The 144,179-nt window shown below is 33.4% G+C and overlaps 6 protein-coding genes across 7 annotated transcripts; all 6 read right to left on the bottom strand.

Annotated features, from left to right (window-relative positions):
* Positions 1-13,944: 13,944 nt before the first annotated feature.
* LOC126774686 (protein obstructor-E-like) lies at positions 13,945-15,554 on the bottom strand. Its single transcript, XM_050496225.1, has 6 exons — positions 15,485-15,554; positions 15,157-15,260; positions 14,931-15,068; positions 14,420-14,702; positions 14,276-14,345; positions 13,945-14,101 (listed from the first exon to the last, which is right to left on the bottom strand). The coding sequence occupies exons 1-6, from the start codon at positions 15,528-15,530 to the stop codon at positions 13,945-13,947; spliced, it is 798 nt and encodes a 265-aa protein (XP_050352182.1). The 5' UTR covers positions 15,531-15,554.
* A 17,535-nt stretch (positions 15,555-33,089) lies between these two features.
* On the bottom strand, positions 33,090-34,194 carry LOC126774669 (protein obstructor-E-like). Its single transcript, XM_050496203.1, has 4 exons — positions 34,092-34,194; positions 33,565-33,765; positions 33,421-33,490; positions 33,090-33,246 (listed from the first exon to the last, which is right to left on the bottom strand). Exons 1-4 carry the CDS (start codon positions 34,192-34,194, stop codon positions 33,090-33,092), a joined length of 531 nt encoding a protein of 176 aa, XP_050352160.1.
* Positions 34,195-49,848: 15,654 nt separating this feature from the next.
* On the bottom strand, positions 49,849-51,095 carry LOC126774664 (protein obstructor-E-like). Its single transcript, XM_050496190.1, has 5 exons — positions 51,061-51,095; positions 50,852-50,972; positions 50,324-50,524; positions 50,180-50,249; positions 49,849-50,005 (listed from the first exon to the last, which is right to left on the bottom strand). The coding sequence occupies exons 2-5, from the start codon at positions 50,952-50,954 to the stop codon at positions 49,849-49,851; spliced, it is 531 nt and encodes a 176-aa protein (XP_050352147.1). The 5' UTR covers positions 50,955-50,972; positions 51,061-51,095.
* An 892-nt stretch (positions 51,096-51,987) lies between these two features.
* LOC126779564 (protein obstructor-E-like) lies at positions 51,988-60,960 on the bottom strand. Its single transcript, XM_050503674.1, has 6 exons — positions 60,864-60,960; positions 57,864-58,267; positions 57,395-57,515; positions 56,260-56,454; positions 54,948-55,023; positions 51,988-52,465 (listed from the first exon to the last, which is right to left on the bottom strand). The coding sequence occupies exons 1-6, from the start codon at positions 60,901-60,903 to the stop codon at positions 52,141-52,143; spliced, it is 1,161 nt and encodes a 386-aa protein (XP_050359631.1). The 5' UTR covers positions 60,904-60,960; the 3' UTR covers positions 51,988-52,140.
* Positions 60,961-64,231: 3,271 nt separating this feature from the next.
* On the bottom strand, positions 64,232-69,304 carry LOC126779580 (protein obstructor-E-like). Of its 2 annotated transcripts, XM_050503707.1 has the most exons (7): positions 69,234-69,304; positions 67,331-67,473; positions 67,055-67,264; positions 65,917-66,034; positions 65,479-65,673; positions 64,733-64,802; positions 64,232-64,656 (listed from the first exon to the last, which is right to left on the bottom strand). In XM_050503707.1, the coding sequence occupies exons 1-7, from the start codon at positions 69,274-69,276 to the stop codon at positions 64,374-64,376; spliced, it is 1,062 nt and encodes a 353-aa protein (XP_050359664.1). In that variant the 5' UTR covers positions 69,277-69,304; the 3' UTR covers positions 64,232-64,373. The 2 variants fall into 2 exon arrangements, with proteins under 2 accessions (XP_050359664.1, XP_050359656.1); XM_050503699.1 differs by having other exon boundaries at positions 67,055-67,473.
* Positions 69,305-71,712: 2,408 nt separating this feature from the next.
* LOC126779528 (beta-1,4-glucuronyltransferase 1) lies at positions 71,713-133,039 on the bottom strand. The gene is made up of 7 exons (XM_050503594.1): positions 132,694-133,039; positions 102,099-102,877; positions 78,780-78,939; positions 75,574-75,882; positions 74,989-75,121; positions 74,104-74,237; positions 71,713-73,781 (listed from the first exon to the last, which is right to left on the bottom strand). The coding sequence occupies exons 2-7, from the start codon at positions 102,695-102,697 to the stop codon at positions 73,584-73,586; spliced, it is 1,533 nt and encodes a 510-aa protein (XP_050359551.1). The 5' UTR covers positions 102,698-102,877; positions 132,694-133,039; the 3' UTR covers positions 71,713-73,583.
* Positions 133,040-144,179: the final 11,140 nt, after the last annotated feature.

Raw genomic sequence — 144,179 nt, 5'->3', positions numbered from 1 at the left:
CCACTTTGTAGCCCTCTTGCCAGTTATACGTAAATTACTCAACGAACTAGAAAGTTTTCATTAAATACACTTACTTGTGATATGAAATAAAATTGGAAGCTAGTGCATAATCATCCGATGGGCAGGTGTAATCTTGGAATACTGAAATCATTTTATAATAAATAAAGTTATGCGGTTAAAAAAATTGTCAATCAATCAACAGCCAATCGTTGTCCACTGCTGAACATAGGCCTCTCCCAAGGTGCGCCAAAGCTCCCTGTCCTCCGCCTTCCGCATCCAGTTGGTGCCCGCCACCTTCTTAAGGTCGTCGGTCCACCTAGCTGGAGGGCGCCCTACGCTGCGCTTGCCGATTCGCGGTATCCACTCTAGGACTCGTCTGCTCCAACGGCCATCGGTCCTACGACATACGTGACCAGCCCACTGCCACTTCAGCCTGCTAATTTTGCAAGCTATGTCGGTGACTCCTGTTCTTTTCCGGATAATCTCATTTCTGATCTTATCCTTCAAAGATACTCCGAGCATAGCTCGCTCCATAGCACGCTGAGCGACTTTGAATTTGTGGACTAGTCCCGCAGTTAGTGTCCACGTTTAGGCACCGTATGTCATGGCAGGTAAGACGCATTGGTTGAAGACTTTCGTCTTCAAACATTGCGGTATAGACGACTTGAGGACTTGACGAAGGTTGCCAAATGCTGCCCATCCCAAGCGAATTCTTCGATCGGCTTCCTTCTCGAAGTTGTTCCTACCGACTTGTATTATCTGTCCTAGGTAGGTATATTCACTAACAACTTCGAGAGGTTTCCCCTCGACGTATATCGGTCCCGGCACGACATGCCTATTGAACATGACCTTGGTCTTGTCCAAGTTCATACCGAGACCGACACACCGGGAAGACTCGCCTAGGCTACGCAGCATTTCGGTGAGTTGTTCCAGCGACTCTGCTATGATGACGATATCGTCGGCAAATCGAAGGTGTGAGATGTACTCGCCGTTTACATTGACTCCATACCTAGTCCAATCCAGCGTTTTGAAAACGTCTTCCAACGCGTTGGTGAACAGTTTCGGGGATATTACATCCCCCTGTCTCACCCCTCTGCGCAGTTGGATCGCCTTCGTCTTACAGTCCTGGATGTGGACAGTCATTGTAGCGGCGTTGTACAGACATCTCAGTACCTCGATATATCTCCAATCGATATGACATCTCTGCAATGAGTCGAGCACTGCCCAGGTTTCGATGGAGTCGAAGGCTTTCTCGTAGTCCACAAATGCCATACACAGCGGCTGATTGTACTCTTCGGTCTTCTGCACAATCTGCCGAACAGTATGGATGTGGTCCACGGTGCTGTAGCCTGATCGAAAGCCGGCTTGCTCTGGGGGCTGGAACTCGTCAAGTCGTCTGGCGAGACGGTTCGTGACGACTCTTGAGAACAGCTTATACACGTGACTCAGGAGGGAGATTGGTCTGTAGTTTTTCAAGAGGGTTTTATCACCTTTCTTGAAAAACAGTACCACCTCACTCCCGCTCCACGTTTCCGGGGTCTTGCCATGTTGGATGACGGAATTAAAGAGGCTTGCTAGCTCTTTCAGGACCGGAGTCCCGCCTGCCTTAAGCAACTCTGTTGTGATTCCGTCATCTCCCGGAGCTTTGTTGTTTTTAAGCTGTTCTAGAGCCGCCCTAATCTCTCCTTGGTCAACGACCGGGAGCTCCTCGGAGTAATGGCGCATAAGAGGGGCGCGCTGGTCATCAATACTGATTCCCACGGGTTTATCCGATCTTGAAGAGAACAACTGCCCATAAAACCTCTCTACTTCTCCGATAATCTCAGGCCTAGAGGTAACGACCCCACCATTTTCAGTTTTAAGTTTTGTCAGACGCGGCCTCCCAAACTTGCGAGCGAACACTTTCGATCCCCGATTTTGCTCAATCGCAGCCTTGATGGCACGGGTATTGGAGCGTCGGAGATCGCGTCGCGTCAGCGTTTTTATTGTTCGGTTTAAGGCCTTATCTGACAAAAACGATGGTAGTTCTCGTCGTTTTCTCATGAGCTCGAGTGTCTCAGCAGAGAGTTTTGGTGCGTTGTCTCTTCTCTGTGGCGGAAAACACTTGCGGGATGTGTTTTGCAGTATTTTGACCAGCGTGTCGGTTCTCTCATCAATGCTGCTTATGGTTTCCAACGCGGTGAATTGATTTTGAAGTTCCATTTGGAACTTTTCGGAGCCTTGAGCAGCTTGGAGCATGGTAGGTCGGAGAGTAGACCTCATCATTCTCGATCTTTCGGCTTTTAAGTTGATATTTAGAGTGCCTCGAACCAAGCGGTGATCACTTCCGGTATTAAACCTGTTGATCACTGAAACATCTCTAAATATGTGCCTTTTATTCGAAATGATAAAGTCTATCTCGTTCCTTGTCACGTTATCGGGGCTTCGCCAGGTCCACCTCCTCTGAGGCTTCTTTTGAAAGAAAGAATTCATCAAAAAAAGCCCCTGCGCTTCGAGAAAGTTTACCAGCATTTGCCCCCTGTGATTTCTGCAGCCCAAGCCGTAAGGTCCGACTTTCGATTCACCGCTATCTTGTACTCCCACTTTAGCATTAAAGTCTCCCATAACAACATTGTAGTGGGCCCTCGAGGTGTCGTTGAGGGCCTTTGCGATGTCCTCGTACATCGCTTCGACCACATCATCAGAGTATGTCGAAGTTGGCGCATATACCTGTACAACCTTCAGGGAGTACCTGTCGGAAAGTTTTAGGACAAGGTACGCTACCCGATTCGACACACTACTGATTTCCACAATGCTGCTAATGAGATCCTTTTTGACAAGAAAACCGACACCACCCTGGGAGAGGTTATCACCTTCGCGGAAGTAGAGTAAGTTACCGGACTCTAGAGTTATCGTGTCCTCCCCCTGTCTTCGGACTTCAGATAACCCCAGTATATGCCAGTTTATATGACTTAACTCTACTTCTAATTCGGCGAGGTGATGGTCCAGCCTCATCGAGCGTCCATTATACGTTGCCATTTTCAGTCGTTTTATACGGTAGCCTGCCGTGAACCGGTGATTCTTAGCACCCCCTGCCCTGCCGATACCGCGACCGCTACCTTGGTCGGGCCTAGCGGGCTTGCCGGTAACTGGGGGCCTTTTTTTTGGGCGCATCTGCCATTAAGGGAGGGGTTTGCCCATACTCGCCGCGCTGGGCAGGCGTGTTGGCGAGCGCAGTAGGGGGTAAGATGTTTATGGGAGGGGAGACGCTGCTGCCCATCCCCCCTTTTCCCCGTCCCTCAGTCGCCTCTTACGACACCCACGGGATGAGATTGGGGGAGTACTATTCTAAGCCGGTACTCCACGGCAAATTGAAATATAGTTAATTAATATCAACAATAATTACCGTTAAGGTTGCAATCTGGTACATTTACTGGCCAATCGCAAGTACTCGATATGGAATTGAAAGCGAGACCAGACGGACATGGCATTAAGGTAGCTAATCCTTCTTGGCACATAATAAAGTACCCACAGTCGCCGTTAGTTGTTGGGAATATTCCATAACTATGAGGACATTGACCAGTAGGTTGTGCCTGCTCTGTAAAAAAAGAAATGTTTGTTTTATTAAAGTTAGGTTTAAAAATAAGAAGGTTTTTGTAAGTACTTTTAAATCGTATTACAGGATTAAGTTCAATGAAAGTTTTATTGAAAGAAACCGGCAAGAAACTCGATAATTTCTCTTTTTCCAAAATAAACTACAAATTCAATTACATACAAATCAATTTGTATATCCTTAATGGAAATCAACGAAAACTAACGTTAGAACTCATTAATACAAAATTTATTTATTTATATACTCTTTATTGCACACCAATATAGACAAAAATAATAGGAGTAAAACAAAACAAAGAAAAGAAAAATGTACAATAGGCGGCCTTATCGCTAAAACAGCGATCTCTTCCAGGCAACCTTTGGTAGAGGAGAGAGATAGGATGGTAGGGGTGTACAATTATTTAATACATAAAAAAAAAAAAAAAAAATAGATACAATATATATATGTATATATACGATACATAAATAAATATTCCATAAATATATAATTATATAATAATATAATATACATACACATTATAAATATATACATTTACATACTATAGATACTTACATAATAAATAGAATATTTAATTGCAGTATTTCTTCATGAAGCAAGATAGTGCTCTTTTATCATTTTTTTAAAAGAAGTTATAGTTGGTGCACGTCTTGCTTCTAGTGGAAGAGAGTTCCAAAGACGAATTGAATGGACTGTAAATGAGTCACTATAAAAAGATGTTGTATGAGGTGGTATTTTTAAAATCAAATTCTCTTCAGAACGAAGATTATGGCTATGTGAAGAACTAAGAAATTGAAAACGTTCTTTTAGATATGAAGGAGAAGACGGATTGAACAGAATACAGTACAGAAGTTGAAGGATGTGAGTATTCCTGCGAAGCCGGATTGGGAGCCACTTGAGCTTTTTACGAAATTCAGAAACGTGATCATATTTACGAAGACCAAATATGAATCGGATGCAAAGATTTTGGAGACGCTCAAGTTTATTAAGTTGCTCCTCTTTTAGATCAAGATAACATGCGTCAGCATAATCGAGAATTGGTAGTAGGAGTGACTGTGCTAACATAATTTTGGTAGGGATGGGTAGAAAGTTGCGTAACCTTCGAAGGGAGCCAAAGGCTGCAAAAATTTTTTTACTAACCTCACTTATCTGTGGTTCCCAAGACAGGTGCTGGTCAAAAGAAATTCCCAAATTCCTAGCTGTAACACTGAACGGTATGTTAACACCGTTAAAGTGTACAACCGGGAGATCCGAAAAAGATATACGAGAAATTAATTTTGAACTACCAATAATCAGCACCTGTGTTTTATTTGGGTTTACTCGTAATCCAAATGCAGTAGACCACTTAGAAATATTTAATAAATCATTATTAACTAAATGTATAGTTTCAGGAAGGTTCGCAATTTTACTTTGTGAATAGATCTGAAGATCATCTGCATACAGGTGATAGAGAGAAGATATATGAGAAGTGATGGTACTTATAAAGACCGAAAACAAGAGGGGAGACAACACGCCACCTTGTGGAACGCCAGCAGTTATAGGAGCCCATTCTGAGAAAGAATCTTGAACTCTTATCCGTTGCCGGCGCCCATACAAGTAAGAATGAAACCAGTCAATTACTTTAGCAGATATGTTAAGAGAACACAAAATAGCAAGAAGAATATCAAAGTCTACAGTGTTGAAAGCATTACTAAAATCTAATAATGTCAACACAGTAACCTGTTGATTATCCATTCCTAATCTAATGTCATCAGTTATTTTGATCAGAGCCGTAGTCGTACTATGACCAGGACGAAAGCCAGATTGTAAAGGATTCAATAGGACATTTTTTGAAAGGTATTGGTTTAATTGATTGTGAATAAGGCGCTCAAGTACTTTAGACAGGAAAGGGAGAATGGATATAGGACGATAATCAGTGTAAGATGAAGGATTTGTTTTTTTGGGGAGGGGGATGACTTGTGCGTCTTTCCAGGATTCAGGGAATTCACAAAGGATAATGGATTGGTTTAAAATATGTGTGACTACAGGAATTATGATATCTAGGATTGGGAGGATCATCTTACGACTAATGCAATCCGAACCAATAGCATCAGAATTTATTGCTAAAATGTTCTTCTTAACATCACTATCACTAAATTGACTAAAGAAAAAAGGAGAATTTTCAGGAGTTGATTTAGCAGAAATTTCTTTTAAAGTATTAGACTTCACAGCAGTGTCGAAAGTTTGAGAGGACGAAAAATGATTATTTAATTCATTTAAATTAATATTGTGAGTATTTATATTTTAGATGATTTTCCAACTCCTAAGGACTTGAGAAATTTCCAGACTCTAGCTGACTCCTCTTCCTCAGCTATAGATTTATGGATATGGCGTCGTTGACTATCTCTACATAGCATGTTGCAGCGATTGCGAACCTTCAGATACTTGTCGCGATTTGTGTCAGTCGGATTACACCTATACTTAGCCTTGGCAATATTCTTTCTTACTTGGAGCTTCTTTATTTCTGGGGTGAGCCAAGGTGCAGGAAGGTGTTTTAGCCGGACAGGACGAATTGGTGCATGTAAATCATACAGTTGCGTTAATAGGGAATTAAAAACTGTAACTTGCTCATTGACTGTATCAACATTTAAAATAACACTCCAATCAATGTTGGCAGCATCCTCCCGCAGACTATTCAAATCCATTCCACCAAAATTACGCTGCAGAAGAATTCTCGATTTTGCTTTGGGTGGTTTGATTTTATAGGAAAGATAAAGAAGATCATGATATGAAAAAGCAAGGGCGGAGCACTGCCCATGCTTTTCAACATGATCAACGGAAGAGACCAAAATTAAGTCGAGAAGAGAAGGGATAGAGTTAGGGAAGGAATGAGTAGCAGATAGGGGTAGGATTTGTAAATCTGCACTATTCAGTACAGATTTCAACAGACTAGAGCGATGGTCATTTTTTAAGAGACATGTATTAAAATCTCCCATAAGAATGGTATGGGCATACAACGGTTTAAATTGCTCTAGAAGGATTTCAAATGATGAAAAGTAATCGACCGTGAGGTTAGGACTATAGTAAACACCTAATAACATCTTAATATGACCAAAGATAACCTCAATAAAAAGGTGTTCAGCCCCTTCAACGGACAGAGGTGTCGATTGACTTATAATTGAAAATGGAATGTGAGAACGGAGATAGATCGCCACTCCACCACCTGCCCGACCTACACGGTCGTTACGGATCAAATGAAATCCAGGAAGAGAGTAGGAAGTAGAAGGTAAGCAGGGTTTAAGCCAGGACTCAGATACGAGGATAGCATGTATTTTATTGCAATCGAATGATGATAACATATCAGGATAATGTGCAGGAATACTCTGAGCATTAATATGGATAACATTAAAATATTTTAGACAGTCTGAGAATAAAGAATTTATAGTTTCACCGAGCGAAGGGATACTATGAAAGCTGTCATTACTGCTCAATCCATCAGAAGAAAAAGAAAGAAAAGTTTCGTCCAAATCGTCATTGTTTCTAGACATTTTTAAATTAAATATTCAGCAAATAAAATAAGTAAAAATATAAAGATAAATATATAAAATATATATGTAAAATAATAATAATATATATTAATTCTATAATTACAAAATAAAAATAGGTAAATGAATAATTATACGTTAATTAATTTCATATGAACACTCACCCGCCAATTGCCTAGGAATAATCACTTAAACACAAACATAACAAAATAGAAACAATAATAACATTAAAAACTAACATTAACAAAAAAAAAAAAAAAATCAGATATTTATCAGGCTGCCATAACAACAATTTTTACTAAAAAGGAATACAAAATGTTCACATCTGCGAAATATCTTTATTTTTATTATACTTCTGGTGTTTATACAATGATTCTATAAAAGATTGGCCATATTATGGTGCCATCGACAGCATCGTTTTAAACATTGTTTCGCACCTGTAAGTATTTCTATTGCCTTACCTTCTATCTAAATCTAATTTAGATATATACTTAATACATACGTGTGATAGATTGGTTTTGGCATTGAACTTCAGATGGGTACGCGCAAGGAAATGCTGGCCATTTCGCTTTTGGATCAAAATGAAGCCCGTCAGGGCATAAACTTCGGTAGGCTTTATTGTTCTGTAACGAAATGTACATTATGATGAATATTTTCAAATGATTTAGCCGTGACGTAAACAAATGTAGATTTAAAAAATAATTTGACCTGGCATTCCACATATTCGTCACATTGATTTTCCACTGAATAATATCCATTTACATTTTTGCAATTATAATCGTATAACTGGTATACGATATATGGTTTGGGTTTGAGTGGAGCTTTTGGGCTGGTTGTGAAATTAATAACACTTTGCGATGTTGGTTCCTGCGTTACCGTAGAGGTTGTGGCGAGAGCATTGTATGGATTTTCGGTATTTGAGGCCGATGATGTTGTAACATCACCATATGTTATGGGTGCATTAGAAACATTTTCTTCTGTGAGTACCTCTGAGAATTTTTTATCAGTGTTAAGGTTTTCTGAAGTAAGAGGTATATTCCTATGACCATAACTAATCAGTCTTCGGAAAGCTTCTCTGTTTATACTTTGCGTGTCACGTGCTTCCACTGAAAACAAATTAATTAATTAATTAAGTTTGCTAGCGATGATTATTTATTATTATTCTTAAAATACAATATAATTTTAATTCACGCACTGCTTTTATAAAATTATTTTAAAGCAATCACTACATTTATATTAAATTACAATGACTATTACTTGATAAAAATGCGACATTAATAACTATTAATCATATTAAGTTACTTAACTTGCAAAATCCCTTAGATTTAGTGTAATGACATAAGTACAGACAAAGAAAGATCTAAATAAAAATAACAGCGCTGATGTGAAAAATATTTTTGGTATAGTCATTCTTATAAACCCGAATATAACATCGATTTTTTTTTATTTTATCCGAATAGTAAATTTTATTTTACTTAAATTTTAATATTGATGTAAGTTTCAAAGATATTTGTTTATTTTAATATTATTTACTTACCTAACAATAGTAATGGCACACCTAACAACAATAACTTTTGTATTATCATTGTTGTAAAAATAAAGACAACCGCGGTTAAAAACCTCACTACACTGATATTATATCAAAAATGTATCCATTTTATATAGTCTCTTATCAGTCGACGTTCTTTAATTTAAGATCATCAGTAAATTAATGAAACAATTAAATTACTTCTACTTAATCGATGAGGCTTGCGTCATATAAAATTAATTATCAAGAAAGTAAAATAAGCTACACTATGTTTTTTTTACTACTAGTGTGTAGAGACAAAATCACTGACTCAAACGCGTTTATAATAATCTCTTGTAATAATTAATTAAAACAGAGACTTTCCAGTTTTATGGAATTGGTATAAAGTTTTATGGTATAATTTTTTTTATAAGAAATATTAAAATTTAACTTGTAGTAGTTTAATATTTATTCATATTTATGATATTTTAAATAAAATAACGTTATTTTTCAAGAGAAATTCGAAACGTTTTGTATACTTTGAAATAAGAATAAATAATAGAAAATTTGGTTAAAAATTGTTTTCAGTTTTATCAAAACAAAATAGATTCTTGGTATGAATCATATCATTAGCAGCCATACAAAGTGAATATTAATTGTATTATAATAACGAATAAAATACATATAAAATACACGTTTAACACGTTTCCAATCAAATATATATAAAGCATTCGAGAATGGTTCATTTTCTGTTAATTTAAATCTTTTAATTTATGCATTGTTAAATTAACATAATTTATATTAAGCTTCAATCTAAGCCGTTTTGTCCAATAATCAATAATTCCTCCAATTGTGAATTATTAAACTATTACTATTATTTGCCATATATGAATAATTGAAACAAAAACTGCATTTTAAATATATGTACGTTTATATATGTTTGAAATAAATATTAATTATTATAGATAGGTTCTAAGTGGTCTAAGTTTACTGTTAAATTTCATTTGTGGCTATAATATGGGCTCCCTAAAATTAAATAAAAAACTTAAGTTATTATTAATTTAAATGATCATTTAAAAAGAGCATTTTTAATTTATCTAGAATGTTGTTGAGACAGGCATAATTGTGGTCAGCAGAAATAGTTCAGCTATTAGTGTTTTAATTTCCTCATCCATTAATTTGTATTCTTCCTGTCTTTTATTATTTTTCCTTTTCTTTTTCAAATAATATATCACTATCTTCTGTTATAAAGCATTCCAACAATTGTGACCATGTCGGATATTTTAGTTCAATATATTTTTTCACTAGTTTTCGCCCGCGGAGCCGCTGGTTGAGTAGTTTAGACGAGAAAGTGTAAAGAGGGTAAAAGGTGATTGAAGCAAATTTCACACATCTTCGAGAACTGTCAAATATGCAGATTTGAAGATAGCAAAAAATATTTTTGACTTATAAAATAATACGTTAATCGTAATTCAGATGGCAGTACTTGAAACATTTTTGACACAAACTGGATTCAATGCGGGTGAAGTCGCGGCTTCAGCTATGTATAATAGGATAAATAAATATAAACTAATTTCATTAAATAGCCTCCGGCCTACAAATAAACAAAGGCATGAAATTTGATAGCGCTCTTCAAATTTTATACTAAATATAAAATTTAAAAATATTTGAAATAGAAAAAAAAAACAATTTAAAGATTAATTATTTAAATTTATATGTTTTTTATACAATTTAAGTTGTTTCTGTATTAAGCTTTTCCGTCTCCAAATTACACGCTCGAGGATAGGCAAAGGAGACCGGCTACGGCCCATTGTAAATCTGTTCAAAGGAACTTCTCCTGCTAACATACCCATATAGATCAGAGTGCGTATTGAAACAGTGGTCGACCTCTTCTAAGCAGTTCAATGTTTATAAAGTATTTTTTTAAATAGATAGGTGGATGGGCCATATGATGGTAAGTGGTTACCATTACCCATAGACATTGGCGCCACCAACCTTGGGAACTAAGATCTTATTTACTTTACTTTTAAAACTGAACATAACAATTAAATACTATTGCTGTTTAGTTCAATATTTATAACAATGCACCGACAGATGTCCTCAGCCATATATGAAGTCGTGCAGTTTTTATATCGTTGCACTGTCTCGATAATATTAGTTACTCAAGCGATATGGCATTTGGAATATTACTACAACTGATTTATTTTGTCTAGAAAAGCGGGTACCTTCGAATACCTATGAAATTTAAGGAACATTAAATAGGTTGTATCGGATTAAATACCTATCCTAAAACAGAATGATAGTGCATAAATAGAGAGACTATCCGTGTAGTGACGGAGAAAGAATACATTTCACTGCCCCTCTCGTTCCCATGGGTGTCGTAAGAGGCGACTAAGGGATATCTGAGCGACCATCTGCTCATCTGGTGGTAGGATGTTAAACATCCGCCTGGCTTGTTACCACCGTACGCATGGTGAAAAACTCGTGAAGTGGCTTGCAGCCGCGTTTCGAGGTCAGCCAGCGTACAGCCAGAGCCCGAGCGAGTATTGCCGCGATGGGTGTTGGTCCAATGGAGACGGCTGTTGAACCAATGCCGGGGGAAACTGTATTGACCTGCCGGACAGGGCGACCCGAAGAAACGGCTGTTCCGCTGGCCGCCCGTGGCATAGCACAGGGGCCCGAGCGTGCCTAACCAGCTCGTGAGGCTGCCCCACCAGGCCACGCATAATCTCGGGGTGGACCGTCGTGCCGGTTGTTGACCGGTAGGTGGGGTCCCGGCGGCCACTTCCGGGGGGTTCGGGGGCCCTTCCGTCCGGCGGGTCAGTGTATTTTTCCTTTTGGCAACCACTTGCCATACGATGCCTGACATTAAAATCAGGCAACGTGATGTGCGTGCGGAGCTGCAATCACTTGATGTACGGAAAGCTAGCGGTCCCGATGGAATACCAGCCATAGTGCTGAAGAAGTGCGCAGCGGAGCTGTCTCCTGTCGTTACGCGCCTGTTCCAACTTTCTCTCAGTTCGGGATGTGTGCCGGAGGCTTGGAGAGGAGCTAATGTGCAAGCGGTTCCCAAAAAAGGGGATCGGTCTGACCCGGCAAATTATCGGCCAATAGCTATCATCTCAGTACTTTGTAAGGTGATGGAACGGATTTTAAACAACCAACTGATCCATTACCTAGAAGATCAATGTCTAATTAATGATCGTCAGTACGGGTTTCGACCAAAACGGTCCACAGGTGATCTTCTAGCGTACGTAACACACCTCTGGGGTGAAGCTATCGACAAGCATGGAGAATCGTTGGCTGTCAGCCTCGATATCTCCAAGGCTTTCGACAGGGTCTGGCACAGAAGTCTTCTCTCCAAGCTGCCGGCATATGGTCTGCCTGCTCAGCTATGCACCTGGATTGCCAGCTTCCTACACAAGCGTAGCCTTCGTGTTTTAGTAGATGGTTGCGCTTCACAATTCTATGTAGTGAATGCTGGGGTCCCCCAGGGATCTGTGCTATCTCCCACACTCTTTCTTTTGCATATCAATGATATGCTCTCCCTTGGGAACATACATTGCTATGCAGACGATAGTACAGTGCATGGTGGATACCACGGACGCGCAGTGGCTGGGCGGGCGGAAACTGAGAAGAGGCGGGAGAATCTTGTCATTGAACTCGATAGGACGTTAGAGCTCATCGCCAAATGGGGCTCTGATAATCTTGTTGAGTTTAATGCTAAGAAAACACAGGTATGCGCTCTCACGGCGAAAAAGTCAACATTTTCCCCTCCCTCTGTGGTACTCCGCTGGTGATGCAAAGCAAAATCGCCATGCTGGGGATTGACGTTCGCTGCGACCTTAGCCCAATGGATTACATCGAGGCTGTTATAAAAACAGCTTCACGGAAACTCGGAGTTCTGAACAAGGTGCGGTGCTTTCTCACGCCACAACAACTGTGCCTGCTGTACAAAACACAGGTACGGTCTTGCGTGGAATATTGCTCGCACCTTTGGGATGGCTCCGCTAAGTACCTACTTGAGGCCTTGGACCGGTTGCAGCGACGTGCCGTACGCATTATTGGCGACGTAAAGGTCACTAACACCCTTGAACCTTGACAATTGCGTCGTGTGATAGCAGCACTGAGCGCTTTCTATCGACTGTATCACGGCGAATGCTCTGAGGAATTATTCTCTCTAGTTCCTGCTTCCGCTTTCCTTCTTAAGTCCACGCGAGCTGGTTCTCGATGTCACCGCCTAACTGTGACATCAATTCCATCGCGAACAAAGAAATTTGGCAACTCCTTTCTTTGTCGCACTTCCAAAAAATAGAATTCCTTACCAGCTCACGTGTTCCCCTCCACTTACAACCCGGGTTCCTTTAAACGAGGCGTGAAGAGGCATCTTGCGGGCCGGCAAGGCGAAGGCGGCTAGTGCAGAACGTTTTTCCCGTCTGTACTCGCCGTCGTCGCGTTTGGACTCTACTACCACTTACCAACAGGTGGAGTAGAGTTATTTGCCCTCCCGGCGAATATATATTAAAAAAAAGAGAGGGCGTAAACATTGCTTTCCTGGGATGTTGAATTACTTTATCAGAGCACTGTTCTTCAACAACTGCCTAACATCAAACAATTAAGTTTTAAATGTCATAAAACTGGGTAATGCTTACCTTACTTGATCTATTAAAGCACTCAATCACTTTAGATTAGAAACAGATTTTTTTTAATGTGAGAGGCGGCTAACGAGCAGGAGGCTCATCTGGTGCGTTGTCTTATAGAAATTCTCGGCTCTTTAGTTAGAAATTACAAAAATTACACAACCAACAGATACTGCTCTTTTATTATATTTTGTTGTTTTTTTTTAGTATTATGGCCATAGATAGATATTTATGATTTTTACATTCTACAAAAAAAACTGCTTGGACTGTTTAAAAACTTGAAATTAGAGACTAACTAAAGTAGGAAAAGTTATAACAGTTTATTGTATCACAATATATTACATAAATATATTACATAAATATTATGTGTCATCACAATTATATAAATAATTTTGACAGAACAGCGTCAATCGATCGATCGACGATCATTGTATAAACACGACAAGTAAAGTTATTTCTCTAATTCAAGGAAAAAGGTATTATTAGTTTGCGTTTCTAAGCATGTATTTTTAGTAATTAACTCTTATGTAATTTAAATTTAAATAAGACTGAAAGAGAAAGTACTTTATTTGGATATTTTTATTTATTCATAACATAAAATAATACATATTAATTCATAACAGTACTTGAAAAATATAAAATTTCTTTATTAATTATTTTATGAATTATTATTCAAACGCGTTCTTAGTAATATTTGGCAATAGACTTCGCTTCGCATTGAACGCGATCGGCGTCTTCGCAACGACTGGTGACGGGGTTAAACGCCAATCCAGTATCGCAGGACAGGATGCGGGCGTGCCCGTTGATACACGAGTAGAAAGCAGAGCAATCGCCTTCATACCTTAAAAAATACATATACAATATAAAAAGCGACAGTACACATGAAATAATAAAGGTCAATAAATAAGGTTTTAAAGGTTTCAATTTAACGTTCACGATCTTTACTTTAATTCGTATTATGATTTTCAAAATGGTGAATAATTATTAAAATAAAAATAATTAATGCTTCTCTTACTTATGGTTTGTTACTACTGGGTTGCCATTTCGGTCAATCGCAGCTGGAGGACACTGATACCCAACGAAAGCTGAAATACGCCAATTAAATTAACACGATCCTTTAAATACATAATAATGGTATTAAAAATATATTATATATTACTTTCAACATCGCAGGTAGGCACCAGTTCAGGCCAGTCGCATTGGGCAGTAACAGGGTTAAATGCTAAGCCAGTAGGGCAATGCATTTCAATGGCTCTGCCGGCGTTACAAATGCGATAATGTCCACAATCATTTGGGTCAGCCACGGGAGATGGAAAGTATCCGTATTGATGTGCGCAGTCAGCTGTAGGATTCGCTGGCTCTGTTAATAAAAATAGATGGGAGAAAGTGAAACTATTCTCAAAATTACGTATATTTTGATTAATTATAATTTGAATATGATTCTATGGTTGTTACAAATTAACATAGGCGTGTGTCGTAATAGTTTTGCACTCAACTTTCAACCCAACGATATTGACAATTCTCAATCAACTGTCAAAGATTTTTTTTATAGTAGTAGTTTGGCGAAGCAAATGCTACGTACGTTTCAGAATTAATATATTATTAAACTTAGACAAAGTTTAAAAATTGTTAAACATGAAGTGTCGTCCGTATTTTATTATATTTTTAACATTGTTATTATACTTACGGGTAATGCCACGACCTACGCAAGGCACATCCTGAGGATAACCGCAAGCATACTCCGGCCACTGTGCGTTAGGGTTGAAATGAAGACCATCTGGACATAGCATTTCAGTCGAGAGATAGTCCTAATACAGAACAAAATATAAAACTTTAGTGTTATACAACTATAGCTATTCATATTTTATAAAAAATAAATATTATTATAAAACGAACCCGGCATTCAATGTAGGAATCACATTCTCCCTCCACTTTTATGTATGTATTCCGCACTTTGCAAAGTGGGCTTTTTTCGGCATTGATTAAAGACTGGCCGTTGCCTAAAAATTAGATGGGTAATTAATTAATTACCATTGTACTAAAATACAAAGAGAGCAGTCTCAATGGGTACAAAGCTGCATTGCTCACTATAAAGAATAATATATATATATAGTGCTAATATAGTAAGTTTAAATTGTATTTGTTTAATTTTTATTTGTATTTGCCTTAAAGGCTAAAATAAATATTAAAATGTTATTTTTTCATTATAATCAAATGTACTCACAGATTGCAGATAGCAACAAGACAACAAAACAAACAAAGAAATGCATCGTTGAGGATCCGACGACTTTCACAGCAGTAACGATTGCGAATGAGATCAATATCGATGTGCAACGATTTTATACTTCAGCTGTAATTAAAAAATAATTAATAGAATTTATGCTCATAAATCACTTGTCGTTAAAATAAAATTACATATTTTTTAAAGAATTGTTTTATTCGATGAATGGCACTATCATTAATTGACTATACATTACAAAAATTAAGTGGAGATATGAATATACATATAATGATACTCGTTGTGAGTTGATCGTTTGTGGCTTACATTAAAATATAATTATATACAATTAAATTTATTATAAAAACATTATAAGTTGGCAATATAGTTAAAATTATTCTTGCTCTGGATTTTGAGTCTCATTTTCTATCAATTCAAATTGTCCTGGTTGATAGAATGGTTCCTCAGTTGTTGGATATCCATTGACGTTTTCCGCGTCTTTGGACCGCTTCGCCTCGTTTCTCAGTTCTACGGGGCAAGCTGATACTTCATGAGCCGCGACGCAGGATACGGTGAACTCGTCATAAGCAGAGAATCCACCGCAGGACAGCCGGCGAGTGACAATCGTTACGGGATCTGAAAAACATATAATCCATTAAGAAGAGTTTCTTAACCTTATTTACAGCGAAATCTGCGTACAAAGTCATTTGTTATAAGCAGTTGTATTTTTAAGGAACCCAATATTTAAAATTAAAAAACGTAAGTCGCGAGTCTTTTTGTATAAAACCTCACGAATGATCACTAGTTTAACGTTTTAAAGCGCTTAGAAACAACTATATTAAGACGAGACGAGTTGAAGATTATGATTCTTACAACTGGTGGTAGGACTTTGTGCAAGCTCGTCTGGGTAGGTACGGAGGTAAAATCAACAGACATTCTACCGTAAAACAACAGTACTTGGTATTGTTGTGTTCCGGTTTGAAGGATGAGATACTTTTTTCAGCCTTTTGTCGTCCACTGCTGGACGAAAGCCTCCCCCACAGAACGCCAACCATCCCGATCTTGGGCAGTCCGCATCCATCCCGTACCTGCCACCTTTTTTAAATCGTCGGTCGATCTATGGCAAGGATGAGTGAGCCAGTGTAATTGCATTCACAAGGGACATATCATCTTAGTTCCCATGGTTGGTGGCGCATTGGCGATGTAAGCGATGATTAATATTTCTTACAATGCCAGTGTCTGTGATCATTGGTGACCACCATTAGGTAGCCAATTTGCTCGTCAGCCTAGCTATTCTAAAAAAAAAAAAGATGTTTGGACGGTAGAACGAGTTTCGTTACCATTTCATTTTGTCCTCTATTCTCAATTTCTGTTTTCCTGTTCAACTATTTCTTAAGTAGGTACAAAACTTTAGTGGAAAATTGTTATTATAATAATTAATATCACGCATATTTATTGTTGACGTTCTTAGTAGTAAAATTTCATTTATTTACGCAATTGCAAGTGTTGCCAGTCCAGTCTATTGCGCTTTCTTTAATTTAGCATTTTATTTAACTTAACCTATTAAAATTTTGTAACTGAATTTTGTGCCGTTAAATTTTGTATAATCTTCTAGAGATGGATGACAATATAAAAAATTGATCTAATAAAATATATTGAGTTAGTTGTATTCTTAATAATTATCATTAAATTAAATTAATTTAATTAAAAAATACTTGTTTTGTTACATAAGTTTAACATTAAATAAATATAAAAATATTTTCAGAAATATTATTTATGTTCTTGAGAAAATTTATATTCAATTCCGGGTGAGGAACATTGACATTTTTAACAGTTAATGTTCTATTTACAGTTTAAGTCATATTTTTGAAGTGGGTAAGTGGTCATCATCGCCCATAAACATAATAATAATAATATTCTGGGACACTATTTACACACGGTCATCTTATCCCAAACTAAGCAGAGCTCGTACTATGGAAACCAGACAACGGATATACTACATATACTACTTTTCTTTTGTAAATACATACTTATACCGATAATTACACCCAGACTCAGGACAAACAGACACGTTCATGCACATCTTCTGTCTGTTCTGGATGGGAATCGAACCCACAACCTTTGGCGTGAAAGGCAAGTATCTACCAACCACGCCAACCGGCCCGCCCGCATTGGAAATAAGATCCATTGTATCTGTAGTTATTATATAACTATATTGTACCTGTATAGTTATTAAAGTAATAAATTATTTTATTTTAATTTCCTTTAATTTAGTTTTTAGTAACTTTAGTAGCAGTTTTAATAACTTTAGGTATATTATCAGATATTCTTCTTTCCTCAGGTTTAATTGAATGTGTAAAATAAAGCAAAGAAAACTTAATATTTTTGGTAACAGCCTGTAAATGTCCCACTGCTGGGTTAAGGCCTCCTCTCCTTTTTTGAGGAGAAGGTTTTGGAACTTATCCTACCACGCTGCTCCAATGCGGGTTGGTGGAATACAACACATGTGGCAGAATTTCAGTGAAATTAGACACATGCAGGTTTCCTCACGATGTTTTCCTTTACCGTAAAGAGCGAGATGAATTATAATCACAAATTAAGCACATGAAAATTCAGTGGTGCTTGCCCGGGCTTGAACCACGATCATCCACTGGGCCATCTCAACAAAACTTAATATATTCCTCGTTTAATAAATACAATCACACATTTTTAAACTGGCTCGTCCATTTCCCACACGACAGTTGATGTTTCTAAATCTTTAAATTTTATTCATTTGTATATTACTAGTAGTATATTACGTTGTTCCAACTTAGCATGCGTAAAATTACACGTATTATTTTCATGTCCTTACTTGAATATATTTTAATGTTTCTAAAATTATGTGTCAAATTTAGATAAGGATTAAATCCTTGTGATAAATATGTTGAGAACTAAAATTACCCTGTATGTGTAACAATAATTATTTACTAACTTTTTCAGGTTTTACTATATATTTTGGCGGAAGCTAATAATATTTACTATTATTAGCTTCCGCCCGCGGCTACGCCCACGTGTGAGGGGTTCGGTAGGGGGGGGGGGAGGTGTTAGGTAGCCTATGTGTTAAATCAGTGTATAAGCTAACTTTATTTCAAGAAAGAGTAATAAAGATCACACATCCATACACATCCACATTCTATCGCGTTTAAAATATTAGTAAGATAGGACGTTAACTTTTTTGTCTGCAATATTTTAGCCACTATTTATTTCAACTATCGTTTTATTCACACAATATAATTTTGACAATTTTCAATTAGCTCCGACTTCACACATTGGTTAGTGTTTTCATCGAAGGAGAGACCTGCATCACAATTTAGGAGACGGGGGCGTCCCTCTTGGCATGCAATGTAATGCTTGCAGCTATTTTGATACCTGTTTAAAAAATGCAAACGTTATATATTTATAACTTAATTAGTACAATAATTGTGAAAACGCTTAATGCATGGTCATCCTATTATTAAATTTGCTGATATTTTGATGGAATTTATAATACGTTGTTACTGTTAAGATTCAATAACGTAAATATAGTCCTTCAGACCGATTTCTGCCAGGGCGGCCAGTCTCAAGAGAGGTTAGCCAACTGTGCCGAACATATTATAGTGCACAAGCGTATGCGCAGTTCAGGCGCGAGACCAACGGCTTTACGTACTTTCCGAGGAGTGTACACACTTCCAACCTCCAGACTCCGGGCTGCTATTGAGAACTTTCGACAGGAAAACTCAATAACCTTTTTATTCGCTCGACCGCGGATTTAAAACTAGGACTATGATAGCTAAATGAAAAAAATATTAGCATTAAACAGCATTAATGTTACTACACATTATACTACGTTACACCTAAAGTGTGAAATCTATATTTTTTTATTCAAATTAATGTAATTTCTAGTGACTTTAACCCACTTTGTAGCCCTCTTGCCAGTTATACGTAAATTACTCAACGAATTAGAAAGTTTTCATAAAATACACTTACTTGTGATATGAAATAAAATTGGAAACTAGTGCATAATCATCCGATGGGCAGGTGTAATCTTGGAATACTGAAGTCATTTTATAATAAATAAAGTCATGCGGTTAAAAAAATTGAAATATAGTTAATTAATATCAACAATAATTACCGTTAAGGTTGCAATCTGGTACATTTACTGGCCAATCGCAAGTACTCGATATGGCATTGAAAGCGAGACCAGACGGACATGGCATTAAGGTAGCTAATCCTTCTTGGCACATAATAAAGTACCCACAGTCGCCGTTAGTTGTTGGGAATATTCCATAACTATGAGGACATTGACCAGTAGGTTGTGCCTGCTCTGTAAAAAAAGAAATGTTTGTTTTATTAAAGTTAGGTTTAAAAATAAGAAGGTTTTTGTAAGTACTTTTAAATCGTATTACAGGATTAAGTTCAATGAAAGTTTTATTGAAAGAAACCGGCAAGAAACTCGATAATTTCTCTTTTTCCAAAATAAACTACAAATTCAATTACATACAAATTAATTTGTATATCCTTAATGGAAATCAACGAAAACTAACGTTAGAACTCATTAATACAAAATGTTAAACACATCTGCGAAATATCTTTATTTTTATTATACTTCTGGTGTTTATACAATGATTCTATAAAAGATTGGCCATATTATGGTGCCATCGACAGCATCGTTTTAAACATTGTTTCGCACCTGTAAGTATTTCTATTGCCTTACCTTCTATCTAAATCTAATTTAGATATATACTTAATACATACGTGTGATAGATTGGTTTTGACATTGAACTTCAGAAGGGTACGCGCAGGGAAATGCTTCGCTTTTGGATCAAAATGAAGCCCGTCAGGGCATAAACTTCGGTAGGCTTTATTGTTCTGTAACGAAATGTACATTATGATGAATATTTTGAAATGATTTAGCCGTGACGTAAACAAATGTAGATTAAAAAAATAATTCTACCTGGCATTCCACATATTCGTCACATTGATTTTCCACTGAATAATATCCATTTACATTTTTGCAATTATAATCGTATAATTGGTATACGATATATGGTTCGGGTTTGAGTGGAGCTATTGGGCTGGTTGTGAAATTAATAACACTCTGCGATGTTGGTTCCTGCGTTACCGTAGAGGTTGTGGCGAGAGCATTGTATGGATTTTCGGTATTTGAGGCCGATGATGTTGTAAAATCACCATATGTTACGGGTGCATTAGAAATATTTTCATCTGTGAGTACCTCTGAGAATTTTTTATCAGTGTTAAGGTTTTCTGAAGTAAGAGGTATATTCCTATGACCATAACCAATCAGTCTTCGGAAAGATAGATAGATAGATAGATAGATAAAGTCTTTATTTGGATCACACCACATGAGTAAATATAAGAAGATAAAAAAGAAATGACAAAAGTAACACAGAGTTTAAGTTAATTTATGTCGTAGAAAAAAATAAATAAAAAATTAACTAACTTACAAAAATATTTACAAAAATATTTTGCATCCAATTTTATTTAATCTATATCTATTAAATATAATTGGATGTAAAATGGGAATTGCATTATTATGGAAACACAAAGAAAAGAGAAAAAAAAAAAAAAAAAATTAACAAAAATTAACTGTAAAGTGGTGTGGCATCCAAAATGGACAACCTCTCAGTTGAAGCTGGCATAATATTAACCCAGCACTGATTTTCAGAGGCCTCCATGTGACAGTGACGGACGGCCATGTAAACGTGACAAAGAGTAATATCAAATATTAAAGTGGTAGATTATTACGTATAAACAAGTTATTAAATTACAAGTTACAGTAACAGCCTGTAAATGTCCCACTGCTGGGCTAAGGCCTCCTCTCCCTTTTTTGAGGAGAAGGTTTGGAGCTTATTCCACCACGCTGCTCCAGTGCGGGTTGGTAGAATACACATGTGGCAGAATTTCGATGAAATTAGACACATGCAGGTTTCCTCACGATGTTTTCCTTCACCGAAAAGCACGAGATGAATTATAAACAGAAATTAAGCACATGTAAATTCAGAGGTGCTCGCCCGGGTTTGAACCCACGTTCATCGGTTAAGATTCACGCGTTCTTACCACTGGGCCATCTCGATTAAATTACAAGTTAATAAAAATTACAAGTTAATAAAACTTAAAACTAAAGTCGTTATCTTTTTTTTTTTTTTTTTATATTCGCCGGGAGGGCAAATGACTCTACTCCACCTGATGGTAAGTGGTAGTAGAGTCCAAACGCGATGACGGCCAGTACAGACGGGAACAACGTTCTGCACTAGCCTCCTTCGCCTTGCCGGCCCGCAAGATGCCTCTTCACGCCTCGTTTGAAGGAACCCGGGTTGTAAGAGGAGGGGAACACGTGAGCTGGTAAGGAATTCCATTTTTTGGAAGTGCGACAAAGAAAGGAGTTGCCAAATTTCTTTGTTCGCGATGGAATTGATGTCACAGTTAGGCGGTGACATCGAGAACCAGCGCGCGTGGACTTAAGAAGGAAGGGGGAAGCGGGAATTAGAGAGAATAATTCCTCAGAGCACTCGCCGTGATACAGTCGATAGAAAGCGCTCAGTGCTGCTATCTCACGACGCAATTGTAAAGGTTCAAGGGTGTTTGTGACCTTTACGTCGCCAATAATGCGTACGGCACGTCGCTGCAACCGGTCCAAGGCCTCAAGTAGGTACTTAGCGGAGCCATCCCAAAGGTGCGAGCAATATTCCACGCAAGACCGTACCTGTGTTTTGTACAGCAAGCACAGTTGTTGTGGCGTGAAAAATCGCCGCACCTTGTTCAGAACTCCGAGTTTCCGTGAAGCTGTTTTTATAACAGCCTCGATGTAATCCCTTGGACTAAGGTCGCAGCGAACGTCAATCCCCAGCATGGCGATTTTGCTTTGCATCACCAGCGGAGTACCACAGAGGGAGGGAAGAGGGGAAAATGTTGACTTTTTCGCCGTGAGAGCGCATACCTGTGTTTTCTTGGCATTAAACTCAACAAGATTATCAGAGCCCCATTTGGCGATGAGCTCTAACGTCCTATCGAGTTCAATGACAAGATTCTCCCGCCTCTCCTCAGTTTCCGCCAGCCCAGCCACTGCGCGTCCGTGGTATCCACCATGCACTGTACTATCGTCTGCATAGCAATGTATGTTCCCAAGGGAGAGCATATCATTGATATGCAAAAGAAAGAGTGTGGGAGATAGCACAGATCCCTGGGGGACCCCAGCATTCACTACATAGAATTGTGAAGCGCAACCATCTACTAAAACACGAAGGCTACGCTTGTGTAGGAAGCTGGCAATCCAGGTGCATAGCTGAGCAGGCAGACCATATGCCGGTAGCTTGGAGAGAAGACTTCTGTGCCAGACCCTGTCGAAAGCCTTGGAGATATCGAGGCTGACAGCCAACGATTCTCCATGCTTGTCGATAGCTTCACCCCAGAGGTGTGTTACGTACGCTAGAAGATCACCTGTGGACCGTTTTTGTCGAAACCCGTACTGACGATCATTAATTAGACAGTGATCTTCTAGGTAATGGATCAGTTGGTTGTTTAAAATCCGTTCCATCACCTTACAAAGTACTGAGGTGATAGCTATTGGCCGATAATTTGCCGGGTCAGACCGATCCCCTTTTTTGGGAACCGCTTGCACATTAGCTCTTCTCCAAGCCTCCGGCACACTTCCCGAAGAGAGAGAAAGTTGGAACAGGCGCGTTAACACAGGAGACAGCTCCGCTGCGCACTTCTTCAGCACTATGGCTGGTATTCCATCGGGACCGCTAGCTTTCCGTACATCAAGTGATTGCAGCTCCGCACGCACATCACGTTGCCTGATTTTAATGTCAGGCATCGTATGGCCACATGCAGGTATTGTAGGTGGCAGTGCACTACAATCATCGATGACGGAATTGTCGGCAAAGAGTTTAGCCAGGAGATCAGCTTGCTCTTGCGGACTGTGAGCTAGCGATCCGTCCGGATTTCTGAGCGGTGGCAGCGAAGGTTGGCAGAAATTGTTTTGCACAGACTTGGTCAGACGCCAGAAGCTACGGGAGCCCCTAGGATGCGACACAAGGTCATGACCAATCTGTACAATGCGCTGTGCATCCGCTCTCGTGTATGCCTTTCTACAGGACTTGGAATTTTTATTATAGTTTGGTTTCAGTGAGTCAATGTTAGATGCCCCGCTAATACAGCCGTTGATCCACTTGCGATATGCCGCCTGCTTAGATGATACAGCATCGGCACATTCACGAGTAAACCAACGGTTACGCGTACTCCTACTGACGAGATCTGAGCTAGGAATGTAGTATTCCATTCCTTGCATGATCTCGTCAGCAACAGCAGCGGCACTAGCTGACGGGTCATTCCCACTGAAGCAACGTTCCTTCCAAGGGACCGACGCATAGTAATCGCGCATACCGTCCCAATCCGCCGACTTATAGTGCCAAACGCGACGTTTGCATACCGCTAGTGGCGGCAGCTTGGCCTGTGGCACTCTGGTAGATAGATATAAGGCTGTGATCCGAAGAGCCAAGAGGAGCCTGAACCACAACCTGATATTCCACCGGGTGAGAAGTCAGCAGAAGGTCCAGTAGAGAAGGTGCTTGCCCATCAATGTCTGGGATCCTGGTGGGCTGATCAACCAGTTGGGTCAAGTCATGTGTGAGAGCAAAAGCATGAGCAGTCCTTCCAGCATGGTCAGTTTTGAGGGATTTCAACCAGGATTCGTGGTGAGCATTAAAATCCCCCAAAAATACCAATTCCGCGTTAGGAAATTGCTCTTGCGCAGCATCTGCCACCCGACTAAGATGGTCAAATAATCGGCTTGTCTCCAAGTCACCATTGTGGGATCTGTAGAGGCACACGTAGACTCGGCTCTGACGAACCAGGTCTACACGTACCACCAACATGGAGAAGGAGGGGTCCTCCAAGCAGCGCAGTCGGTGACAGCAAACATCCGTCCTGACGAACAAGCATACTCCGGCTTTCGCTTTGAAGGATTCTTCAAGCGTGTAGCCGGGATAATTAAGGTAGCTGGTATCGGCAGGACGGAGTATTTGTGTCTCCGTGAGAAACAACATTGCTGGCCGTGCTGTCTCGAGATGGTGGTGGACAGCGTTGAGGTTAGCGTGGAGTCCTCGGATGTTAGAGAACTCGACCTCAAACAGCGTGGGTATGGTGGGGGTGTGCACCGCTGAACGACCGTTATTTCTTATTTGCGCTACCATTGGAAAAATTAGGAAAAGAGACGTGAGGCGAGCGACGTATTGCCACGATAGGGATGGGCAAAGTATGGAGGCGTGTTTTCCCAAATGTTTGCCAAAAAGGAAAATATACTGATCCGCCGGACGGAAGGGCCCCCGAACCCCCCCGGAAGTGGCCGCCGGGACCCCACCTTCCGGTCACCAACCGGCACGACGGTCCACCCCGAGATTATGCGTGGCCTGGTGGGGCAGCCTCGCGAGCTGGTTAGGCACGCTCGGGCCCCTGTACTATGCCACGGGCGGCCAGCGGAACAGCCATTTCTTTAGGTCTCCCTGTCCGGCAGGTCAATACAGTTTCCCCCGGCATTGGTTCAACAGCTCAGTCTCCACTGGACCAACACCCATCGCGGCAATACTCGCTCGGGCACTGGCTGTACGCTGGCTGACCTCGAAACGCGGCTGCAAGCCACTTCACGAGTTTTTCACCATGCGTACGGTGGTAACAAGCCAGTCGGATGTTAGCATCCTACCACCAGATGCGCTCAGATATCCCTTAGTCGCCTCTTACGACACCCATGGGAAAGAGAGGGGCAGTGAAATGTATTCTTTCTCCGTCACTGCACGGATAGAATCTGAAATACATATACGATTATAAAAAAAATAGGAGATTAAATCCGATATACAAATTAAAAAGTTGACATTTAGGCGGTATTTTTGAAAATTAATATGACTCCGACTCAAACTCAGCGATCAACGCCATGGGAAGTAATGGCGGCCAATGCTATTAAGAAACAACACGGCGAATGAGCATTCTGAGAAGCGAGAATAGGTAAGTACTTAAGACCTAATCTTTGTTTTTGCTTTACATAAATATATTACGTTATTTGTGTTTACAGATTAACCATGTAATTTACATAGATAATATCAATCTATACATATAAATAAAATTGGAGTGTCTGTTTTTAATATCGAAATAACCGCTTTTTACTACATGCATATGAATATATATACGGTACATACACCGAAATAACATTTTTTTACAATTTTTGTCTGTCTGTCTGTCTGTATGTCTGTCTGTCTGTCTGTTTGTTCCGGCTAATCTCTGAAATGGCTGGACCTATTTTGATGGGACTTTTATTGGCAGGTTGCTGATCTAATAAGGAGTAACTTAGGCTACTTTTATTTTAGAAAAAAAAAATGATAATCTATACATATAAATAAAATTGGAGTGTCTGTTTTTAATATCGAAATAACCGCTTTTTACTACATGCATATGAATATATATACGGTACATACACCGAATTATTTTTTTTTACAATTTTTGTCTGTCTGTTTGTCTGTCTGTCTGTCTGTGTGTTGGCTATTGGCTGGCCTAATGGCTGGACCGATTTTGACGGGACTTTTATTGGCAGGTAGCTGATGTAATAAGGAATAACTAAGGCTGCTTTTATTTTAGAAAAAAATGATAATAAAAATGATTAACTTTTTTTGTTAAATTCTACGCGGACGAAGTCGCGGGTACAGCTAGTAATAAAATATATTTATGCCCAAATTTCTGTTGTTTTAGAGACGGCGATAATGGTATTCCTAAAACCTACAGTGGAGGCAGACACGCCGCAACCAATATGACATGAACAATCTGCATGAAACAGATTGGCCATGCAATTATAGGTACATTTTTAATTAAATAATTATATCGTCAAACATGTTTCCTTTAATTTTGTATACTATGAATTATTTATTATCAATATACACGAATATGTGAATGAGAAAGTTAAAGTTCAGTCTGTAGGTTAAATAAATATAACTTATATCTTAGTCTAAACGTATGCAATGATTTTAGGTTACGAAGTGGGGGCGGCAGATTGTTCCAACATTTGGTCGCGGCGTATTTGAAGCCTCCACGAAAGGCTGCAGTACGATGTGGGTGCACAAGCAGCAAATAGGAATTCGCCCTGGTGGAGTGAGTTGTATTTACGGCCGATGACCACAAAAGCTTATCATAGAGATATCCTGGTGATTTGGATTTTATGACTCCGAATAAAAGTAAAGCGAAATGCAATTGTCCGCGGTAGTCAGTCCTTAAAGATTTGGCTTCATTAATGTAAGGCGTTACATGAGCACGTGGCGGAATGTTAAAACAATAACGAGCGCAGGCATTCTGTACTTTTTGAATGGCCGTTTTTGAGCGAGCAAGCATTCGTGGCCCTATCACTGTATCGGCATAATTTAATTTTGACAGCACCAGTGACTCACACAGTGTAAGACGTAATTCGTTTGATAGAGACTCTCGTACACGGTACAGCAATTTTAAACGGTAAAAACAGTTACGAACGGTATTATTTACTTGTTTTTCAAAACGCAAGTTTTCGTCAATAATGACGCCTAGATTTTTAGCTTCGGTGACTCTTTCAATAATTTCATCGTTTATAGATATAATAGGGCTATAACTAGATAATTGTTTAATTTGTTTGTTTGTGCCAAATATCATATATTTAGTCTTCTTCGCATTTAAAACTAGGGTGTGGGATTGTGACCATGCAAATATTCTGTTTAAATCATAATTTAAGTTTTTAACGGCAGCCTCTAGGTTCGACAAGTGAAATGATGTATAAACTTGTAAATCGTCCGCATAAACATGACAATCACTATTTATAATACAACTCGTTACGTCCGCCGTATATAATATAAACAATAAAGGCCCTAAGATTGAGCCTTGGGGCAAGCCTCGTGTTACTGGACGACACGGAGAACATGCTATAGTGCCATCTTCACCTATTAATTCCACTGATTGTCTTCTATAAGTTAAATAACTTGCAAACCAATCTATAGCGGTTTTATCAAAACCATAGTACGCCAGTTTTGCAACAAGTAAAGAGATATTTATAGTTTCAAACGCTCGAGAGTAATCTAACAAAACCAGCAGGGTAACTTTACCGGAGTTCTGGGCACTAAGTATGTCATCTACAACCGTGGTGAGTGCGGTAGTAGTACTACGATGCTTTCTAAAGCCAGATTGAACATCAGGTAGGATATTATTGTTTTCTAGAAATTCAGATAGTTGGATGTAGACTACTTTTTCCAGTACTTTAGATAAACATGGGAGTATGCTGATAGGACGCAAATCAGACAATGAAACTGGATTATTCAATTTTGGTATAGGTTTAATAAGAGCCTCCCTCCATAGGTCAGGAAAGTTGCTAGACTGAATAGATTTATTGATAATTTTTGTTATAGCAGGGAGGGAGGAAGAAAGTGTCATCAAAATCATATCCAAAGAGATTCCGTCCTTACCGATGGCGTTCGATTTGAGCTTATGGATAATTTTTGACACAGTATCTTCATTAACGGTTTTTAGGTGGAAGGTTTCTGTACAGAATTTTGATGAAGAATACTTTTGAATAATTTGCGGGGAGACACAATCATTACCAGGAATATTTAGAAAATGATTGTTTATAACCTGAGGATCGTTAAGATGACTAGGTAAGATTAGATCCGACTTAGGTTTTACCTCAAGGAGGTTTTTAAAATGTTTCCACGTGACTTTAGAGTTTTTTAAATTACAATTAATGTATGAGTTAAAGTAGGCATTTCTTTCATTTGCAATTGCATCATCTACAATTTTTTTCATTTTTTTATAATTTTCTCTATTGGCCTCGCTCTCATCTATACGCAATTTGCAATGAGCTTCATCGCGACATTTCATCATACGTTTAATAGCAAAAGTAATCCATGGGTAATGATTATGTCTTATATATATGGTTTTAAGGGGAGCTAAGGTGTCAAAAATATGCATTATGTTAGTTGTAAAATGAGAAACGAGAAAATCTATACAATAATCGGGATTAGAATATGTATGCCAGTCAATGCATTCCAACAGGACCTTAAGCTGGTCTATGTTTATATCTCTAATAGGTCTTAATAGCTTTTTCCTCGGGCGAATTTTTTTTTTCACAATATTAAGCTCAAATGAAAGGAAAGAATGACTACTCAGACTATTTACATAATCGACATTAACCTTAATATGGTTTATATTTGAACAGACAAGGTCAAGGACAAAGCTTCTCTGTTTATACTTTGCGTGTCACGTGCTTCCACTGAAAACAAATTAATTAATTAATTAGGTTTGCTAGCGATTATTATTTATTATTATTCTTAAAATACAATATAATTTTAATTCACGCACTGCTTTTATAAAATTATTTATTTTATTTGATTATTACTTGATAAAAATGCGACATTAATAACTATTAATCATATTATGTTACTTAACTTGCAAAGTCCCTTAGATTTAGTGTAATGACATAAGTACAGACATAGATAGACTAAATAATAATAACAGCGCTGATGTGAAAAATATTTTTGGTATAGTCATTCTTATAAACCCGAATATAACATCGATTTTTTTTTTATTTTATCCTAATAGTAAATTTTATTTTACTTAAATTTTAATATTGATGTAAGTTTCAAAGATATTTGTTTATTTTAATATTATTTACTTACCTAACAATAGTAATGGCACACCTAACAACAATAACTTTTGTATTATCATTGTTGTAAAAATAAAGACAACCGCGGTTAAAAACCTCACTACACTGATATTATATCAAAAATGTATCCATTTTATATAGTCTCTTATCAGTCGATGTTCTTTAATTTAAGATCATCAGTAAATTAATGAAACAATTAAATCCAATCAATCAATCAACAGCCAATCGTTGTCCACTGCTGAACATAGGCCCAAGGTGCGCCAAAGCTCCCTGTCCTCCACCTTCCGCATCCAGTTGGTGCTCGCCACCTTCTTAAGGTCGGCGGTCCACCTGGCTGGAGGGCCCTACGCTGCGCTTGCCGATTCGCGGTCTCCACTCTAGGACTCGTCTGTCGGTGACTCCGGTTCATTTCCGGATCATCTCATTTCTGATCTTATCCTTCAAAGATACTCCGAGCATAGCTCGCTCCATAGCACGCTGAGCGACTTTGAATTTGTGGACTAGTGCCGCAGTTAGTGTCCACGTTTCGGCACCGTATGTCATTGCGTACATCCGTACGAATTGGTTGAAGACTTTCGTCTTCAACCAATGCTTCTTACCTGCCATGACCTACGCATACATACATACATACATACCTACGCATTGATTGAAGACTTTAGTCTTCAACAATTAAATTACGTCTACTAAATCGATGAGGCTTGCGTCATATAAAATTAATTATCAGGAAAGTAAAATAAGCTACACTATTTTTTTTTATTACTAGTGTGTAGAGACAAAATCACTGACTCAAACGCGTTTATAATAAGCTCTTGTAATAATTAATTAAAACAGAGGCTTTCCAGTTTTATGGAAATGGTATAAAGTTTTATGGTATAATATTTTTATAAGAAATATAAGGAAATATTAAAATATTATTAACTTGCAGTAGTTTAATATTTATTTATATATGGTAATATATATGGTATAGGTATATGGTAATGAAGCCGAGATGGCCTAGTGGTAAGAACGCGTGAATCTTAACCGATGATCGTAGGTTCGAACCCGGGCAAGCACCACTGAATTTTCATGTGCTTAATTTGTGTTTATAATTCATCTCGTGCTTGACGGTGATGGAAAACATCGTGAGGAAACCTGCATGTGTCTAATTTCATTGAAATTCTGCCACATGTGTATTCTACCAACACGCATTGGAGCAGCGTGGTGGAATAAGCTCCAAGCCTTCTCCTCAAAAGGGAAAGGAGGCCTTAGCCCAGCAGTGGGACATTAACAGGCTGTTACTGTACTGTTACTGTATGGTCATTTAAATAAAATAACGTTATTTTTCAAGAGAAATTCGAAACGTTTTGTATACTTTGAAATAAGAAAAAATAATAGAAAATTTGGTTAAAAATTGTTTTCAATTTTATCAAAACAAAATAGATTCTTGGTATGAATCATATCATTAGCAGCTATACAAAGTGAATATTAATTGTATTATAATAACGAATAAAATACATATAAAATACACGTTTAACACGTTTCCAATTAAATAAATATATAAAGCATTTGAGAGTGGTTCATTTTCTGTTAATTTAAATATTTTAATTTATGCATCGTTAAATTAATAGCTTTTTTAAAATAATTTATATTAAGCTTCAATCTATGCCGTTTTGTCCAATAATCAATAAATGCTCCAATTGTGAATTATTAAACACTTGTTTTTTTAGTCAGTATACAACACGCTTGCAAACAAGTTTGACGTATGTTTTTATATATTTGAAATAAATATTAACAAAAACAAAACATCCTATTGTGGACCACTTAGAACTTAGTGGAAGTTCTAAGTGGTCTAAGTTTACTGTTAAATTTTATTTGTGGCTATAATATGTCCTTCCTAAAATAAAATAAAAATTTTTTAAGTTATTATTAATTTAAATGATCATTTAAAAAGACCATTTTTAATTTATCTAGAATGTTATTGAGACAGGCATAATTGTGGTCAGCAGAAATAGTTCAGCTATTAGTGTTTTAATTTCCTCATCCATTAATTTGTATTCTTCCTTTCTTTTATTATTTTTCCTTTTCTTTTTGAAATAATATATCACTATTTTCTGTTATAAAGCGTTCCAACAATTGTGACCATGTCGGATATTTTAGTTCAATATTATTTATTTATTCATTAGTTTTCGCCCGCGGAGCCGCTGGTTGATTAGTTTAGACGAGAAAGCGTAAAGGGGGTAAAAGCTGATTGAAGTTTCACTTCAACTCACTCAAACTTCACACATCTTCGAGAACTGTCAAATATGCAGATTTAAAGATAGCAAAAATATTAATTAACATGAACATAACTGAAAAATCAGGGGCACGGTTGACCCGAACGGTTGTGTTGCAAGCTGCAGCAGTCCACGGCCTCTACACTATCGTTACATTTTAATTGTTTATATATATTATATTTTAAATTTGAATAGGCTTTATTTTTATAAAATAATACTTTAATCGTAATTCAGATGGCAGTGTTTGAAACATTTTTGGCACAAACTGGATTCAACGCGGATGAAGCCGCGGCTTCAGCTAGGTTTAGATAAATAAATATAAACTAATTTCATAAAATAGCTTCAGGCCTACAAATAAACACAGGCATAAAATTTAAAAACGCTCTTTGCATTTTATACTAATTATAAAATTTGAAAATATGTGAAAAAGAAAAAAATCACATTCACACACACACACACCATAAACGTCACACCAGAAAAGGGGAGGAGAATAATAATTTAATATTATATGTTTTTTATACAATTAAGTTGTTTCTGTATAAAACTCATCCGTCTCCAAGTTACACGCTTGGGAAGAGGCAAAGGAATTGCTCCTATAACTTTCTGGTACGTGGGACTAATTAAATAGAAAAAAATTAAATCAATTGGATAACATAAATAGATTATTGTCGTGTAATGGTCCTTACATATATATATGTATAGATTAGAGTGGTCAAAAATGGTCAACCTCTTCTAAGCAGTTCAATGTTTATAACATATTTTTTTTTTAAATAGGACGGGGTAATGGTCCACATGATTGTAAGTGGTATCATCATTTCCCATAGACATTGGCGCCACCAACCTTGGGAAGTAATATCTTATGGCCCTGTGACTGTAGTCGTACTCTACTTTCAAACTTGAACACAACAATACTAAGTATTGCTGCTTAGTTCAGTATTTATATCAATGCACCGCCAGATGTGCTCAGCAGTATATAATGTGGTGCAGATTTTAATATCGTTGCACTGTCTCGATAATATTAGTTGCTCAAGCGATATGGCATTTGGAATATTACTACAACTGATTTATATTGTCTAGAAAAGCGGGTACCTTCGAATACCTATTAAATTTAAGGAACATTAAATAGGTTGTATCGGATTAAATACCTATCCTAAAACAGAATTATAGTGCATAAATAGAGAGAGGGCGTAAACATTGCTTTCCTGGGATGTTGAATTACTTTATCAGAGCACTGTTCTTCAACAACTGCCTAACATCAAAGAATTAAGTTTTAAATATCATAAAAGTTGGTAATGCTTACCTTACTTGATCTACTAAAGCACTCAATCACTTTAGATTAGAAACCTGATTTTTTTTTAATGTAAGAGGAAGAGGCTCATCTGATGGAAAATGACTACCACTGCCCATGGACATCTGCAACACCCGAGGGCATGCAGGTGCGTTGTCTAATAGAAATTCTCGGCTCTTTAGTCAGAAATTACAAAAATTACACAACCAACAGATACTGCTCCTTTATTATATTTTGTTTTTAGAAAGTACTTTATTTAGATATTTTTTATTTATTTATAACCTAAAATAATACATATTAAGTCATAACAGTGCGTGAAAAATATAAAACATCTTTATTAATTATTTTATGTATTATTTCTCAAACGCGTTCTTAGTAATATTTGGCAATAGACTTCGCTTCGCAGTGAACGTGAAGGGCGTCTTCGCAACGACTGGTGACGGGGTTAAACGCCAATCCAGTATCGCAGGACAGGATGCGGGCGTGCCCGTTCATACACGAGTAGAAAGCAGAGCAATCGCCTTCATACCTTAAAAAATACATATACAATATAAAAAGCGACAGTACACATGAAATAATAAAGGTCAATAAATAACGTTTTAAAGGTTTCAATTTAACGTTCACGATCTTTACTTTAATTCGTATTATGATTTTCAAAATGGTGAATAATTATTAAAATAAAAATAATTAATGCTTCTCTTACTTATGGTTTGTTACAACTGGGTTGCCATTTCGGCCAATCGCAGCAGGAGGACACTGATACCTAATGTAAGCTGAAATACGTCAATACAATTAACACGATCCTTTAAATATATAATAATGGTATTAAAAATATATAATGTATTACTTTCAACATTGCAGGTAGGCACCAGTTCAGGCCAGTCGCATTGGGCAGTAACAGGGTTAAAGGCTAAGCCAGCAGGGCAAAACATTTCAATGGCTCTGCCGGCGTTACAAATGCGATAATGTCCACAGTCATTTGGGTCAGCCACGGGAGATGGAAAATATCCGTATTGATGTGCGCAGCCAGCTGTAGGATTCGCTGGCTCTGTTAATAAAAATATATGGGAGAAAGTGAAACTATTCTTAAAATTACGTATGTTTTGATTAATTATAATTTGAATATGATTCTATGGTTGTTACAAATTAACATAGACGTGTGTCGTAATAGATTTGCACTCAACTTTCAACCCAACGATATTGCCAATTCTCAATCAACTGTCAAAGATTTTTTTATAGTAGTAGTTTGGCGAAGCAAATGCTACGTACGTTTCAGAATTAATATATTATTAAACTTAGACAAAGTTTAAAAATTGTTAAACATGAAGTGTCGTCCGTATTTTATTATATTTTTAACATTGTTATTATACTTACGGGTAATGCCACGACCTACGCAAGGCACATCCTGAGGATAACCGCAAGCATACTCCGGCCACCGCGCGTTAGGGTTGAAATGAAGACCATCTGGACAAAGCATTTCAGTCGAAAGATAGTCCTAATACAGAAGAAAATATAAAAATTTAGTCTTATAGAATTATAGCTAAAAAATAAATATTATTATAAAACAAACCCGGCATTCAATGTATGAATCACATTTTCCCTCCACTTTTATGTATGTATTCTGCACTTTGCAAAGTGGGCTTCTTTCGGCATTAATTGAAGACTGGCCATTGCCTAAAAATTAGATAATTAACCATTGTATTGTATTGTAGTACAAAGCTGCATTTCTTACTATAAATATTATATTTAGTGCTTTTTATTTGTATTTATTTAATGTAAATAATTATGTTTAAATGTTTCACGTTTGACATGATATGAAAACAGTCGAATTTAACTCGCTCATTAGAGAGCACTGGTAAACTATACGAAATTTATTTAACTATATTCATTTTTTGTGAGGAGTAAAAACCTCCGTTTAACTTTACTATTATGTTTCTGGTCCAAATTTGAATATATTAATGATGCGGCCCCTCTGAATAATTTCGACCATTCTTAACGAGGACTAGAAGAATTCGCATATTATATAAATATTATATGACTACTGAAGCTTATAAGAATTGAAACCTAATGATCGATAACTTGACCAAATATGGAGATATAAAACATATTTTAAACAAAACACGAAAAAAACCTGCGTATGGCACGTTGTGTGGTATTTATGTACGTGTATTAGATACATATTTTTCCAAAAGTGAATATTAGAATAACATTTAATTCATCTATTGAAAATAAATATTAAAATGTTTTTCTTAATTGTAATAAAATGTACTCACAGACTGCAGATATAAACAAGGTAACAAAACAAACAAAGAAATGCATCGTTGAGGATCCGACGACTTTCACAGCAGTAACGATTGCGAATGAGATCAATATCGATGTGCAACGATTTTATACTTCAGCTGTAATTAAAAAATAATTAATAGAATTTATGCTCATAAATCACTTGTCGTTAAAATAAAATTACATATTTTTAAAAGAATTGTTTTATTCGATGAATGGCACTATCATTAATTGACTATACATTACAAAAATTAAGTGGAAATATGAATATACATATAATGATACTATTTGCGAGTTGATCGTTTATGGCTTACATTAAAATATAATTATATACAATTACAATTATTAGAAACATTATAAGTTGGCAATATAGTTAAAATTATTCTTGCTCTGGATTTTGAGTCTCATTTTCTATCAATTCAAATTGTCCTGGTTGATAGAATGGTTCCTCAGTTGTTGGATATTCATTGACGTTTTCCGCGTCTTTGGACCGCTTCGCCTCGTTTCTCAGTTCTACGGGGCAAGCTGATACTTCATGAGCCGCGACGCAGGATTCGGTGAACTCGTCATAAGCAGAGAATCCACCGCAGGACAGCCGGCGAGGTTTGCCATTAATACAGATGAAGTAAATTTGATAATCGTTACGGGATCTGAAAAACATATAATCCACTAAGAAGAGTTTCTTAACCTTACTTACAGCGAAATCTGCTTTCAAAGTCATTTGTTATAAGCAGTTGTATTTTTAAGGAACCCAATATTTAAAATTAAAAAACGTAAGTCACGAGTCTTTTTGTATAAAACCTCACGAATGATCACTAGTTTAACGTTTTAAAGCGCTTAGAAAAACTATATTAAGACGAGACGAGCTGAAGATTATGATTTTTACAACTGGTGGTAGGACTTTGTGTAAGCTTGTCTGGGTAGGTACGGAGGTAAAATCAACAGACATTCTACCGTAAAACAACAGTACTTGGTATTGTTGTGTTCCGGTTTGAAGGATGAGATACTTTTTTCAGCCTTTTGTCGTCCACTGCTGGACGAAAGCCTCCCCCACAGAACGCCAACCATCCCGATCTTGGGCAGTCCGCATCCATCCCGTACCTGCCACCTTTTTTAAATCGTCGGTCGATCTATGGCAAGGATGAGTGAGCCAGTGTAATTGCAGGCACAAGGGACATATCATCTTAGTTCCCATGGTTGGTGGCGCATTGGCGATGTAAGCGATGGTTAATATTTCTTACAACGCCAGTGTCTATGATCATTGGTGACCACTATCAGGTAGCCAATTTGCTCGTCAGCCTAGCTATTCTAAAAATATAAGATATTTGGACGGTAGAACGAGTTTCGTTACCATTTCATTTTGTCCTCTACTCTCAATTTCTGTTTTCCTGTTCAACTATTTCTTAAGTAGGTACAAAACTTTAATGGAAAATGTTATTATAATAATTAATATCACGCATATTTATTGTTGACGTTCTTAGTAATAAAATTTCATTTATTTGCGCAATCGCAAGTGTTGCCAGTCCAGTATATTGAGCTTTCTTTAATTTAGCATTTTATTTAACTTAACCTATTAAAATTTTGTATAATCTTCTAGAGATGGATGACAATATAAAAAATTGATCTAATAAAATATATTGAGTTAGTTGTATTCTTAATAATTATCATTAAATTAAATTAATTTAATTAAAAAATACTTCTTTTGTTACATAAGCTTAACATTAAATAAATATAAAAATATTTTCAGAAATATTATTTATGTTCTTGAGAAAATTTATATTCAATTCCGGGTGAGCAGCATTGATATTTTTAACAGTTAATGTTCTGTTAACAGTTTAAGTCATGTTTTTGAAGTGGGTAAGTGGTCACCATCGCCCATAAACATAATAATAATAATATTCTGGGACACTATTTACACACGGTCATCTTATCCCAAACTAAGCAGAGCTCGTACTATGGAAACCAGACAACGGATATACTACATATACTACTTTTTTATTTGTAAATACATACTTATACCGATAATTACACCCAGACTCAGGACAAACAGACACGTTCATGCACATCTTCTGTCTGTCCTGGGTGGGAATCGAACCCACAACCTTCGGCGTGAAAGGCAAGTATCTACCAACCACGCCAACCGGCCCGCCCGCATTGGAAATAAGATCCATTGTATCTGTAGTTATTATATACCTATATTGTACCTGTATAGTTATTAAAGTAATAAAATATTTTATTTTAATTTCCTTTAATTTAGTTTTTAGTAACTTTAGTAGCAGTTTTAATAACTTTAGGTATATTATCAGATATTCTTCTTTCCTCAGGTTTAATTGAATGTGTAAAATAAAGCAAAGAAAACTTAATATTTTTGGTAACAGCCTGTAAATGTCCCACTGCTGGGTTAAGGCCTCCTCTCCTTTTTTGAGGAGAAGGTTTTGGAACTTATCCTACCACGCTGCTCCAATGCGGGTTGGTGGAATACAACACATGTGGCAGAATTTCAGTGAAATTAGACACATGCAGGTTTACTCACGATGTTTTCCTTTACCGTAAAGAGCGAGATGAATTATAATCACAAATTAAGCACATGAAAATTCAGTGGTGCTTGCCCGGGCTTGATTTTGACTGAAGCGTGTAACAATCTATTTGCCCGTACCCTGTTACATACATACACGCCGCACGTGCACTTATTATTTTCATGTGCTTACTTGAATATATTTTAATGTTTCTAAAATTATGTGTCTAATTTAGATAAGGATTAAATCCTTATGATAAATATGTTGAGAACTAAAATTACCCTGTATGTGTAACAATAATTATTAACTAATTTTTCAGGTTTTACTACATATTTTGGTATACTATTATTAGCTTTCGCCCGCGGCTACGCCCACGTGTGAGGGGTTAGGTAGGGGGGGGGGAGGTGTTAGGTAGCCTATGTGTTAAATTAGGGTATAAGCTAACTTTATTTCAAGAAAGAGTAACAAAGATCACACATCCACACATATCCACATTCTATCGCGCTTAAAATATTAGTAGGATAGGACGTTAACTTTTTGTCTGCAATATTTTAGTCACTATGTATTTCAACTATCGTTTTATTCACACAATATAATTTTCACAATTTTCAATAAGCTCCGACTTCACACATTGGTTAGTGTTTTCATCGAAGGAGAGACCTGCATCACAATTTAGGAGACGGGGGCGTCCTTCTTGGCATGCAATGTAATGATTGCAGCTATTTTTATACCTGTTTAAAAAAATACAAACGTTATATATTTATAACTTAATTAGTACAATAATTGTGAAAAAGCTTAACGCGTGGTCATCCTGTTATTAAATTTGCTGATATTTTGATAGAATTTATAATACATTGTTACTGTTAAGATTCAATAACGTAAATATAGTCCTTCAGACCGATTTCTGCCAGGGCGGTCAGTCTCAAGAGATGTTAGCCAACTGTGCCGAACATATTATAGTGCACAAGCGTATGCGCAGTTCAGGCGCAGGACCAACGGCTTTACGTACTTTCCGAGGAGTGTACACACTTCCAACCTCCAGACTCCGGGCTGCTATTGAGAACTTTCGACAGGAAAACTTAATAACCTTTTTATTCGCTCGACCTCGGATTTAAAACTAGGACTATGATAGCTAAATGAAAAAAATATTAGCATTAAACAGCATTAATGTTACTACACATTATACTACGTTTAGGTGTAACGTGAAAGTGTGAAACCTATATTTTTTATTCAAATTATTGTAATTTCTAGTGACTTTAACCCACTTTGTAGCCCTCTTGCCAGTTATACGTAAATTACTCAACGAACTAGAAAGTTTTCATTAAATACACTTACTTGTGATATGAAATGAAATTGGAAACTAGTGCATAATCATCCGATGGGCAGGTGAAATCTTGGAAAACTGAAATCAATTTATAATAAATGAAGTTATGCGGTTAAAAAAAATTGAAATATAATTAATTAATATCAATAATAATTACCGTTAAGGTTGCAATCTGGTACATTTACTGGCCAATCGCAAGTACTCGATATGGAATTGAAAGCGAGACCCGACGGACATAGCATTAAGGTAGCTAATCCTTCTTGGCACACAATATAGTACCCACAGTCGCCGTTAGTTATTGGGAACATTCCATAACTATGAGGACATTGACCGGTAGGTTGTGCTTGCTCTGTAAGAAAAGAAATGTTTGTTTTATTAAAGTTAGGTTTAAAAATAAGAAGGTTTTTGTAAGTACTTTTAAATCGTATTACAGGATTAAGTTCAATGAAAGTTTTATTGAAAGAAACCGGCAAGCAACTCGATAATTTCTCTTTTTCCAAAATAAACTACAAATTCAATTACATACAAATTAATTTGTATATCCTTAATGGAAATCAACGAAAACTAACGTTAGAACTCTTTAATACAAAATGTTAAACACATCTGCGAAATATCTTTATTTTTATTATACTTCTGGTGTTTATACAATGATTCTATAAAAGATTGGCCATATTATGGTGCCATCGACAGCATCGTTTTAAACATATTGTTTCGCACCTGTAAGTATTTCTATTGCCTTACCTTCTATCGAAATCTAATTTAGATAAATACTTAGTACATACGTGTAATAGATTGGCTTTGACATTGAACTTCAGATGGGTACGCGCAGGGAAATGCTGGCCATTTCGCTTTTGGATCAAAATGAAGCCCGTCAGGGCATAAACTTCGGTAGGCTTTATTGTTCTGTAACGAAATGTACATTATGATGAATATTTTCAAATGATTTAGCCGTGACGTAAACAAATATAGATTAAAAAAATAATTCTACCTGGCATTCCACATATTCATCACATTGATTTTCCACTGAATAATATCCATTTACGTTTCTGCATGTATAATAATTTAAATTATTTACAGCGTAGAATGGAATAAAGTTCTGTGGAGCGGTTGGTCTCGTTTTGTCTTGATGATTAGTAGTATAAGACTCCATCGTTTCTTGCGGTTGAAAAATCGGATAGGTTGCTCTAATAGATGTTGGAAATTGGGGTTCGAATGTTTTTTGGGTAATAGTTGTAGTTGGTAAGTCAGTTGAAAACTGACTAAAATGAGGAGTACCAGTCTGTCTAGACCAAAGTGGATTCCAATTAGTTTGTTTTGTGGTGGCTGGAGTAGAGTATTCAGGATAGTTATATACTGTTTGTTCCGGTTTTACAGTTACTGATTCTAGATATTTTGTTCCCGGTGCGTATACAATTTCTGGTCTCTTGGACGAAACATCAACATATCCTGTGGCTGAAATAGAATTTTTTTTTAACAACAACATTTGCGAATTTCTATGTTAGTTACAGAATCCCAGACTAGAGGCATTGTTGTTGTGAGCTCAGTAATAATTATCGGTCATCGAATAGTTTTGTATAGTTTTTCTGTTAGTTCCACTGAAGGCAAACTGTATATTATTCTGTACATCAGATTTAAATATATATTACATAAAGACTCATAAATACATTTTTAAATTATTTCATATATTTAATATAACATTTGGTTATAATTGTACATTAAACCAGGTGTTTGATCATTAGAAAGAGTATTTTTATTTAATTAAGTGAGGTTTAAAAAAAGTGAATGTTAAAAATATTTAATACATACCTGAAATTGATTGGCTTTGACATTTAACTTCAAAGGGATACGCGCAGGGAAATGCTGGCCATTTCTTCGCTGAATCAAAATGAAGCCCTTCAGGGCATAAACTTCGGTAAGCTTTATTGTTCTGTAACGAAATGTACATTATGATGAATATTTTCAAATGATTTAGCCGTGACGTAAACAAATATAGATTAATAAGATAATTCTACCTGGCATTCCACATATTCGTCACATTGATTTTCCACTGAATAATATCCATTTACGTTTCTGCATGTATAATCATTTAACTGATTTACAGCGTACAATGGAATAAAGTTCTGTGGAGCGGTTGGTCTCGATGTGAAATTGATAATAGGCTGCGTTATTCGAATATCAGGTATGGTTTGAAAAATTATAGGTGTAGCTGATGCCTCTGTCGAAGTTTCATTTGACACAGCATCTAAACTTTCATTAGGTTGAGTGGATGGTTTTGGGTCTTCAGTTGTTGGTTGCGTATACGTTAAAGTTATGCCATCCGGTAGATATTCATTAGATTGAGACGTTACCGATTCCGAAGTTGCTGGTTCATTTATGTGCACATTAGTAGTATATGACTTCTTCTTTTCTTGCGGTTGGAAAATCGTATAGGTTGCTCTAATAGATGTTGGAAATTGGGGTTCAGATGTTTTTTGGGTTGTAGTTGTAGTTGGTATGTCAGTTGAAAACTGACTAAAATGAGGTGTACCAGTCTGTCCAGACCAAAGTGGTTTCCAAGTAGTTTGTTCTGTGGTGGCTGGAGTAGAGTATTCAGGATAGTTATATACTGTTTGTTCCGGTTTTACAGTTACTGATTCTAGATATTTTGTTCCCGGTGCGTATACAATTTCTGGTCTCTTGGACGAAACATCAACATATCCTGTGGCAGAAATAGAATTTTTTTTTAACAACAACATTTGCGAATTTCTATGTTAGTTACAGAATCCCAGACTAGAGGCATTGTTGTTGTGAGCTCAGTAATAATTATCGGTCATCGAATAGTTTTGTATAGTTTTTCTGTTAGTTCCACTGAAGGCAAACTGTATATTATTCTGTACATCAGATTCAAATTTATATTACATACTCATAAATACATTTTTAAATTATTTAATATATTTAATATAACATTTGGTTATAATTGTACATTAAACCAGGTGTTTGATCATTAGAAAGAGTATTTTTATTTAATTAAGTGAGATTTAAAAAAAAGTGAATGTTAAAAATATTTAATACATACCTGATTTTGATTGGCTTTGACATTTAACTTCAAAGGGATACGCGCAGGGAAATGCTGGCCATTTCTTCGCTGAATCAAAATGAAGCCCTTCAGGGCATAAACTTCGGTAGGCTTTATTGTTCTGTAACGAAATGTACATTATGATGAATATTTTCAAATGATTTAGCCGTGACGTAAACAAATATAGATTAATAAGATAATTCTACCTGGCATTCCACATATTCGTCACATTGATTTTCTACTGAATAATATCCATTTACGTTTCTGCATGTATAATCATCTAACTGATTTACAGCGTACAATGGAATAAAGTTCTGTGGAGTGGTTGGTCTCGTTGTGAAATTGATAATAGGCTGCGTTATTCGAATATCAGGTATGGTTTGAAAAATTATAGGTGTAGCTGATGCCTCTGTCGAAGTTTCATTTGACACAGCATCTAAACTTTCATTAGGTTGAGTGGATGGTTTTGGGTCTTCAGTTGTTGGTTGCGTATACGTTAAAGTTATGCCATCCGGTAGATATTCATTAGATTGAGACGTTACCGAGTCCGAAGTTGCTGGTTCATTTATATGTACATTAGTAGTATATGACTTCTTCTTTTCTTGCGGTTGGAAAATCGTATAGGTTGCTCTAATAGATGTTGGAAATTGGGGTTCGGATGTTTTTTGGGTTGTAGTTGTAGTTGGTATGTCAGTTGAAAACTGACTAAAATGAGGTGTACCAGTCTGTCCAGACCAAAGTGGTTTCCAAGTAGTTTGTTCTGTGGTGGCTGGAGTAGAGTATTCAGGATAGTTATATACTTTTTGTTCCGGTTTTACAGTTACTGATTCTAGATATTTTGTTCCCGGTGCGTATACAATTTCTGGTCTCTTGGACGAAACATCAACATATCCTGTAGCTGAAATAGAAATATTTTTTTCAACAACAACATTTGCGAATTTTTAAGTAGTTACAGAATCCCAGACTAGAGGCATTGGTTCCGTGAGTTCAGTAATAATTATCGGCCTTCGAATAGTTTTGTATAGTTTTTCTGTTAGTTCCACTGAAGGCAAACTGTATATTATTCTGTACATCAGATTTAAATATATGTTACATAAAGACTCATAAATACATTTTTAAATTATTTAATATATTTATATTTAATATAACATTTGGTTATAATTGTACATTAAACCAGGTGTTTGATCATTAGAAAGAGTATTTTTATTTAATTAAGTGAGATTTAAAAAAAAGTGAATGTTAAAAATATTTAATACATACCTGATTTTGATTGGCTTTGACATTTAACTTCAAAGGGATACGCGCAGGGAAATGCTGGCCATTTCTTCGCTGAATCAAAATGAAGCCCTTCAGGGCATAAACTTCGGTAAGCTTTATTGTTCTGTAACGAAATGTACATTATGATGAATATTTTCAAATGATTTAGCCGTGACGTAAACAAATATAGATTAATAAGATAATTCTACCTGGCATTCCACATATTCGTCACATTGATTTTCCACTGAATAATATCCATTTACGTTTCTGCATGTATAATCATTTAACTGATTTACAGCGTACAATGGAATAAAGTTCTGTGGAGCGGTTGGTCTCGTTGTGAAATTGATAATAGGCTGCATTATTCGAATATCAGGTATGGTTTGAAAAATTATAGGTGTAGCTGATGCCTCTGTCGAAGTTTTATTTGACACAGCATCTAAACTTTCATTAGGTTGAGTGGATGGTTTTGGGTCTTCAGTTGTTGGTTGCGTATACGTTAAAGTTATGCCATCCGGTAGATATTCATTAGATTGAGACGTTACCGATTCCGAAGTTGCTGGTTCATTTATGTGTACATTAGTAGTATATGACTTCTTCTTTTCTTGCGGTTGGAAAATCGTATAGGTTGCTCTAATAGATGTTGGAAATTGGGGTTCGGATGTTTTTTGGGTTGTAGTTGTAGTTGGTATGTCAGTTGAAAACTGACTAAAATGAGGTGTACCAGTCTGTCCAGACCAAAGTGGTTTCCAAGTAGTTTGTTCTGTGGTGGCTGGAGTAGAGTATTCAGGATAGTTATATACTGTTTGTTCCGGTTTTACAGTTACTGATTCTAGATATTTTGTTCCCGGTGCGTATACAATTTCTGGTCTCTTGGACGAAACATCAACATATCCTGTAGCTGAAATAGAAATATTTTTTTCAACAACAACATTTGCGAATTTTTAAGTAGTTACAGAATCCCAGACTAGAGGCATTCTGTACGTCGGATTCAAATATATAATACATAAAGACTCATAAATACATTTTTTAAATTATTTAATATATTTATATTTAATATAACATTTGGTTATAATTGTACATTAAACCAGGTGTTTGATCATTAGAAAGAGTATTTTTATATTTAGTGAGATTTAAAAAAAAGTGAATGTTAACAATAATTAATACATACTTGAAATTGATTGCCTTTGACATTTAACTTCAAAGGGATACGCGCAGGGGAATGCTGGCCATTTCTTCGCTGAATCAAAATGAAGCCCTTCGGGACAGAAGTTTCGGTATGCTTTATTGTTCTGTAACATAATGTACATTATGACAATTTTTTTTAAATAATTTAGCCGTGAAGTTAACAAATATAGATTAAAAAGATAATTCTACCTGGCATTCCACATATTCGTCACATTGATTTTCCACTGAATAATATCCATTTACGTTTCTGCAATTATAATCGTATAATTGGTATACGATATATGATGGTTTGGGTTTGAGTTGAGCTTTTGGGCTGGTTGTGAAATTAATAACACTTTGCGATGTTGGTTCCTGCGTTGTCGTAGAGGTTGTGGCGAGAGCATTGTACGGATTTTCGGTTTTTAAAGCCGATGATGTTGTAACATCGCCATATGTTATGGGTGAATTAGAAATATGTTTTTCTGTGAGTACCTCTGAGAGTTTTTTATCAGTGTTAAGGTTTTCTGATGTAAGAGGTATATTCCTATGACCATAACCAATCGGTCTTCGTAAAGCTACTCTGTTCACACTTTGCGTGTCACGTGCTTCCACTGAAAACAAATTAATTAATTAATTAGGTTTGCTAGCAATGATTATTTATTATTATTCTTAAAATACAATATAATTTTAATTCACGCACTGCTTTTATAAAATTATTTTAAAGCAAACACTACATTTATATTAAATTACAATGACTATTACTTGATAAAATTGCGACATTAATAACTATTAATCATATTAAGTTACTTAGCTTGCAAAGTCCCTTAGATTTAGTGTAATGACATAAGTACAGACAAAGAAAGATCTAAATAATAATAACAGCGCTGATGTGAAAAATATTTTTGGTATAGTCATTCTTATAAACCCGAATATAACATCGATTTTTTTTTTATTTTATCCTAATAGTAAATTTTATTTTACTTAAATTTTAATATTGATGTAAGTTTCAAAGATATTTGTTTATTTTAATATTATTTACTTACCTAACAATAGTAATGGCACACCTAACAACAATAACTTTTGTATTATCATTGTTGTAAAAATAAAGACAACCGCGGTTAAAAACCTCACTACACTGATATTATATCAAAAATGTATCCATTTTATATAGTCTCTTATCAGTCGATGTTCTTTAATTTAAGATCATCAGTAAATTAATGAAACAATTAAATTACTTCTACTTAATCGATGAGGCTTGCGTCATATAAAATTAATTATCAAGAAAGTAAAATAAGCTACACTATGTTTTTTTTACTACTAGTGTGTAGAGACAAAATCACTGACTCAAACGCGTTTATAATAATCTCTTGTAATAATTAATTAAAACAGAGACTTTCCAGTTTTATGGAATTGGTATAAAGTTTTATGGTATAATTTTTTTTATAAGAAATATTAAAATTTAACTTGTAATAGTTTAATATTTATTCATATTTATGATATTTTAAATAAAATAACGTTATTTTTCAAGAGAAATTCGAAACGTTTTGTATACTTTGAAATAAGAATAAATAATAGAAAATTTGGTTAAAAATTGTTTTCAGTTTTACCAAAACAAAATAGATTCTTGGTATGAATCATATCATTAGCAGCCATACAAAGTGAATATTAATTGTATTATAATAACGAATAAAATACATATAAAATACACGTTTAACACGTTTTCAATTAAATATATATAAAGCATTTGAGAATGGTTAATTTTCTGTTGATTTAAATCTTTTAATTTATGCATCGTTAAATTAACATAATTTATATTAAGCTTCAATCTAAGCGTTTTGTCTAAATATATATAATAAATCCTCCATTTGTGAATTATTAAACACTTGTTTTTTTTTCTTATTACACAACCCGCTTGCAAAAGGTTTTTACGAGATTATCCTTTATACTATTAGTTGCCATATAAGAATAATTGAATCATAAACTGCATTTTAAATATATGTACGTTTATATATGTTTGAAATAAATATTAATTATTATAGATAGGTTCTAAGTTTACCATTAAATTTCATTTGTGGCTATAATATGGGCTTCCTAAAATTAAATAAAAAAACGTAAGTTATTATTAATTTAAATGATCATTTAAAATGAGCATTTTTAATTTATCTAGAATGTTATTGAGACAGGCTTAATTGTGGTCAGCAGAAATAGTTCAGCTATTAGTGTTTTAATTTCCTCATCCATTAATTTGTATTCTTTCTTTCTTTTATTATTTTTCCTTTTCTTTTTCAAATAATATATCACTATCTTCTGTTATAAAGCATTCCAACAATTGTGACCATGTCGGATAGTTTAGTTCAATATATTTTTTCACTAGTTTTCGCCCGCGGAGCCGCTGGTTGAGTAGTTTAGACGAGAAAGCGTAAAGAGGGTAAAAGCTGATTGAAGCAAATTTCACACATCTTCGAGAACTGTCAAATATGCAGATTTGAAGATAGCAAAAAATATTTTTGACTATTATAAAATAATTCGTTAATCGTAATTCAGATGGCAGTGCTTGAAACATTTTTAACACAAACTGGATTCAATGCGGGTGAAGCCGCGGCTTCAGCTAGGTATAATAGGATAAATACTTACAACTAACATAATTTTTGCTGCAAAAAACCAAAATATAGGCAACTTCAAACCCCTGACAATTAACGGGGAATTCATAAAAAGGGTCAATACACAAAAATATCTCGGCTTAGTCCTGAATAATCAGCTTACGTGGAAATATCATATTGACAAAACACGTAAAAAACTTCTCTCAACAAACGGTGCTGTGCGTGGTATAATACGATGCCTTCCGAAAAGTGTATGTTATACTATTTACAATTCATTAGCTAAACCACATTTGGACTATCTAATTGGGGTTCGGCAGCCAAAACCAATCTACAAAAATTACAAACAACACAAAATAAACTCATAAAGACTCTATTTAAATACAACACCTTAACACCTACTATAAAAATGTATAAGGATACAAAACTAATGAACCTAACTCAAATCTATAGATATAGCATATTAGCACCTGCATTCATATTAGAAAAATCTTTACAAAAGATATACACTCCCAAATTACTTTCACGAAAAAAATATATATTCATAAGCGAATGATTAGAAATGCTAATAACATATGTTTAGGCCCATCAAACTACAGCAAGAAAAGTATTTTGTTTGAAGGAGCACGCACCTACAATAATTTGCCGAAGGATATCAAAGATATAAAATCGCTACATAATTTTAAAAAGTGTCTTAAAAGCCACATTTTAAAGGATTCTTCTTAAAATCCAATTGATTATTATAAAAAATTAATCTAAATAAATAAAGTTTTAACTAATATAATATAATACCTAATAACACTACACTACTCCTAACTTAAAATAACATTACTTATGGATATATCTTATGTCAAATAACTACTAAAACTACTACTCAACTATGTATGTATACTAAGACAATAATAATGTACCAGAGAATACTGTTAATGTACACTTATTGTAATCAATTATACATTTTACATATGACAATAATCATGTAATATTAAATTATTTGATTTATATATGTATATTTATAAGCATTATCGTAAATAAATACAATCAACATAAATTGTGCATTGCCTGTCTATATAATGAACAATCGCACACCAAAATTAAAAAATATAAAATTTAAAAACATCAGATGAGTCTAATGTGTCACCTTCCTTACTTGTCATTACTTTGTATACGCATTATATTTATGCATTTTTTATGTTTTCATTTTACTAGACGTGAAGTAGGGTTACTTCACGTCACAAACTACTCGTACTTGCTTGCACTGCACCGATATTTATTATATTATTAGGTTATTATAACATTCATTGTTTTACTGTGTACGCCTATTCGATTTAAACAATTTTTTATTCTTATTGTTCTGTAATTTTCTCTGTAAGTGATTTGAATGTAAATCTTTTGAGAAAATAAATGTCTTTAACCGTAAGAAACATAAACTAATTTCATTAAATAGCCTCCGGCCTACAAATAAACAAAGGCATGAAATTTGATAGCGCTCTTCACATTTTATACTAAATATAAAATTTAAAAATATTTGAAAAAGAAAAAAAAGCAATTTAAAGATTAATCATTTAAAATTATATGTTTTTTTATACAATTTAAGTTGTTTCTGTATTAAGCTTATCCGTCTCCAAATTACACGCTCGAGGATAGGCAAAGAAGACCGGCTACGGCCCTTTGTAAATCTGTTCAAAGGAACTTCTCCTGCTGCTATAAGTTTCTGGTACGTGTGGCATGGGACTAATTAATAGGGAAAAATTAAATCAAATGTATAACTTAAATAGATTATTGTCCTGAGATGGTCAGTAACATACCCATATAGATTAGAGTGCGTATTGAAACAGTGGTCGACCTCTTCTAAGCAGTTTAATGTTTATAACATTTTTTTTTAAATAGATAGGTGGATGGGCCATATGATGGTAAGTGGTTATCAACACCCATAGACATTGGCGCCACCAACCTTGGGAACTAAGATCTTATTTACTTTACTTCAAACCTGAACATAACAATTAAATACTATTGCTGCTTAGTTCAGTATTTATAACAATGCACCGACAGATGTCCTCAGCCATATATGAAGTCGTGCAGTTTTTATATCGTTGCACTGTCTCGATAATATTAGTTACTCAAGCGATATGGCATTTGGAATATTACTACAACTGATTTATATTGTCTAGAAAAGCGGGTACCTTCGAATACCTATTAAATTTAAGGAAAATTAAATAGGGTGTTACATAAAAGTGGGTATTGCTTACCTTACTTGATCTATTAAAGCACTCAATCACTTTAGATTAGAAACCTGAGTTTTTTTTAATGTAAGAGGCGCAATACCAACAGCACCTGCAACACCCGAGGGCTTGCAGGTGCGTTGTCTAATAGAAATTCTCGACTCTTTAGTCAGAAATTACAAAAATTATACAACCAACAGATACTGCTCCTTTATTATATTTTGTTTTTTTTTTTAGTATTATGGCCATAGATAGATATTTATGATTTTTACATTCTACAAAAAAAAAAACTGCTTGGACTGTTTAAAAACTTGAAATTAGAGACTAACTAAAGTAGGAAAAGTTATAACAGTTTATTGTATCACAATATAATTACATAAATATTATGTATCATCACAATTATATAAATAATTTTGACAGAACAGCGTCAATCGATCGATCGACGATCATTGTATAAACACGACAAGTAAAGTTATTTCTCTAATTCAAGACCCCGGAAAAAGGTATTATTAGTTTGCGTAGTAGTTTTTTAAGCATGTATTTTTAGTAATTAACTTATGTAATTTAAATTTAAATAAGACTGAAAGATAAAGTACTTTATTTGGATATTTTTATTTATTCATAACATAAAATAATACATATTAATTCATAACAGTACGTGAAAAATATAAAATTTCTTTATTAATTATTTTATGAATTATTATTCAAACGCGTTCTTAGTAATATTTGGCAATAGACTTCGCTTCGCATTGAACGCGATCGGCGTCTTCGCAACGACTGGTGACGGGGTTAAACGCCAATCCAGTATCGCAGGACAGGATGCGGGCGTGCCCGTTCATACACGAGTAGAAAGCAGAGCAATCGCCTTCATACCTTAAAAAATACGTATACAATTTAAAAAGCGACAGTACACATGAAATAATAAAGGTCAATAAATAACGTTTTAAAGGTTTCAATTTAACGTTCACGATCGTTACTTTAATTCGTATTATGATTTTCAAAATAGTGAATAATTATTAAAATAAAAATAATTAATGCTTCTCTTACTTATGGTTTGTTACTACTGGGTTGCCATTTCGGTCAATCGCAGCTGGAGGACACTGATACCCAACGAAAGCTGAAATACGTCAATTAAATTAACACGATCCTTTAAATACATAATAATGGTATTAAAAATATATTATGTATTACTTTCAACATCGCAGGTAGGCACCAGTTCAGGCCAGTCGCATTGGGCAGTAACAGGGTTAAATGCTAAGCCAGTAGGGCAATGCATTTCAATGGCTCTGCCGGCGTTACAAATGCGATAATGTCCACAGTCATTTGGCTTAGCCACGGGAGATGGAAAGTATCCGTATTGATGTGCGCAGTCAGCTGTAGGATTCGCTGGCTCTGTTAATAAAAATAGATATGAGAAAGTGAAACTATTCTCAAAATTACGTATATTTTAATTTATTATAATTTGAATATGATTCTATGGTTGTTATAAATTAACATAGGCGTGTGTCGTAATAGTTTTGCACTCAACGTTCAACCCAACGATATTGACAATTCTCAATCAACTGTCAAAGATTTTTTTTATAGTAGTAGTTTGGCGAAGCAAATGCTACGTACGATTCAGAATTAATATATTATTAAACTTAGACAACGTTTAAAAATTGTTAAACATGAAGTGTCGTCCGTATTTTATTATATTTTTAACATTGTTATTATACTTACGGGTAATGCCACGACCTACGCAAGGCACATCCTGAGGATAACCGCAAGCATACTCCGGCCACTGCGCGTTAGGGTTGAAATGAAGACCATCTGGACATAGCATTTCAGTCGAGAGATAGTCCTAATACAGATGAAAATATAAAACTTTAGTCTTATACAATTATAGCTATTCATATTTTATAAAAAATAAATATTATTATAAAACGAACCCGGCATTCAATGTAGGAATCACATTCTCCCTCCACTTTTATGTATGTATTCCGCACTTTGCAAAGTGGGCTTTTTTCGGCATTGATTGAAGACTGGCCGTTGCCTAAAAATTAGATGGGTAATTAATTAACCATTGTACTAAAATACAAAAAGAGCAGTCTCAATGGGTACAAAGCTGCATTTCTCACTATAAAGAATAATATATATATTATTATTATAGTGCTAATATAGTAAGTTTAAATTGTATTTGTTTAATTTTTATTTGTATTTGCCTTAAAGGCTTTAATTTAAATAATTATGTTTAAATGTTTCACGTTTGATATGATATGGATACTGTCGAATTCGACAGAAAATTAATCGAATTTGACTCGCTCATTACAGCACTAGTAAACTATATGAAATTTTATTACATTTTTTTACTTCTTCCTATTCTTAAAGAAGAGTAGAAAATTCCACTTATTATAGAAATATTATATACGACTACTGAAGCTTATAAGAATTGGGACCTAATGATCGATACTATCAATATCGAATATTTTAAACAATACACGAAAAAAAACGCGTATGGCACGTCGAGTGGTTTTTATGTAAGTATATTATATATGTATTCCGAAAGTAAATATAAGAAATAATTCATCAATTGAAAATAAATATTAAAATGTTATTTTTTAATTATAATCAAATGTACTCACAGATTGCAGATAGCAACAAGACGACAAAACAAACAAAGAAATGCATCGTTGAGGATCTGACGACTTTCACAGCAGTAACGATTGCGAATGAGATCAATATCGATGTGCAACGATTTTATACTTCGGCTGATAATTAAAAAATAATTAATAGAATTTATGCTCATAAATCACTTGTCGTTAAAATAAAATTACATATTTTTTCAAGAATTGTTTTATTCGATGAATGGCACTATCATTAATTGACTATACATTACAAAAATTAAATGGAGATATGAATATACATATAATGATACTCGTTGTGAGTTGATCGTTTATGGCTTACATTAAAATATAATTATATACAATTACAATTATTAGAAACAGTATAAGTTGACAATATAGTTAAAATTATTCTTGCTCTGGACTTTGAGTCTCATTTTCTATCAATTCAAATTGTCCTGGTTGATAGAACGGTTCCACCGTTGTTGGATATTCAGTGGCGTCTTGTGGAGCATATCTAAGTTTTTCGAAAGCAACTTGAGCCGTGAGTCGTTGTTTTTCCGCGTCTCTGGACCGCTTCGCCTCGTTTCTCAGTTCTACGGGGCAAGCTGATACTTCATCAGCCGCGACGCAGGATTCGGTGAACTCATCATAAGCAGAGAATCCACCGCAGGACAGCCGGCGAGGTTTGCCATTAATACAGATGAAGTAAATTTGACAATCGTTAGGGGATCTGAAAAACATATCCATTAAGATGAGTTTCTTTACCTTATTTACAGCGAAATCTGCTTACAAAGTCATTTGTTATAAGCAGTTGTATTTTTAAGGAACCCAATATTTAAAATTAAAAAACGTAAGTCGCGAGTCTTTTTGTATAAAACCTCACGAATGATCACTAGTTTAACGTTTTAAAGCACTTACAAACAAGTATATTAAGACGAGACGAGACGAGCTGAAGATTATGATTATTATATCAGGTGGTAGGGCTTTGTGCAAGCTCGTCTGGGTAGGTACCACCCACTCACCAGAAATTCTACCGCAAAACAACAGTACTTGGTATTGTTGTGTTCCGGTTTGAAGGATGAGATATTTTTTTTCAGCATTTTGTCGTCCACTGCTGGACGAAAGCCTCCCCATAGAACGCCAACCATCCCGATCTTGGGCAGTCCACATCCATGCCGTACCTGCCACTTTTTTTAAATCGTCGGTCCATCTGTGGCAAGGATGAGTGAGCCAGTGTAATTACAGGCACAAGGGGCATATCATCTTAGTTTCCTAGGTTGATGGCGCATTGGCGATGTAAGCGATGGGTAATATTTCTTACAGTCCAGTGTCTATGATCATTGGTGACCACCATCAGGTGGTCCATTTGCTCGTCAGCCTAGTTATTTAAAAAAAAAAGATATTTGGACGACAGAACGAGTTTCGTTAACATTTCATTTTGTCCTCTATTCTCAATTTCTATTTTCCTATTCAACTATTTCTTAAGCAGGTACAAAACTTTAGTGGAAAATTGTTATTATAATAATAATATCACATATATTTATTGTTCACGTTCTTAGTAGTAAAATTTCATTTATTCGCGCAATCGCAAGTGTTACCAGTCTAGTCTATTGCGCTTTCTTTAATTTAGCATTTTATTTAACTTAACCTATTAAAATTTTGTAACTGAATTTTGTGCCGTTAAATTTTGTATAATCTTCTAGAGATGGATCACAATATAAAAAAATGATCTAATCTAATATATGGAGTTAGTTGTATTATTAATAATTATCATTTAATTAAATTAATTTAATTAAAAAATACTTGTTTTGTTACGTAAGTTGAATATTAAATTCAACATAATTAATATTTATAAAAAATATTTTCATAAATATTAATTATATTCTTGAGAAAATTTAAATTCATTTCCGGGTGAGCAGCATTGACATTTTTAACAGTTAATGTTCTGTTTACAGTTTAAGTAATGTTTTTGAAAAGTCCGAAAGTATAAGAAGGAGTTTGTTGAGTGTTTTTTGACATGTAGGTGTAAATAATAACTAAAGCGTGGTGGATTGAATTCGACTTTCTCTTTCTTTTCTATTACCTACAATAAAACAGTCTTTGCCAATGCGCCACCAATCTTGGGAACTAACGATAAGATGTTATGTTCCTTATGTAATTAGGTACAATGGCTCAGTGTGCTTTCCTATCTGAAAGTCTGACCCTTCAAACCGGAACACATGCAACAACAATGTGTGATAAATGGGTAGTAACAACTAAGCAGGCTTGCACAAAGCCACCACCAAGTCGCATAATTTATCGCTATATGCATCATGTAAATTAATTATTATGGTATTATTTATCTACATACACAATTACATATAGTATAACATATTCAACGCATCGATAATCATTCCGTATATATGTTTACGCTTGAATGATTATACATAAACTTGTAAAACAAAACCTTTGGTATTTCTGTACGAGAAATTACATAATCCGAAGGTCGCAACTCATCGGTGACATTTAGCCACGACCTGCCACCTGACCGATCATTAGGTAACCTGTTTTCAACTGTCTCCTTAGCACTAATACTATAATTGTAGGTATAAATGGTTACTTATTTGTAATTTTACGAATGATTTTAAGTTGCGAAATTTATTATAGTCATTCTTGTTACAAAATGAAAATGTTGTTTCTTCAATTTCTATTCAAGTAAATAATGTTGTAATAAGTAGAAAAGTTATTTTCAAATACTGCAATATACATGTAGTATTGGTAGAATATGTATATTATATAATAACCAACCCGCATTGGAGCAGCGTGGTGGAATAAGCTCCAAACCTTCTCCTCAAAATGAGGAGAGGAGGCCTTTAGCCCAGCAGTGGGACATTCACAGGCTGTTTCGGATCGGATAATAAGGTAAGGTCGACATGCAAGTTGTGCAACACCATACTCAAAAAATAATAAATTATTTTCCCGTTTTGCACAGTAATTTGTCTTTCACCTTAGATAACATAGAATTTCGACTACTCGCGTTACCTTCAATTTTGGACAATTGACTTTTAACGAGGTATTGAGTAATTAATACCGATTAAATTTTTGTAATTTAAAATCAATTTGGTTTATAATCGATCGACTTGATGTCGTCGGTACTTATATAAACTTGTTATTACTAATAGCAATAACTATTATAGGAATGTATAAAATATTTTATGAATAAGTTATTTTACCTGTACGTTCTGAAGCCAGCTGGAGGTCCGAGTTCTTTTGAAATTGGTATTTCAGGACAACGGAAGCCGAGGAAAGCTGAAATTTGAAAAAGTTTTTGTACATGCTTTTAGCAAAGTGTCTTTTACAAGGGATTCTGTTTTAATTATAAAGATATTTTTATTCCGTTATCTTGTGTCAGCTCCTGTAACCGTGTATTAATACATCCGGGATTCTAATATCATAATGACGTGTTGTCACGTTAAAGTGTAAGAAGAGAACGTTGAAGTATTTTAAGTATTAATGCTATGCAAATACAAATTTCGTTTTGTATGCGAGAAAAAGAAATATTCATTGATATAAAAAATAAACTAAAATAAATCAAAATAAATGAATGATACACCAAAGGCACGGACAAGTCCGTCGAGATTTGTCGGTTTAAAAGAAAATGTTCGATTTGTCCTATACTGACAATATTGCAATTGCAGTGAATTCTATAATATAAAAAAAGATTAAAAGTTAGGTAATATTTAAATTTATTTAAAAAGCGGTAATCTCAAGAATTAGCAGTTAGATATGGAAAATCATTTTCGGAAACACAGCCCATTAAATGAGGCAGGTTTTAGAACATATCATTTTACGCTGCAATCCCAAATTATGGAGCTATAATCATAGACGCCTATGAATCCGGTATTTTTATAGGTTAGTTATTTTTTTAATAAGATGCTAATGTATTTATATTTTTTATAAATCAAGCATGTAAATTGCATAGTCAAAACATAACGTGAAAAACTGCGGGGGATAGATTCAATCAACAAAGAGAATAATTACAAATTAAATGGTATTTCGCTTATGTAGCTTTTTATTATTTTTTCATAGACCTTCTATGTAATATATTTATTGTGCATTATTTAAAAAAACATATTATCTATATACTCATGACAAATCGTAGATAACTTAAATGAGAGTTTGTAATTTTAAATACGCATTAGTAAGGTTTGTAAAATCGTAACTATAGTAGCGAAACGCTTAAATACGCACGGATTCGTACTATAGCAATGTTTTAGGTACGAGTATTGCAAAATGAAAGCAGCCGCTATTTACTGAGATTTGTTGAAATGTATATACGCTATGGATTTCATCTTACATATGCTAATCAGGAATATATAGTTTCATAGTTACGTTTGAAATCATAAAATTAGTTTGTATAGCAACGTTTAAATAGATTGTGATTTTTGGCAAAAATATACTTATACAAGGATAGCATAAATTACTACGAGTCTTGATTGACAATGTATAATAAAACTTAATAAAGCTACCACGGTATGTTCTTACCTTCGGCGTCACAGTCCGAGACTTCATCGGGCCACTCGCAGCGATAATTATCAGAGCTAAAGGCGAGTCCTTCAGGGCATGTAAAATCGTAACCAACACCATTCACGCAGTTCCTAAAACCACTGCAGTTGCGAGAGTCACCAGTCTTGAAGTAACCGAATTGGTGTGGACAATCGTTGGTAGGCTGTGCTGGTTCTGGAATGAACAAAATATCAGTTCCGTTTACTTGCGCATGCTCGACTAGCCAGTCATGTCAATATTCTGTACAATCTTGTATATTTCTCTAATTATTCTATTTCGATAATTCCTTTTATTTAACAATTACCGAGCAACCACGCTTCTTGACGTCGTTGAAGGCTTCGTTTACTATTAAAGGAAAAAATTTGAAGTCTAATGCTAGGCCACTCCACTACAGGTTACAGGTCATACATGTCGACTACATTCATACACTTTTGTCACGTTCCTAAATCACCGAGCACCAACGTTAATTATAAACACAATTGAAGCAAGCAAAGAATTGAATTTTAGATTATTAACTTTATTTATTAAAAAAAACATACATATATATATATCAATATTCCTTTACAAAAATTGTTACCTAATTCCAAAAAAATAAAAAAATTTTACTCGTATATAAATATTTATTCAGAAACAAACAAAATACATCTTAAATAAATAATATAAGTTTTGACCTCAAACAAATAGAGTAATGTTATAAGTTAGAATATTAATTAATTTAGTCGCGAATCTTTTTCAATACGTTTGTATTTGTTAGTACGTAATTTTATAAATAAATTTTATTTTTCTTTATTTTACTAAACAATAACAAATAATGTAAAATATATACCAATATTTGACTTCAATGGCTTCAAAATTCCTTCTTAAATATATTATGCTATTTTATAATACCATATATCAAGAAGATACGTATATACGGCCAAGAACACACAGCCTCAGATTTATGCCTAGGCCTACAAAACATCGGCCTAACCGGCCAGCCGCGGCCTAACCCAGCCAAAAATGATATAATTTTACTCTTACTGCTTCAGAATGGGGTGTTTTCAAATGTCAAGACGTGAATCTCTAAGTCCGGACCTGATAATAGAGGACAGTATGATTCAAATATTGTACTTACGTAAAGCTGCTCTCCCAAGGCATGGGACGTCGATGGGGTATTGGCAAGGGTAAACATTGAATTTCACATTTGGGTTGTAACGTAAACCATCTGGGCATTGTTTTTCTTCTGCTGTGCCATTCTGTAGATAATAAAGAAAGAGTCAATGGAGCAAAAGTTTACGGGTCACGTTGTATGCCTCGAAAACATAGATTAAACAAACACATATATAATAGTAATAATAGTAATATTTTATCAATCGTAAATGTTACGTCCAGTGTCAGATTAATATTCAAAAAATTGTAACTCAGCTTGAATTTAAATGATAAATTACAATAAAATATCGGTATTCGTAGGCCATCAAGATCTATTAATCAGTCAATTTTAAATTGGTTTATTGTTTGCAATTTCAGATACAATAACATAAATTTACTACAAATGTAAATTACGTACGTAAATAAACCAAATTTTTGTACATAAATTAGCTCACCAAGCATTCGATATAACTGTCACAGCTTCCAGGTATGGAGTATCTTTCGTTTTTTTCTTTACATGTTGTACTGCCAATCACCCTTGGGGCAGATTCCTCATTTTCCTGATCAGGCAGAGATTGGTACCTTCCCTTGCGTTCCGAACTTCGTTCAGTAGCTTCATAGCCATTTTCGCCGTTATCCGTAGTACCTTGAGCTTCGTAATAGATAGAGCTAGGTGTGGTGTTTTGTTCGTAGTTATCGTCTAAAATACTTCCTCTTTCGCCGTTAACTTGACTGTTATCATCTTGACTTAGTCTTGAGCCGAAATTAGGATTTTCATTTGCTAAATTTTCTTCTACAGCTGATTCTTGATTTTGACTCAAAGAATCTAAGTTCTCGTAATTTTGAGCTCGCGCATACGCTGCAATGATTTATTAGATTTTAAAACGTATCAACCGTTTTTACGTAATTCGTGTTTAATCAATATAATTTTATTTCTCATAACATATAATAAAATACAAATAAAAAGCTTAAAAGCAAATAATATACTCGTGTTCGTAATGGAATAAGAAAATCAATATAAATATAACATTGATAGAAAATATAGAATAAAAATTAAATTAAATGAAAACTGAAATATGAAAAGTAATCAGTACTTTTAAAATGATATTCTTTAATTAGTTAATTTTGTCTTGGAAATCAAAAAAGTCTTCGCCCCATTAAAAATAATTAATTAACGAAGTTTATATGAAAGCAATCGTTAATATACATTTGAATAATATTTTTATAATAAGCACAGTAAATTAAACTTTACGGATGTATAGTTGACGGATAGGTCACTTTGAATATTAATGAGATATGCTAACATGAAGATGACATCTTTATGCTGATTTTAGGCTGGTTATCCTTTAAATTCAAGGCCAGGTGACGTTCATACATTTTTTAGTTAATAGGTGCACACAGTTTAGTCAATATTTGTTCATATTCAAAGAATATTGGGTTGTTATAGAACAGCACTTGTTTATATATATATATATATATATATATATATATAGATATAAATATATACATATATATATATATATATATATATATATATATATATATATATATATATATAGATATATATATATATATAAAGTAGAGAAGCCTTTTTTAATGACGCTTAACTATCAATTACATTTTCACTATAAGGCTTAAATTTTTTTTTTTAATTTTAAAAAAATTATAAAAACATTATAACAAATTTCGAATACAGAAAAAAAAACCAGCTTCTAAAAATAGATAAAAAGCACACTTAAGTTGACTAATGAACAATTTATACTACTCTTCTGTTCATTAAAGCATGTTTTTTTTAGCTTTTCAAACTATTTTTATGACTTAAATGGTAATTTCTTATGAGAATACAATAGGCATTCAAATAATTATACTGTTAGGAATTATTCATTGTATCTTTTGTTTATATGAGACGATGCGGATCGCGTAAACTAGCAAATTAAAGCCTAGTTTTATTAAAGAATTAAACATAATTAATTATTAATAAATAGTTTTAGATGAAATGATACAGGATCTGTAGCAGATAAATATCAAAATCAAAATATTTTTTATTTAAATAGACTTTTACAAGTACTTATCAATCGTCAAGCGCTACCACCGGTTCGGAATGGATTCTACCGAGAATAACTGGCAAGAAAGTCAGTAATTATTCTTTTTTTTGTGTATACAAATTTGTATCAATAACATCACTTTGTTCCTGCATGAGATCCAGCAATCATTCAACCCACGCATTTTTGTCAGACATATATTCAGTAATAAAATAGGCTTTACTGATAAGATTATTTTTTATAACTAATTGAAGCCTGCTTTGTGGCAACTCAAGTATAAACTGCGGAATGTTATACAAAGATGTACACCTAGCCCTAAAAACGATTGATTAATAAAGTTATTACTAAGACGGAAGCTTGGAATGATTATTTTATTATTATTTCTAGTGTTAAATTGATTTATGTCACTTTTCTTTGTGTAAATTGCTACATACATATAAAATATTTGCATAAATATACTGTGATGCGACTATCATAATACCAAGAAATACATCTCTGAGTGAAGCTCTAGCTCCTAAATTATAAATAGTCCGTAGGGCGCTTTTTTGAAGAATGAAAATCGCTTCAATGTCAGCCGCTTTACCCTAAAGAAGGATGCAGTAAGACATAATACTATGGAAGTAACTGAAATAAACGATCCTGGCAGTTTCGATATCTGTCAATTTGCCTAACCTTCCTTAAAGAATAAACTGCGAAGCTGAGTCTACCTGCTAGAGATGACATATGGAGACTCCACTGAAGCTTTGAGTAAGATTACTCCGAAGAATGTTGTGGAGTTAATAATTATATGGAGTTAATAAATATGATGTAATATATGTATACATCAAATTACAATTCTGTTAGCCTGCCTGACTATAGATATGTTAATGCTGTTCGCTTATACCCAGTTCGTCAAACTCTGGGAATTCTTTAAATAAGGCTGATCATTGTTTTCACACAATCATATTATGTATATAAATTACCATTTCGGTTTCTAGCGATTTCGGTTTTTGTTTTTTCGAGTAGTTAACTTTATTTCATTGTTAATTAAATTTCAAGGATTTCGCGCGTAAAGGCGTTAAGAAACTAAAGCATAAATAAATCTATAAAATATAAAAGTTAAAAACATTGTTAATCACTTTTGTCCGAACTTATGTAAAATAATTAAGGCGAAAACAGAATGAACATAACTAAGTTAATCTCAGAATAGTGATAGTTTATTCGGCTTAATGGCACAGAGCCCAGGACAATCAGCTCGGATTATTAAACTGAAAATAATATTAATTTAAAATAAACTTACTATAGCCATAGACACATTAATCAGAATATATTCTCCAGGTTATACAATAAGAAACTATTTATTTTGAAAAATAAATTGTTTTAATAAAACTGTAATTTTGAATGAAAAAAATAATGAATTTTCATGAAACTTACCGACGGCGCAAATACACACCAAAACAATTAGGTTCCTCATTTTGCACACTACACGACTACACGAGCTTAACACGTCTAATGAATGGCCGGAGATGAGCCGACCTTGGGGACAGTCCGTTGAGAAACTTTGTCTCGTGCCCCACCTTACGTGACAAGGATTAACAGTTCGTCATATTCGCGACCCGGTCAGGAGTCGTAACGTACATGTACATGTCGCAACCGTTGCACATGTCGCATGCGCCTACTTTTCTTTTGTTATGAAGATGTAGTAAATTTTATGTGATGACATAGTTTATGCATACATTGTTTCAATGTGTACAGAATGATTTTAAAGTACTGTAATTTAAAAAAATGTTCAATAACGAACCTTCGAGTCATGTCATCGATAAAGCGTATCCAATATTACATATAATATATATATATATATATATATATATATATATATATATATATATATATATATATGGGTAAAGCGCAAAAAAACATGAAGAAGGACAGACAAAAAAAGTTTTACAGGGCGATACCAAATTATTTAATGAGAAGCATCGTTACAATTTTTTATTCTCTACTGATTTGCAAATTATAAGCTTACAAGCACCACGACTTGTAAGGCTGCGTTCTCACTTTTGTAGTGACGTTTTTGTCGGACGACTGTCGTCCTTAAGTGTTGAAAGAAAGTTTTGTCTAACTGCTCCACTGGGTAATGCCGATAATTTTATCGTTTGAAAGAAGACGTATTGTTGTTAATTAATTTATTCGTTCGATAACCAAGTTTTTTTGTTTGAAAGTCAAAAGGGTGTTTTTGATCTTGTGTACAATAGATGAAGATGAAGTTTTGGTAACGTACTGTCATGCCTTTGGTATACTATAGCAGGCACGCCATTAAATGTGACGTGACAACTACAGATTCGAGACTGCTATTTTTCGTCATGTTTTCATTAGTCAGTTTAAGTAAGTCGTGGAGACTTAAATTTTTTTTTTCGGTAGCCCACTTTTGTCTATCTATTCCAAGGCTCTCGACAATTAGTCGTCTTATAGCAGATAAACAGTGAATAACTATTCATCTGTATGTGAACAGGTCACATTACTTTAGACAGGATGACTACCTGCTGTGACGACACGGCAGGACCTCTATTTAAGGTAAATTAATATTAATACCAACGGATGATTTGTGTGGTTATTTTACCCTTTTTTGAGTTTCGTCTCACCTTAATCCTAATTTTCTTTTATTTTTCGTAAAGTCAATTAAATGTTCCCACAATAAAAACTAAAGAAAACAACCTTAAAATAAAACTTAATGTTAGTGGTAGATATTGGTACGTTATGTTAATTACTGTGACCTAACTAATACTGAGTGGTTTATCTACTCAGTATTAGGTCACAGTAATTTTTACTTTTTATTGTTATTAGTTTTACACCTGATGTAAGTAGATTAATTAGGTTAATTTACAGGTTTAATTAATTATTTCTTGTACTTGTTTTTTTTAATAATAATAATATACTTCTTTTTACAAAAAACTACCTAAATACTACTTAATCACCTACCGATCTAAATACCTGTACGGTTGCTTTAATTAAATTTATATTGGACCACCTTCAACCAGTTTTTTTCATAAAAAAGTGTAACCAAAATCGGTTCACACTAAGCGAAAATTTCGAGCAAAATTTGATATTGATATATAAGGGTTTTGTACATATAACAAATTTCAATACATTTTCGTCGTAAACCGTAACAGCCTGTGAATTTCCCACTGCTGGCCTAAAGGCCTCTTGTCCCTTTTTTGAGGAGAAGGTATAGAGCTTATTCCACCACGTTGCTCCAGTGCGGGTTGGTGCAATAAACATGTGGCTGATTTTCAGTGAAATTGTACACATGCAGGTTTCCTCACGATGTTTTTCTTAACATTTTCGTCAACGTTTGTAATATTGGTATATAATTGATGTATTTTCTAAATGTGTGTTAAATGTCTTTGATAAATAATAATACGCATAATTGCGATTTTGTGTTTATTTAATTTTTAATGACATTCTTTTTAAGTGTTTTTATTTGTATTATGTTTAAATCTTAAATAAAGAGATTATTTATTATACAGAGAACAAGTAAAAAATCCACAAATTGTTTATCCTTATTACATTATATATACGAGAAACCGTGTATATAAGTATATATAAAGAAATAAATTCAAAATAGGACCAAAATCAAAAAACTATTACACGATTTATCCATACATATCCGTATATATAAATAAATTCAAAAACCTCTTGCTTTTTTTAAGCCGGTTCAAAAATAAAGGGTCCTATTACAAGGCATTCGACTCCTGTCTCACTAAAATCTGTCCCGTCCAAGCGTTTCTGTGTGTCAAAACACATAACTTATGCATTTAGAAGAATGATAACAATAAAATAATATTTTATTGATACAGAAAATTCCAGAAGCATCCTCCATCTTATTGCCTTATAAGAAAAAAATCTATATCAGATGTGTCATCGAATGCCATGTATTTAAATGTCTACGAATATTAACACATCATGGCGTCACCGAGTAAATTATTACCGCGTTTATTGAATGTATAGTTTTATATTATTCTGTTCAATAATTGTTATTGTTATTTATTACTTTAAGGGGAATTACTTTGATGACGGCATCGTATCTGATCATTTTGATATAGGCAGAGGCGCGCCGAAGAACTTCGTTTTGATGTTGATATTGTTTGATATTTATTTTTCGTTGCTTTTAAAGGCTCCTTAGAGCTACGACTGATCGTAAACACAACAATATTCCGTGTGTTTGAAAACTGTTTTTTAATAGATTATCCCCATTGGCATTTCAAGAAATGTTAACAATGCGCCACCAACCTTGGGAACTAAGATGTTATGTCCCTTGTGTCTGTAATTACACTGGCTCACTCAAACCGGAACATACTGATGTAAATTAATGCAAAAGATTAAATACTGAGTTTTTTGCCGGTTCTTCAGGTAGAATCTACATTATGAATAAATGAAACTTTTAGATTTAATCCAATACTGTTGGAATAATTTGAATATTGGACGTAAGTAGTTGTTAAGTAAACTGCAAGCATGTTTGGGATGTTTCATGTAGGTAGGTACATACACCAACATGATTGTGAACACCAAATGTACTCACACACACAAACTACATTACGCGTAATATATGCTCTAATAGTTATCAATGAATTCTTTATAATTTCTTTAATCTTTATATGTATCTTCAGTATGTGTTTACGGCATAAAATAAGCTCGGAAGTGTCTGGACCGATTTTGGTGATTTTTTGTGTATGTTTAAATGTGATGTGATGGCGCTGGGATCGAATTTCAGGATTTTTTAATCAAACAAATGAAAAATAAAATTCTTGTGAAATCATAATTATATTAAATCCTTGTGAACGTTAAAAAACTAACAGGGAATAAAATCAATTTCAATAGAATCTTTTAAATAAAAATCTAAATTACTTTATTACAAAAATGTTTTATATTGTATTCGTCATATTTTTAAATAATTCTCGGTCTTTTCATTCTTGGGGAAAAATTAATAACCGCCGCTCTGCTGTTAAAATAGTCATCATCATATTTGACATTACGTACGTATTCGCCATTTGAATTTTGCCTTATATATCGGCGGGCTAAATATTTCTGGTCTTCAGAACATTCTGTCACGTTAAAGGCCGGGACGCAGATTTGATTTGCTTCGTCGAAGGCAAAATATTCATTACATTCCAAACGTCGCGGTTTGCCGTTTATACAAGTATAATATTTTTCACAACTCTTAGGAGATCTGAAACAAAAAAATATATTGATAAAAGATCACATAGTTATTCCATCTATCTTACTTTATAATTTTTTACACTTACCTGTAACTTCTTATAGTATTCAAACTCGTTGAGCTGTGATGCTGCTCAGGACATCGAAAACTAAATAATCCTGAAAATGTTAAAATTTATGATGACATCGATAAAAACGGACAAGTCCTAATTGAACAAATTTATATTTATAAGCGAAAATTTTAAATTTTCAATCTTATTTAAAATCCGCAATTACTTACTTGTCAACCCAATATATTCATAAGAATTTTATTGATAGTAGTAGTCACCCATGGAAAATTCAAATGTCAAACATAGAGCCATTGAACGAATGGAAAACAGTGTTTTTATGTTCTCTGATTTTATAAAGGAAGATTTTAATATTTGATGATTAGATTGATATGTTGATGATGATGTTTAAAGTTGTTACTTCATAGTATAGTATAGTATCGTCAAATTAAAAATATATTGTTTGTCTAAGTGCGGTATTAAGCTCTAATTAAGGTATTTTAAAAATTGCCATTTCTCAAGCTTAAGTATTTATAAGCTTATAAATACGTACGTGTGTATAGTCACAGGTACTTTTTGTTTCAATTTCTTATTACATATTTTTTTAATATATACAAAAACACAAACATACAATTTCATTAGAGCACTCTAGAGCAATGTGATTGTTTTTTTAAACTGAAAAAGAAATAAGATTCAAATCTTATTCTTAAAAGGACAAGAGGCTTTTACTAGCAGTGGATTATTTATAAGCTGTTCCTGTAAACAAGTAATATGATATATATGCGTACCTTCCGCGTCACATTGTGGCACTGTATCAGGCCAATCGCATCGATAAGTTAGCGAATTGAATGCGAGACCAAAGGGGCAGTTGTAATCATAGCCGACGCCATTTACGCAGATCCTGTAACTGCTACAGTTATAGCGGTCTTCAGTTTTGAAGTAACCATTTTGATTAGGACAGTTTTCCGTCGGCTTTGGTGGCTCTGAAAGTTTTTAGTTTCGATCAGCCTTTATTATCATAATCCTTAAATATAGATGACAAAAAATAATTGTATTCCAGAAATTTTGATTGCGGTGCTGTCTGGAAATAAATATACGCAATCACATCAAACTACCAAACTCAAAATAATAGACAGATACACCAAAAGCAAAGACAGCATGCCTGTAGAGATTAAAAAGACAAAAACATATTTAAAGGAGCAAAATAATATGACATATTAGCTCACGTAATGTGGATCCTGGGTTACATTGGACTTCAGTTGGATATAGACAAGGTGGATTTATCGTTGTGTCATGTTTGTAGCGTAACCCATCTGGACATAGCTTTTTCTCTGCTATGCCATTCTGTAAAAATTTTAGACGTCAATTATTGTAAATTAAAAATGTGTGATTTTTTGTTACAATGAGGCGATGTGTGTGTAATCTACACAGTAGATTTTTTTTAAATATATTTATTTATGGAAAATATCATAAACATAAGACACCTCTAGATTTTAATTATATTGGCTCAAGATCGGACTAATTTAAGAAAATAAAACCAAAAATAAATAAAATAAAACAATTTGAATAAAATTATAAATACTTAAGGATAATTGTTATTTTATTTTGTTTCCCTTCATTTTTCACTAAGTTTAGGACTAGCTACTTAATGGAGGTTCTCCGGGAACCTAGGAGGCTAATTGGAGATTGGGGCGTCATGATTGCATGCGCAAGCAATTCCGTAAAATTCCCGAAGAGACGGAATGGGTTCTTAGTAGGTATTCTGGTGCTTAAGTCTCACATAAGACACCTTAATGTTAGAAACGCGTAGATGTATTTTTCCAGCGAGAAAAATAAACTAGATATATACCAATATATATATATAAAATATAATTACTTATAGTGAAGTATAAGTTTGCGCATCTGTGGAACCAGATCTCTGTGTCACGTTATTTTTCCATCGTATTCCATCTATGCGGCTAACCACATCAGAAGAAGTGGTTTTTATTCAATTTAAACATATATAGTTGTAATAATTTAATAATTTTTCCTTATCGGAAATACGTTAAAAAGTGAATGCAATTTTTTAAACTAAAAGGCAATAATTAAGAAATCCGTCGTCCTAAAACATACATAAATTACGTTCTTAAAATGTTTTTTGACATTAAAGAATACTTGTTTTGATTTAGCCTCACAACGCAATATATACTATTGGCCTCTATTAACTTTGGTCTTTTTCGGATCCTACTTGTACTTAGAGAAATTGGAACGTCAGATGTCGATCAGTTTATGTAGTAAAATATAGATAAACCAAAACGATAGAAAAAATTAAATTTAAAGGTTCTTTACTTTTTGATTCTGGAAATATTTTAATTTGCGACTTACTTTGCATTCAATGTAACTGTCACAGCTATCCGGTATCGGATATCGTTCATGTTTTTCTGTACATGTCTTTTGGCTTGTTTCATTTTTGCTAGATAGATTAATTAACTTCTCTGTATTCATTCTCTCAGATTTCGTAACATTTTCTTTGATATTTACTTCGACATTGTTATTTTTCTCGGAATCCTTATTTGTTGAAGCAAGTTTGCTGCCCTGATTATCATTGTTACCATCATATTTATTCAATATTTTTTTATAAACTTCACTCAAATTACTTACATCTTTATCTTCAAAGATAATTATTATGAAGGGCAAATTAAGTTTATTTAATTCTTTTGTTCCTCTTATCCATTCATTGATAAAAGTAATAACGTTACTGATTGAAGTAGATGTTTGGTTAAAGTTTTGTGTTTGCACGAAGGCTGCAATACAAATATTTGTAAAATTATATAATATATATAAAAAATATTTATTAAATAAGGAACATAAGGGGCCAATTATTTTAATGTGGTTATGAATAATAATTAATTGTCACAGTATAAAGACAGAGTAAGGTGAATAAATAAAATTGTATAAAAATAGAAAAATTTAATAGGAATAATAATAATGTCCTCCAGACCGATTTCGGCCTCGGCGGCCAAACTCAAGAGAGATTAACCAATTACGGAGGAGATATTATAGTGCAAGAGTGTGTGCTCAAACACAGGTGCACTCTCTATTCCCTAACTCAAAAAATCCAATGGGACGGCAATCCGACACGACCGGAAAGAGTTCAGGCGCAGGACCAACGGCTTTACGTGCTTTCCGAGGCACGGGAGTGTACACACTTCTAACTTCCAGACTCCAGGCTGCTATTGAGAATTTTCTTACAGAAAACCCAATAGCTTTTTATTAGCCCGACCTGAGAATTGAACCCAGAACCTCCGGATCTGCGGCCTCACATCAAGCCACTAGACCAACGAGGCAGTCTAATGGGAATACTCTCTGTATTTAATGGTTTCTAAAATTGACCACATTGTTGCCTTTTTTCATGCATTTTTCTAATATATTTTAATATCTGTCAACATACTGATTATTTGAATTTTATACTTTGGTATAAAATTCAAATAGCAATTCTAATTTTCTTAAAATTAAATTGTTATTTATTTAGGTTTTACTGTATGACAAATAAAATAAACCAACGTTACGTTACATAATTACTTACATTCCCATTTACCTCTACGAGCGTGGAACTCGTGTTAGGAATGTGGACGACAAAAACCCAAAGGATCAGGATCAAACCTGTGACTTTTACATCCCTAGGCGGCCCGTAAACAGATATTAACTTGTTAATATTGACATTAACTTATCGCATCTCTCTATCACACTTAAAGATCTGTTTAACAGCTTGATTATCGAGGATCATTTTCTTATTAGGTTTATCACTTACATTTATACATTTATAGAATTAATACATACTTATTATCTAAGTGTAGAGATCAATTAAAAGTAAAAACAACTGTGATGCGAATAAGAAATAGAAAATAGTGTACAAATAAAAAATAAAAAAATCTTTAAAAAGGAAGAAACAGAAAAAAAACTCTTTTCAGCTGAATATGTTATCATCATCGGATCCACTCCAAAGACCTTCACGATGGTCAGTCTTGTACTAACTGTGTCGAGCGGCTTCCCACTGCCCTTACATCAAAATAGATTATGAACTAGTTCATATGATTACTACACACAAACGGAAAGACGCAAAATGTGACTCTATTTTGTGCTAATTAAATGTAATAAAATGTATTTTTTTCTTAAACAAGTGATACAAATTGTTGGTACATACATAATTTAACATGATTAATTTTATTCATGTTTTAATATAAGTACATACATATATACGTCAGTATAGTATTTGTGAATAAGAAACAGGAAAATGTACAAAATAATATCAGACATGGCCGTCAATTCAAGGCACCTTAGAACTTATGAATTTGATCTTAAATAAAATGTTCGACGAAATATGCTTATTCAGTCCAAATATAATAAGAGTTTGTGTTTTACGTTTTATCAATTGTGTATAATGACGATCTTTTGAATGTGTTTTTTCAATACGAATTAAGTTAATTTTGATATTAATGAAAAACAATTGGAGGAAAACTTGACCTGATACTGAATATGTTTTAATATAAATAACGATACTTACCAAATAAACAAATACATGAAAAGGACACAATTATGGTCTTCATTATGAACACAACGTGTTCCAACAAGGTCAACACTTCTACTGAACGCCTAAGTCTAGAAACTTGTTACTGAGTAGCAAGATTATTACTGTTGTGATTGAAAATAATATAAAAAATATATATTTAAGATCCAATTTTATTAAAATTTTGTATGAAGCAAGCTTGAACTCCAAGGATGTACCCTTAAAAATACCCTAATATTTTTTATACTTACCATCTATCCTCGTCCACTACATGCGGGCGAAGTCGCGGCTGAAAATTAGTGTTAATATGTAGGTAACATTAAACAATTAATCTCATTCAGTCGTCATGGTCGTCAGGTCATGTCTTTTTTATATTTTGACTGCCTCGTTTGTGTAGTGGCTACATGTACGGCCGCAGACCCGGAGGTCCTGGGTTCAAATCCCAGGTCGGACCAATAAAAATTTATTGAGTTTTTCTTTCGAAAATTCTCAGTAACAGCCGGAGCCTGGAAGTGTGTACACTCCTGCGCCTCTCTAAAATCGCATGCGCAGTTGGCTAATCTCGCTTGAGATTGGCCGCCGTGACCGAAATCGGTCTGGAGGACATTATTTTTTTTTTTAAATATATTTGCAACTTTTAAAACAAAAAGAAAAGCATGTTACATTATTTTTACATATTATTTTCTTCGTGAATTATATGTAATATGTGTTTACTGGCTCTTAACAATTTCCTGTTACATTTTCTGTGAGGTTTTATGTTGCCCTTTCGATTTTATTTGAATACTGGGAATTTAATTTATAACAATAATTTAAGTATTCATAAATATCTACATAAATTCTTAAATATTTTATTTTCTTAACAAAACTACATTTTAATATTTTTAACGCGTAACGTGTTTTCAATTACAGCGATTTAGTGGAACTTACGAAAAAGCGACGACTACATTTCATTACTCATAAAGTGCCATGAACTCAATGTGTCTGGTTACGCACTATGATACTGAATCATAGTCGAAAAACGGTAATAAATAAAGCGTATATGGGTAAAACCGTATCTTCAGGTCGAATGCGACGCACGTAATTTGCAGATCAACTTCCTTATCTCTACCGAGCCGCTATCTCATCTGTATTCAAGATCTGTACTGTCTGGAATGTTAGCGTAATTTGGGATTTCGTATACGTTGATTTCTTTGTTATAAGTTTCGATTTATTTGCTACAATTGCTAAGTTTTATAAGTTTCTTGCCGGTTCAATTAGACAGAATCTATACTTCGAATTGGTAGCTATTAAAGTTAAATAAAATATCTTCTATATTTAATTTATCTTGTAAATTAATGATTCGAAAGTTTTAGTTGAACAAACAAGACTCGGGCACTTTTACGTGTACTTTGATCTGATATTTTATTTTATCTCTTTTTAACTAAAATGTGTTTATATAAATATTATCATAATATTGATGGAAACAAAGTTTTTATATATTTTTTCGGTCAGACTCCTTTGTGATTTTTCTATCATGACATAAATCTTTTGCGCATAAACACGCTATAAAAATATAGTGACAAAATATGTCAAAAGATCAAATACTTATTTTCTTTTTATTTGTTAGTTTTTACCGTAATTCAAATATTCTATCAGTTATGCAAATGACTCAGACAATACATCGCACTGGACTGTGTTTACGAGTACACAACACATTTCATTTTGTAGCCGAAGCAACAGTTCGTGAAAATAGTCAGTTGAAAGCATTTCAAGTTTTGAAGCTGATTAATGTAAATAATAATAGCATATATTACGAAGCTAAAAATGATGATGATAAAACTGGTGAAGACAAACCTAAAACAGAAGAACAAGAATCAGAAACATCAAACGACAAAAATGAAAATGAAACGGAGAAGATGACATCACAGGTTGACGAAGAAGAGGTCACAACACGTCGAAAAAGTAGAATTCCGACGTACGACGAATTCGCTAGATTTAGAGATTCCAGTCGACCACCAGACAGTCATTATTTACCTGGACCTTCCCATAGTTCTGGAAGTAAAGTTTCAGAGTTAAATGTAAATGTTTTATTTCTATATTGGATGTTATTGATTCATTTATACGTATAGAGATGTAATAATATCATAACTTTAAAATAACTTACATATTATTCCGCATAATTAAAGAATATTTATTAGCAGTAAAGTGTCTTTCTAACTTTCTATAACATAACATATTTCACTTAGGATTTATTTACGATTATCCTTATTAAGTGTGCTTTGGAGTAGATAATTATGCAAACATTTAAAAAAAGTATATTATCCGGTTTAGTCTCCAGTTATTCTTTCTGTTATTCTTTAGCCCAGGAGTCGCAATTGCAACTCAATTGCTGCTAAGGCTTGGACTTCATGGAATACAGTTAATACTTTTAATTTTATTCATCTATATTCTAAGGAATTTCTTGAAAATCTATATTGCTGTTAATAAAAAATGCAAATTTATTTTAAATTATTTATTTCCAATTATATGTTACCTGTAGATTTTTATGAAAAAAATTTCGCATACAAGGTAAAATTCTTAAACCCATAATTATATAACTAGTACATGTTGATAAATACATTTTAATAAATGATCACAATGAGACTGTATATAGGTTATTGCACTTAATCTATAAGGCAAATTAGCCTTTCAAGTGAAAACTCACCACATGCGTTTACCAAAACCAAACCCCCTTTATATATAACTTACAATAATAAAAGCTCTATATAATATATAGACATGATAGCACATACATCTTAGCAGTATAGAGATAAATCATTGCCTAAATGTAATAAGTAGACTAAACCGCGCACGAGAGCATACACTAAAGATGACACGAGTACTAATTTAATTAATACATAATTATATCACATTAGCCAAAATTAAATTTAATTAATATGCACAGTTTTTTTTTTTTAATTTTATTTGACATACGTGACAGTATCATAATTTTTGATTTTTATAATTAATACACAATTATATCACATTAGCCAAAATTAAATTTAATTAATATGCACCGTTTTTTTTTTTAATTTTTTAAATTTATTTGACATAAATGTGACGTTATCATAATTTTTAATTTGCTACAAGTACTTTTGAGATTACAATAAATCTTGTGTCAGACAGTGGGTTGTATAGAGACAGAACAAAATAAATGTCACTAGTTCTTATTTAACTAGTATATTTTAATCGCTTTTTGAAAGTAGAACTATTGTTTTTTGCGATTTGGACAACTCGATTTATCTTAAGATTTTTTACATATTGTACTATTGGAAATTAGATATTCTGCACATTAGTCTAACGGAAGTTTAATAAACTAATCTAAAACTAATACTTAAACAAATATTTCGAACGTGGTGAGTTTTATCACTATAAATTATAATTATCACCAGTACCGTAAGGCCCGTCATCTTAATAAAACTAATATTAGGCTGTATATAAACTTCGAATAGACATATCAAAGTCGCCTATCGCCTACAGCAGGCAAAGACCGCCATACAACAGTATACAATAAATGTTGACTTACGTGGATTTATATATTTGGAACCACGTTGCAAGCTTATACAGTGACTTATATTATAAAAATGGTTATTTATGTGTCTAATAGTAACTAATAATTAAATATCGTTTAATATAAAATGCATTACAGGAATCGTTCATTGTTGAAACGTTAATTGAAACGGACTTGTAAATGTTAAAAAATAAAAGTCACTTAAAATTAACAATATTAGAAATCATTTGATATAATTCAATTCTATAATGAAGCTAAGGAATAAGTATAAGTAGAAAAATCAAAGAAATTAAAATTACTTTAAATAATACGTAAGATAAGCTGACGTTCGTAGAGAAAGCACTTAAATTTGATAGTCAAGTGCATTCTTTACTTGCACCAAATCAAAATCAACTATAGCGACTTAATACAAAATATATACAGGCATTTAACTTACATTATTTTTTGTCATCTTTCACACAATTTTTATATAGGCCTCGTGTAGGAAGAACAGTCTAGGAAATTCGGTTTTACCTTTTATTTTGAAATCGGTATAGCGTTTTATTAATACGAATACACAGATACAAAATACAAATTTAGTAATATCAACTTACAGGCACTGTGTTACTAGCTTTACAAGTCATAGTGACACGGATTCGAGAGTTAGTGAGTTATGTCTAAATTTATTTTAAATACAAATAATAGTATGATATGTTTCGTTCCGAGTCGACACAATCAGTAAAGTTCTACAAAAGTCAGACGGATAAACACACCCTAGTATAGAGATGTTGTGAACGTGTCTTGCTTTTTAATTAGGTCGTTTAATCTTGATTTTCACATTACAGTGCACAGCCATTTCGCGTTCCGAAAAGAGTTTTGAGTTGTGGCATTATAACAGACTTTATGAATAAAGATTGTTTACCAGCGATTTTGTCCCTTTTTTCGTTCTTCACATAATGTTTTATTCCGGGTTTGTGTATTAGAAACGCATTGTTCAATATCATAAAGTCGTAATCTTTGACGCAGAGAATGTAACCCTGTAAAATTAAAATGGTTATGTAGTTTTTATATTTTATCTAGGTTTGTATTCATGTAAAATATAGAACAAAGCTAAAATTATATAGAGGAAAATAATTTCCATGTTTTTATAATCATCTTATTTTTTTGGCAATGAAGAAAATCTATGTAAAAAATGTATTTAAATGTTATAATGATTCTCGTCAAAGAGATTCCAACATTTTAGTTGAAGAAAATCCATCTCTTCGACTTAGGGCCTTATTTACAGGATGTTTATTTTGTATGTTATTGTTTCCGTTAACATCGCATTAATATTTTAATTTTAAGGTGATTATATAATACCTGTGTCATTTTATCCTTTTTCCCTTCCCAACTAAGTCGTTCATCGTAGTAAGGATCTTGGTGAGTTCCAATAAAGATTGGTTCCCAATGTACGAACTTTCCACGCCGTTTACCGACATGGAACACATCCATTTCTAAAAAGAACAAATTTAATTTTCTTGGGTTAATCAATACATAAAAAAATATCATCATAATTATTTTGAGTAATTACAATATGCCAAAATCTCCCAGTATAATTTATATTTGCTAAAAAAGCAGCGCAATCAAATGCAAAGCAGAGTCGTTAAATAAAACGTCATATTTTTTTAAGACGGCAATCATTTTCGAATGAAAGGTCATCGATTGCATCCCATAACATTTTATATTATATTAAGCAGTAGCTTATGCAAGTTTGCTTTTTTGCAAATTGGCGTAAGAATGGAGCCGTCCAGCGCGTAAGACGCGGTCATTGAACCATAATACGCAATTAGAATGCCCCATACGACCACGCCATGCTCTTTACGGCATAAATAGCTCACGACCGACAACACGAGATTAATTGCCGATGCATCGTAATTAGTCACACGAAAACGAGATCGACTCCGATTCACATTGTATGAAAGATGACCGAATTTTATGATATATTAGTATTCAATCGTGTCAACCCGCATGTACGTTATATTGCGACCGTTTTCAAAGCAATTACTTGATTGATTTTCTGTGACAATAAGAACTGAGAGTAATTTGATATATATGTTTCAGAGTTCTATTAAAAACGATTATACTCGTGACTAAAAAATGGCTTGGATTTATCTTGAATATATAATATGCAGAAGTATGTATATAAAAATAGGTGTTTATTTACAATTTATTACGATCTTCCGATATCTTAGTTGGGGTACTTACGATTAGTTTCCGGTGCGTTCATCCATTGCTGCCCCTGGGGTATATTATGACAGTTGGGACAGACAAACTTATGAAACGGTATCGCGGTCTTGTTAGTCAACATCCCTTGCAGCTCGTTTTTCGTAGAAGGCACCTGGAATTCAAAAATTTTAATTAGTAACTCTAATGAAGACTAATGAGCTCAGTTTAAATATATTCTTCTTTGAAGTAAACCAAAATTTATTACTCTGATTGTTTTTTACGAATTGAATTTGAAATGAATTATTTAAATGAAAATGTATCCTGAATTATTACTTCTAGTAAAACTTTAAGGAAGTAATAATAATTCTTGATCAAAACTATACTAATTTTAGATTCGGTCTCAGTAGATTCTAGCATTTTTTTCACTTCGTTATTAAGGACACAAGGAAGAAACAAAACGATGAAACAGTGGACTACTATTGACCTATTTTATTTTTTGGATATTAAGTTACCTTATAATTGTTATATATTTTGTTACAATTTTTTTATACAGACAATAATACAATGTTTTTTTTAAATATATAACCTAAAAATTTATTTGATTAAATAAATAAATAAACTTACTTGTGCTTTGGCACCGACTTCAAATATGCTTATTGGGAAGACTCTAGGTCTAGTGGAAGTGCTTAATGGTTTAGCGTTTCTGGCAATCATGTTAAGGAACCTGGGTACTAAATTAGGACTAGGATATAGCTCTATATCGGAAGGCAGTATAAAGTGAGTGACTGCAGCCTCTCTAGCTATGTTACGAGCAACATTCACTGGATACAAGAGGCTTTTTGCCTTCATATACGTTGAGTTAGCGTTGACGTCGTACGGCGGCTTCGCTGTGCAGTTGTACGGGGTTTGTAGGAAGCTGTCTGGGTTTGGTATCTGCAATGAAAATATAAAACGATATAAAGTTAAGATATTGTATTCGAAAAGATAAATGTTCATAACATAAGGTAAAAAAGGAACTAAGATATTATGTCCCTTGTGCCTGTTGTTACACTGGCTCACTAACCCTTCAAACCGGAACATAAATATTTCGTACATTTGTGTTCGTTTTCTGAATTGTTGTTTAGAGATAGAATATGTAATATGTGGGTGGTACCTACCCAGATGTCGCCGAGATGGCCTAGTGGTTAGAATACGTAAAGCTTAACCGATGATCGTGGGTTCAAACCCAGACAAGCACCGCTGAATTTTCATGTACTTAATTCGTGTTTATAATTCATCTCGTGCTTGACGGTGAAAGAAAACATCGTAAGGAAACCTGCATGTGTCTAATTTCATTGAAATTCTGCCACATGTGTATTCTACCAACCCGCATTGGAGCAGCGTGGTGGAATAAGCTCCAAACCTTCTCAAAAGGGAGAGGAGGCCTTAGCCCAGCAGTGGGACAGACAAGCTTGCACACAACCTAACTTCTAAGTACTAATTTGTTTTTCAAGGTCATTAGTGTGCATACATTCTGTCCGTGATTGAATAATCGATAAAATGCATAAAACACTTCAATACATTGTCATTAACATTCGCACTTCAACTAAATATCAACTGATATGAATCTACAACAACACTTCATGATGTATTGATTATTCTAAACGAAATACGATAAAAATCTGATATCGAAGATGAATGTTTTGGAAATATTGCATTGATTACGTTCTCGCCTCGAGCACTAATTTTTTAATGTTGATAATATTTGTTTAGCGAAAAACAAGATAAAATAAAAATTAGCATAGCAATAAATAATGCAGAACATTGATTATATATTTAAATTTGTACCTCTATTTTTTTACTTGGATATACACGTAGCTTGGTAGCTAATTAACTTGCATGCCTAATTTTGTAAAACGAAATAAAGTTTGTTTAGATAAAAGGCTATTGTTTCCTTATAATCGCTTTCATTGTGTTATAATGGTAAGAAGTCATAACATAGAGCTGTTACAACCTAATAAGGTACGTCATTTAATACATCTGCATTGTTGGACTAATAGCAAAGCGAGCCATAGCATACGGCTGCAGATACCGAAGTCCTGAGTTCAAAGCCCAGGTCAAGCCCATAAAGAGTAGTTTTTCTGTCTGTCTTGAAAGTGCACCTGTTTGTTAAATACATACTTATGCACTTCATTTCACATTTCCTGCGTTGTTGGCTATGCTATATTGAATTACCTTAGCCAAAATCGCTCAGGAGGACGTCACCTCAAAGCTAATTAAAACTAAATTAAATCAGTATTCGTATTATTTGTTTTATATTAAACATACATATAAATTAAACACCGCGTTGGAAATTCTCGTAAGAAACAGATTATAAATGTTCCACTGCAAAAAAGATTCTAGTCTTTTTTGAGGAAACGTTTATTCCACCACGCTGCTCCAAAGCTGGTTGATGTTTGCACCTGCAGAAGATCTTTATGGGATGCAGATTTCTTCACGGTGTTTTCTTTCACCTTCGAGTACGATATCAATAATGAACACAAATTAAGCTCATGAAAATTCAGTGGTGCTTGCCCGGGTTCAATCCAAAATCTTCGGTTAAGATTCGCGTGTTTCATCCATCGTCCATTTGGCCAACGATATTTATTTAGCTTTAGAATCAGTTCATCCTTTTGAACATATGAGTTTGCTATTTTTAACTCTGTAATATTTTGGGGACTGACTTTGAGTTCAATTCATTTATTTCAATGTTTTATTAACTCCATTTTGTGTCTCGATATTGCAAATTTATATGGATTAGAATGATGTATTCAAATCGCTGATAATAAATTACATTTTTAAACAGGATATATTTCCTTGCATTTTTAAATGTAAATTATTTAATAATATAATCTTTAAAATTATTTAATAATATAATCTTTCATACTAATCGATTATGATTAGTAATTTTAGCTTCGTATGATAAAGAACAAGCAGAACAGGTTTTATCTAAAACAACGATTTAAAACTGCTTTCACAAGCCTATGCATTAAATTTATACTGTAACATTTGTGTCGGGCCATCTGTTTTGGAAATATCAATAACAGTTTCTTTTCGTTTCGATTGTGTAACTTTGATTTGTATGGAATGAAAACAGAGTTGTTTATTGATAATAATCGGAATTTCATACAAATCGAAAATTAATGTCGACGCTATCGAATAAGTAAAAAAGTCGCATTAGACATACTGATATAATAAAATGTTCATAAATGTGAACGTTTTCGCTATAATATTACAATGAAAGCAAGAGGAACAATGTAATATTTAAATAAGCTAACATATTTGTAACGTGTTGCGCCTTCAAATTTAAATATATTTAGTTAAAAATCTAACTAGTACCTTAATTTTTTAAATTTTAGCAAAACCGTTACCAATATATAACTAGTTAATGCAGGTATAATACCAAATTCAGTTATAGTAAATTTGACCAAGTGGTTTCTGCGTGACGCGTGTAGTCAGATAGGCAAAGACAGTACTGTACGTCTTTGTACAGTCACTAATTAATTAGACAGAAATTAATAATATCCTGGGACATTATTTACACAAGGTCATCTGATCCCAAACTGAGCAGAGCTACTAGTACTATGGAAAGCAGACAACTGATATACTTTTCTTATGTAAATATATACTTTTATAGAAAAATCGAAATGTCTATCCTGGGTAAGAACCCAAAAAGGCGCGAAAGGCAAGTATTTACCAACCACGCCAACCGGCTCGTCAATCGTCAACTAAATGTTAATTTTGTTGTTTGATATAAATATATTTTTTTCTATTAGTATTAATTATTCCATTCATGCTGTAAATGTACTCACCGAACTTGGTAAATTTTTATGGGAGAAGAAAACGTGGAAGGTAACGTACTGCTTGATGAGTTCGTTACCGAGACAATCGCGCAAGTATCTGATGCTGTTCACAGTAGGGCCCATGTCGGCCCCAGGTGCGTGAATAGCAAGACTCACTGGAGCCATCCATCTGTAATCAAAAAATAAGGATATAACAGACTGATACAATTTTTTTTAAACAATAGAATAGGGTTATTCGGTTAAGGTTTTTTCTGTTTTTAGGTAAAGCTATGTTATTCATACATATAATCTTCCACTGTATCGATGATATAGTGACTATCTTATAAGTAAGCCGAGATGGCCTAGTGGTTAGAACGCGTGAATCTTAACCGATGATCCCGAAACCCGGGCAAGCACCTCTGAATTTTCATGTGCTAAATTGTGATTATAATTCATCTCGTGCTTGACGGTGAAGGAAAACATCGTGAGGAAACCTGCATGTATCTAATTTCATTGAAATTCTGCTACATGAGTATTCTACCAACCCGCATTGGAGCAGCGTGGTGGAACCTTCTCCTCAAAACACCTTCTCCTCAAAAGGGACAGGAGGCCTTAGGCCAGCAATGGGACATTAACAGGCTGTTACTCTTATAAAACTACAAATCCCGAGGTCCTTCGTTCAAATCCCAGGACGGAACTAGTCCTAGTAGTCTGAGAGACTAAAACAGGAACACAAGACATTATTGTCTCGGCTCTAATATTCACACATAGCATATGAACTAACCATGATATGACAAAATATTTAAAGTTCTTAATATATATAACAACTACTAACTAGTTTAGCGGAATGAATTGTCGTGACTTAAAAATAATCAATTTTATTTTAATCAATATAATGTTGTCAGTCCCAAGCGAATGGTTCGCGTGTCGAACGACATTTACGCCTGTTTTAGGTCGCTTGAACATCGCCAACACTAACTACGCCTACAAATCTATCTGATTAGTAAGTTGCCGCCAATGTTGGATAAAATGTTGGTTATTGGTAAACATTATTATTTATCAAACTTTTATTTGCCTTAATGTGCTGAATATTGCGTTATCGATGCGGTTAAACCGATAAATTATCGTACAATGTATAAGAGATCGATTTATATTATTTTTTAAATGCAACTGGATTTATAAACGCTCCTAATAGTTAATTTAATAAAATAATAATAAGAGTCAATATAATGTGTATTTAACGTTCGTGTTCTAAAAGACCTATAAATAAGTAAACAAAATCGCTCTTAAAATTATTAAGAGACGTTACGGGTGATTAAAACATTAAGAATCCAATGATAGACAGGAAATTACTGCGAAGGTTAATTAAATGAGTTTTTATTATAATCTATAGCGGTAATTTAGTACTTTTCAATTTTATGGACCGATGTCGTTAAATCGTTTGGACTTAAAGCAATTATCGTCAAATAATTCTTAGAATTATATATATTTATTTTCAATTAGCGGATGTGAACCAGTTATCTTATGTTTTAGGAATTTTATTTTACAAACTTGTAGTTCGTAATAAATAAGAACTTAACTACAAAAAATAAGCCTAAAAAGTAATTCGTTTAATTTTAAAGCGTTTAGTGTTGATTGCATGGCTTGATATGACCATAAAACAGTCAAAGGTTTTTATAAATCGTCGGTCAGCCATAAAAGGTGTCTTCGGGTTTTCATGTCACGAAACTTGAAAGTCATGACATCGAAGTTCAATTCTGAAATATATTTGATTGTGTAAATATATATGTGAATATATTATAATCACAAAAGTCAGAGTAATGTGTAAGGAATGTCGTCAGCCTTTAAATTTTAAATGTCCACTGCTGGAAAATGCAATCCCTTTGATGAAGGTTTGAAGCTCATTTTAATACAATGCGCTTTACTCATGTCACAGATTTTCAGTGAAATTAGATACATTGCAGATTTGCTTCACTGATGAGCACGAGATGAATTACAAACACAAACTAAGCACATGAAAGGTATACTGCTTGCCTGTGTTTAAACCAACAATCGTCGGTTAACATTCAAGCGTTCTAGCCACTGTGCTATCTTGAATCAAGTACTCGACTCGTCAATAAAAACTAAATAAGCTCAAAAAGGTTTACTCGTTCCTAGTTAGTTTCACTACCCACGTCCTGGCACTATCATCAACTTAAATCAATTGTTATTATAATGTTAATAAATAGTTTGAAATAAGACTTCAATACCTACCTACTAATTATAAAGCGTGTAATAAATTATATTAGAAATTGCATTGCAGCTGAACTAGACTCCTTTGGATCCTGTAAGGTGATCTACCAATTAACCTTTGTTTCCTAAAGATATTAACCCACATGACACTTAATTTATGCCTTTAAACATTCGCGTCGTAAAACGAAGTATTCTTACGGCGATTTGACGCAATTACTCGGTCTGTATACCGCCATCAATCGCTTTATAGGAGATTATTATAATTATATTATGTACTTGTAAAATTTTAGAATGTTATCTTAAGATTGGTTGCATTGGAAGTATTTTTAGCAATACATTAACGGCTATCGAAGCGATAATTGCCTTATGGTTTACTATTAACTTTTTTATGATTACAAAAAACAATGTTTCTTAGTTTGATGAGTATGCGTTCCTATACTATTTATCTGTTTGCGACGTAACTTTGGTATGTTCGGACAACAACAATCTTGATAGATTACCATCTACGTAGTGACGCCCAAGCTGTATCGGATAATTACTTATATAATTATTTATAATGGTATTGCAAAGCATGCCTGGCATTAGCCATTTATATTATAATTATTGAATCCAGGCACGAATATTATTTGATGACATTTTGTTTTATGTAAATTTATCATACAGTTAACAATGTCTTTACGCGTATTGCGTTAGCAATCATTTTATTGTCTTTTAAAAAGTATTACTTTTTCCTGTTTTGAAAATTGGCGCCTCAATCGTTGACGTATTGCTAATAAGGTACCTTATTTGTGAGTGGAATGTGTTTTTATGCATACTGTAAGTGCGAATGCTAAACCGCTTCGGCTTGTTTATTTCGTTTTGAAGGCTTTTCAACCCTGACTTTATATTAATTGAAGAAGGTGCTTATAGCGCTATCACTTATTTAATTATATATTTTCATATTTAATTAATTCAACTATAAGATTATTACAACGCTCATAATTATTTATTTATTTTTGAAAACTGTCCTAAATATTCTAAAAATATACGTACTAATATAGTAAAAAGAAATAAGGTTTGATTTTTTTTCTGGTTTCTCGGGATTCCTTTAAAGTTTTATATGAATTACACATTATATCGGTAATACCTTTACTTTTGGTCAGTAGTAGACAAGACGCTTAATATAGATATGTATCAAATTAGTTTGTATCTCATAATTCAAAAAATAAAATTGTAGGGTAGTTTTTATATAAGATGGGAAAAATAAAGATACAACTATAAATCTTAGTTACATTTTATAATACGAGTGTTTGACTTGATTACTTATGTAATCGATCGTAATAATATCATTATAAGAAAACAAAAGCGTTAGTGTTTCTTAAATAATACCTAATTTATATAATTACTATAACATAATAATTATTTATTTAAATATATCTATATTTAATTGTATTGTATTTAATGTACCTAGAGTTATATTCAGTATATTAAAGGAATTTACAATACGTTCACCTGTGAGGAATCGAAATAAGCGTTAAGACATTTATTTCATAATATTTTGAGTCTTTTTTTTATCGGTTATATAATAAGTGTATAAATAAACCTTATACGAAGAATATTAAAATTATGTGTATACGTATTATTCGTATCCTAATTGGAAATTCAATCATCAGACTAAATTAAATTCACAACGGGTACTAGAAAATATATAATAATAGTCAAAGGTAAAAGTTAAAAAACTTTATTCAATATAGAAGTGTTACACTTACTTATTGATTGACATAAATCTACCACCGGTTCGGAAATAAACACCTCAGACCTGAGGAGCACATTTTTAAATAAAAGCAAGTCTAAATATACGCCAAGGTGGAACCGTAGCTTGGGATTAGTTCAACGACGAGTATTGATTTCGCGTTTGCGTTATTTTTTTACCATATTTTGTTGAGTATCATTATTTAATGATGATGGCGATGTTATTGGTTGATTGTTTTATGCGATATTTAATGCTTCCTTATCAAACAAGTTCATCCAGCTTTAATTATAACTTCTTTGTTAATTTAACATGTTATAACAAAGCATTTGCATGTTACATAACGATGTGATAGATCTGAATATGTATTTTATAATCTGAAACATCATTGAAATAATTTATTAAATCTATAATCCAATTTTAGAATAATGTATAGTTGAATATCATAATTTTTTATTATAAAATGTACTAAAACATAACTAACTTACAAATGATTTTATTTTTATTTTGTAGAAATGGTTGTAAAATATTTTCATAAGGATTTATCATTTTTAAATCACTAATAGAAAAAGTTTAAAATTGTTTATGATTTTGTACTAGAAACCAGAGATTAATTTAAAAAAACGTAATATAATTTATGCTACTACTATACTACGACTCAAAGTTAAGCAACTTAAATATTAAATCGAATTTGTTTATACATAGGGGTATACTTGTTTCTAATTATTATTAGCAGTCTGCGGCAGGTGGGGTGACGACTAGACGTTGCTATAGCTTTCTATAACGCATTTGGCGTACGTTGTGGGTTCTAGCTGTTAGATCAATAATCCACACCTAGTAATTTCTTTTCCAGGTCTTTTATTAACGAGGATTATCATTTAGTAGTGAATTTATATATTCGTTTAACGATTATGAAATAGTATTATATTTAGAGAGGTACATTTGCGTTTTAACTTTTTTGACTTTTGTTAATACGTGAAGATAGATAGATCGGTCTGGCATGGCTCGTGATCTATGAATGTATTATTTCAATAAATCCGATTGTGGTTTAATTTATTCGTTATAAATATTTGTTGGATTAATACCAAGGTATTTAAACTTTAAAATCTATCTATTTATTAAGCCATATTCATAAAATCACTTATAAGATTAATTGGTGGTTTTTTTCTATGGTTATAAAATGGTTATAATATTATATATAAAATAATGTATTGATAACCCGTATTGACGTAATGAACTAACTAAGTTACTTAAATAACTCGCAATATTTACCAAGGACGTTTATTATTAAAATTTATTTCACATCTTTGTTTAACGTGTCAGCGTGTGTAAAAACACGTGGATTATACAATAAATAATTAGCCACAGATGAAATAAAAAAACATAAATTTTGTTGTCAAATATAAATATAAAATATTATCTGTATCCGGTAGTTTAAATTTAGATTACACAATTTGCACGCTATTTAAATAATATTTTAAACGTAAAGTATATGTTTTGGATATTTTGCATAAAAATATATAACATTGTTTATTAAATGTGTTTTTAATTCATTTTTTAATCTGACTTTTGGTTCTTTGTCCAGACAAACAACCTTTCCAGTTTATAATATTAGTAGAGATGGCTTCTTAAACAAATATCTTTATTCTTCAATTTCTACTGTATTTAAAAAAAACTGCATGAACTTTATGTATAATGATTATAAGAACTTATTTTCTATTCGAATACAATAGATAATAAAACAGTCATGGTATTTTTACATTTATCTTAAAAAGATAAGCTATATAATATTTTACTAAGCGAAATATATTATATTATATCAATGATATTTATTTATTATCAACTTATCCGATTCTACTTATGTTATTTATCGCGGAATGGTCGAAATGTATCGGGAAGACGGTTCCCATCATCAAGGAGCGGACGCGTCGATATTACGCCGCCCACGATTCGTGTGAAGTCTCGATAAATACATGAATACATAAGTGAGACCCGATTACTTTAATAGTATCCATCTCAACAATCGCCGTGTGATTATTTTTTTTGTGATGTATGTAATCCGTTTCAATAAACATTTCAAGTATGTATATAATCTGTTCAGATAAGTCTAATAAAAAATAGGATTTATATCTTTAAAAACGGTTGTACTATTTATTTTTTATAATCAAGATGAGACATGTTGCGTGTTAGAAGACAGAAAAATGTAACTAGTTCTTTCTATAATATTATAAGTTCACACGACCCTCGGTTAGCACTTCGCCACACTCGTGGGATCGATAGAAAAATCAACAAGGCTGTGTTTGTAAAGATTTGAGGCATTGTTTCAACAATAATGTAAATCTTTACAACACTGACTCGGTGGTCTAGTAACTTATCAGCCTGAAGATCTCGTTGTCTAGGGTTCATATTTTTGGTCGTTATTTTCAGCCAAGAAATTTTTAGTTAGCCAATCATCAGCTCAGACTTAAAAAATTGCCAATGTGTCAATCTTGTGTCTCGGAAAGAATGTAAAGCCGTTAATCTTGCGCCTCTTTTTGATTGTGTCGGATTGCTTGATTTCACTAGATTTTGAGTGAGAAGAAATCTCACCTTTATTTGATTACACACTTGCGCACTATGATGCGGTATAAGCAGGATATATGTATGTGGCTAAACTTTAGATTGTCCATCGTTTTCGAAATTTTATGAGACGGAGAATATTATTATTATACTAACAATTTAAAAGTATACAAATTATTGATAAAATGTATCAAATAATATTGATTTGACAATCAAAAAGGTTTTTTTTTAAATAATTCATATAAAGAGCATTTATTTATTTTAACGTAACAGGTTTATTTATATACTTTATTTAACAAAATATATTTTTTATAAATACAATAAATCAATATATTTTAAGCGTGTTGATATATGACGGGCCGGTTGGCGTGGTTGGTAGATACTTACCTTTCACGCCGAAGGTTGTGAGTTCGATTCTCACCCAGGACAGACATTTGTGTGCTTAATGCACATGCTAAATGCGCATTTATGTTTGTCCTGAGTCTGGGTGTAATTATCTATATATAAGTATGTATTAACAAAAGAAAAAGTAGTATATGTAGTATATCAATTGTCTGGTTTCCATAGTACAATTCTCAAGCTCCGCTTAATTTGGGATCAGATGGCCGTGTGTGAATAATGTCCCTGGATATTATTTTTATTATATGTTCATATATTTCCAATGTCTTCACTAAGTTGCTTATTGGGAAACTAAATGTTATGCTCGTATTTAAACAAGATAGTTTTTACTGCCGACATGGCTCAGTGGGTAAAGCATGCGGATCGTAACTAGAGATAGCCGGTTACAACGTTGGTTTGTACTTTACTAGTTTTCTATAGTAGGCTTTTTTTTGTTACATATTCTTTTAAACAGTAATGGAACATTGTGGCAAGTTATTTAAATAATATTACAAATCCTTGGCTTTGCCTGAGAAGGCAATTGTATAATGGTGATATTAACATACTGAGCAATAGTAATACCCAAGGTCTCGTCATTATGTTTTTTTATAACCTATTAACTATTTCCTGTGATGTGTGTACAGGAAAACACAAAATTAATATTTTCAAAGCTTGTCCATACAGATAACTATAGATATCGGTAAACAAATAAACGACACTATATTTTATATAAATATTGCGTAATTTATTGTTAAACATTGATTTTAAGTTGGTAACCAAGTATATCTACTGCTTTATTTTCTCTGTGACGTTCATGATAATATAATCTGTTACAAATGCATTTGGCGTGCAAATTTGTTATTATTCAAGACGACGCTACTATAAATCCATTTAACACCGATGAAGGTTCGATTCGATGTATAGTTATTATCAATGCCATCACGTATGTCGGTAATAGCTGCATGCCCCTCGAGGCATGGCGCCTAAATCGTGTGTTCAAATATTTTTAGTAATCGTTAATTTATTTTTTCCAGATAGCAATAATATTACGTTATCGATGTTTTCATAACTGCAAATACCTACTTAAAAATATTAAAGAATTTAAAAGTAAATTGAATTATTTTTTAAAATGATTAGTAGCCATATCGTTACAAGTATAATATCTTTTAAAAATAAAAAAAGTTGCAGATTATATATTTTTAATGCGATAAAAACTTTAAAGTACATGTAATAAGGGAATAATAAAGTTAATTGTATAATTTTTGTAAATTTGACCACAAAAAATGAAAGTTTGGTATTAAAGTACTGGCTGGTTAAAACTAAAAGTACAATTTTTTTATAATCTGTGGTGTAAGATTCGCAAAATGTCAATGTTTTATATTATTAAATCAACTAGACTGGTTATCGTCCTCGAAACCAGTCTTAATTTATCAGGTGTCATACACGGAAACAATATAATAAATATTCAACATGCGAAAACGTTTAACTATTTAAATGTTTAATTAATACCGAAAAAGAAAAATCGAATTTTAGTACGAATTGCAACAAAACTTTATATTTTAACATAATTTTGAATTTATATTGTTGGCATTAAAATCAACACTAAAATTGTATTTATAAGATAAAACGAAGTTTAAATATTTGCAATCTGAGTTTTGACTGACTGCAAACTTTTGATAAGATATAACGTTTCTTTGACTGTTTAAAGTAAGATTATATTTGTGATAAAATTTTCCTACCGTTGATTCTTAATTTTTTTAAATTAGGTAGGTAGAAATTGAAATGAAAAGTTTTAAGTAGGTTAAAAAATGTAAATTGTGCATTTTCATATCGGAGCATATTATTAACTTTCAAGTTCATAATTACGTAAATATATATCTTTTAATTAATTACGCAAATGGTATATTTAAATATAACGTATGAAAAAAAAACTGGTATTTCTTAACTTGATTTGTAACTAATTAAATTATTATATACCAATTATCATTTTTAAAATATTAACGAGCACAATAAAATCATAAAATGTTTTTAGTATATATATATAGTCGAGTTACCTTGAAACACAAGCCTACTTAGAAGCTTTGTACATCGATATAAAGGAAATAAGTCGAATGTATAATATAATGTACATGCTATATCTACATGCTGTTGAACAATTATTTTTAAAGCTTTGTGCTGCAACAGGGGTCCAAAAATCAATAGTAAAAATGGATTACAATAGTAGGTATGTATGAATGACGGATGGGGTCGAACCCCCTTAGCTCTTCAATGCCTATGGGAATGCGGTCTTATGTATAAGTTGACGTGCTATAAATATTAATCAGTCTGCCGAGCACATTGACGAAACTGTGCCGCAAATATTGGCAGCAGATAAATCAAGAACCATATATGGATCAAATACCTTTTATTCGGCCCCAAAACTTTTTTCTAGAGCCAAACAAAAGAAAAGTTTCTTCATAAATTATGTGTCGATTGAGTGTCTAGTCGAGTCAGGTATGTATCAGTTATATATTATATTGAAGTCATCAAAGTACCGTTGAACTAATTTCGATAATTAAACAACTCATTAAAATGAATGAAGAGGTAAAGGTAATTGCGTTTGTAGTTTAAAACGCAATAAGCTAATTGTTCTCGAGTCTTGACAAATGAAGAAAGTAATTTCATGTTCCCTAATAACAAAGCATGCGATATCTCAAAACGTGGCAATTAAGCGTGGAATTCTCACAAACGATAAATTTAATTTCACGTTCAAGTGCCCGACCTACATGAGCGACCGCAGTCGCTATGCGGATAACTGTACAGACATACTGAGATGGTGATTCCGTAATGGGAGCCTGCACTTGGCTGCGACTCATCTGGGTTGACCGCAAGGCCTTTCGCCCTCCTCTGTACACCTGTTCCTATAAATGTACGAACACCGCTCAATATTTATCGGTCACGTCTTTGGTGTACACGCATTTCGTCAGACGTTTCGTAACCTTCACATAAAGTCAAAGGTTGATACATCTTCCGATTCTTCCGGCTATGTTTTAATGGTCGAGTATTTATAACCAGCTTGACGAGTTTAATGGTTTCTTTAATTACTTTGTCCAATTTTATAAGAATTATTTTGAGATTGTATATTTATAAGTTTTTATTCATTTTGGTAGATATATGTATGTATTATATAATTGCAAGATATTACCGTGTATAAACTATTTTCCAGTGTTTTTACATTATAACATCAATAACTTTGTTTGATTATCATATCCGACCGATGGTACCAATGTAAGAATATTATTATTCACTAAAGTGTTTATTATTATGGCTCGTATTACTACTATTATCTAAATAACAGTTAAGAATGACGACTACAGCGAGAGTATTTTCAAATATATCATAGCAAGCAATAACGTATGAGCTTATATCTAATAGCTTCCTGTATTCTGAAATCTATCAAGTAAATTTTCAGGTAATGTTGCGTCATTACTAATCTGTTATGGCGCATACAACGGTTGGCCCACATTGGGTTCATTAAAATAAAACATACTTCAATTTCGTGCCATCTCTAGCGTCTCATTACTCAAAGTCAGTTCAGTGCTCACGCGAACCGCTCCTTAGTTTTCGTATTGCGGTTAGTTTGATTCGTTTCGTCTGTTTTAGTGAACCAATTTTTTTTGGCACCAACATTGAAAAACATTACTCAGTTCGTCAATACAGTTATATTTCTTTATTTTTGTCATGTTTAACCGTATTAAGTGGTTTAGTGTTAACTTTTATTTTTACTAAACTGAGAACTGTAAACTATGCTATTAAATTGATTGATTGATAGTAATGATTATTTATTGATAAATAATACAAAGTATTCTAGGATCTATTCTGCGACATATTCGACTTTTCTGCCTAAGTTTATTAGAATCAATCCAACTTTTTCATCGTGATCGTGTAATAAACAATGGCTGGTCAATAAACAATTTATTTTTTGACTCATTTTAGGACGGTAGATGGTATTTTATCGCGTAATGGCACTGTTAGAAGTAAAAACCACTATTTATGCCGATGCGCTGCCAACGATGGGATCTACGATGATATGTCGCCTGTGCCTATACGGGTTCACTCACACTTCAAACCGGAACACAGTAATCCAAAGCATTGCTCTTTGACGGTAGAATAACTGGTAAGTGGGTGGTACCCACGCAGACAAACCTATCACTGGCAAAAAAAAATTATATCGTTTTAAATTAAGGAAGTTAAGTCGTAAATATTCATAATTTAAGGTCTACATATTTACATGTATTCCACGTGAAGATAATCAAAGTAAATTTTATTAGACTAGTAGTGAGACCATTTGGGCGTGCAATGCAATCGTGATTGTGAGAAAGCATAATAACATGGTCGGTCGTCGTGTTGCATTATTACATACATTTGTAGCATCTTAGTTCATTCTTTCTTAGAAATTACCTTTCTCTGAGGTTAGTTTTTTTGTTATGGGAATAAAACTATTAGACCAACAGCCAATATAGCGAATATATTTTCCCAGTACTCATCTATTTTAGTTTTATCTTGTTTACTAATAAATATTTTAAGCAAAATGCATCTGCGCCTTACATATTTTAGCGCAGAGGTTGGTATAAAGGCATTCTATATCCACTTCACCGCTATTACACTGATTGAACGTAACAATTGGAACGTGGACAAATAACCTCGAGCACGTGGCGCCGTCATGGCTTAAACTAGTTATACTTGTACTTCTATTAGTTCACGTGTTAAACATTACTAAGCAACCAAAGTGATATGATCACGGCTTCATTACATGGAAAAACAAATCCATTAAATCAGCAAATCATTGAATACATATAACACTAAAGATCCAAATTATATAATTTAAACTAGATCTTATTCCTATTACGTAAATGTCATATTTGGTTAAATTGGTATTTCGTCTTCGGTCGTTATTGGTTTTAATGAAATTGTCGGAGTGAAAATTGAAACAACGTGGGCTACACTGGATGATAAAGGCATTGCAGCGAAAGTGGTTGACCAACGAGCGATGTCGGAGCCTGCATTTATATTGTTACATCACTTGGAAGTGCTTTTCAACTAAGCCTTTGATTACGAAATAAGCGAGTTCAATCGTAATTTTAATTTGTATTATAACTATTGTGTATAATTGTAGAACCGGATCGAAATAAGATAGATAAGTAAAATATACATATTAGCTTCTATATATTTACAATTAAGCAAAAAAAATATTAACATGACTTCAATATACGCTGAGAATAATTAGATATATATTTTTAATTAAATAATATGCATATTTCTATCTACTGTTCATATTACTTTTTACAACTAGATTTCCTAATTCAAAAATAATATTAAAATAGGTCTCATTTTATTGTAATTATTTAACATAAAAGAGGACGTTTGCGAGTGATAAACAGGCAACTGATAGTGAGAACAATCCGGGCGGTCGACTCTTGTTTATACTCGTACTAACTGTACGTGTTATGGTCGAAGCGTCGATGCGGGCATTTTCACTTTTCGTAGCTAAATTCAAAGAATCTCATTCGAAAGCCGGTTTGGCAACCTTCATACCAATTATGGCTATTTCATAAAAAGATACGCTTGCATATGCAATGGTATTTCGATCGCCTGTTAATTAAATGATTCTACATAATAATAGCTGTGGGATAGCATTATACGCTTAAGTAATGGTTTTCATCGCTCACTTTATTTTAAGCCCGATCCATAATTATACATTTTAAATAACTGTAAGCCTTAGAAATGTGTTTTAAATTAAATGCGTGATTGATTTTAACAAACTATTTCGATTAGGTAGAGAAACTATCTTAAGGTAAAAACGTAATTTTAAAAGAATAAGTACAAAAATAGTTTAAATATTTTTAATCTTTAAGAAATGTCTTACATTATATGAGTCCAATTGTCTATTCCTCTATAAAACATATGTAGTCTAGAAAACAATTCTAATTTATTAGTTCTGCATTAAAAGTTAAGTAGACCTGTGTGTAGATTGTTAAATAAATTGTTAGGTTTAGTTACCATCCCCTCAATTCGTAAAACTTGTAAGCGTCAAATCCACAATAGCAATTTATAGCTAAAAACTTTGCTCGTAAAATTTCTAGTCTATACACTCATATTATTACAAAATATTGACCGATTCATATCGGAGAAGTCATGCGTGAATCCGATGTATCACAGCAGCGTGGGCGCCGTGTTCAATGCAGCATTGAAAGGGGAACACGGTGCGCACGCGCATGACAGTGCGTTGTGAGGAGTATGTCTTGTATTTCCTTGTTTGACATTCAACAACAGCCATTAATAGTGTTTCTAATTGGGTTAATTAGTTATGATTATGGCAAATAGTCACGATATTAAGTTACTACCTATATCCTGCGGCTTTGGCGATGTTAATTTATAATATGGACATCTATCATCATCGTTTTATTAAAAATATATATGATTATGATGAGTGAGAGGAGTGACGAGAATGGATAGAATTTGAAACGAGTAAGTATACGTTGGAGGATGTTTGGAAGTAGCTCACGTGAACGGAAACCTGATAGGACACTGTTATCATAGTCGGAACTTTAACGCGGAGGGATGAATTTCATCCTAAAAGAAGTGTGAGAGATGTATATAAAATAGAAAAGAGTAATTGAGCATATAAATAGGTACAAAGATCAATGGAAGATGATTACACTCTGACCGACGTCAAATAAATGGGACACGGCAAGCAAAGGATTGCGATGATGATGATAGGTACTTAGATAATCACTGTATTTATATTAACTTTGCAAGTTAAAAATGAATGTAAGGTTAACAAAACAGGTATGAATAAAAATTTATGTAATAAAATATTTATTACAAAATATTATTAGAAGATAAAAAATAATAATAATCTAAAACAGTAAACTCATCAGGTCTCCTAATATTATTTCATAATTATGTCGTATGTATGAAACTTGTTAGAGAATGTGAATAGACAGATGAAATCAGAATTTGCGTTTATTACCACAACGAGATTAAATGAACCCTTGTTACAATCCTTGATCTAACCTTTTGATTGGCAGATGAGTCAACACTATTTCAGAGTGTGAAGTTGTAACATGTCTAATCAAAAGACATTGGATATTGGACGCACAAATTGGCGTCGCTGTGTTATATGTCAATAGCGCAAATATCATAAATATCAAATAACCGTAACGTATTATTTGAAGTAGTAAGTTACATTATTTATTATGTTAAGATAGGTAAATTGGTAACTCTGTCAGAGCGTCACGGTGGCATGTGTAAGCGATTCCGTGGCGCTTCTCGGAAAGGGTTCCGCTGGTTTTTTAGTGGGTATTCCGATGTCCGGGGCGCACTCGGCGCCTCCGAAGCCAGCCAGCCCCACAAACTCCACCCCCCCCCCCCTTACACCGTGGGGGAAACGCGTAATGCGTTTTTGGCAAGGCAAATTGGTAACTTGATATTGAGCAAGCGTTAAAAAAAGGCAAATTGTAACCTCACCATCTCACTCCATCCCCTGCACCCATAGCCGTTATCGTTTCAAAAGAATAAGCAATAAATCTACCATTAAGTCGCCGCCAATCATGGAATCGAATATGTTATGTCGAATTTTCTTTACTTCCTTTTTGTACTCTTGAAATCGGAATATAGCAACACCGGATAACTGTTTGGCGGTAGAATCTAAAAACTTTTGTAACGCCGAACTAGAGAAACTACTAATCTAATCCCATAAATTCATGTTCTTGCAAGTAACATATGGGAAGTACTTACCTTCAATATGCTCTATCACCAAAAAAACCCAGTTCAATGTATCGTAATACAATTTTTGCAAGTATGATAGCATACAAATTATAGTTATTATTTAAGGAAATCTAAATGGCGTAATAATGTTTTATTTCATAAAAAAACATGTTGGAATAATTTCTCGGTGCTTGCTATAACTCATGAATTAAACATCAGAAAGTAAATTTCCCACTTTGTGTATTGTCAAGTTGTGTGTGCTTTTCAAGTTAACAACATAATTAAAAATCACAAGTAGACACTTGTAACTTGATAGTAACCTCACCATATAAATATTTAAAAAACCTTACCATATAAATATTGTGATGAAACACAAATATATATAAATAATATACAGTAACAGTAACAGCCTGTTAATGTCCCACTGCTGGGCTAAGGCCTCCTCTCCCTTTTGAGGAGAAGGTTAAATAATATATAAATATGCAAATATATATAAATATATATTATATAAATAATTTTAAATAGAAGTATCTATTTAATATTATATCTAGTCAAAATTACTTTTAAAAATTTTTTTAGAGATTTGATATAAACATACTGGATCAATATTTAAGTAGGTATTTCGTTTCTATTTGTTATTTCGTTTAAAATAGGGAGCTATTCGAGCTGACGGCCGACAACTTTTACCTTCGTAAGTTAATCGACTTTGTTCGATATTAGTGCAAACATTTCGTTTGATCGACATGACTGAAAATTATAATATATATTTCAGTTCCTAAAATTTAGGCCCTCTATATTATTCAAATTTATTATAATAATAACTTATTAATTTTAATGAGCAAAATTTGATAATTCTATTAACATTTAATAACTAAATTAAAACGTGTTATACTATTAATGATAAGAACACAAGTAAATTGTTTTTAATTTTTATATTTAGGCGTTAATATTCATTGACAATAATTATAAATTGTGATTTACGGAATTAAATATTATATCGAGACCGGAACATTTCTAAACTCTCTGTATAAAATGAAGATATGTTTGTAACAAACATCCTATAAATGTATGCAACATTTTATAACAAACTATGCTATTATAAGGAATAATAACTGTATACCTTTGTGTTAAGCGTAATATCAGAAAAATAAGAATATAATTAATTTTAACTTCAAGGTTTTTTCTTTATCTACTACTTCTTGATAAATATCTAACACCGAATTTAATGTATTAAGAACTTAAATAAACCGCTTGCCCTCTTCCCATCTTTTTTATTATAAAATAGGCCATACCCATCACTGCAGGAAAAAGTATTTGGCTGACTATTACGACCAGGTGACCTTGTCTGGCGCCGTATCTGCTTTTGGAATGCTATTCTGGTGTATTAGTACTAATGATTGCGCCTTATACAAGTAAATAATTGAAGGATGAGGAGTGAGGTGAGCGAGATCACTCGCATAAGAGAGTTCTGCCGAGCCACGATCAGAGCAAAGCACGGGAGGGTCAATGAATGAGATAATGGCCATCGCAAGGGACTTTAGCGGGTACTAATCCCACTTAACCCGCTACCCTTCCAACGGCCCGAGTAGGTTCCGTGAATGATTATACTTTGCCTACCACCACACAATTTATAATTTATTATTAATAATTTGAATAAAAATTGTAAATATTAAAACACTAATGTAATTCAATAGTTTTTTTTCCGTTAGGACTTCAAAAAACACGTCTCCTGATTTATTATTATAGATGTTTACTTTCTAATGTTCATTACCTACCAGTTCTGGTTGGAATTTATAACTTACGAGTATACTTGTATGTAAAGTTTGTTTAAAAATCAATACAATTTAGTTATATAAAATGAATACGACCTTTCACCGAGGACATAATCGTTTAAGCGTTTGGAATGTTCATTGCTGCCAGTTGTAATAAAAACGTAATACGAGCATGTAGACGTTGTGAAAACAGCAAGCAATTAGTGTACCTAAGTAATGTTTTATATAATTTTAACTAAGAGATTAATAATAAGTAATACATTCTACTACCAAGGAATTATACAATACGAATAATCTATGTTCGTCGGCCTAAAGGCTATCCGAAATGTTTGCGCGAGTAAACAATATTAATAATCGATTATTTTAGTTTGTGTATTTTATTTAGTACCTGGGCCACCGACATAACCTTAAAATAAATATGTAATATATATATTACATACATACATATATTATACAAGAATTGCTCATTTTTATAAGATTAATATTAATGAATTAAATTGACCGGCATATATTATGAGTTTACTTTAATATTCTGCACTCATGCATGAAAATAAAAATAACTATGATAGTACTTTAATACCCTTAAATTATACAAGTAAATATTGCAAAAATATACAATTATACAGACGAGAGAAATGGAGTAATGAGTTCACTACTCTTTGATAATGATAGACGTTGCATTTCTAATAACATAGCAAAGGGTATTGATGTGAATTAAACAGCTTTGATTTCAAGCTTAATTATACTCTGAATAGCGTGTAAACATCGTAATATTGATTTAACCCTTCATTAATCGAGTAGATAATCAAAAAGGTTTTAATGCATTTAACTTTTTAATCTGTATTAATAATACAAGTAAATTTTAGTCTACAATCAGATTCATTCGTTTTAACGTTAATATCTTATTAAAATTCTTGTTATGTTTTTTGTTACTTTATGTTATTACATGGACAGCTAGAACGCATTATTGTGCATTAATATTATAAGTTATGTAAATATGAATAATTCGATTATAAGCAGTACTTACACATTCATAAAATTATGTGAAGCGAAACCAAAATGAAGATGGGCTTATTATTCTTAACCTTTATACTAAACTAGCGACCCGTTTCTTCGCACGGGTAGAATAAGGGTCGACACAAAACGTGTAACGTAATACACATAATAACTCTATTGGTACATGGTACGTGGAGCATACCGCGTGTATACGTTTCCAACACATTTAACAAACATCATCACATTTCGGCCAATTTACCCAAAAGATTCATCATGAATCACTTCATCTATTGGTGAAAACCGTATGAAAATCAGTTCGTCAGTTTTTGAATTTATCGCGTTCAGACAGATATACAAACAGAAGTGATGGCGGGACTTCCATTAAATATCTGCATTTCCTCAGAATTTTTACTGTTACAACCGAGTGTGATATGAATTTTAGACAAATATTATGTTCTAGAAAGTGAGTAATTAAGTAACTTGCTCAATTTAAAGCCCGCAATCCTCGCAAGAGCGTAACTACAGGGACATAACATCTTAGTTCCCAAGGTTGGCGCACTGACGATGCGCATGAATATATCTTAAAATAACAGTAACAATTTTAATGTTCTATCCCCTAATGATTAGTATTGTTCAACGCTTATAACAACATATTATATAATCTTATTGTATAAAAATTACCTAAATCAGTTACTATTTGAATCGTTTTAAATCTAGAATGAATTTAAAATCGGTTCACAATCATCGAATATTTCGAGGAACGTACAAAAGGAAATAATAAAGGTCTTTTTTTTAAGTCGGCAAGGTAGTCTTTTAATCCCGTCGAATTAGTTTCGCTCAGAGATTGTGGGGAACAGAATCAGCGCCAATTTTACTTTGTGAATGGTACTTAGAATTAAAAGGCACAACTTGAATAACAATTAAGCATTCACCTAGATACCACACCGACAGATACTGATTATCTGATCTCGTTTCCACTATAACTGTGCTATCTGAAAATTTAGAACGTAGTAATTGCTTAATGATAAAACTTTAAAGTGACTTTGTTTGTATAAACTTAATATTTACTTTTAAGAAATTAGCATAAATGATCAATGTTTTAAGTCGTAATGGCTCAGTGGATACAACTCGTCGATCTTTGCGGATTGCGGATTTAAGCAGCGGACAAGCTCCAATTTGTATGTACTAAAATTTGTACTCGTTTTCTGTTCATAATTCATCTCGTCCTCGATAGGGAATCGATTGTCAGGCAATTACTTTATTAAACATAAAACATTAGGTATTAGAGTAGACTATTTTTTACGACTAAAATGATTTGTAAAAGACATTTCAGTACCTCAGAGGGTGTAGAAATTAAAATAATTAATATAAAACGAATTAAATTAAATTAAGTTGAGATAGCCCAATGGTAGAACGCGTGAATCTTAACCGATGATCGTTGGTTCAAACCCCGGCAAGCGCCTCTGAATTTTCATGTGCTTAATTTGTGATTATACTTCATCTCGTGCCTAACGTCGTTAACGTCTAACTTTACTGAAATTCTGCCACATGTGTATTCCACCAACCCGCATTGGAGCAGCGTGGTGGAATAAACTCCAAACATTCTCCTCAAAAAAAGGGAGAGGCCTTAGCCAAGCTGTGGGACATTCACATGCTGTTACTAATATAAAGCAATAGCCTAGAGTGACAATTATCCGCAATTTTAATTTAAAAATTTTTGAAATCTAGCTTATAATACTTAGAACGCTGTGATTCTTGGTGTTATATATAAACACGACACACCTAAATTTATGGATTTCTCAAAAAAAAAATAGTCTTAAAATATTGATTCAATAAATATAAATGATCTCTTACAATTATTAAAATGTGGTTAGAATTCAAAACATTAAACAGCAATCGAATTAAGACTAATGTTAGTTTGTAGTTTGAAAATTAGGTAACAAGTATAATGGAGATGAAATCTTAATTGAACGGATGAAGAGATTGTAATCTGACGCTAATACATGTATACGGCCTTATAAACGTTGCTTAGCGGCTGTTTGGTTAAACAATGATTTATCTCTTTCTTTCATTATTGATTTGACATTTGAAAAAAGAAGACATCATTGTTTCATCGTTCATCATCAACTATCACTCGCCAAAGTTTATATGTAAGACCGATATTATGTACGAAGCTTAATTCGTATGACCAGTTTACCGACAATTTACTTTTATTGACGCAAGGTAAATGTGATAAACACGGTATAAATTCAAATAAAGTGACAGATTAACATTAAATTATAATTAGAATGTACATAACTCTTAATATGACTAGGAATTCTGCTCTCTATAATGTGAAAGTATAGCTATTACATCTTCAAAACTTATATAACCTATTTTCATTTATTTAAAAAAAAAACACGTCAAACTGAATGGCTGAATAAAATATCATCAAAGCAAAGGTGATAAAAAATATAGAGGTTATAAAAGTGGTACGCATCCGTATAATCATCATTCGAAGTCGACATCTCGTTCAATAACTAGATGGTCGTAAAATGTCTGAGGAGGTCAATCCGTGACAGTATGAACATAATATTATTCCTTCGCGATTCGTTTTAAGTCGGACGCTCGATGTTCCGTGTCTCGAATGAGAAAACGATTACTGATTAACCGTGTAAAAAATAATGTTTATATTCATATGTAATAAACACCTCAGTCATTTGTAGTTAGTAAAGATAATGGAAAGTAATGATAATTGCACAATAGACTTTTTTTTTATAGAATAGGAAGGTGGAAGAGCATATGGGCCACCTGACGGTAAGTGGTCACCAAACGCCCTTAGACATTGGCATTGTAAGAAATGTCAACCATCGCTTATAGCCAATGCGCCACCAACCTTGGGAACTAAGATTTTATGTCCCTTGTGCCTGTAATTACACTGGCTCACTCACCCTTCAAACCGGAACACAACAATATCAAGTATTGCTGTTTTGCGGTAGAATATCTGATGAGTGAGTGGTATCTACCCAGACGAGCTTGCACAAAGTCCTACCACCAGTAAAATTAAAATTGCTAATTTCTTCTTATATCAAATTAATTATGACATAAGATATCAGAAAAGTATCAGATAGAGATATATATATAACTAAATGTATAACTAAACATCTGCTAACAACGTTTGTAAGTAAAGTTGAATGACTTTCCTGAAAAGTGTGTTACATAAAATTTATTTTTAAACTAGCTATAACGAACTATAACGAACATTTATTATATCAATGAGATCACTTTCAATTATTATTATGCGATTCTTAAATACTTCAATGAACTAAGTTTATAAACACAGTAGTAGAGTTGTTTAAAAAACTAGCGACAGATTTATCGCACCTACACAAGTCAAGTCAAAATATTTATTCAATATAGAAGCATAACACTTGCTTATTGATTATAACAAATCGACAACCGTTTCGTAAAGAATCTCATACCGTAAAACACAGACGAAATAAACTCGATTACTCATATATTTTTAAAACAATGGCGGTTGAATAACTTTATTTTTTAATTTGTAACGGCCTAGTAACAGAGATATTCTTTCATAATCACAGTCTAAACTCGCCGAAGACTACTATCGTGAAATTTAAAAAGAAATATTCGACATTGACTGTATATTTTTTTATTTATAGGATGAAACATACATCGCAATAGCGTGTCACCGTAAGTCAATTTTAAATATTTAACTAGTAAGATACAATATGAGTCCTAACAAAACGCACTGCTGGAGGCGATCGATTCATTTCCAAGGTGTCGTATAGTTACTTTTGTAATATTCTTTAAACATAAATTGATATAAGATATATATATATATATATATATATATATATATATATGAATATATATAAATTGATATAAGGGGACAAAAAATGTCACATTGTCATACTATTATTTCATGTTCAGCACCTAGTCTTTTCAAGTATATTTATATATCTTCATTGCCTTGCGTTGTATCAATAAAATTATACGTTTACAAGTTGTAATGTATTTTTTAAAAATTTTAAAAAAAGACAGCATAAATATTAATTATGATGAACCATATTCACTTTCACACGCCATAATAAAAGAGCAACACGGCGGAGCGACCGTCGATATGTTGACCTTTTTTATTAATTGACTTTGATACTTATGTCCAAAAAAATAAGGACTACTCTGAGTAAAACGTAAAAGCCACGGCAAAAGTCAAGCATTCCCGTAGAAGCACTTTTGTCTTGAGTTTATTACTTCAGAACTTGATGGAGAGTGCTGGTCGTTTTTTATTCTCGGGGCCGTATCAGAGTGAAATATAGCTAATGAGTAAAAGCATGTTCATTACTGCAAAAACTTTTTAACATATCTCAATATACTTTATAAATGTACTTTCTGTAATAATAATAAATATTTTTTTATTGACAGACTATATATAAAAAGGTTTTAGTGTAGGTAACTATTTTATATCTTATATGAAATTGTGGCTCGAACTTGTTAATTTCTTAGATAAATATTAAGTAGCAGACGGTAAATTACTCATAGCTGAGGTAATGCTTAAACAGATAATTTACTACCGAGCACGAGATGAATTATAAACACAAATTAAATAGTTAAACATTAATGTGTTCTAACCTCTTGGCCATCTGGTACTCGCAGTTGACACAAACTTCGTTTTGAACCGAAAAAAACCTTGGTCTAAATAAACGGTAATTATTTAAAAACGTAGTTACATTATATGGAACATAATCGATTTACGGATTTATATTTGTTTTACTGCTTTATATGCATTAATTCTTGTTATTTTACATACGCAATGCCTTGCAATCATTACGCCGTAACTGGTCTCATGTTACGTGTTACGATAGCGTTTATGCTTGACCGGCCTCTACTTTATACTGATCAGTATCTACGATGAGACAAGATAAATAAATCCAAAGAAAAAACCGCAATGTTTAACCATGAGTTAAATTTTGCTTTGTAGCTTAACTTACAAAGATTGTTTCGTAAAAGTAACTCGTGTAAGAAAATGTTTAGCTTTTTATTTATTGTGTTTTAAGTTAGTGTTTTCTTGATTTCATAATATAACTCTTTATAATTGACAAAAGTACCGTTGACATGAAAACGCGAGATAGATTTTTAAAATTAAGAAACATTAAAAATATACTAAATGAACTAAAATGTGAACTTCTTTTATTTATTTATTTTATAGAATAGGAAGGCGGATGAGCATATGGGCCACCTGATGGTAAGTAGTCACCAACGCCAATAGACATTGGCATTGTAAGAAATGTCAACCATCGCTTACATATCCAATGCGCCACCAATACTGGGAACTAAGATTTTATGTCCCTTGTGCCTGTAATTACATGAATTTAATCGAACCAAGTATATTTTTTTCTTTTCATTTTAAATGTATTCGATCATCATCCAGAGGAAGTGAAAACGTCAATCGAGTTGCGTTCATTTAAAAGTGGTTATTCAAGGCTAAGAAAGAAAGTTGTCGGTTCATAAAAACTATTCCTACAAACAGATATTTATAAAAAAAACGCATATCATTAAGTTTCTAAACTTCCAGAAAGTTCTGTCATGTTCGTATATAAAGTAAAATATCAAAAATAAGTTGCATTAAGATAAAACAGGACTTAAAGCACTAATTATACATGTATGCAGTCGTAGTCAACGTTACGCCAGACTGGTCGACAGATGCTGTGAACATCCGGTTTCTTTTCGGAAGGTCATAAAAAATGAATAGGAATATTCGCTTAATGTTGTCACATGACAGAAAAAAAAACATTATATTATTTAGACGAAGGTAAACAAGTTACCAAGGAAGCAGAAACCGTAATTGTAAGGAAACTTGAATTTATTACGAAAACAACCTTCTAATATTTATCAACCTAGTATTACGGTTAGTTTTCCTTAAAATAATATCCTTACCTTTCAACGAGAGGCTGGACGTTGTCAAGGAACTCGAAGCCGGCGTGAGTTGTGTAGGTGATGGACTCGTGACACTGTATAAAACCGTGATCAGCACGAACGAAGTTCTTTAGCACCCAATACTCTCCACGTTGTATTGTTTGCGGCAGCATATCTTTATCATTGCATCCCAATAATGTACGAAGGTACGTCAGCGTCGCAGGATTCAATGCGTCCTCGTCATCTATTTCTAACACTGTACCATTTGATGTTTCTAATTCAGGCAAAGCACTAATTATTTTTTTCTCCAATTCAGGTATGGATGCCGTGCTTGATGCAGTTTTGTTGGTTGTTGGCATCGTAGACGGAGTTTTTTGGGAGGTAGACTCTTCGAAATTTCGGACACTCGATTCTGGCGGCCTAGTGTCCGTATCATTGTGAATTTCTTCTCTATTTATATATCTAAACTCGGCGCTCCGTTCTGAACCATCTACTGTCATCGGGACCCATTCTACGCCCGGTGTACTATTACTCGATAAATGCATCGCCGCGTACAATAGTACGGCGATGTTTATCACGATACTCACTCTAAAGATAAAGTTGCGACGGTTATTCAACATTATTATAGTGGTTTAGGCACTTGCTCTTAGATATACAATTCGTTTACTAGAACGTCCTTCGTCGTCCTCTAGGACGCAGTTTTCTGTAAGGACCTGTACGCGTCAGCATCACAATTTATTGCGTCATCAGCAGGCGTGTGGATGTTGGCGCTGAGCCAGCGCCACGTAGTTTTCTCGCTCCTGTAACATAACGAAATCGTTTTTAATAACCTGCAGTCAATACATTGTACTTGAACTTTATAATAAACATTTTCATTTGTATATAAAATGTTTATCAAGTATATTAAAGGTTTTTCTGCGAATTAATGAATTTTATACTATAGGCCAATAATTATAGTAATGTGATTAGTGTTATCGTGTTTACGACCGGGTCGCCTTGGACGCTGTAATGTTAAATTAATAGTTAGTTACGGTACTTTTCTATTCTAATCGTAATGCACTAACAACTAGAGTTAGCTTAGTAAAATGAACGTTAAAAGTACAGATCAGCATCTATATAAAGTTCAACCAAGAACCAGTAATCACGAAAATTTAATTTCTGGGTTACACATTTTGACAATATATTCTTTATAGAAAGTTAAATTACGAGAAATAACTTATTATAAAAATAATGTCAATTTCCGATCTGCTAATCTTTGGTGTTCGAAGTTTTTATTATAACAGCTAAAAATCTTAAATAATTCGTTATATAACAGTAATTGTTGACATAATAAGCTCCATATTATAGCTAATTAAAACAAATGCGTGAGCGTCGTTCGTGAACCCTAAGGTATGATCAAGTGTGAGTTTGACTATATCGTACTGTTAGCAATAAATAGACTATTCAATTGTACCTATACTGCACGGACACGCTTATAGACTAATACTTTTCGTTACATATATCTGACGTCTCGTGTGACATTAAAACGGCGACTTGGAGTATTATTGTTTTGTATCGGACATGAGGTGCAGGAAACTTTTGTGTTAATAATACACCTTTAAATATTTTTTATACATCTGAAATGTTTTTTAAATTTGAATATTTGAAATGAAATATGCCGACAGTTATTGTATAACCTCAATCGTAAATTAATACTTAAACGAATTTGAAATCTTTATTAATACTGAAAATTACTAAAATTTATACATTAATGTTCAATGTTTTTATTCTAGATAAACAATAATATTGAACGAAATAACAATTTAAAAATTAATAACATCTGACATAAGGCTCAACACCAGTTCAACAACTGCAATTATTTCATAATAATTAGTTTATACTAGCGCATCTGTTAACACTGACCAGACTACTAGTTAGTTAAACAAGTTTAGTAATTAATGCATAATTGCATAAAAGGCATTTCTTGATATTTAATTAGCAGTCCGTGTTCTGATAACCGCTTATCAGTGCTAGATCCTTGCTACGCGATGAGTAATTATCCGCTGGCGAGCTGGGAATGATTTACGGTCGGATGAAATTCCCGCCTAGACGCGACGTGCTCTGTAATTCTCTTAAACTGATCTTAATCATAAAGCCTACCTCAGCACTTCTTATCAAAGGACAATTATTTTCAACGTTTGATATATCTGATACGAACAAAGAGATACGTCGTAAAAAGATAGTCTGAGTATTGTTATCTTCTAACTTTTTTATTTTACTCGTGATACGAATTAATATCATAAAGTAGTATTTTTTATATAGCACGGCCGGGCAGATGGCCTAAATGATGGTAAGAAATATTAACCATTTCTTACATCACCAATGCGCCACCAACCTTGGGAACTATGATGTTATGTCTCTTGTACCTGTAGTTACAATGGCATACTCATCCTTCTAACTGGAACACTACAATACCAAATATTGTTTGCATTGCGGTGGAAAATGTGGTGTGTATATGGCACCTACTAGGATGGGCATGCACTAAGCCTTACCAACAAGTACATAGATATGTATGTCGGCGGAAAGAAATGACAATATGAGTAGAAATAAAGCAACAAAATAATTATTGTAATTTTAATTTCTTTTATAAAACAATGTAACTAAATTAAATATTGAGTTAGATTAATTTCCAAGGTGTGTAATCATTAAAAAGTCATTATGCAAAATATCCTTTAATATCCAAACTTTGAATAACTGAAAAATTGTAATTGATCGGACCCAGTGGTTAGAATGCGTGAATCTTAACTGATGTTCGCAGGTTCAAGTCCAGGCAAGCACCGTTGAATTTTCATGTAATTAATTTGTGTTTGCATGCATTCGGCCTTGCAAGTGTCTAATTTCACAGAAATTCTGCCACATGTGTATCCATCAACCCGAATTATAGTATCGTGATGGAAAAGCTCTAAACCTTCTCCTTAGAGCGAGAGGACTGTTTATTTCGATTCGGATTAACATTTTTCCAATTGAACATTTTTTAAAGTTTTCTGGGCAGTCACAAAGATTTTCTTGTTTATAGGAGAACGCTCGTTGGAGGCAAGATATTCGTTTAAAGAATATCGAAGGTGTAACGGTATTGATAAATTGATAGAAATATTTTTATGTTATCTAGCAGCAAAATGCAATTATACAAAAAATGACAAGATTGATGAATATATCACATAAACACTTATTTACTATGAAAAAATGGCATAATAATACCAGATAAAAAATGAATATATATATATATGAGAATTTTTGAATAAAAATCTTAAACCTAATGTAAACCGTATTTATAGTTATTGTAATAGTTAAAATGATTTATGTTTTATCCGATTAATCCAGTTTACAAGTTGTCATTATTTATCTATGCTGTCTGGAAGCCACGCCTTTTACTTGATTTAAAAGCAATTTTGCCATAAAAGGGGTCTAACGGGCAACTCTTGGATATTCCTAGGTCCAAATAGAAACGAAACACTTTAAATCATTGATAACATATGATACAAAATGTATAAATAATAATATGAAAATTTCTTTCTAAAATGTTGTCAAAAAAACTACGTATCTAACAAATGTATTGATCTGAAGGACAAAACTTTAATACTTCAGCTAAGGCAGCTAGAGGTAATGTGTTATAAATTTTCCAAAGTATTTCTTGGGGAAAATCACAGCCAATTTCTAAGAATAGATAATTATTATTGATGATTTGCCTTCTAATTACATTTACATTTTTTACATTTAGTACGTAAGGTTGTATATTTAATTATAATATTAATATGACATTTAAATAATAATTTAAGCATTAATACAGTAAATAATAATCAAGCAATACAAATATCAGAAACGAACAACTTTAATTAAACAAACAAATGCAACGAACAAGACAGGTAATTTGATTGTGGTTTATCTGGAAAGTTACTAACTGATCCACATAGCTCCGATAAATTATTTTTTTAATGAACCTCATATTTAATAAATGCCGTAATTTATATTTCTCTTATCCATATCCAGATGATTATTTCTACTAATACAGTCGGTTCAGTGTCTTTTTCGCGATAACGTGACAAACAAACATATAGTATCAGTTCCTTTATTTTAATATACACATAAATATAAATGACAATACAAAAATGCATACATATCTATAAGCAATTATATCTTCAATGTCATCTCTATACAGTTTATGCAAAAATTTATGCCGCAGTGCGTACAGTAGTTTGTTATTTGATAGTATTAGTATCGAGAGACGACCTTCAACAGTGGTAATGCCATCAGGCCGTGAAGATACCAAGAACAATATCATGCCATAAAACGACCGCAAGCCGCAAGAAATATTGTAGTAATTCATACTTAATTTTCAGTAGCCCCAACTATACAGATTGATACTAGAATACAATATTGGTTTGTACATTTTTTTGCGGTGAGATATTTATCAGTCCATAAAGTCGGCATATGGAGCTAGTAATATTTAAAAGAAAATTGCAGAGGAGTGGTAGGAAAAGGCCTTAGAATTCACGATCGAATCCGAGACTTTCACACATATCTAGGCCTGTATATCATAGAGCTATTAAGGCCTCCGCTATGGTTTCGATATATCAACATGGAGTAAAAAATACAATATTTAATATAAGTTTCAAATGTTTTTAGGTTCAAAGTAACGTGCTATTATATCGGCATTAAATTATTCTAGTAGTTTAGTTGCGTGACGTGTGCATGCAAGAAATATATACGATTAATCTTTTACACAAGAATATTTCTTGCTCCGACTCGCCCGCGACGTTTAAATGTTTAATGACTGTGACACAGTTGTATTAATTGTATAGATATATTTTTATTAATTATAATTAAATCCGTATCAAGGCAATGCGACTAAGTCATTATATTTATGTATTATAAAATAAAGCCGAGATGGCCCAGTGGTAAGAAGGCGTGAATCTTAACCGATGGTCGTGGGTTCAAACTCGGGTAAGCACCACTGAATTTTCATGTGCTTAATTTGTGACTATAATTCATCTCATGCTTTAATTACACTGAAATTATGCCACATGTGTATGTCACCAACCCGCACTGGAACAGCATGGTGGAATAAGCTCCAAACTTTCTCCTCAAAAAGGAAGAGGAGGCCTTCAGCCCAGCAGTGGGACATTAACAGGCTATTACAGATTACGATTATAAAATAAATGGACAAAATAAGCTGTATTAAATGACCTTCTAGAATAGAATAGAATAAAATATGCTTTATTGTACACCGAAAGAGTTACGGAACCATTTTAAACAAAAACACAAAAAAAAACGAAAACTATTTTTTACAAAAGGCGGTCTTATCGCTAAAAGAGCGATCTCTTCCAGACAACCTTTGGGTGAAGGACATGAAATAAATAAATAAATAAAGCGGTAAGAAGGTCCTTATATTTGCAGTACAACTTTATACCTTCTGAAAATGTTCTAACATGTCAGACAAGAAAAAGGAACAGAGAACGACCCCTCAAGCTACTGTCGTAACAGCTCCTAGCTTTGCGCTTTGATGAAGAGGAAAATTGGAAAACTTTTAACTGCTTCAAAGACGATTTAAAAAACATATTATTAAGAAATAAGTGTTCCTTATTTATAAATATTTGCAAAAATCGAAAACATATTGGACACAAGAAAGCCATTGAGCTGTTCCACACAATTTCTAAAATTATATAAGTACTTGAAGTATTTGACAGGAGTAAAAATATTACTGCATCTTTTTTATTTATTTGATTGAATAAGGTTAGCAAGTATTTTAGCCAATGTCGATAAGTTCTAATTAACTCTAACCTAGATGAGATATATTTGATATTGTACGAGGTTATTTAGAATGGATTACAGTTTGAATGTTTAACCGCATATGTATCATCAATGTATCGAGTTAACAATTTAGAGCAACCACGAAAGATTAGAAAGGAATTAGATACATGCGGTGTACTGGTAAAGTCGACCTTGTCCAGTAGCCTTCTGACTATAGGGCCGCGAACAAGCGCGCATAGCTTGTTTTGCCGGCGTAATTTTGGGGAAGCCAGGAAAAACATAAAGCAGTGTTATCAAATGACTTTCTGTCTTACTTATAAACGTTGCTTAGCGCGGGATTTGTTAAAACAATGCTGTGTCTTCTTTCGAATGACAAATTAATAATGACGGAAAGAAATATTATTAAGAAATAAATCATCAATGTTTTATAAACAGTCGCTAAGCAGCGTTCATAAGTAAGGCCGTTTGTCTCGGAAAAGAGAAAGTCGTCTTACAAAAATGTCATAGTAATAACTAATCCTTCAAAATAGTCCTTTTAACAATCACAACATATTGCATTTCAATAAATCAATTATTCGGATTTAAGTTTAGCAGAGGTCTATAAAAAAACAACCCGTGTAATGTTGTGAAACAGACACAAGGGAAATAACATCTTAGTTCCCAAGGATGGTGACGCATTGAAGATATATAGGATGACTGAAAATGCATAACATATGTAGATGTTTTTGCCCGCTAGCGTTCAGGCGGCTTTTAAAGGAATATATTAAATGTAATGATAATGAAAATAACCAACATTACCACAAATCCCTTAAGCATAGAGTTATTTATATGACTCCTATTAGAATTTACTATTCCATTACGCAGGCCCTTAGGGCGAGTCTGATTAAGAGTACTAATAAACTTGTGTATTATCACGAAAAGTAATAAGTATATGTATTAATATTATCTTTATTAATATCATACATGTGAAAGAAACTGTCTTGTCTGTATGTCACGAAATTTGGTATGAAGCAAGCTTGAACCCTGAGGAAGATAAAGACTCCTTTTTTATATCTAACAAAACTAACAGGTGGCTAAAGTAGATTATGGTTAAAAAAGTGATAAGCATTACCAATGGAGTCAACAACTCAATTATTTACATTTTAAATGTAACGTCTTTATTTTATTCGTTAACTAACTGCTCCGAGCGGCTCTAACGATCAACAATACTGCTCCTCCCCCGTGGGTCGTAACTTTATGTTATGTAACTTTACAATAAATGAACTATTCATCGGACTGGTTAATTCCAAGACTTTCGCGTTTACACAAACAAACCCTTGAGCTGATAATAGTATAGATAAAAGTTTCTCTAAAAGCCATTAGAATAACCCGTTAATTTTAGATTTTGTTGTTCCAAAAAGATACATAAAAGTTTACTTTACTTAACTTAAAAGGGAGAAGATTTTTTATACTTATCTGTGGATGTAAAATTGCCTTTGCCAGTTAAAATTAATGGTAAAAAACAGGTTACATTTTTATACTTAGTTTAGTCGATATTTTTCTATTTGTAGATTAAAAAGACGACTAGAATGTTGTTTTTTTTTAAATAGAATAAAGGTGAACAGTCTGACAGCGAACCTGCTAATTACTGGTCTCCTCTGATTGTGGATATAGTCAATATAATAAGTATCCAGAATGTCGCATTGCAAACACACTACCCACCGTTTGTCTTAAGTTATGACATACTTTGTGCGTGGAAAAATTACCTTTTTTAAGTTCCACGGCTCGTAACGAATATTTTATGATTATGTTTACAAGTTAAATAAATATTGATTTCATATTATGATCCTATAATTTATGACAAAGAGTTAATAATTTTTTATATTTGAATGCGTATTTTGTCCAATTTTCCTAAAAATAGTACTCGAAAAGTTAATGTTGTTCACAGTTTGAAGAATATAGGCTTCGGTGTTTTTCGTTAATAATTAATAGTTATAATAATAAGACAACAAGTTTATGACAATTATATATTGTATATTTCTATCTCTATATTTTACTATATTTAACAAGTTTACTAAAGTTATTTTAACTATTGAAACCATATTAATTGAAATTTTGAGTTGAGAAGAATCTAGAACTAATGATAATTTACAATTTAAGATTTCTAAATGCAGGAAGCCACTAAAACAATTTGATATGAAAAATGAGTTCGTTGCCACAATTTAACTTTACAATCGGCGCGGTGGTTTGGTCACTATCAAAACGAGTGGCGTGGAGGTCCGACCTTACTTTGTCGCGACGGTCACAATGGATCGTAAGTCGCCACTCGACAACAAGGAATTCGCTTACAGTCAATTTAACTATTCTGTTTTCCTGGCAATACAAATGTTGCATTTGTGGTTTATAGGAAAACATCAAACTGTATTTGAGAATAAACAATATGAAGCTGAAATAGCACAGTGGATGGAATATATGCATATTAACGCGGGATTCTAATTCAAATCTAACTACAAGCGAATCTACTTTTCTACTACGGCAAGCGTGCTACATCCGAGACCGTGTCGATGCTTAAGATCAGGCAAGTCAACGGTCAAACGCTGGCCTATTGAGTGTAAAATTTTTTTTAAATTTTTCATCTGCTAAATTTATATAAAGTATAGTGTTTTTGCCGTGTGGTGACGGCGACGAATATCACCACCCCATCTCATCCCGTGGGGGGCGTAGAAGTCGACCCGAGGGAATATACACCAGAGAACGGGCAGCAGCGTCTCTCTGAGTACTATGACTAACTTACTGCGATCGCCAACCCGTCTGCCAAGCGTGGCGATTATGGCATATCCCCTCATGATTCGCGCAACTAAACCACGGCCCCTAGTCCCCGGCAGCCCTGCTATTCCTAGCCTTGGTAACAGCTGTGGTAACGGCGGGGCAGGGGGTGCTAAGAATCCCCGGCAGATTTCGTGTTACCAACACCGACGACCTCTGGCCCTGGCAACATATAACACGCGTACACTGCGGACCGACGAGAAGATCATCGAACTGGAGGAAGAATTGAGCAGGTTACACTGGGATATCGTCGGATTATCCGAAGTCCGAAGACAGGGGGAGGATACGATGATCCTGAAATCCGGTAACCTTCTCTATTTCCGAGAGGGCGATCAACTGTCTCAAGGTGGTGTCGGGTTCATAGTCCACAAGTACCTCGTTAACAACGTTGTGAAAATCGAGAGTGTGTCGGCTAGGGTGGCGTACCTTATACTCAGAATCACCAAGCGGTATTCTTTGAAGGTCATACAGGTATACGCGCCGACTTCGACACACTCCGACGATGAGGTTGAGGTCATGTATGAGGATTTATCTAAAGCCATACATACCAACAAGACTCATTTCACCGTTGTAATGGGGGACTTCAACGCGAAGCTGGGCAAACGATTCGGTGATGAGTTAAAGGTGGGACCTCATGGAATTGGAGACCGCAACACTCGGGGCCAGATGTTGGCCGACTTTATGGAGAAGGAGGGACTCTTTATGATGAACTCCTTTTTCAAGAAGCCAGGTCAGCGTAAATGGACCTGGGTGAGCCCTGATGGGAAAACCAAGAATGAGATAGACTTCATCTTGTCGACGAGAAGACAAATATTTAATGACGTCTCCGTGATCAATGCAGTCAAAACTGGGAGCGATCACAGACTCGTAAGATGCTCGTTAAATATCAATGTTAAACTCCAGAGGTCCCGACTGATGAAGTCTACGCTCCGACCATCACCTCTTCAAATCCGAAATCCCGAAGCCTTTCAGCTCGAACTGCAAAACCGATTCGATTGCCTAGCAGACTGCGAGGAAGTGGACACATACAACGACAGGCTTGTGGAAACTGTCCGTACGGCTGGGTCTAAGACCTTCAAGACCAGCCGTACAAAAGGAACCAAAAAGATCTCTGCCTCTACCCTACGGCTTATGGAGGAAAGACGGAAAATGATTCTGACGTCCCCAGCTGATGCTGCCGGCTATCGGCTGATCAACAGACGGATTTCAAAGTCTCTAACTCGCGACACTCGCCAATTTAATACAATGCGCATTAAAGAGGCCATCGAGCGGAACAAAGGCTCTAAAGTGTTCGCCAGAGATCTGTCTGTTGGTCAGAGTCAACTGACAAGGCTGAAAACTGAGGATGGCAGAATAGTCACGTCAAGATCTGAGCTGTTGGAAGAGGTTGAGAAGTTCTACGGTCAGCTGTACACGACAGCTCAATCACCTGTCAGTAGTCATGCTGCAGATCCCAGAGCAAGACTAACCCGACACTACACTGAAGATTTTCAGGACGTCAGTCTTTTCGAGATTAGAATGGCTCTCGGACAACTCAAAAACAACAAGGCACCTGGTGATGATGGTATTACAGCCGAGCTTCTGAAGGCGGGTGGTACACCGATCCTCAGGGCTCTTCAGAGGCTTTTTAACTCCGTCATTGCCAAAGGTCAAACGCCAAAAGCATGGCACAGAGGTGTGGTGGTACTTTTCTTTAAGAAGGGTGATAAAACCCTTCTGAAGAATTACAGGCCCATCTCACTGCTGAGTCATGTTTACAAGTTGTTTTCGAGAGTCATTACGAATCGTCTCGAGCAAAGACTTGACGACTTCCAGCCACCCGAACAAGCCGGATTCCGGAAAGGCTTTAGCACCATAGACCACATACATACGCTGCGGCAAGTTATACAGAAGACTGAGGAGTATAACCAGCCACTTTGCTTAGCGTTTGTGGACTATGAGAAAGCCTTTGATTCGATCGAAACCTGGGCCGTGCTGAATTCTCTTCAAAGGTGCCAAATTGATTATCGGTATATCAGGGTGTTAAAGTGCTTGTACGAGAACGCCACCATGTCGATCCGACTCCAGGATCAGAACTCAAAACCTATCCAACTGCAGAGAGGTGTAAGACAGGGAGACGTGATATCTCCGAAACTGTTTACCGCTGCATTGGAAGATGTTTTCAAGCTTCTGGACTGGAACGGACTTGGCATCAATATTAACGGCGAGTACATCACTCATCTTCGATTTGCCGATGACATTGTAATTATGGCTGAGACCTTGGAAGACCTCGGCACTATGCTCGATGACCTCAGCAGGGTTTCCCAACAAGTGGGTCTAAAAATGAACATGGACAAGACGAAAATCATGTCGAACATCCATGTTGCACCCACTCAAGTCAAGGTTGGAAATTCTGCACTCGAAGTTGTAGACAACTATGTCTACCTAGGTCAGACCATCCAACTAGGTAGGTCCAACTTCGAGAAAGAGGTCAATCGTCGAATTCAACTCGGCTGGGCAGCGTTCGGGAAGCTACACGATATCTTCTCATCCCAAATACCGCAGTGTCTCAAGTCGAAAGTCTTCGACCAGTGTGTGTTGCCAGTGATGACTTATGGATCAGAGACGTGGTCGCTCACAATGGGCCTCATAAGAAGGCTCAAGGTCACTCAAAGGGCAATGGAGAGGGCTATGCTCGGAGTTTCTCTGCGAGATCGAATCAGAAATGATGAAATCCGCAGGCGAACCAAAGTAACCGACATAGCCCGAAGAATTGCTAAATTGAAGTGGCAGTGGGCGGGGCACATTGCTCGCAGAACCGACGGCCGCTGGGGCAGAAAGGTTCTCGAGTGGCGACCACGAACCGGAAGACGCAGCGTGGGCAGGCCCCCTACAAGGTGGACCGACGACTTAGAACGAGTCGCGGGAAGCCGTTGGATGCGGGCAGCGCAAGATCGGCTAACGTGGAAATCCTTGGGGGAGGCCTTTGTCCAGCAGTGGACGTCTTTCGGCTGGTGATGTGATGTGATAGTGTTTTTTAATTATTTTAGTTAAAATTTCGATTTATATATTATGAAGCTTTTGAACTTATGACATATTTTAAAATAAGTCTTTATACTAATTATATTATTTTGCAACACGAGCGTTACGTAAATTTATTATATGTATATTCGGATTTCGAAAAATATTACCGTAGTGTATGTAATTGTTAGCTTCCATTGACGTTCTACTATGTATATAAAAGTATACTTTCGTAAATAAATACAATAGATATATAAGGGTTTACTTTAAAAACCACGATTATGAGATACAGTGAAGTTAAAACTTGCTAACAATAAGTTAATCGTTAAAAAATATATATTACGTCAATAGTCGAAGTTTAAAGAGGGTGAAACTGCGAAGCGCAATTACTTATATAATAATGTTATATATACTAAAATCTTCTTAATAAGTGAATATACATGTGTTATCATATAAAATCACCAAAAGAATTTCAGAAACATAGAGATAAGCATTTTGTAACAGCATTAAGAAAAAAGCTGCACCACTTATAAATACCACAATAGAGTGGGAAATTAGTATTATCGTAACTTTGGCAAGCATTATATAGTTGACAACACTGTGAGAGCATGCCCCTACCACGTGATCGTGTTTACTCATCTCATTATGACAGAATAGCCACGCATTCAGCTAACTACTTAACAGTTACTACGCGCGCGCTGACGATATTCAAGGCACAGTGGCGACCTTCAGGGGGGAAAGTGTTTCACTTAAATCACATTACGGTCATTATGCTACCGTTACACTATTCTCAAGATGCATTTTAAGCAACTTACTCTTGCTAAACGTATTGTTCATTGTGTATGTGCTTTCTTAAGAGTTGTAACGACAAATAAGTAAATTATATCGAATAAGCAAAATCGCCATTCGGATTTACGAAACAACGGTTGCAATGAAGGTGTTTACGCGGGAAAATGTGGATGTTATTTTGGTACTCATGAACTCTGCCAAAGATTTAAAGTTATTTAGAACCTGTTTATCTGTTTTATAGGTTGTTTATTGTGCAAGCTTATATCGGTGAATTCATTCGTGTGGAATTAACATTTTAAAATTCACTTTCGCTTTTCCGCTATATTTCCAAAAATAGTATGTTCTATTATTTGTGTCTATATAAATTAATTCTTTTGACTTTTGTAATTACATTATCGGTAAAATTAATCTGTATTTATTTTTTCGGGAAGTCAAAATAATTAATAATTATTTGTATGCTTTTAGCGAAGTTTTTTGAAATTCGTAAATATATTTAGTTTTGTTTTTAAATGGCATTGTTATGTCGATTTTTTATCTGTATCGTTTTAAGTATGACGATGGTAAATTCTAACTAAAGTGTAGGTACTATAATTATAATAATCCTATAAGGAAGTTTTATATTTTAATATTTCCAATTCCATTATACGTCCATATAGCACGAAATATGTTTAACATATTTATTATTCGTTAAAAATGCAAATTTTTAGACGAATATATTAAAACCTAATTTACCTATAAGTCGAGGTTTTATAACAATAAATAATGCCATGATTTGACATATTGAGGAAGATGATCTAATTAATATATCGATAAATTATTCGTTTCGTTAAATCAATAACATTAAATATAACTCATCGTATCAATTAAAAAAGTGCCTGTTCTTTAATACATTCATCTTCTATATTTATATTCAAGTCAAACCACTAGAAGAGAATGATATAGTATGTAGCTCTTGAGTATTCAATATTTATAATATTAATAATAATGACTAGTTTCTTGAAACAAATGCAGGTTTCTTCATGTTTTTTTTTTATACTTTCAAATAGCAGACGCGTTACCTTTGGTATGACTGGATATTTGTTCCCAACTTCTTATATTCGATAGGAATAACATTAGTAAGTAACAGCCTGTAAATGTTCCACTACTGGGCTAAGGCCTCCTCTCCCTTTTTGAGGAGAAGGTTTGAAGCTTATTCCAACACGCGGCTCCAATGCGGGTTGGTGGAATACACATGTGGCAGAATTTCGATGAAATTAGACACATGCAGGTTTCCTCACGATGTTTTCCTTCACCGAAAAGCACGAGATGAATTACAAACAGAAATTAAGCACATGAAAATTCAGAGGTGCTTGCCCGGGTTTGAACCCACGTTCATCGGATAAGATTCAGGCGTTCTTACCACTGGGCCATCTCGACTTAGGAATAACATTATGAAGATAAATTTAATACATTTGATATCTTTTGTAAAAAGTTTAAAAATTGCCCGTAAGAGCTTACTTGAATAGATAAAGTATTAGATCTGCTCTTTCGCATCCCATACTGCTCCGAAAGTATGACTATATTTTATCCGACACATGCAAGTTTCTTATTAAACACATAAATAAGAGAGTGGAAAACTCAGCTAAAATATTATATTTTACTCAGCAAAATCTTAAGGAATATTTTATATGCATAATATAAGATTAGAATATCTCATATTATGCATATAAAATATTCCTATATATTATATACGTATATATGTGGGATCTTATGAGTGATTAGAATGGGATTAGTTTCAAGTAGTATTTTTAATAATAAAATGGCAGACATTAATTTACGAATTAAATTATTTAATTTATATGAAAAAGGGGACTTAGTATAAAAGGTATGAAGAGATTTCTTCCAACAACATCATGAAAAATAATTTAAACCGAAAAATAAAGTAGACTCCTACAATCATACAAAATCAATGCTACAAGTTTTAACATGAACAATAAGCGATATATAAGTGCACGATTAGTATTACAAGATTTAAGCTATTTGGACCAATGCAGTAGTTTTCGCATAATGCATGCTAAAGTAACCAGAATATTTCCAAAAAATATATAATTGACGTATTGATAAAAATGACGGAAATATATTTTTGTATCGACAGTCGTATACTTTTTTAACATGCCTGATCTAGTTGAGTGTTTCTGTTGCTTATAGGCATAAGCGGTCTCTTAGTTACCTGCTTTGCGTCACATCTATACCTTAATTGCAAAGTAAAAGAAAGTAACACAAATGCGCCTGTAAATATTATCTTCAGTACAATATAGGAAAACACTATATTATATTTCAGGATAATTGTAATAATATGATGATTAGTAACTGATTTCGCCCACGGCGACCATACCCAAGGGAGACTAGCCAATTGCCCAGGACATATTGTAGTGCACAAGCGCACTTACTGTCATAATCCGACACGAAAGAATAGATTTCAGACATATGAACAACGGCCTAACGTGCTTTCCGAGGTTGGTTTTCAAGTAGCTCAAGCTACTTGGACTAATTAACTGCAGTCCATTCCGGGATTCAAACGTAAGAGACTATCATATCATATTATTTAATTATGATATAAATTTAATATCATTACCATCTTTACGCGTTTTTCTGGCTACTACTGAGAAATACTTTTTTAATAGCCAGACCCGAAGTTCGATACCAAGATCTCGGGATATGCGACCTTAGACAAAAGAAACAGTCATAGTAGTCGTCGTAGTCTTCTATAAATAATCTTTTGTAAGCGAAATACACTCAACTATCTGTCTGATTGACTTGAAATTTGTTATGCCTTCCCCGACATAGACGCTTGTTTAGAACAGATTTTACGCAAATCCTATCCAAATTACATTTTTCTTATTATCTAACCGTGGCGAAGCCAAGATGTCTAGCTAGTACATTACAAACATATTGAAATTCTTGTAAAGTATTTTAATAATTACAACCTTGCAATAAAATACCAAAAGAGCTACATTGCAGTGATTTAAGATGCCATTTTAAATCTAATAAAGTAATGTTATAAATTTAGACAACAAAAAGTATTTAAGTAATTTTATTAAATTTTTTGTTTCCCCAGACCACGTTCTTTTTTTAAATTAGCTGCCGTTTTAATGGATTGAACGTTCCACGCGTCCTTCAATAACTCTTTACAAAATCGACACTAACGCTATTAACATCGCATCAAATTGTTTAGCATGACATTCAATTTTAACGTTATAATACATTGCGTATACAGTGAAAGTTATTTAGCCTAATTCGTGTATTACTTTTATGTTTATAATTCAAAAAATTCTAACAACATTTGTATTTATATTTTTGATAAATTTAATTCTAAATAATATAATCATTGGAGTAATTCACTGAGGTTCTTGCCATTATTTTAGTATGTACGTACGTACAGTTACCTGAACGTTTAAAATTTATTTTATTACATTACGACATAAGTGTTCGTAAGAGCTTACTTGAATAATATTCGTTTTGATTTTTATTTTATATTTTTAAACTTCATTATATTAAATTATTTGATAGCCGACATAAAAAACGTTAATTTCCGCTATCAATCAGAATATATATATTTTTTTTGAATCAACGCAAATTATTTATATTATTCCGAAGATAATTTAAAAATTCTAATTTGTAAATCAAAGGACCTAATATTAACTTAGTTATAGAAATAATAATTTAATTAAATATAAGGCGGTTCATTTAAAAACGTATCTAATTATTTTATATATTTATAATGTTGAATTGTATGTTTTAGTTATCATATAGTGTACAATGAATGCTTCATTTGGTTATAGTTCTCGGCGACTAGACTGGCGGCCGCTCCATTAACAGGAAGCTCCATACACGCTGCGCATACGCAATCTCGCTGTAGATAGTTTCCATTGGTCTCACTACCCGACTAATTATCGTACGTTATTTTAGTATGTTCATAATTTATTTTTATTTCTTTAAGCATGATACGTAACATTTTAAAGTCATATGTACTCGTGTCGTTTTTTTGTTGTATTTCTTGTAAGTTTTTAATTGACTTTTTATCGTTACTTCTTTTTATGTTAATTTTTACGTGTGCGCCTTAAATCTTTATTTTATTTTTAACATAATAAAACCAAAATGATCAATGTAAAATGTTGAAAAAAATACTATACTAAGTAACATTAAATTATATAAAGGTCTTAAAAGTATTTCTCGTTATTGCATGCGGAATAAATGAACGAAGTGAAGTGCGTGCTAATAAGCATATTCTTTTTTATTACTAACCTTAGTAGTATACCAGATATTAGTCGCTTGTTATACAATTTTAGTTTGAAAATAAAAATTAATAATACGGTGAGCAAGAAAATAGTAATTGTAACATTACTGAATTTAAGTTCCATTATAATTGTTTAAATTTTCGGCATTTTAATAAAATAAAATTCAAAAACCAATGACTTGCAATGTAAACAAACACTATCTATGTGGAAGCCACAAGTCACGATTGCAGACGACCTAGCGTCGTACTTTGCTTGAAGGTAAAAGGTAAAGTGACTAACCGCTTAATTTTTTAATGCCAATCACCAAGTATTTAGTTAGGTAACACTTAAGATATTATAAATTGCGTATACAAATGTTTATATTTTATATATTTCATAACGGACCTTATCATTCCTATCATTCATTTCAATCGTTGACATTTCACAAGAAATCATCAGCATGCAATTAAGATTTGATATTTAACATTTATTTACATAAGAATTCATTTAATATATACAAATAAAAGTGGGTACTGTACAAATCATGAATGCGTGGCTGGAATGCTATCAGCATTTCCGATACCTATTTCATTGTAACTATAACATTTATTAGCAACTGTTGTAAGAAGTGCAAAAGCGATTATTAATTATGGCATTATGAGACCTATCATTGAACACAAACAATGTCATGAAACGTAATCCAAGTAGCATTGGCAAGGGCAACTTCATTGTCTCGCTAAGGACGTGCCTCGTTGATATGTTTAAAAAGTTTAAACCTAATACTGCTAGGGGACATTAAGTGGTATTACAAATTCAGTTCAAAGACCTGAATGATGATGCTATCTTCTCTCTTGAGACACAAGTGGGCATGGACGAAAGGAATCAATCATGCAGTCGTGAGTTATCAATCACAACGAAACATTCTATTATCTGTTATGACTTCCGTCAATTCTATTTCATTACAATGATCATAATCTCAACGTGTCGTCAGATGTTCGATTTTGTAAGGAGGCGGCTGATTAAGCAAAATCTAAAACGCGTTTAATCTTACAGTATCAATCTGATCGTTGCGTAATTAAAAGTAGCTCACACAAAAGACATATTCATTGTCTATTCATTGTAATAATTGACTTAATGAGTTCTAATCTTGCAACTTTTTACTTCTTACCTCATGGTATATCTGATTAAAGCCGTTTAACGATGTAACAGTAAAACTATGTTAAAAGTATGCAAAACTGCGTTTTGTTAAGCGTAATAAGAATAAGCAATAATAATCTTTTTAATCATATGACACTGGATAATCATGAGACTAAAAAATAGATTTAAGCTACAGAAATTAAATATCTAAACGTAATATGTAAAATGTAAAACCGACATTAATTTGTGAAATACAGACAATTTTGCGAAACTAATTCCCGACAATGGTCGTCTTTTACCATTTCCACCGCAAACTCAGTTGAAAATACATTGTTCTCTTTGAAGTTAACTAATGTATTTATGGTTTGAGAGATTATGTGGTTAACGAATTATAACGATCGCTTATTGCTAATTACATGCGGGCTTTATAAATTACTTATTCTAATTCAAAATAGCAGTTTAAGGTAAATGCTACATATACATATATATATATATATATATATATATATATATATATATATATACACCTTAATTTATTATTATTATAGTCATATATACCTTAATTTGAGTCAAATTTATAAATTTTATTGTTAAAATTTAATTATAAGAACGAATGAGACTCAATTTATATAATTATTGTTATTTATTTAAAACCAGGAACAAAGAGTGCTAGTAACGATACTTCTTAATAACAATGTTATTAACAGTATCATCAGTTGTGTCCGAGAGAGAAAGCTTGCAGCAGCGGTTTACAAGCCAATAGTCAATTCTGCTTGCAATACATTGCTAAACAGTGTTGAGACTGACTCGCACACGGCGCAAATGCCCCAGGCTCCGTACCATCTTTTTTGCATTGTGAAAACAATCACTGTGAACTTTACCAAACATCACTGTTGCTTTGAGAGCAAGAGACAAAGCAGCCCTATTAAATCCGTAACGAATACTATATTGAATTATGCTAAAATATAATATGTTCGTGGGCTCTATGTATAAACTGAGGAGCAAAACGAAATAGGGATTTTTACATTTTTGTAACAGCGCGCGTTATATTATTTTATCATATTAGCGTACTGACAGTGCCCATTCGTTCTCATGAACAAATAGGGGTATTTGACAATTAATACAACTTATCAGTTGCCACAACCTTGTTGACCTTGTGGTTAACTTATAAGGCTGCAGATCCCGAATGGGTTTAAACCTTGAGTCATGTCAATTAAAATATATATTGGGTTTTCCTATCAATAAGTTCTCATAGTTGCCCGGGGCTTGGAAGGTGGCGGTGGCGGCATTCTTGAACCTCACAAGGCAACTGAATGAAACTCTCCGGTTATATCGAATTGCCGGGCTATCGGATTATGAAAATGAAATAGACTATGAACCTGTGTTTATGCACCGGTTGTGCAATATTATATTTTTTCGCAGATGACTTCTTCTTTGACAATAGTTGCCTTTACCGAAATCGATCAGGAGGGCATCAACAGAACCTAAACAGCTACCTAGTAAAGACAGTTTCCTAAACAGCAATAAGAAATCTACTGTCTAACCGCAAAGTGTCAGTGAGAGGATGTCAAGAACATATATTGTTCAAATCTAGGATGCCACAATGATTTCAAGCAGAGACCGCGTGCCAGTTAACAAAGGTCGCGGATTGTAATTGTGGCCCACGCGTTATTGCGACAACATTTCGTGGTTTGTTATTTCTTTCAATGACAACTGAGAACGTCTTTAATCTAGAGTTTCTGTAGTAACAGAATCTAGAGATAATAAGATCTAGCGCAAGATTTTAAACATTCTAAGAAATTGCTATGTCACGAAACTGTTTTTCCAAACATTAAAATTAAAGTTTCTAACAAAAGTAATAATAATATTTAATGGGGATGGTAGGCGGGCAAATGGGTCACCTTTTGTTAAGTGTAAGAAATATTAACCATTCCTTACATCGCCACCAATCTTGCGAACGAAATTGTTTTGTCCTTTCTGCCTGTAGTTACACTGGCTCACGCACCCTTCAAACCGGAATAAAAACACTTATGTATTGCTATTTAGCGTTAGAACATCGGATGAGTGGGTGGTACCTACCAAGACGGGCTTGCACAAATTTCTAACACGATTCAATGTGACGTTGAATACAAAGTATTACTACAGTATTGACTAATAATTTTACTATAGAGAAGACAATGATCCTTTCGCTTCGCTCGCAAATATTCCATTGTCATAAATCTAATTAACATTCATAAATATTTTTAAACAGTTAATTCAATATTAAATAGAAAATGTGAGACACACTTAGCTGTATTGTAATTGAAATCGTGATGTTGGTACAACTTTTTTTTTGTAACTTATTGTGATTCTTGGCACTTCCTGTAAGAAGCATCAATTTGCCGCGGTATCGCTTTAAAACGGACCCGGGCCGACGACCTTCATTACAGTGAGTCATTTGCACGGTGGTTAACTTAAAATTCTCGGAACCCTCGTAATGGACAACACTTGTATTTAATGGTCGAATTATTATGCGTGAGGAAATGCACACATTATAATAACATTTGGCAAATTATAACCTTTACTTGTGCGATTGACGCTGAATACTCAGGACGCAAAAAAATTAATGATGAATTCTATTGGAATTTCTAGTTTTTGCCCGCGGCTTCGCCAACGTATGGAGCGTGAGGTTGTTAGGCTATCATTTTATGTAACCCGAACAACGTATAATATACAAAAATTCATGATAACAACAAACAAATAAAAAATTCGCTTTTACATACATATACATACACTCATACACATACATAGTTATGATTATGTAAGTTTTAGTTTATTAAAAGGAAAAATGCAATTTAAGTGCGATATTTTTGTTAGTTATGAAAACTAACTTTTAGAGTATTTTTCTAGTGTAGATGGGCCAGTGGAACACGTGGATCTTTATCGAAGGTCGCGTGTCACTAAATTTGAATTAGTAATTAATATCATGCTCGTAAAAGTTTAATGTGCTAGCTGACATTAGGGCATGATATGTACGTTGTCCTGGCCGATTACGCTCATTCGGTCAGCCATTTACAAAGGAGATATGTATGTACAAACGCATGTGCACAGTTACTAGGTGGTGGGGCTTGTGCAAGCTGATCTGGGGAGGTACTACATCCACATCACATATTTTACCGCCAAGAAGCAGTACTTAGTATTGTTTTGTTCGGGTTTAAGAGTGGAGGTCAACAAGCCTATAACATAGCCACAATTTTCATTCAAGCAGCGCGGTCAATTAAGCTCCAAACCTTTTAAGAGAGGACATATTTTCCCAGCATTGGGACATTTATTACTGTAAAATGAGGATTATCCTTTAAATTTCATTAATCAATCATAACATTATTATTTATACATTCGTTTGAAATGAATTTAATTGCGTAAACAGAAACACGATACTTAATACAACATTGATTAAAACGTATGCAATGTGCTGATGATAAATAATTTGAGGGCAACTGTGTCAATTGAAATACATTTGCTGCAAAATCTGTTCAAACGTTACCAACAATAATATCGCAGCAAAATTATGTTTAAACATATCAAATGTTCGGCCAACAAATAAATTGAGAACTACACAATTGATTATACAAGACGGGAATGTGTGACGCAAAATTGTTTATGAGTTCTGTGACCTTAGATTTTTAAGCTAACACGAACCGAACACTTTTAAATATATAAAGTTTCTCATATGTTTTACATTAATGTGTATGCGTGGACGGTAGTAAATATTTATGGCGTTTACAAAACGGTAAAATGCACTCAATGAATATCGAGAAATCAAGACGTCCCGCTTTCGTAGATGATTCAATACACGGACAGAATGAGTTTTGTTAAAATAATTTTTCCTTTTAATCCCATCGCTGAATTGAAAATAATACTCGCAGACCTAAGATAGAAGAATAAAATACTAGCAAGCCACATCGCGGTTTCGTCCGAGAAAATAAAAGAATAATGGACTTTATTAATAACTCGACCACAGCGCCATCTGTTGGAACCAGATTTTATGTTTTCTTTTTTGACACTAATCTATCATTACTGGTGACTGTGAGCGATATTGTTCCATATAAAAATAATATGTTAAATGCTTTCTAAAGCGCCAAATGTCCACCTCATAATACTAACGATCGTCTCAATAAACTAAATATATTTAAAGAATATGACCTCAATTGGGCAAGTCGTTTAGAAGTTATGCGATAACTAAAAGTCCCAACGATTATATACCCACATATATATATACAAAAGGTGAGATTTGTTGTGACAATAATATAAGAAGTGCGTGCATGATAACACGTGATTGCCTTAAAAATATCTGTTCGGTTAATAAATTCTAGGCAAAATGATTTCGCCTACTTCGTGTTGATTTATGATATTCCTTTTTCAGCAAAAGACAAATGTTACAACGATAACCTACCAACAATTTGACCTTTGTGAAGTTATGACCGTGTAGCTTATTTTGAGTTGCTTGTTTTATTACCTATATTGATAATTGTATAGGCAAGTGACCTACAACGGAGAAGGAAAGGTTAAAAAGCTATTAAATTTATAGCCATTCACGCTCCAAATATTGCTTTAATTTTTTCACTTAGGGTAAATTGAAATAATGATAAGTCCGTCCAACGAATTCAACCATCACGAATTCGACCATCAACTATTTGCTTAATGCACAGACAGATCTGACTATACTATAAATTGAAATAGGAAATCGGTTTAAATATAGCTTGGTAGCAATTTTTAACACAAACCACTAAAAATTTTGAGGGGAAATGCTGTCATGTAATCTTAGATGCTTGTGAGTTTTTTGTATCAGAGTCCAGTATCAATAGTTATCTCAAGTCGATGAGGAAAAAAGGAAACGTCTTCATAATTCAATTCGAAGTCCATCAATAAAAACTTGTCATTTCCTATACCGGTAAAAACCATTCCTGTCAACGCTTTCGCATCGGTGCGCTAACAACGAGGCAATTTTATGAAATTATCATGTCCGAGTAATAAAAGCTTAAGACAGCAGAGCGTAATACGATAAAGGCGGTTAACGTAATAAATAAATAATGAGCGTTGTTTATAGAAGCAATGAGGCTTTGAAATTGGTCTTGCGTTTCGACGCCCTTGAAGACGGCTATCGTTTCACTCGCCATATTGATTGTCATTGTCAATTATATCAATTTGTAAACCAATTGCCTGCTTGCCACACTATTGATTGATGTGCTATTGACTATTAAGCTTATCATTTTTGTATTATATTAACAAATAAAAACGGTGAAAAAATATGAAATCAATTATATTCACATAAACCAAGCAGACCTAAATTCATCAGACACTACAAATTTTAAATAATTCAAAATGGATTGTTTATCATTATCAAAATAAAATCAGAGACTTATAATTACGTTGTGAAATTGTTTAATAATATCGTTTTACTTAGGTTTAAGGTACGGTAATAATGAGATTAAAACAATAAACCAGTATCAAGTAACACAATTTCCACTTATTTATTTTATGTCTCAATAATTGTATGCTTGGATTAACTTAACCCGCAAGACTACGTCCCGTCTCGTCTTAATACAGATTATTTCAGCTCGTTAAGAATCTTATTCTAATAGCTTTTATAAACCGTATCTTTTACTAAGCGGCTGCTTTTATAACTCAATTAACTTTACACAAAGAAACTCTATAAATGTCTTTTACATTTGCAGATATATCGCAATTATAGTTGCAAATTCTAATATTTGTATTATTATATATATTAGAACTTATTGGTTTATATTCCTTATATGAGTTCCGACACCATTTCCAATAAGCTCTGTTCTGAGATGAATTCTACCTGCGCTCCGCACAATCCCCGGCTTTCAATGACGCATGCTCTGAACTAAGCTTATAATGGCATGTATGAATCACGCCTTTTTCCTTTTTAACCAACCCTGGGAATTCCCACGGCTGTATAGGGTCGATATCGAGTCCATAGCTTTTCAACGATTAATTTTCACTTTTCTGATACTTGCGGCTCATATCTTTAAAATAATCAGCTTACCGTATATTTTATGTTTCCGTTACATAATTTCTATGATTAAATAAACGGTTACCTGCTTCGGTAAGCGTAAATTAATGTTAGTATTTTTTTAATAAGCATACAAAGTTAAAATAATTTAATCAGTTCCGTGACACAATGTACCTCTATGCTAAATTTAGTTTAAAACCGTTATGTCGTCTGCTGCGTTATCGTCTGACAAACATACAAACATACTAGACTTTCACGTTTGTAATAGAAGTAAAATGGTTTAAATGTCTAAGTAAAATATACATAAATATTACACATAAGATTATTCCATCATTATTACATTAAACAAGAAAAAATATAATAATTATTTTAATTATTATATTAACTTTTAATTATTTTTTTTTTTTGTATTTACATAGTATTTATATACTAATTAAAGATTATATTTATAGGTCCATAAATAAAATGTAATTGTAAACGCGTAAACCTTCACAAAATTAAACGTTCTCCTTTATATTTTTAGTCAATTTATATTTAAGTATCAATAAAAATCATTCGTTGCAACAAGAAATATTCTCTCTCTTATGTAATAGCATTAAGAATTTTGATAATAATTTGAATTCAACCTACTTTTCTTTGCATAAATAACAAATTGAATAACCTTCTAGAAATTGTTCAATCATTTAGAATAATAAAGCTATTATTTATGAGAGATTATTTGTCTTGTCTTTTTAATGATATACCATTGTGTGTTTATGGCTCTCTGCATAAAGCAAATAAACTATTCTATGAGAAGACTCGAAACGCGACGTGAAATGTCAGAAACTACAGGCGAAAATGACTACATTCAGTACAATATTCGAAATAAATGTACTGTTTATTATCTATACCACATATATATAATAGGTTGTATGCGTGCAATTGGACCACCTGATGATAAGTGATCATCCTTTGACATTGGCTCTAGGAGAATTTAATTAACAATTCCTTACATAGCCAATACGCCACCAAACTTGGGAACTAAGATGTTAAGTCGAAATTGTTGAAAATTCCAAACAGACCTAAGAATAACAATAATTAATTTAAGGAATATTTCTACAGCCATAACGATTAAACTATATGCCTCTATTGGTGTTTCATTGAATCCTATTTTAATTTTCGTTTTATAGAGGGACTAGTTGTTGTACCTGTTATTACTCTGGTTCACTTACCCTTCAAGCCAGAATAAAATAATACTAAGTACTGTTTGGCGGTAGAATATCTGACTGGTAGCTACCCAGACGGGTTTGCAAAAAGCTCTACTAACAAGTAAATATTGTAGTGTAATATATTGGAAATTATTCCCTGTAATTTATATTATTGATACACTTACAATAATATTCTGCTTAAAATGTATAATTGCATATTTTGTATGATTAAAATAATAGCCACAGGAAACTAGTCACAATCTGACTTATCTGCGGTGTGTGGGTGTTGATAAAATGTATAAATTTATGCACATGATCCAAATAAGATACGACCATACTCTGGATACATTTTAATACATATATTTTAAAACGAGGCTGTAAATTGATAAATTGCGTAACATGTGATACAAACGGACAAATATACTATCTCATTTCATATTATAATTTTTAGAAAGCAAGATCGAATGAAAATTTACATTTAAAAATACTTGAGGTCATTATTGAATCATATTTTTGATTTTATTAATATCATTTTATTTATATTTATAATAGGAAGTCGGGTAAAGAGGTCATCTGATGGTGAGGATGAGGTCCGCTTAATGACATGTAGTATGAACGGTATGAATCATTTCTTACACCGACTATGGGATCAAAAATGTAATGTCTCTTTTGAGATGTGCACCCGTAAACGTATCCCTTTAATAGAAATACAAACACCCACATGAAAGAAAAAAATTAGGGTTGGTAGCTCTATCATAACTAAAATCTGCTGACACGATATAAATGACCAAAGATCGTATTAAAAGGGCATTATCAAAAATATAAAAAAATAGTCTAAAACCATGATTTCAGCCATTTTTCCTGGAAAGCCAATATAATTTTCCTCCCAAAACGCCATTCCAATTTCACCTTCCAACAAAGTATAAACCGGTTCTGTTACTTTGTAAAGCTTATTAAGTTATGGCATGTGCATGGTTCGATATAATTCCTTATTGCATATGCCTGAAGTGATCATGGTTTATTTAGCAATAAACATGCTAGTTCACTTTGACTTATTCCCACGTTTAAAATACAAATTCAATCAATGAAACTAACTTAATTAATACTTATTAAGGAAGTACATTAGCACTTTTACTTCGTCCAGGAACGAACGGGACTTGATTTAAATGCTTGACTTGGCTCGCAACCAAATTACACAACTACGCTACAAACATTTTTCAGAAATAGTGGATTTTAAGGATATAATGATAAAATTTCTAAAATATACGTACAATACCTATTGATATTTTAGAACTTTATCATTACGATAGCTACATATTGAGTCATTATTACTTATGCTAATTATATTAAAGTTAAAATAGTAGTTTATTAGTAACAGTAACAGCCTGTAAATGTCCCACTGCTGGGCTAACGCGTCCTCTCCCTTTTTGAGGAGAAGGCTTTACCCACCACGCTGCTCCAATGCGGGTTAGTGGAATTCACATGTGGCAGAAATTCAATGAAATTAGACACATGCAGGTTACTTCACGATGTTTTCCTTCACCGAAAAGCACGAGATAAATTATAAACTGAAATTAAGCACATGAAAATTCAGAAATGCTTGCCCGTGTTATATTAGCAGTTTATTATAATCCTATCATTAGCTTAATTTTAAACCTGAAAACCTTTTGCGTGTGTGTCAATGAAAAGAAATATCTCTACTCAAGTTATTTGAATATAAAAAAAGCATTTCGTTTCGAATTGCTTAACACATATAAAATTTGTAATTTCCATTGAGTTGAATTCATTCTCTAGGATACGTATCACATAATCAACATCCTCTATTTCAAATGTATAACAATCGAAACGAACGCAGTTATTAAACTGAATTCATATGAAGTGTCAATAATAATACAATGCAACAGTTTTCCTGTAATCGAGTCCTTATACTTCGGATTACAAAAGGAAAGAAGACTTCATAGAACTATACACTTTATTATCGATGTAATAAGAGGGAGATATGTTTGAATGTTGACATGTGTACATACAGTCTACTCAATATTGCATTGTACTTGTTATTATTGTCTTCAATTGTTGGTGCAAGCGCAGAGTCAATAGTGCCCACTGGTATGACTACTCGGAATCCGACCTGTCAGTCCCGTTATTCTTAACTATCACTTTGAAAATGCAATAAAAAGGGTATGTAATGCTTTTACGAAGATAATTACTACTCTCTGACGAGCAGCCAGAAGGGTTTAAATTATTCCATCAAATTGGCTTGGCGATCATTTCGAAATTTGATTTGTATTCACACTTTAGCACATAGCAATATAATTTTTTTATAGACAATAATAATTACTAAATATTCCTTGTATTAATATCAACTTTGTGTATAGACAAATTTAACAATTGAATAACAATAACTATCGAATTAATTTGTACTTTAGTTTATTTATTTGCACATATATTGTTAGGTACTAAATAACTTAAACCGTGCTTCAGCACGGTTGAAAAAAATTAAACGTGAACGTTTAATTTTTTTCACACATTATTTTATTTTATATTTAAACGATTTCACACATTATTTTATGGTATGAAATGTACTTAAATCTTACACGATTATAGGTCATTCACCTTTTTTTAGAAACGTACAAGTAAATCCCACTACAGGCGAGACGGAAGGGTTTGAAAACATTAAGTAATTAGCGTTGCGTAATGCTTTGTAATCTAAAATTTTACATTACTCCTTAGACCTTCAATTTCAGAATAACCAAGTTTGTTTATTCGTGAAATGAATAAATGAAGCGAAAAATATTCTGCCACTGACTGTGAAATGTGCGAAGCTTACATTTATAGTTTTTCAAGCGTATCGTTAATGACAGAAGATTGACGCTTGAATTTGTAACATTACAATGTTTAATTAAAAGAAGTGTTTTTTTATCTGTGGTTAGTGATCTTGAAATTTTATATTGAAGAATGAAACGAATCGTTTATTTACCGTGAAACTTTACCTTACTATTTCAATTGAATGTAAATCGTTTAGCAACAAAATGATGCATTAACTGTGTACCTATTTAAAAATCAAATTGTAAAACTAATAAATTTTACTGAAATTGAATAAAATATAACTAAGATTAACACCAAAGTAGAATTATATTCAGTTGAACTGTTTTTTCCTCAGTACAATTTTAACTCTGGTCAAGCGTCACACGTTCACACGCGTCTACGTGGCCGCACTTTAAGTTTTAAAATAATTTATGGCTAATTCTTAGGTTTACTGGATGTTGTGGAATGCAGTCGGTATTGTTCGGTTATCTAAACACTACAAACCCTCGTTCAAGTATTGACCAGTTATACATTACTTAAAATAATTTGCTTTTAATTGAAAATTTTATATAGAAGCATTTTAAAGTTATTTAATAATATAAAATGTCTATAAATTTTGAAAAAAATATTTACTTGCTAATCATTTATTTTTTATAACAAGTCCAATATAATTTTAAGCATCTACCATACTTTCAGAAAAGTAGACTTGATAGGTACTCTTAGCGTCAATGTCATAATATTCCAGTCACTGAAAGCGACGTATTGAGTTTTTCGGTCTAACTTTTTTTAATATCGCTATTCAGTTTGCTAATGTGAGTGAGATAAAGAAAAAACAAATGTTATATAATAATACCGTATTCATATAGTACCTATACGTTTTATTGAAGAATTGTATGTAATTGTTCTAATGTATTTTTTGCATCATAAAAATTAGCCATTATGATTTTATTTCGAAGATCGTATATCATTTTAAAAGAATGTAATTAGTTGATCGTACTTATTTCATTTGCATACATTGAATATTATTTATTATATATATAAAAAAAGATTTATATCGTAAGTCTGGAATTCTTGATTTTATAATATTATGACTGTATGATTACCAACAGAACAAAGACATTAGAAACGGCTGCAATATCACTGTTAACGTTATTTACTCGTAAATTTGTCTGAGGGACGGGGTTCATTGACCAGCGTTACGCGAACTTTATTTTACTTAACAAAATAAAATGCATTCTCGTTTATCGGTTCACATAAAACATTTTATTTTAAATTTAAAATAATAATTAATCAATTGACATATTTGCGACTTGCAATATTTTGAATCAGGTAGCTTAATTATAATGAATATTAGCGTTTTGTTTAATCGCAATTTAAAGAAAAGCAAAACTAACGCGTTTCGGTTTACGATAGGTGTTTAAAGAACAGATATATGTATAATGTTTATAATTGCATTGTATTGTTTAATTTAGCACATATAATTAGCTTGGAATCCTTCCAGTTGTTGTTAGTCACTGCGTATGTACCTTTGCTACATTTATTTAGAGTCCGTCTGGTCCAAGTAGTGTGTATGTACCGGTCTATTGATTTGAAACAGCGACAGAGGGGCGTGATTCGTCCGTAACTACATATATACGTACGATCACAGCTATACAGTGTTGCAACGCAGTCTCGTTAAAATTCATAATATCATTTTTTACGTAAACTTTAGCTGCTAATGCCTCATCAAACGCTCACGGTCGTAAACATTCAAATTTTATCGACAAAACAAAACGTTTTCACTGCCGAGTCTTTAGATTGATCTTGAGCGATTTAAAAGAATGATACAATATAGTACAATAAGATTAATTAATAAGTGATGAAATATAAGGTTATAGTTAAATAAGATTCAAATTTAGTATAGCCAGATAATAACATGACAAGATTTCGCAAACATTGTGGAGCAAATGTGTTGGGTCAACCATTATGGATGGGTCTTTTAGATGTCTCACAAAGATTGCTGCGGTGTTTCATCAATCTAAAATATCATCTGCATAACGAAATTTAACCAGCAATTTAAAATGGTTAATAGTTTTTTACTCATATTTAAATCTAAATGGCCTTAATACAGTACTTAATACCTAATAAATGCTAGTGCATGTCAGTACTTCGGCTTTTAGCCACTTTTTATACGACTAAATAATACGTATTTTTGTACCATACATATATTACACATATTATATGTTTTACTATTTTTGGTTGTGTTCCTAAAACACTCAATTATAATTTCAAATTTCAAATATTTCAATAAGAACATATAAAGAATACCCGATAAAGTTGATACTAACAAAGTATTAATAACCAACGTCTTTTACAATATTGTTGTCAAATCCAGCGCATTAGTTTTGTGAATAGACGAGACAGAGACGCATATCTATTTTTAAATAAGAATAAGGATGTCTTATTTGATTCCGTTGAATCTTCTCATTGTACATTGTTATAATATTGGCTAAGTTAGACAGACTTACATATTAACGAGTTACATCCGTAGGTAGTATATAGCACAAGCATTTTGTTTGAATTACTATTTTAACTTCATATGTAAAAACTTGATTATATATTTTAGTCATAAGATATGAATGGAATCTGGCTACCGATATTCAGAAATTTCGCTTTCGCTGGATTGTTAGCGCGTTTCGTGAAACTATTATCGAGTCTCATTAGCATAACGTGTTGAAAAATTGCACATTTTTTTTACCAAAGCACTTGCAGCATCCAAGTATACGATGAATGTAGCATAAACGATAGGAATGAGGAATGATAATAACATAAAACACAACCAACGGATAACTTACCGGAGTGCTATGTTTATTTTTCCCTCTTCGGATGATCCAAACCCACATTTGCAAAAATAACGAGCCAGGATGCACACTATCGTGTTGCACGTTAAAAATAGTGCCACTCTCCGAAAATAACGCTTTAATAGCGATGTTATGCACTTGTGTTGGTTGCGAGATCGCAAGTGTCCGTATTATCAAACACAGGCGCACCGGGTGGCGGCGCGCGGTGAACTGTTGGGTCTGTTGGCAAAGCTATACGTACTTGTGTGATCGGGTAGGAAGCACGCGGCGCGCTCCGGGACGAGGGCCGAGAAAGAAGGGCCACAACCCGACGCCGTTTTTTGTCCCATCTAATATTAGCAACAAACACACGTCTGGCTTACTTCTTCGAAAGGACTGAATTATACTTTGTTGCCTTATAGCCAGAGTCTAATATATTACGTTGAGTGAATGAAAGTAAAACCGATAACTGCTAATACATTAGATGATTTATTTGTCGATAGGTTTGTAAAGCTCTCGTTACAGATGGAAGATAAATGTTGTTTGTTCTTCTGAGTTAATTCTTAGTTGTTATACAATTATTTCGCAATTTTTTGGCCTTTTTAATAATAGATACATTTTAGAAACTTTTGGTTAGATATATATTGTAAAGCTACAGATTATTATATTATATTTCATTTAATCATACATTACATGTTCATTTTATAACAACAATTAAGCTTCTGGTAGATTTCGTCATCCTGAACGTCCCTTTTATAATAAGGCGAATCGAAATCAATAAACAATGTACCATTTGTGACTATATTTGCATGTCACTGAACGTAGGTCGCTATCAGACTTCCGGGAGCAGTTTGTTGGCAGAAGTTTCGTAATGTGTGTAATAGAAGACGAATTGCACAATTTCCTGACCAGACGTCGGGTACTGGTTCAATCTGTGATTACTCTATTTGTAGATTTTAACTTACTCTTACTCAGTCTATTAAATGAAGCAAGTATTTATTAATATTAATAACTAGCTGTTTCCAAGACCCGGAATTGTAATCTCCTTCATAGATAATAAAAGCGGTAGATATTAAAACTGTTTTAAAGAAATAAACGTAGAGCGAACTTATAAATCATTTAAAATCGAATCATGATTTTTTTATTAACAATATAAAATAAGAAAAAAACATGTTTGTTTTTATAAAACCAATAAATTACTTTAACTTTTCCTATTAAAAACAAAGTAATTTTTTTTATAAAAAAAATCAAGTTCTTATTTAATGGGTGTTTATTTAACTTTCTGTTGCCCACACATACCGGATAAATTTAAATTAAAAATAAAAATTAAATCTTGTCAATATAAACTTTAAAGCTTAAATTACGCAGAAGCGTGTTGTATATAAATTAGAATAAAGTATAAATAAAAGTATATCAATTAAATATTATGTTTGTGTAGTTATCTCACTACTTATTTTCATATAAATCTTTTAATAAATCTAACATATGATATTGGCGTTTTGTACGGGAGGAATATAAAATCATTTTTTTTTTTTGTAAAAAATAAAAATAATTAATCAAAGTATGCACCGTTATTATCTATGCACTTTTTCATCTCATAGGTAGTTCATTGATCCCTTTACTAAAAAAACCATGGGGGCGAGAATCAATAAATTCTTTGAAGGCGGTTTGGACTGCCGCACCGGAGTTGAATTTTTTTTCTTGTAAGAAGTTGTCCAAATTCCGGAAAAAATTGTACTCCGTTGGAGCAAGGTCCGGGGAGTACGGTGGATGTCGCAGACATTCCAGTTGAAGCTCATCTAACTTAGTGGTTGTTTGTTGCGCAGCGTGTGCTCTTGCATTGTCGTGAAGCAGCAGTGGCCTAGAGCGATTGAACAATCTCGGTTGTTTAGCAGCTAGTTCTTCATTCATGGTTTGCAGTACTTTCCCGATTTGCTTCAAGTCGATTAATACAGCTTTATCACTTACCCCGAAGCCTGCAGCTATCTGTGAAGTGCTTTGTGATGGATCCGCTTCCACAATAGCCTTTAATTCTTCATTTTCCACTTTGGTCTCCGGTTGTCCACGGGGTTGGTTCTGAAGGTCGAAATTTCCAGAACGAAAACGTTGAAACCAAAAAAGTATCGTACTTTCTTTTGAGACACCAGCGCCGTACACATCATTAATCCTTCGTGCTGTTTCTGCAGCACTGGTGCCACGGTAGAATTCGTACTCGTAAATATACCGATATTTCATAATTTCCATTGTCAAAAAAAATAATAATGAGGAAAAACCAAATAAATGACTGTTTTCAAAACTCAAATGTAACAGCTAAATGAATTTATAAATTTGAATTTAGAATTATTAACCAAAGAGGAGATATTTCAGATCAAAGTGTAAGGACCTATAATATTTAGATTGTCATAATAATTATAAAATCACATCATCACATGTCAACATGCATAACTTTAAACAATTAATACTCTCAAGTTTGCGTAAATTTTTATCTTTAAATTATATTATATATTAAACTCACATTACTAAAGGATGTCAAAAAAAACTAAAAAGGTTTTATATCATTATGCTATATATATATAGGTATAATAACAGTATAATGTAAGCTATACAAACCCCTGTGGTGGTAGTTTAGATAAGATTATGGCAGACACAATATGACTTTGATCTAATTTATCAGAATGTATCGGTATCGCAATATGGTTATCATATTGTACCAATACCATACCATGGTAAGGCATTTATGTTTCAAAAACGACCGAGAGAAAAAATAAAATCCAAATTTTTTTATTAAAATAGCTGTAGTCGCTTAAATAAACTTCAGTTCAAGCGCCTTAGATGTAGGTGCATTGAACTAATTAATGGCGATAATTACTAAATAATTATTATATAATTACAAAAAATAATATTCTTAGTTTTTTGTTCTTACGTAAAAGACCACAAAAAAAAAACTGAGATGAAAGGCCTTAATCATAGGCCTCGATGCCTAAAGATAGCGAAATATGTAAAGCTTAAACTTGTTAAAGCCAAAATTAATACTGGATGAAATAAAATCTCCAAGACATTTAGGAAATTAAATTAATTAAAACCAAAGGACAAAAAAATTTAAAGGAGAATATATCGTTAGTTATGAGAATTTCGGACAGAATATTATTCTAGCGCACTTTTTTCCAATGTCTGGAGTTACTCAAGGCACTAGACTAGGTTATATATTATTTGTATTTTTTTATAATGACGATTTATATCAATTGTAATGACGAGCTTCTATTATTATAATTTCTAATTCTAGACAGATGGTTAAAAAATTTATAAACAGATTTATAGTTTCGTTTAGCGCGAATAATTAAAATGACTATTTTTTTCTCAAACACTTGTTGAAGCCAATATTACTTATATGTATGTATGATGTAATAACATATCCTAATGATCTGTGAAAAGTAGGTATACCTATATATAAATATATTAACGCAATAATATCCTGGGACATTATCCACATACGGCCATCTGATTACTAAGCAGAGCTTGTACTATGGAAACCAGACAACTGATATACTACATATACTACTTTTCTTTTGTAAATACATACTTATATAGATATTTACACCCAGACTCAGGACAAACAGAAAAGTTCATGCACACAAATGTCTGTCCTGGGTGGGAATCGAACCCACAACCTTCGGCGTGAAAGGCAAGTATCTACCAACCACGCCGACTGGTCCGTCTAAATTACGCAATTATGCAAGGGTACAATTTGAAAAATATATATTACCATTTACAAGTTCATTATTTATACAAATAATGACTCAGCTTATTTCTAATATACAAGTATGATGAATAATATAGTAAAAATGTAACTAAGTTACCAAAGTTCTGTGCGTAGATTAAAGATTTATATACAAGTTGTCCAATGAAAGGTTCTAGAGCTATGATATTTAAATTGAATATCTCTTTTTATTTACCCTTTTAAATTTCAAGGTTGTGATTTTTAACATTAATGATTTAAAGTATAGCTTTCACTACACCAGACAGTACCTTAAACGCACTTACCAAAGGGTGTATGTACAATTGTACATTTCCTAATACACGCAATTTACGACTTTATGGATGAAAAATAATTATTCTTAATAACCGTATGTGTATATCGAGATATATAATTTATTAAAATTATTATCTTGTTTCTAACCTTCAAAATGAAGATGGTTACAATTCGGGCGCTTGTTTTTCTGTTTCACGACACCTTCGCCGTAATCGATTTTGATAATTATTTTTTTAATAGATAGATGATATATCGAATGTGACTCAATTTTAATTTAAATATAAAACTTCACCCGTAAAAGTAGAAATCATAGAGTTTTAGAGATTACTCTTTATCTTCACTAATTGTGAACCGATTAATAAATTAATAATATTTATAAGATTTATTTATATATAATTAAATATATATTTATCTAAAAAATACTAATAAAATATTTGTGAAGTCATAAATAAATAAGCATTAAAATAAAAAAAAGAGAGATTAGCCAACAGCACAGGATATATATAGTGCACAAGTGTGTGCGAATACACATGTGCACTCTCTATTCCCTAACTCTCATAATCCGATGGGATGGCAATCCGACACGACCGGAAAGAGTTCAGGCGCAGGACCAACGGCTTTCCGAGGCACGGGAGTGTACACATTTCCAGCTTGCAAACTCCGGGCTGCTACTGAGAATTTTCAACAGAAAATATAATAACTTTTTATCGGCTCGACCTGGCTTTTAAACCCAGGACCTCGGGGTCTGCGGCCTTATATTTAGCCAGTAGACCAACGAGGCAGTCAACCAAATAAGCATTACGTTCCTATCACGTAAACAAGTGAATAAAGATTTTAGTTATTTCTTAGTCACCGCGTTAGGCGTTCATGTAATAATATCATGAGCTAGGATATGTGTAACTGTCATTACAAAATTATAACGTCCCTATTTTTATCTATTTATACTTGTCTATCGTTAGCCAGAGACTATTCCAGTCGTTAATGTATAATAATAATTAATTTGATTCAAATGATTGATATGGTAAACGATTGTTTTTCTTTTGTAAAAATATCTACTTTAAACTCCAGCAAAGAATTAGAAAAAATCGTGATATCTAGCTAGTAAAATATAAATAGCAAAAAGGGAATAATATGAAAAAGCGGTGCGTTGAATATTATTGAATATACCTGCATAATAAAAGCGGAAATAATTCGATAACATTTAAATAGCATAAAAATAGACTACAAAAAGAAAAAAATAATAATAAGGGCCTGCGATTTTTAAATTCAACGTATCATTTTTTAAAAACTTTGTTTCCCCTCTTAAATTTCAAGGTCATTTTTTTCAAAATGCTAACAAGATTATCGTTTATTTTTATTTGTATTCTTATATTACCATATCGTGAGTTGGTTAATCATTATGGTTAAATGGTTCCGCTATATTTAATTGTGATTACATACCATTAAACAACGATTTTCTTGTATATTTTTTACAATGTTAACAATCATTGTTAAGTTCTTTAATTCAATACTATTAAAACGAACTTTACATAACTAAATATCGTTAGATCGTCCGCTGGCTGTTGCATTTGAATTGTGCCCTGTTCATTAAATAAAGTAAAAAATAAAATAACAGCCTGTGAATGTTCCAAGGCTGGCTCAGGCCTCCTCGCCCTTTTAGGGGTAGGTTTGGATCTTATTCCACCACATTTCATCAAATAATAGGATCAGTGCATTTCAAAAATATAACTATAACTAGCTCTTGCTCACTGCTTTGTATTGCCTTAATAATTTGGTATAATTTTTAAGTTTCTCAAACGTTCGTTTAACTTGACGGATAGTTGGATTGTTTTTATTTTTATTTATTTATATAACTTAAGTCATTGGGTGGAAGTCGGCAAAATCAAACGGCGGATTTTGAGCGAAACAGTTTCATTTCCAAGCCCAAAAAATATTTATATTAATAATTAAATTGGAATTACAAACTGTAATAAAATTAACCCACATAAATGGCATAGAGTCAACAATACGAGCCACACAATTCAAAAACATATAAATTTATTTCACAATATAACTTTACACTGCACACTTTTATAAAATATAAAATACAGTAGGAACATTAATAGTTTATAAATAGGTATTAAATCTTTCCAGTTCCATAATATGACCCTGTAACTTGAGATTATTTTATACAGTTATAATTACATAAGACCTTAAAGTAAAGTATATGTACAGTGGCACTTCACACACTTTCTCGCATAAATACTGGTGTTACTGGTACTTTTTTACTGGTGGTAGAGCTTTATGCAAGCTCGTCTGATATTCTACCACAAAACAGCAGTATTTGGTATTGTTGTGTTCCGGTTTGAAGGGTGAGTGATCCAGTGTAATTACAGGCACAAGAGACGCATTGGTGATGTAAGCGATGGTTAACATTTCTTACAATGCCAATGTCTATGGGTGTTGGTAACCACTTACCATCAGGTAGCCCATATGCTCGTCCGCCTTCCTATTCTATTAAAAAAACTCAAAATAATTTAAATGAATGTATAAGTTTAAACACTAAAAATTCTGAACATACATATTTGTTTTGTGTACATTAAAATTAGAATATATGTTGTCTAATGAATAAATAAAAGAATAGTCGAATAATATTTTTTCTGACTTTTCGGAATGCGTTTTCTTTCGTTTAGTTTTTTAAATTATTAACTACGATGCCACAAGTAATTAAATAACTCAAACCCAATATGACTCAAAGTATAAAACTATCACTATACTGCATTTCAATCCTCATTTGCAGGTTGATCTATTGAAATGAAACTATATATGATATATAATATGAAACTATATATGAAACTGACAAAGGTACATTATGTGTATGTTGGATAATTCAAGTCAGTTTTAAACTACAGAAAAAATGCATTCAAACATTTTTAGAAAAAATCGATGCGACTGCGGGTTCGAACCAGGATCGTATTTTATAATCAAACTGGGCTTCGCCACATATACGTATGTAAATAATATAGTCCAGCAACGCGTTAGCACGGTGACCACTTACCATTAGGTTTACCTACTGCTCGTTTGCCGACTTTCACAATAAATATATATAGTGTAAGAACAAGATAGTATACTGTATAGTGTAGATAAGTGTCGCTATAAAAGTAGAAATTTAATTACGTTTATACTAAAGTTGGACAAACAGCTTCTGTAAACATTTTGTATTTGGCCTCGTAACAACGTTAATGAGGCGAGAGTGAATCGTCTAGACAAGCGTATTCTAAGAAAATTCACAAACGCGCTTTATTCCAATCTGCATCATAATTTTATGTCAAGCGATGCTACGCTTTCGTGTAGTGTTCCGTGACCACTATGGTGGCTAGTAACTATGCCGCCAGCAGAAATATTCCCATGAAAGTGTTCGGGCAAGTGGCCGGCCCTAATATTCTGCCAAATATTTTTTTGTGCAATACACTGCACTACAAATAATGAATTATGTATAAGAGACACCATTTTTAATTATGATTTCATTTTGAAAATACACTGTACGGCATCATTTTTTATCAATAAATCAATGTCGACCAAATGTCTACTTTAAAAAAGCTGCCTCACTGTTAATATTTTTCCTATATATTAAAGAGGGGAAGGGTGTTGTGCACGTCCATCGGTGTATATAGTGGTTTTCACGCGACGCTTCTTTCGCGTGTTAGGAGAAGAAGACAGGTGTTTGGTATAAGAAAAAACCTATGACTTCCTTGGGGTCCAAGCTTGCTACTGGTTTAGCAGTGAAAGCGTAACACACAGACAGAGTTACTGTCGAATTTATAATATTAATATAGATAATAGTACTATGTAATTTTAAGAATGGTATATTGTACATAAATATGGTTTTGATTTGACTTATTATTAAAATGTAAGAAAATCAACAAGACGAGTAAATAAATTAAGTCAAATAAATTATAATCTTAAGCCCTACTTAAGATTATAATTAATAATTAATTAGTAAGGACTTAAAAGGGACGTGTAAATTGATTTGTCTCTCAGTTCGTCTGGTGGATCGGTAGCAAAATCAAAGGTACGATTTTTGTATTAATGTAATATTTACTGTGTTAATGTATAATGATATAATGTGATTAAATAAATATACTCAGTGATGTGTATGTTTTGTTTTATTTTAAAAAAAGAATAGTAGATGTTAACAGTACATTGTACAGCCCTTAATGCTTACCTTTTATATTTCAAGACAAAGCACAGAAGTTAAATATTAATTAAAAGAACAGGTAATTTTCGAAAAAAATAAATCAAAAAAGATTTTATTCAAAGGTACGGCCTTGTTACAAATTTATTATAACTATAATTACTGTTTACGACCGAAGTGTAACGTTGTAGGTATAAAGCTATCCTATACAATTTTACATTCCCTAAACAATTATCAGTAATAATGAAGTACATGAGGGATTATTTGTCATAAAAGCACAGTTCGTTGTAGTAATATAACATTTAATGAGTTTAAATAACATTCAAGATAAGTCTTAAAATACATACATAAATACTCTTGCAGCAAATCATTACAAGTAAATCAGCTTTGAGAAGTTTTTGCGTTTGTAGTAGTGTAATGCACAGTGACTAAAACAGAAAAATATCAGTTTGCGCTAGCTACCTCTCGTATGAGTAGCGTTTAAAGTGTCATGTCATTTTGTTTAAATTATTATTTACTTATTAATGTTATGAGTACATTGTTTGATTGAAATCATATATTGTTTTTATTTTACATAAAAATTGTTAATTTAAATTTAACCGCCCTGAATTAAATCGCATAGAAAATAAAAAGACAGTACGAGACGGGACGGTTGGCGTGGTTGGTATATACTTGCCTTTCACGCCGAAGGTTGTGGGTTCAATTTCCAGTCAGGACAGACATTAGTGTGTATGAACATGTCTGTTTGTCCTGAGTCTGGATGTAATCATCTATATAAGTATATATTTATAAAAGAAAAGTACTATATGTAGTATATTTACTGGTGGTAGAGCTTTGTGCAAGCTCGTCTGGGTAGGTACCACCCACTCATCAGATATTCTACCGCAAAACAGCAGTACTTGTAATTGTTGTGTTCCGGTTTGAAGGGTGAGTGAGCCAGTGTAATTACAGGCACAAGGCATAAAATCTTAGTTCCTAAGGTTGGTGGCGCATTGGCTGTATAAGCGATGGTAGACATTTCTTACAATGCCAATGTCTAAGGGCGTTTGGTGACCACTTCCCATCAGGTGGCCCATATGTTCGTCCGCCTTCCTATTCTATAAAAAAAAATATCTGTTGTCTGGTTTCCATAGTACAAGCTCTGCTTAGTTTGGGATCAGATGGCCGTGTGTAAATAATGCCCCAGAATATTATTATTATACTGAAAACTCATGTCAAAAATGGATGCTATAATGACATTAGTTCAGAAATTTAACGACATAACCGTAGAGATATGTAGAATTGTTTGTCTGCATTCTATTGAAGAGGAAAGAAATTTCATAATACGAATTATCATTAACATAAACAATTTATCGGATAAAAGCGAGGATGAGAATGACTATGAGATATCTGAAGTTGAAGAAATTCATGATAAATAATTACGTTTAAATATAATAATATTCAGTACTCACTTCTGAGCAAAAGTGTTTATGTATTTATCTGCTGACCGTTTACTACTACAAACGCAAATAATCTCCAATTTAGTTTGACTGTATTAATTATTATATGTCACGTTTCTGACAATACTCTGTACCACGTGTCTGCTTCATGATGATGTGAACGGTAGTCTCCTTAAAACATGTCGAAAATTCCTCTGTAAAAATACGAATTAAAACTGAAACATTTCATCATAATAAAAATATGATATAAAATAAAACAAATTTATTTATGTGAGCGTAATATGTCTATTGTTATCTCATTTTTACAGGATTGCATGGATTTACATATGTACCCTATTTAAGGGAATAATAGATTATTCCATTACACCTCACCACTTTGAACTACCGGATATTAAGAGTATTTTATTTAATTTATTTTAGAAAGGTCGTTACCAAACACTGCAGGTGGTAAGTGGTCAACTTCGCCAAAAGATATTGATGCTGCGCGAAGTAAAAACCACTCCAGACATCGTCAATGCGCTGGCAACCATGGTAACAAAGTGATATATTCAAAGTATCTGTAATTACGCTGTGACACTTATTTGCACAACGCAGCAGAGTAATACAAAGTATTAGTGTATGGCAGTAGAATAAATAATGAGTGTTTGATATTCACCCAGAAGGGCCTGTACACAGCCATACTACCGGTTTTCTATTGATATACGCTGTTCCTAATAATGTTTTCCTTTTCGGAAGATGACGTGACTTGATTAAAAATAATGTGATTAAAAATAACAGCTCATTCTAATTTTCGATTCTTTTTATTATTACGTTTATTGATTTTATTATATAAATTTTTTATGTAATTTAAGTTTGAAGCATTAAAACAGTGTAAAGACCGCGCATAACATTTAGTAATAAATTAATTTTGACAGATATTTAAGTCGATAAAATTTTATAATTCATCTCCGGTTTTATAAATAAGGTTAATAATGAAATGGATAATAAATATTATTTTATTTTTATGCTACTACAAATAGTTTTTCGGATACTTAAAAATTCTTATTTAGTAAAATATTATTTGCTTTTATATCAATTCCATATCGCAGTTTATATCAATTCTAATCTAGATGTAGTCATCGAGAGAGAGAAAGAGAGGAAGAAAGGGGATAATTACACGATATTGTCGAAAATTAAGAACTTACACTCTAGATAGTGATGTTTTAAATAAGAGGAAGAAAATTTTTATAAGAGGAGTTGAATGTTAAAAAATTGTTTTTATAGGCCGAGGTCTTTTAAGCTCTAAAGTAAAGATCAAGAAATTACGAGTCCTATTAGGTACTTATCAAACGTAATGAATGACACTTCTTTGGGAATGGGCACGCGGCGAAGGTTTTAAAAACATAGTAGATCTTTACGCATCCGCAAAATATATACTAGCTGATAAAAAAGTTTGTTTTTAATGCTAGATGTGTTAAATCGTATTCATAGCTTTGCATATGATATCATTTTCTAACGTCACTCTGGCTACGTCTCACACGCCTTATGTAGTCTTGAATGGGTAATTCAAATTCCCAGCCGCGCATAATAATTTGTGATAATGTATTTACTAGAATTTGCACACAAGTTTGCATTATCTATAGCATTGCATTAGCTAAAGCGCTATATCACTATAATTTATGGATATGTTGGTAATCTGCCATACCATGGGATGGAACTCTATACATCTCTATTAGCGATAAGCTGTATAAATGATTTCATACAATAAAATCATATTCTATTTTAGTAAAGCATACGCTGTTTCTTATAGATACTTGGAAAACGAAAAAAAGAGCTAATAATTTGTGTGAATCACTACTTTACAAGCATGCAAGTTAAA

This window comes from Nymphalis io, chromosome 2 (assembly GCF_905147045.1).
Source record: "Nymphalis io chromosome 2, ilAglIoxx1.1, whole genome shotgun sequence".
In the NCBI taxonomy this organism is placed as follows: domain Eukaryota; kingdom Metazoa; phylum Arthropoda; class Insecta; order Lepidoptera; family Nymphalidae; genus Nymphalis; species Nymphalis io.
The sequence above is the reverse complement of the archived record's forward strand: the minus strand, read 5'-3'. Positions and strand labels throughout refer to the sequence as shown.

What these genes read in the sequence shown, in the direction of transcription:
- LOC126779528 (XM_050503594.1), bottom strand. Translation starts at nt 102,697, where the DNA reads ATGTTGAATAACCGTCGCAACTTTATCTTTAGAGTGAGTATCGTGATA. An exon ending in GTCCAGCCTCTCGTTGAAAG is followed by an intron (nt 78,940 to 102,098) that starts GTAAGGATATTA and finishes TTTTGATTACAG; the next exon opens with ATGGATGGCTCCAGTGAGTC. An exon ending in ATAAAAATTTACCAAGTTCG is followed by an intron (nt 75,883 to 78,779) that starts GTGAGTACATTT and finishes TTTTCATTGCAG; the next exon opens with ATACCAAACCCAGACAGCTT.
- LOC126779580 (XM_050503699.1), bottom strand. Translation starts at nt 69,276, where the DNA reads ATGAAGACCATAATTGTGTCCTTTTCATGTATTTGTTTATTTG. An exon ending in ACAGTTACATTGAATGCAAA is followed by an intron (nt 66,035 to 67,054) that starts GTAAGTCGCAAA and finishes AAATTTTTACAG; the next exon opens with AATGGCATAGCAGAGAAAAA. An exon ending in GCCACAATGTGACGCGGAAG is followed by an intron (nt 64,803 to 65,478) that starts GTACGCATATAT and finishes TAACATTTTCAG; the next exon opens with GATTATTTAGTTTTCGATGT.
- LOC126774664 (XM_050496190.1), bottom strand. Translation starts at nt 50,954, where the DNA reads ATGCTATGTCCAGATGGTCTTCATTTCAACCCTAACGCGCAGTGGCCG. An exon ending in CGTAGGTCGTGGCATTACCC is followed by an intron (nt 50,525 to 50,851) that starts GTAAGTATAATA and finishes TTTTATTAACAG; the next exon opens with AGCCAGCGAATCCTACAGCT. An exon ending in GCCTACCTGCGATGTTGAAA is followed by an intron (nt 50,250 to 50,323) that starts GTAATACATAAT and finishes GACGTATTTCAG; the next exon opens with CTTTCGTTGGGTATCAGTGT.
- LOC126779564 (XM_050503674.1), bottom strand. Translation starts at nt 60,903, where the DNA reads ATGAGGAACCTAATTGTTTTGGTGTGTATTTGCGCCGTCG. An exon ending in ACAGTTATATCGAATGCTTG is followed by an intron (nt 57,516 to 57,863) that starts GTGAGCTAATTT and finishes TATTATCTACAG; the next exon opens with AATGGCACAGCAGAAGAAAA. An exon ending in CCTTGGGAGAGCAGCTTTAC is followed by an intron (nt 56,455 to 57,394) that starts GTAAGTACAATA and finishes TGTTCATTCCAG; the next exon opens with AACCAGCACAGCCTACCAAC.
- LOC126774669 (XM_050496203.1), bottom strand. Translation starts at nt 34,194, where the DNA reads ATGCTTTGTCCAGATGGTCTTCATTTCAACCCTAACGCGCGGTGGCCG. An exon ending in CGTAGGTCGTGGCATTACCC is followed by an intron (nt 33,766 to 34,091) that starts GTAAGTATAATA and finishes TTTTATTAACAG; the next exon opens with AGCCAGCGAATCCTACAGCT. An exon ending in CCAGTTGTAACAAACCATAA is followed by an intron (nt 33,247 to 33,420) that starts GTAAGAGAAGCA and finishes GTATTTTTTAAG; the next exon opens with GTATGAAGGCGATTGCTCTG.
- LOC126774686 (XM_050496225.1), bottom strand. Translation starts at nt 15,530, where the DNA reads ATGCATTTCTTTGTTTGTTTTGTTGTCTTGTTGCTATCTGCAATCT. An exon ending in ATTCCTACATTGAATGCCGG is followed by an intron (nt 15,069 to 15,156) that starts GTTCGTTTTATA and finishes GTTCTGTATTAG; the next exon opens with GACTATCTCTCGACTGAAAT. An exon ending in CCCGTAAGTATAATAACAAT is followed by an intron (nt 14,703 to 14,930) that starts GTTAAAAATATA and finishes TAACAACCATAG; the next exon opens with AATCATATTCAAATTATAAT.